The sequence below is a fragment of the Grampus griseus genome, assembly GCF_964374135.1.
Source record: "Grampus griseus genome assembly, chromosome: 20".
Taxonomy (NCBI): Eukaryota; Metazoa; Chordata; class Mammalia; order Artiodactyla; family Delphinidae; genus Grampus; species Grampus griseus.
The window spans coordinates 2155263-2299441 of NC_139014.1; the positions used below are offsets into that span (position 1 = coordinate 2155263).

General features: G+C 40.7%; 1 protein-coding gene and 1 long non-coding RNA gene across 4 annotated transcripts; one reads left to right on the forward strand and one right to left on the reverse strand.

The window, feature by feature from the left end:
• The first annotated feature begins 30606 nt into the window (after positions 1-30606).
• LOC309838675 lies at positions 30607-32504 on the forward strand. The gene is made up of 3 exons (XR_014298377.1): positions 30607-30822; positions 30903-31001; positions 32353-32504. It is a non-coding gene; the product is annotated as an uncharacterized lncRNA (long non-coding RNA).
• Positions 32505-56207: 23703 nt separating this feature from the next.
• ABCA5 (ATP binding cassette subfamily A member 5) lies at positions 56208-119843 on the reverse strand. 3 transcript variants are annotated; one of them, XM_082679537.1, is made up of 39 exons: positions 119767-119843; positions 108488-108607; positions 107211-107415; positions 105038-105199; positions 104045-104133; positions 102273-102502; positions 100527-100668; positions 99004-99192; positions 97424-97571; positions 95334-95502; positions 94141-94199; positions 92819-92929; positions 91197-91372; positions 90558-90677; positions 89361-89499; positions 88781-88871; positions 88454-88593; positions 87366-87485; positions 84402-84603; positions 81540-81709; positions 78886-79013; positions 78355-78492; positions 76068-76181; positions 74573-74743; positions 73486-73599; positions 72961-73095; positions 71512-71586; positions 70647-70738; positions 64304-64430; positions 63881-63998; positions 63687-63778; positions 62747-62922; positions 62301-62376; positions 61614-61708; positions 60769-60888; positions 59526-59675; positions 59048-59127; positions 57719-57774; positions 56208-57197 (listed from the first exon to the last, which is right to left on the reverse strand). In XM_082679537.1, the coding sequence occupies exons 2-39, from the start codon at positions 108587-108589 to the stop codon at positions 57090-57092; spliced, it is 4929 nt and encodes a 1642-aa protein (XP_082535663.1). In that variant the 5' UTR covers positions 108590-108607; positions 119767-119843; the 3' UTR covers positions 56208-57089. The 3 variants fall into 3 exon arrangements, with proteins under 3 accessions (XP_082535663.1, XP_082535664.1, XP_082535665.1); XM_082679538.1 differs by lacking the exons at positions 56208-57197; positions 57719-57774; positions 59048-59127 and having other exon boundaries at positions 59538-59675; positions 61645-61708; XM_082679539.1 differs by lacking the exons at positions 56208-57197; positions 57719-57774; positions 59048-59127; ... (2 more) ...; positions 61614-61708; positions 62301-62376 and having other exon boundaries at positions 62788-62922; positions 63877-63998.
• Between the last annotated feature and the right edge of the window lie 24336 nt (positions 119844-144179).

The window sequence follows — 144179 nt, forward strand, 5'->3', positions numbered from 1 at the left end:
AGGATAAGAGAGGTGGGAGGAACAGGAGTTAGTGGCTCAGGAATCAGGGAAATGAGGGGGAGGGAACTGTGTTGATTGGATCTCTAGTGTGTGATGGTTAATCTTACGTAGCAACTTGGCTGGGCTACGGTGCCAAGATATTTCATCAAACCTTATTCTGGGTGTTCCTGCGAGGCTGTTGCTGGGGGTGAGATTTACATTTAAACTGGGGGAGTGTGAATACAGCAGATTGCTCTGCATGGTGTGGGTGGGCCTCATCTAATCAGCTGAAGACCTTATGAGAACAAAAGGCTGACATCCCCGGAGAAGACGGATTTCTGCCAGCACGCTGCCTGTGGACTTGAACTGCACCTCTTTCCTGAGTCTCTAGCCTGCTGCCCTCCCCCATCAGATTTCGGACTTGCAAGCCTCCATAAGTGCCTCCAATTGCTTCAAATAAATCAGTCTCTCTCTCTCTCTCTCTCTCTCTCTCTCTGGAGAACACTGACTAATACAGCGGTGTAATAGGTATTCTGTGCATATCTCAGTTCGTTCTTAGGAGCACAATTCCAGGTCTCATAGAGGCTCAGTGGCAGAGACAGTATCCAAGTCTAATTCTGACTTCCAATCTCCTACTCTGCTCATCATTCGCTTCTTAGGGTCCAGGGAAGGGCTTTTGAGAAACTTAAACTGGAATCCCTGGCTTCCTGTCTGTGGAGAGTCTAATAGGGGACCTACTGGAGACCCAAGTAACTGGGCTGGCTGCCTCACTGTGTGGTGCTGTCTGAGAGCAGCTGGTCTTCAAGGCTGAGAAATCACAGCCGTGGGTCCTTCCCTCTGAGCCCTTCCGTTTCAGTGGAAGGGGAGGTGCCGTTTCCATCCCAGGTGCCTGGAAGTGCAGCTGAGGAGTCCGTTATCCCATCAACAGCCTGCCAAAGGGATGCCCTGCCGTTCTGTTCCTTCTCAACATTTCCTGGCAGCTGCTGCCCCCTTTATTCCTGCCTCTCTCAGTCTAAACGTGGGGTTTGGAAAGCACAGGGAGGAAGGACGTGAATTCAGAGTTCAAGGGATAGGAGAGGAACTCCGACCCAGGTATGACCCACGTCTCCCGTATTCATCTTCCCTGTTTAGAACCGAGAAGCAGAAGGCCTGTGATAAGGAGGGAATTTTCTCATGCTTCCTTTCTGATCTTTGGAAGCTCCAGTTGCAGGATTGCAAAACCAGAGCAGGTTTTTCCAATTGCTTTGGGCAGCAGACTGAGCTCTCAATGTCACAGGCCTGAGCTCTCCACTTCATATATATATATATATATTTTTTTTTAATTTTTATTTATTTTTTAAGTTTATTTTTGGCTGTGTTGGGTCTTGTTGCTGCGTGTGGGCTTTCTCTAGTTGCGGCGAGGGGGGACTACTCTTCACTGTGGTGCGCGGGCTTCTCACTGCGGTGGCTTCTCTTGCTGCGGAGCACGGGCTCTAGGCACGTGGGCTTTAGTAGTTGTGGCACACGGGCTTCAGTAGTTGTGGCACTCGGGCTCAGTAGTTGTGGCTCGCGGGCTCTAGAGCGCAGGCTCAGTAGTTGCGGCGCACGGGCTTAGTTGCTCTGCGGCATGTGGGATCTTCCCAGACCAGGGCTCGAACCTGTGTCCCCTGCATTGGCAGGCGGACTCTCAACCACTGCGCCACCAGGGAAGCCCCTCCACTTCTTGAAATTAGGGCCAGCTGTTGGACAGCTGGCAGCTGTGGAAGGAGGGGGCTGGGAAGTATAAAACTCCACCAGCCTAACTGGCTTTATGCTCCTTTGAGCACTGCAAAGAGAATGCAGAAAGGGAAGCATGCCTTGTTTTCTTCAAAGGTTTTCTCTCAAGGAAATCTTTGTAACTGTAAATAAAATGAGGATGATCTTTTAAGTAGTGAGTGTATCAAAAGTTATACATCCCAAGGAGGATTAAACATATGAAGTGCTATCAATGTGGTCATCTTGACCACAAGCTTTTCTAAGTCTTTGCTGGAGTGTCTGTTCTGTAGTTGCATCTCTGCCCCCAGAAGGCATGTGTAAAAGCCCAGACATTCATCACAGAGGAAGCAAGTTAAGGTTAGCAGGTCAGTAACTGTAAGGGGGCTGAGTACCATCATTTCCACAATATGACGGGATTACGAAGCAAAGCCCAACTATAAGTGAGAAAAGAGACACACTTAAAACAAAGTGACTCACAGAGGTTGAACTTAAAGAGTGGGAAAGGTCATGGCAGGCAAATATAAGTTAAAGTCTGACTCTTCATCTTGGTGTCAGACAACGTTAAAGTCATGGCGAAGAGCATGAAATGAAACAAAGAAGGTGCTTTACTATCTTAAAGAGAACCACGTTTAAAATAACGAGGGCTTCCCTGGTGGCGCAGTGGTTGAGAGTCCGCCTGCCGATGCAGGGGACGTGGGTTCGTGCCCCGGTCCGGGAGGATCCCACATGCCGTGGAGCGGCTGGGCCCGTGAGCCATGGCCATTGAGCCTGTGCGTCCGGAGCCTGTGCTCCGCAACGGGAGAGACCACAACAGTGAGAGGCCCGGGTACCGCAAAAAGAAAGAAAGAAAAAAAAAAGGCCAGTTGTCCATCCACATATCCTTGTGTTACTGTGCTTTACTCTCCAAGGGGAGAAGCTGAGCTTCTCTGGGAGGGACTGATGGCCCTGGACAGCTTGGTCAGTCACCCAGCAGCCCTTCTCCAGGGACGTTGCACAGACATTCTGGGAATCACCATCTATGAAATTCAAGGGCAGATTCTCAGCTATTCCAGGGATGCAGTGAGAAGGCTTTGCTTTCACCGGCTCTGGCTGTCCATGGAATATGCCTGGTGTTCTTCCCGCAGTGAAGAGAGAGTAAGATGTTTTCTTTTGGCTGTTTTCCCTTCACAGAGAAAACCCTGCAACTCCATATTTTAGAGTGTAGTGCCTTAGCGCATCACCTGGAGACCATAGCTATTTATACAAACAGCAGCAGACCCTGGACAGAGCTAGTGCCAGGATTCCCAGGTCCATTGCTCATCACCCTGACTCACCCTCCTAACACCAGCGCAGTCAGACAGTTAATTGGAACATGGCTCCAGGGCAGAAGAGATCCTGGTTCCATTTCTTAACCATGTTCTGTACCCAAATGCCCTTAAAGAGAAGTAAAAAGGTCTGAAAATGAGATCAAGCCAATAGGACGTTTTGACAGCGAAGGGCACAGGATCGAAGAATCACAACTAACTGATAAAGATTTTTTAAAAGAAACCTCCATAATCGTTTATCATTGATCAAGTTTTTGCTGGGTTCTGGGCACTGTACAAAGCACCTCACGTGGATTTTCTCGTCACACCCTCTCAAAAACTCTTTGAGAGGGTGCAGTGATCATCCCCGATGAAAATCGTGACCATGCCAGGGTTTTAGTGGGGTTTAGCAGGTTACAAAGGGCATATGGTAAGTTTTTGGACCCTTTTCATTTCTTAAAAAAAAACAACACACACACACACAAAACAAAAAACAACAACAAAAACTATATCTGGGTAAAGTCAAGTTTTAGCAAAACCTTGAAGGGAAGAAAAACACCCCCATAATCTCTACACTTCTTGGGTTGCCTTTGCAGTAGAAGGGTGTCACGGGCTGGCTGAAAGAGTATGGTCAGACTGATTCACTTTGTTACACAGCAGAAACTAACACACCATTGTGAAGCAATTATACTCCAATAAAGATGTTTTAAAAAACAAACCAAAAAACCCTCCTTCCCTCCTTCCTTCCTTCCGTCCTTCCTCCCCTCCTTCCTGACAAGATGTCGAAGTTAGAAACATCGTCCCTCTGTCCATCCATTTGCCATAAATTATCAACTTTCTTTGGTCACAAACACCTGACACGGTGCCTGGTATGAGTTTGGGTGATGATATATAACTGCGGCTTAAAAATACTTGTTAAAACAGGAATGTGCCCTTTGCAAGGCTTGACTTAAATATGTAAAGGAACAGCATTGCCAGCCACCAATGCAACACTGAGGGAATTCATCTGGTTAATGTAGGTGTCACACTCAGGCAGTTATCCTGAATGTCTCTAGACGTAGAAGTTACTAGTCCTGTAAGTGATATGACTTTTTCTTTTTTCCCCGTGGGGGTGTGTGTGAGTTTGGGGGATTGGTTGGCTCTTAAAAGAATATATCTGATCCACAGAAAAGGGCTGATTCTATCAGGTTTCCTTGCCCTTCTAAGCTTAGCACTTGTAATTGTTTAAAGAAGAACTAAGATTATCCTGATACCAATGTCTGCAAAAGCCATAAAGTGAAGACAAATCTTTTCGTTGGTCCCAAAGCTCAGGAGGAAGTTAGAGAGAACGGCCCGGCATGGGCTGATCACCCTAGCCCAGCATTTCAATTCCTTCTAGGTCAGTATATTTTTCTGAGATGATCCAGGACACTTCTACAGAGTTGGAAAACTAACATTACGTTCAACAACAAATGGCGGCACATAGGGTCATTGCCGTAAGGTCTTTGTTCCCCCAAAGACTTCAGACTAAGTATGTGCTTTTTCTTAGCTCCTCTGACTAGGAAAAGCTACCAGGGGTGTGTAGGAACTTCAGTTATAGGGCAAAGCTACCCGCTCTTCTGGACAAATAAAAGGGATGAGAAGTATGTTCCTAGAAGAAAGTGGAAGCTTTTATCATTGTAGAAAAAAGAATTACTGCCTCGGGGTTATGGCTTTGTTTTGGAGAGAGATGAAGAACTGAGTGGTGTTTTAGGACCACCCTGGTCATCAAGCTTTCAAGGGACTGAAGGACACACTTCCAAAGGGCTGGAAATGGGAGGTCCCCACTGATGCCAACAGTGGGACAGCAGGAGGGAGCTCAGGGTGGCCTTGAGTGGAGATGTCTGGTGCTTTGGAAGGGACGGGATGGGGCCCGTCAGAAGGAGGAGAGAGTGGCCTTGATCTGCTTTCTGTTCCATAATCTCAAGATTGGAGAACTTCCATGGTACTTGGCTTTGGTCAACCATCAGGATGCTGTGGGATGCCACAAAAATCTCACTGTCTCTAAGAAGACTAATTCTGTGAACTCTGGAATTCCCCAGCATAGCAAAGTAGACTATGAGTGGAGGTCATTGCCTACACACCCAGCCCTAGGCTACAAAGAGATTATAATTTTATACAGCATTTCCAAAAGGGTATTTCAAGGAATATGATCGCAATGATGTCAACAGAGGGGTACTGTGGGGAAAAATCATCTATGTTTAAGGAAGTTTGGAAAATATGTGGTTAAATGAGTTAAACCATTTCTTTTCTACATGATTTCTCAGGGCTTTTCATCTGCTATCCTGAACTGTGTATGTCTAAGAGGGAGATTGTATACATTTCAAGAGTCAGGTTTCAACGTAAAAGGTAGGTGACACTTCTCCTTACTTTTGGGTTATACCAGTAACAGAATATCATTGGCACATGGCTTAAAGCTGCAGAAACAGGCATGGATTTGTGTACTTGTGTGAACGTGTATACTCTAGGAAAGAACCAAACCAATGCCTTATATACAAGGATAGGATTATTGGTGGGGTATGGGGATGAGGCTGGGGTCGGGGGGAGAAAGAGGTTCTTTGTGGCAGAGATTTAGAAAAGTCAGCACCCTTAATTGAAGGTCAAGGGTCCATGATTCTAATTCTGAATCCCTGGATGACCTCTGCAGGGTCACTTGGCCTATCTGGTCGTTTCCCCATACACAAAGCAGAAATTTGAAAACTAAGGGCTTTACAGACTTACGAAAAATCACAAGGATTAAACAAGCCCACGCTGTTAAAATGTTTTGAGCCCTGTGGTCGAGTACACGGGCTAATAACAGGGTGTGGTCCTCACCGCCACCAGGATTAACTGAGGGGTTTGCCCAGCAGGCACGGAGTCAGTTCCGCCAGAACTGCGGGCAGCTGGCGCCCTGGGGTCAGGGTGAGTCCCACCCTGTGTGCTGGGGCTGTAGTGGCTTACCTCCCCCAGAGACAGCCCTGAAAACTGGAAAAGAAAGAAAACCTAGAACAATGAGCAGGTGGCCTGTCTCCTGTTGCAGCCGGAAACAAGGCAAAACGGCCCAGCCAACCTTCAACCAATATGACACCGTCCTTTTCTATTAGCCTAGGGCTTTTATGGGAGTGCCCAAGTGGTATCTGCTTGGAGACCCCTAAATCCTATACCAAAGACACGGGACTCCCAAGACAGGGTACATCCAAAAGTAATTTTTTGTGTTGGTGGTGATAGCAAGCTTGTGTACGTTGGGCGTGTAGCAGTATCCGGTGTCCAGACTGTATGCTTCCTCTCTCCCAGTGCTGAGTCACTGCGCTGTCGGGCGGTCTGACTTGAAAAGCCCGTGAGGCCGGGCCTGCCACAGGGAAACGTGGCTCTTTTGAGTAGAGCAAGAGCGCCACCCTGAGTGGTACGTGAGTACTGCAGCCTCTACTGGAAAGCAGTTCGGAGATGGAGCCCAGCAGGCTGATTACCCGAGGCCCTTGGAAGTCTCAGCACCCATTGGAAATCTTCAATTCGAAATTGCCATTTTGATTTCCATCAACAGTTTGGGGCTCCTGGTTACTGACGTCCGCTCTCGCGACTTGGATTTACCCTAATACAAAAACTGATCAGATCCCCGAGCCAGTTCTCGACAGCAAAGAACAGGCTGAATCAAGCCGGACCCACGTTTGAAGTGCTCTTTCGTGGGGCTTCTAGCAAGCTGGGCTGTCCCGGGGGCTTGTCCCTGTCTGGCCTCTTGCCTTCTCTCCAGCCTCTGACTCTGCTCATGTTACCATGAGGCAAACAAATGTTTGCCTGTTTACGTTCTCTACCGAATATACCCTAGTACGAGCCAGGTCATCCCGGGCGAGAAATCAGTAAGTTGTGATGTTCTCAGCAAAGACAGTCAGTGGATGGGTGATGGTGGTACCCAGGAATATTAGCTACTGGATATTCATTTTTAGCCTAAGCTTGCATCAGAGGGGCTGTGTAGCTCTCCTCTGGTGGAAGGGAACTCAGAAGGCCCGGATTGAATCTCAGCTCTACTAGTTGATTCATTCAGTATTAAGTGAGCACCTGCCTCGTGTCAGGGTCTGTTCTTTGTGTTGAGGACTTACCAGCTAACAGAAAAGAAAAAAATCCCTGCCCTCGTGGAACTTATGTTATAGCAGGAGGAGGCCAACCGTGAGCATTATAAGTAAGAAAATTATTGTATGACAAGGTGATTAGCACAGGTCAGGGGGAGGGATAAGGTTGCAGTGCTCAGTAGGGTGGACAGGGCAGGACTCTTTAAGAAGACGGCATTTGGGCAAAGACCTGAGGAGGTGAGACGACAAACCATGAGACATTCGGGGAAGAGTTTTCCAGGTGCAGAGAACAGTGTGTGCAAAGGCCCTGAGGTAAGACAGTGCCTGATGTGACACCAGGGAGGCTGGAATGGAGGAACTGAGTGATTAGGGATGGGGAGAAATTTGTAGGGTTTAAGGCCAAGGAGGTATTAGGGTCTGACTGTATAGGGTCTATAGACTGTTGTAAGGGGAACTTTGCCTTTTACCCCGAGGGAGATGGGGAGCCGTCGAAGGGGAAGCCACCTGTGTCTCTGAAACACTGAATATGGGGGATGAGAGACAAAGCAGAGCTGAGTACGAGGATCTTGAGACAAAGGTCCTGAAGGATGGAGCTTCCTTTAGTGGAAATGGGCAAGAGTGTGTTTGGAGCAAGTTTGAGGGAGCAAACTCAGAAGTTCAGCTTTTTACCTGTGAGTCGGAGATCTCGAGAAGGCAGTTTGCTATGTACGTCTGGAGTTTGGGAGAAAAGGCCTGATTTGGAGATAAAAATTGGGGAGATGTCAGTATATCGATGACATTTAAAACCATGAGCTTAGGTAAAATTACCAAGGGAATGAGTATAAGGAGAGGCAACATAAGGAAAAGAAGATTCTAGAACAGAGGTTCTCGGGTAAGGGGTCTCCCTAGTCGCTAGTGAGTCAGGAGTTCACGGGAGAACTCAAGGATGGCCTGTCAGCGTCAATGGTACTATTCGTGCCTATAACCGCAAGGGAACTTACGTAGGTGCCTTAATTGTCGGTGATGCTTTTTTGTCTGACTGCAGCCTACTTCCCTGAGACTCAGTTTTCTTATCTGTAAAATGGGTCTAAGTATAATAACTCATAAGGTTATTGTAGTCATTGAATAAGAAGGTATAAGTAGGGTCTTTAGCACAGTTCCCAGCACGAAATATGTGCTGAGAAATGTCAGCTCAATAGAAGAGTTTATAGCATCATTTGAGTCAAGATTCTGCTGCCCATAGTGGGAGAAACCAAGAAAATGGTTCTGTTCGTAGATTCTGCCTTAGCCTGGCTTATTCTCTTTGAACTTCTGTAGGTTATAGAAAAAACAGATACAACATTTGCTATGAGACATAGGACAAAAACATAAAATATTTAAAGAAAACCCCACACTATATAATAGATATATTTTCAGCAAATATACTAAAAGATCTAAAGAAATTTTGAGCAAGAAGTGATGATGATACAGATGGTGAAACGTTTTTTTTGATGATGATGAAACTTTTGATAACAGTTCACTTTAGAGAGCATTTACTATTTGTCAGATACTGTTTTAAGTGTCATATTAACTTAATTCTCACATCAACTCTTCGAGGAAGGTATTAATATTATGTTTATGTTATAGTTGAGGACAATGAAACACAGAGAGGTTAAGTGACTTGTCCAAGGTCACCCAGCTAGGAAGTGGCAGAGCTGGGGTGAATGGAGTCTGACTCCAGGATCCTGGGAATCACAAGGGTGGACCCTTGGCATTTGAAGTCATTCTTTTTTTTAAAGAATTTTATTGAAGTATAGTTGATTTACAATGCTGTGTTACTTTCTGCTGGACAACAAAGTGATTCAGTTATACATATATATACATTCTTTTTTATATTCTTTTCCATTATGGTTTATCACAGGACGTTGAGTATAGTTCCCTGTGCTACACAGTAGGACCTTGTTGTTTATCTATTCTATATATAATAGTTTGCATCTACTAACCCCCAAACTCCCACTCCCTTCTGCTTGGCAACCACGAGTCTATTCTCTGTGTCTGTTTCTTAGATAGTTCATTTGTGTCATATTTTAGATTCCACGTATAAGTGATATCATTTGGTATTTGTCTTTCTCTGTCTGACTTACTTCTCTTTGTGTGATCATCTCTAGTTGCATCCATGTTGCTGCAAATGGCATTATTTCGTTCTTTTTTATGGCTGAGTAATATTCCATTGTATATATGTACCACCTCTTCTTTATCCATTCATCTGTCAGTGGACATTTAGGTTGTTTCCATGTCTTGGCTACTGTAAATAGTGCTGCAGTGAACATTGGGAAGAGGGAAAAGAAGAGGCTACTTCTGTCAGTGTAGGGCATTTGCTCAAAGCTGGAAAGGGCATAACCACATGCTTAGGGAATGAGAATATTCCCATGTGCCTTAGTGGGGGGTTTGCAAAGCAATGCCAGGAATGATAAGGTTATGCCAGGATGCAGAGGGCTTCATGGTTTGAGGTCAAGTGGTTTGGCCTTAATCTGATGGCTTGCGGGAAGCACGGACTTATGCTGTAGTAAGATTAATTTGAAAGGGGTTATATCAATGTCTTGAAGGAGAGTAGAGGTAAAAAGACTTGTTGTAGAGCTATTTTTATCAACTGCAAATTATATGACCTAACTTAGAAGCAGGACTGCAAAAGCACAGCTGCCGCTGTTCGCATTGTGCCTCACACGTGGCTCTATGTAGCGACCTGTTTGGGAGGTGAAGTGAAACTGAGAAAAGCAGGACTTGGAGTCACACGGCATTGTCCTTGGCAGCTGATGGGCCAGGAGGCCCTGGGCAAGTTCCTTAAATGCATACGTTGGTTTCCTTACAAGATTGTTTGAGGATTGAATGAAATGGTAGAAACAAGATTGCCCACCGGCTATATTAACCTCAATGTCAAAGGAGAAAAAGAATGAGCACTTCCTTTAAAAAAGATGTTCTTTGCTTGTCAATCATCACCTATTAAACGCTGAGATTCATTTCCCCCAGTATTTCTCCTTGCCTAAAATGTTTTCAACATTTCACACGTGTTAATTAGGCAACGTAGCTCCATCTATGGAGGGCAGAAACTAGGAAAACCTTAGCGCTCTGTATTGACCACAAACGTCCGCTGGAAAGGAGAACCCATCGGTGATAACTTGAGTATTGCTAGAATTGGTTTCTTTAGCTTCCCTGGGCTAGAGTTGAGGGTGGTACATTAAGAAAAGATGGAGACGGCGTGAGAGCAGGGGTGTGGTGGGAAAAGAAAGTAACCTGTAGGAAGCAGCAGGGGGATTTTCATAGTGAGAGGTGGGAATTCAAATTCTCATAAGGCCAAGCGACTACCACAATCCCCATTTCAGGTAAAGAAGTGTGCTGGCCCATTCCTGGATGAGAATTCTTTCACCCTCTGTGAGATGCCTGCCTCATACCTGAAGCCAGCAAAGGCTTAGATTTCAAGTCCGAAGGAGAAGACCTTCCTGAGAAGGAACTCTGGTGGTCCCAGTACTTAGAGCCTGGTAGCTGAGACGGACCCTTTTGGAGCTCTTGGAGAGCAGACATTTTAGGGGGAATAAGGTGGAAAATTTACTTGGGGGAACGTTGTTCCAGAGCCCATTCAACTTTCAGATCCTGGGTGTTTTATTTTCAGAATCCTAAAGAGAAAAGCAAACAGTATTTCTGAGCACTCCAAACACCCTGGGTCTAAGTCCCCTGAGACTTTTCACTGTAGTCATAGCTAGATGAAGAAATAGGCCAGCAAAGCTGTCATAGGTTCAATGAGCGTATCTACCCTGTAAGATATTTGGAGTTGCCCAAGTTCCTGGACACAGGTGGGGACGCGATCAGACCGGCAGCAACTTCTTTGGGAAAGTCTAAAAGTACCTTAAATACACAGCATGACAAGGCTTACTGAGTTGGAGGTGGCAATGGGTCTTCTTTGTAGGGAGTCCAAGATAAGGTCATTGAATTTCAACTTGGCCTTTTCACTTCCACCCCTCAAATTTCTGACTTTGTCACACTGCAGGCTAGTAGCAACTGATGACCAGAAATCACCTGCCCTTTTGGTCAGCATGGGCAGAAGCAACCATGGACATCTCCTTCATTGCGGATAGATTTTCCCATAGCAGAGTGGAAACGGATCGGCAAGACCAGGTCCAGCATGCTTGCGTGAAACCTGAAGTGAAATTTCTCTCTGACTTGTATTGAAATGGGCACTTGCATCTGGTAGACGACACTTGAATAGTTATTTATTTATTTATTTGGTTGCCCGGGGTCTTAGTTACCACACGTGAACTCTTAGTTGCGGCATGTGGGATCTAGTTCCCTGACCAGGGATCGAACCCGGGCCCCCTGCATTGGGAGCATGGAGTCTTACCCACTGGACCACCAGGGAAGTCCCTAGACAACACTTTAGATTGAGCTGCTCTGGAGAGAGGGGATGGTATCTCCGCTCCCGACAGCATATGACAAGTAAGTTTCCGCAAGGGTCTGTGATGACTTTTAGTGGAATTGTAAGTGCTTAAAAAACCCAGAAGGAGGAGAGTAGGTTTCTGGGGCATGGTGCTTAATCCCCCCCCTTTTTTTTTTTTTTGCTTAAAGTAGCAAAATAAAGGGAACCAAATACTTGCAGAAGAATTCTCTGTGGAAGATGAAGGTCAAGTGGAAAGGGAAATGTAGCTAGTTTATAATTTACTACTCTTGAGGGCAAAGCAAATTGCATTTCTCCAAGATCTGCTTAACCCTCCGCAGAATTCAGCCAGAGAAACCCATCTGCAAATCCCCAGACGATGATTACGGCACATAATTCTCCCTTTCCCTCTTTTCCAAACCAGGAAACGCAATATCCCACAACAGTGACCGAGAAATGTTTAAAGTAGTTATGTTTAGTATGGAAAACATACAAAGAAGTTCTTTTCAAATTTAAAGTTCTAGGAAGGCATCAAACAGGAGAACATGATGAATTTCTTTTTTACTGTTTCCGCTACGAATTTTTAAGGCTGAAAGAGCCCATGCATTCTCACTGTACAGAGAAGAAATAAAGATCCAGTTCTGGGGGGAGGAGTGATCGATACAGCAAGAATTCTACCAGGTTCAGTGGAGACAGAATATTAAAATACTCAGGTTAGAATCCAGCTCTTCCGATACCAGTGGGTTGATTCACTTCCTAAATGGTTTATGGGGAAGCTGATTTTGTTGTTGTCATAGCTACAATTGTGCTCTCATTTCCTGGAACTCAGATACTGATTATGGGCAAAGCTTAGTAGGATGGTAAGGATGGGTCCTCAGCACCTCAAGGACCTACTGATTCAGTCTCCCCTCTCTGCTCTCAAGTCATGGAGTTGTTTACGTTGTCACATAGCAACCATGCACTGGGTCCGGGTTAAGGCCCATTGCTCCTGGTTCTGGGAAGTTATCATCGACAGCAACAAAACCCTCACATACCTACTTTATGAGCAATGTTTTCTGTGTTGTGTTCTTCAGAATGCTAGTTCCTAAGGGTTCCTTGTTAGATGGTCCTCTACGTAAATATTCTTTGGCCCATGAAGTGTGAAACTTTTGATGTGAAGCAAAATGAATCTGCTGAAATCTTTATTTACTTCCAAATGTCTCAGATCCTTCATAAGCTCGTAGAAGGCAAATATAAAACAGAGTATTTCCCCAACTTGTTGGAGTACAGACACCTTTTTTGCCAGGTGTCTTGAAGGACGGGTGTCCCAAGGAACATACTTTGGGAAAGGCTGTATTACTTCAGGCTGTACCTTAAGACCAAGTTCTCCTGGTAGCTATCTATTCCTGAAAAAAAACAGCTCAAAATGAGGTTTTCATATAAAATTTTGTTAAACAGCAAACAGACAAAGTTCAAGGATTTACCTTGTGACAAATCAGGTACATATTTAAGCTTATGTATGAATGTGTCTTGATGTCATGCTCCTTTAAAAACCATCTATTTTTTTGTTTCCTTTAAATCTTGTATTTTATTTTATTTTATTTATTTATTATTTTTTTTGCGGTACGCGGGCCTCTCACTGCTGTGGCCTCTCCCGTTGCGGAGCACAGGCTCCGGACGCGCAGGCTCAGCAGCCATGGTTCACGGGCCCAGCTGCTCTGCGGCACGTGGGATCCTCCCGGACCAGGGCACGAACCCATGTCCCCTGCATCGGCAGGCGGACGTTCAGCCACTGTGCCACCAGGGAAGCCCTTGTATTTTATTTTTTAAAACATTTTTTAAATATATTTATTTTATTGAAGTATAGTTGATTTACAATGTTGTGCTCATTTCTACTGTACAGCAAAGTGATTCAGTTATACATATACACATTCTTTTTCATTTTCTTTTCCATTATGGTTTATCACAGGATACTGAATATAGTTCCCTGTGCTACACAGTAGGACCTTGTTGTTTATCCATCCTGTATATAATAGTTTGCATCTGCTAACCCCAAACTCCCACTCCTTCCCTCCCCCATCCCTCCTCCCCCTTGGCAGCCACAAGTCTGTTCTCTATGTCTGTGAGTCTGTTTGTGTTTTGTAAATAAGTTCATTTGTGTCATATTTTAGATTCCACATATAAGTGATAATCATATGATATTTGTCTTTCTCTTTCTGACTTACTTCACTTAGTATGATAACCTCTAGGTCCATCCATGTTGCTGTAAATGGTATTATTTCATTCTTTTTTATGGCTGAATAATATTCCACTGTATATATGTACCACACATTCTTTATCCATTCATTGGTCAATGGACATTTAGGTTGCTTCCATGTCTTGGCTATTGTAAATAGTGCTGCAATAAATATTGGGTGCATGTACCTTTTCCAATTATGGTTTTCTCCAGATATATGCCCAGGAGTGGGATTGCAGGATCATACAGCAACTCTATTTTTAGTTTAAAAACTAACTTGATGTGTTTCATCTAGAATATCTAATTCATACTGCTATTTTCCTGTCGTTATTTGAAATACTGATGTTTTTCTCAAAAAATCCTAGTCACGTATGGAAACATGTCTTTCTTTTTTTTTTATAATTTTTTTTTTGGCTGTGCTGGGTCTTTGTTGCTGTGTACAGGCTTTCTCTAGTTGTGGCGAGCAGGGGCTACTCTTTGTTGCAGTGCGCGGGCTTCTCATTGTGGTGACTTCTCGTTGCGGTGGCTTCCCTTGTTGTGGAGCACAGGCTCAGTAGTTGTGGCGCATGGGCTTAGTTGCTCCGCGGCATGTGGGACCTTTCTGGACAAGGGATCGAACCCATGTCCCCTGCATTGGCAGGCGGATTCTTAACCACTGCGCCACCAGGGAAGTCCCTGGAAGCGTGTCTTTCATATCAGCTTTCTGTGTCTAGAACGGAAACCACCAGATGGGATGTTTCAGTTACCTGAAAGACATCACGTTGCAGTGCAGCTGTAAGTGTGCATGACAAGTCCAACCTATTTCAGATTCCCAAAGTGCTGATGAATATTGTTCTGGTAAAGGCTGCTGGTCCCTTAAGAATGAAGAATATTCAGGGGTTCTGTTCTCCTTTCCTCTTTTATCCAGAGAGTTGCTGAACAGGAGTTTTCAGGGCATCCCAGCATCCAAAGCTACACTGAGGATGCTGCTGAAGGATTGGAGCCCTTCATACGGCGTCTTAGGACTCAAGAGTCTCAGGCTCAGCTCCCGAAGATTTTCGTCTCCCACGAAGCTTGAGAACCTGGCGGATGTGGGCGTGTCTCCGTCCTGTGTACACCGGCCTTCTTCCTGCTCTGTTCCACCCTGGGAAGGCTGGAATGGATGGTTTCATCCAGATTTTTTTGAGCTCCAGGAAGAAAGTTTGTTATTTTGGTGACTTTTGAACCTGGGTTGATTTTTTCTTGCCTCTTTTCACCCAGATTTTGGCTTAGATTAAGATGTGAGGGCTTCCCTGGTGGCGCAGTGGCTAAGAATCCGCCTGCCAATGCAGGGGACACGGGTTCGAGCCCTGGTCTGGGAAGATCCCACATGCCGCGGAGCAACTAAGCCCGTGCGCCACAACGTAGCAACTAAGCCCGTGCGCCACAACTACTGAGCCCATGTGCTCTAGAGCCCGTGAGCCACAACTACTGAGCCTGCATGCCTAGAGCCTGTGCTCTGCAACAAGAGAAGCCACCGCAATGAGAAGCCCACGCACTGCAATGAAGAGTAGCCCCCGCTCGCCGCAACTAGAGAAAGCCCGCGTGTAGCAACGAAGACCCAGCGCAACCAAAACTAAATAAATAAATTTATTAAAACAAAAGATGTGAGTCAGGGAGGTCGTTCCATGTTCTGTCTTTTGGGCTCAGGGCAGAGGCATAAATGGAGTCCTGGGGGCTTATATGTAGAAAGTGGTCCACACAGGCGCTTGGACCCAAAGCCTGTGTTGATAAACAATGAGGTTTCTCTCCAGTGACTCCTTCACATGTAGCCTCGGTGAACCTTCGGTGAACCATAAGCAGATGGGGGATTTGAAATCCTGGTTCCCTCTCTCCCTCTTTCTCTCAATCTCTGTTCATCAGAGTCACAGAAGTAGTTTTAAGTGTGTTCAGACAAGTAAGAACCAAGTGGCTTATACATCTGATGATGCTGGCAGCTAAGAGCATTTTAGAAAGGCCCTGGTTCGAGCCCCCTTTCCCGAGGGTAAACCTACAGGACAGCATAATGAGTAATTGCTCTTCCGTGGAGAGAGGTGCTTCCAAAGAAATAAACATTGAACTTTGCAAACTGTCCCATGGTTTAATGTGAATGTAGTTCAAGCTGCCCCCTCCCAAGAGGCCCCGTTTAAATTCTGGGGAAATGGACCTTTCCTGTCCTGCTACCCTGATGGCATGGACTCGTTGCCATGCTTAAAGCAAGTAAGGCACCTGCCAAGTTGGTGTCCACATTTGACCAGAAGATGGCATAATCCGAAAGCCTATTTCCTCATTTCAGTAGAAGCAACGCGTTTCTGTTGTTCACACTGAGGTCAAAGATACAAAGCAAAATTGGAAGAAGACCAAATATCGTAAAAGGCCATAATTCATATCCTGAAGATTCTTGCTGTCCTTGGATGTTTCTTTGGGAGGGCTTGGGGGAAAAAAGCAGACAAAAGAAATCTCATATGTACATTCTGGGAATTTTTTTTTTGCGGTACGCGGGCCTCTCACTGCTGTGGCCTCTCCCGCTGCGGAGCACAGGCTCCGGACGCGCAGGCTCAGCGGCCATGGCTCACGGGCCCAGCCGCTCTGCGGCATGTGGGATCTTCCCGGACCGGGGCACGAACCAGCAGGCGGACTCTCAACCACTGCGCCACCAGGGAAGCCCATTCTGGGAATTTTAAAGACAATTTCCCATGTTCTTTTAGAGAAAGGTACAGAAACAAAGCATTTTTATGTTGTAAAGAACAAGTTGGGGTACAGATGGGAAGAAGAAACTTTTCATTCCTCTTTTAGAATGAGCTTCATGATTCCAGTTCCATGACCTTTCTTGCTGCCCCGAAGGAATAGAAACTTCCTGGCTTCTACAATCAGACCATTTGACAATTCTTATTCTCACGGAATTTAAGAATTGGAAAGGAGTTTTGAGAACATTTTGTCCAAGCTTTACCCAGCACAGCAATCGCTCTCTTTAGTAGACAGTAGAAACTCCGTCTATATGCGGACCTCACGAAGGTGGCTAGTACATTCACTCATGTTTCCGGTTCACCCTTGGACCCACTGGTGAGGTTGTTGTCTCAGTTGGGCTGTTGCCATGACTACTCCTCCTAGGACTGCTTATTGAGTAATTTTCTCATTCACAGTCCACTTATTAAATGAATGTTCATTTATTTAATTGGTACTTACCCATGGCTTCATGTGCCAGGCACTGAATGAAACAGGTGGTATATACGGCTTACCTTACTGAACCGTACACCTAGCACCTGAGACAGATGCCGTTAGCATCTCCCATTGTGGGGAAGGGAGCTGACACCCAGAAAGATTAAATAACTTGTCCAAGGAAACAAAGCTAGTAAGTGGAGGTGTTCATGGCAGGGGACTTACTCACAACTGAGTCTGCCTAAACGAGTTCATACCCCGAACTACCATGCTCTCGCATCTCTCAAAGTGCACGTAGTGACTCCTCAGGGCTCCTGTCTTCTCGCTTTGCCATCTGAGCGTCTTCTTTGAACGTCTACAGACACATGTGCCTTCCAGGGCTCCTGGGTCCATCCTGTGCTCTCCATCTCCTCACTCTTCCACATGAGAACTCTTCAAATATTTGAGTGTTAAGAGCATGTCCTGGCATTTCTTAAGGCTAAACAGACCCAGTGTTCTAACTGTTCCCTAAAAGACATGGCTTGCGACCTCTATCCTGTTGACTCTCTCTTAAGGTCATCTTTTGTCAAAGTTCCTCTTTAAACAAGGTGCCCACCGTGGTGCGACCAGGCTAGAGAACAGTGGGTGTGATTGCTTTCCTTGATCAGTCTAGGGTTCTGTCCAGGGTGAGAGGATATGGGTTCTGCGTTACATTCCCACAATCAAACCAGCTATCATTTGACCCCTTAAACCGTTTAATCCCTTTGGGATTCGGTTTTCTGACTTGTAGGCCTCTTTTGTACCCGTTGTAACCGTTCTGAGGCGTGTTATTCTTCATTTGCTGGACGTCTGCCGTCTGCATTAGACAGTGCTCTGTGGGGACAGAGGCCAGGGCCGCTCTGTTCACCACTGAACCCCTAGGGCTTGCTCAGGTCCCGGCACAGGGTAGCTGTTTAATTGGTAAAATAATGAATCAACCACATGGGAATAATGATACCTTCTTTTCCTCCTTTACTGGATGGTTGAGCAAACAAATGAAAAAATGCATGTCAAATTGCTCTGTCCTGCTAAAAATGTTGCTGCTACCATTACCAAGAACGTATGCTTCTTAAAGAAGTCCTGCTGCTGACGTGTGTGGAATGCAAGCCTCCCCGGAAGTTTATTCCTGAATGTCTACAGTTGGTCATTCCTTCCTTATTTGTTTCACTTATTAAGCGTCTACGATGTGCTCAGATAACGTACTTTAGTTTCAGGTCCTATTTATAAGCTCAGCAAATTCTTCTCTCTTCAAGTCACGCTACTTTCCTGGATCCTAATCTTGGCACTTTTTCTATGGTCCCATCTACTTGTATCACTGACATGTGTACAGTCTCAACATATTACTTTTATTACACATGCAGTGGATTGGTTGGGTTTCTCCTTACCTTAGATGCATGAAAGCCACGGGTTTGTTTTTTGTTTGCTGGAAAAATCACGTGGGCGGAAAAGGCTGTAGAGCCTGTTTCAAATACAGGAAGGCGCTGACGTGTTCTACTCTGTTTCTACCAATGAAGAAGAAGAAAGTGTGGCTTAAAGCGCTTTCATTACACCAGGGAACATTTTTTATCATGATCGAAGGGAATCAGTCCCTAGAGGAGTTTGTCCATTTTAGGCTGAAAGGAGCCTAGAAAGTAAAGACTTTAAGAGAAATTGATGCTGATGATGCTGGTATTGTTTTCAACTTAACTAATGTTCCCTACAAATGTGTTCCACGGAACTTTATCAAATTAGATTCTCCACAAAAGACTTGTCTGTTATATGCGCTTCCGGGAGATTTGTAATGTACTGTCAAGAAGCCAATACAACATTGTTCAACCCACTGTTTTCCAATCTTTTTTTGCTTTTAATTTTATTTTTTTAAAATGAAGTATAGTTGATTTACAATGTTATGTTAGTTTCAGGTGTACAGCAAAGTGATTCAGTTATATATATATATATATTCAGTTATATATACATATTCTTTTTCAGATTCTTTTCCATTATAGGTTATTACAAGATATTGACTCTAGTTCCCTGTGCTATACAGTAGGTCCTTGTTGATGATCTATTTTATACATTGTAGTGTGTGTAGGTTAAGCCCAAACTCCTAATTTATCCCTCCCCCCTCTTTCCCCTCTGGTAACCATAAGTTTGTTTTCTAAGTCTGTGAGTCTGTTTCTGTTTTGTAAATCAGTTCATTTGTATCATTTTTTAAAAGATTCTACATGTAAGTGATAGGATATGGTATTTGTCTTTCTCTTTCTGACTTGCTTCATGCAGTATGACAATCTCTAGGTCCATCCATGTTGCTGCAAATGGCATTAGTTCGTTCTTTTTTATGGCTGAGTAATATTCCATTGTGTGTATGTACCACATCTTCTTCATCCATTCATCCGTTGATGGACACTTAGGTTGCTTCCATATCTTGGCTATTGTAAATAGTGCTGCTATGAACATTGGGGTGTATGTATCTTTTCGCATTAGAGTTTTCATTTTTTCTGGATATATGCCTAGGAGTGGGATTGCTGGATCATACGGCAACTCTGTTTTTAGTTTTTTGAGAACGCTCCATACTGTTTTCCGTAGTGGCTGCACCAATTTACGTTCCCACCAGCAGTGCAGGAGGGCTCCCTTTTCTCCACACCCTCTCCAGCATTTGTTATTTATAGACTTTTCAGTGATGGCTGTTCCGTCTGTCTTGAGGTGGTACCTCGTCGTCTTGATTTGCATTTCTCTAATAATTAATGATGTTGAGCAGTTTTTCATGTGCCCGTTGGCCATCTGTATGTCTTCTTTGGAGAAATGTCTATTTAGCTCTTCTGCCCATTTTTGGATTGGGTTGTTGGCTTTTTGATATCGAGCTGTTTGTATATTTTGGAAATTATTCCCTTGTCGGTGGCATCATTTGCAAATCTTTTCTCCCATTATATAGGCTGTCTGTGCATTTTGTTTATGGTTTCTTTGCTGTGCGTACATTGGTTTCCAACCTTGACTTCATTCTTAGACATATGCTATTTGCAAAATTCTTCAGCAAAAATGAAAGAGGCTAAAAATGTCTCTTTCCTTCTTGTAATCTGTGTCTGAGAGGCAGATATTAAATGAGGCCTCAGGGTTTTCTATTACAACAATAATCATAAAGGTCAATATAAGCCTTGCCCCCTCTCTGAAGATTTTCAGTGCCTCAGATACCTAAAGCACATTCACGGAGTTCTCGCCCAGCCGTGGAGGCTCTGTCCTTTAAGTCTGGCCAACTTAGTCAAGGAAGCCACCTCTTTGGGGGAAGCTGCCTGAGCTGAGGGAAGTGTTCCTTCCACCCCAGAAACTCTGCTTTGGTCCCTCTGCAGAAGGTGGGGCTGTGACCACCCAAGCTCCAAGCCCTGGGGATCCCACACTCCCCAAAACTCATGACATGTTTAACTCACGCACCTGACCCAGAGTCATGCCAAAGGATAAGTGGAGTTTCCGTTCCAGCCTGCATCAGCTTTGCTGTGGCGAACTCTGTTGTTTTACTCTGCTTCTCCCTTCAGGGATCCCACCAGGCAGGATCCTGTAGTCCTGTGATCTGTCTTACAGGAATAAGAGGCAGCTGGAGCAATGCACTTCGGGAGACTTAGTCCATTTAGGGCGGATCTCTCAGTTTCCCAGGGCTTCACCCCTGCCTACCGTGTCCTAGTCCCGAGACCACAGACTCAGTCCCTGACCCTTCCAGGACCAGAGGCCAGTTCTGCCCATCTGCTGATATGAAAGGTTTATTTCTTGAGCATTCACACGGTGCTGGCCCCAGGTCTCCCTGCTCCTAAACCACGGTCGGGGGCTCTATGCCAGGAACCCTACTGAGTTCCTGAGTCTAATCTCGAACTTAACACTCCACTTAGTAGAGAGGAGCTTCCAGGTGCCCCCCCTCAAAATTGGGCAGCCTGGTCCCTGAGTCTTTCCTAAACAGCCTCAGTTACTTGACCACGATCTTGCCTGATCTTTCACCCGAGAAGACAGTGACATGCAGTTGGACCCACGGAGCACACTCAGGACTTTACGAGATGGTAAAGCATGGAGGTTATTACATGGACCCTGGGACCAGACGGCTTTCCTTCCGGTCCCACCTCTGACGCTCTATAGTCAGTGACCTCTGTAAGTCACCTAGGCTTCCCAAGCTTGGATGTCCTCATTATGAACACAAAACAGCAAACGCATACAATAGGGTGGTCTATAGGATAGGGTCACTTTGAAGATTAAATTCAATATTACAGTTTAGCACAGTACCTAACACAAAACGGGTTCTCAATAAATAAAAAGAGAGGACGCATCAAAGAAAGAGATAGTGGCACCCTGAATTCTAATGCCTGGGGTCTGAGCTCCCTGGAAACAGCTTTCCTGTCAAGAACATTGAGTGTCATCCTATCATTAGAGCAGCGCTCCTCCACAGTGGACGTATTGCTGTTCTGACTTGGCTAATTCTTCGGTGTGGTGGCTATTCTGTTTAGGGGTGTCACTGGCCTCTATATACTAGATGCCAGCAGCACCGCCCTTCCCCAAGTGGTGATAAGAAAAAATATTTCCGGACATTTCCAAATATTCCCCAGGGGACAAAATCCCTCCCAGTTGCGAACCACTTCATTAGAGCAGAAACAGATTGCTGAAACCCAAACAACTCGAAGGCACGACGGTATATTCAGCTGATCATTTGCTTCTAAGCAACACTGTAGTTTGTCATCGTTTTTTGTTTGTCCTTTAACTGCCACGATACTAAAAAACACTCGATCGCATATCAGCATAAGAACCTGTGTTACGAAGGAAACGAAATGTTTAATAATAACAATAAAAGTAAATATTGAGTGAGAATTAAAAAAATATGTGATCGTGTGAATTGATCCTAGAATTACAAAAGAGAGGTAGGGACTTCCCTGGCGGTCCAGTGGTTAAGACTCTGCGCTTCCACTGCAGGGGGCGCGGGTTTGATCCCTGGCTGGGGAACTAAGATCCTGCATGCCACGTGGCCAAAAAATGTAAAACTAAATAAATAAAAAATTAAAAACATACCTAAACACAATATTGTCTGTAAAAAAATAAAATAAAATAGAAGTAGTCATTTATGGAATGCTCTATTTTTAAGAAATTTTGTTATTTACATTGAAATCTTTAATGTAACTGATTTTGGTATAAGACATGGGGCGTGAATTAGCCTTATTGTTATTTTTTTCCGGATGGCTAAACTTTGCCCCAACACTAATTATTGAATGATCCACTAATTATTGAATAATCTGTATTTTCCTTACTGACCTGAAATGGCATCATATCCTGTAAAAAATCCTCCTCTTCCCCTGGTCTGGTTCTGGATTTTCTGGTGCTTCCTGTTGCTGTCTATTTATGCGCCATTGCAGTTGGTGCCCCCTGGTCTGGAGAGTTATTCATCACTACTGTTCTATGTGTTTTAAAACATTTTTTGCAATTAAAAGAATTAAGATATAATTCATGTAATGCCACAGTCACCATTTTTAAGTGCACATTTCAGTGGGGTTTAGTAAATTCAAAATGTACCATTATCACTGTGTAATTCCAGAACATTTCCGTCACCCCCGAAGGAAACCCTGTACCTGTTAGACGTCACTTTTTTTGTTGTTTTTTTTTTTGCGGTACGTGGGCCTCTCACTCCTGTGGCCTCTCCCGTTGTGGAGCACAGACTCCGGACGCGCAGGCCCAGTGGCCATGGCTCACGGGCCCAGCCGCTCCGCGGCATGTGGAATCTTCCCAGACCGGGGCACGAACCCGTGTCCCCTGCATCGGCAGGCGGACTCCAAACCACTGCGCCACCAGGGAAGCCCTAGCCGTCACTTTTAAGTCTACCTTCGTCTCTTCCCCCACCTTTTCCCGGCAACCACTAGTCTACTTTCTGCCTCTAGGGGCTTGCCTATTCTGAACATGTCTTATAAATGGAACCATTTATAAATGATTATAAATGGATTCTTTCACTTAGCATAATGTGTTCAAGAATCATCCATGTTATAGCATGTATCAATACTTCATTCCTTTTTATGGCTAAAAAGTATTCCATTTCATAGACATGCCACATTTTGTTTATCCAGTTGATGGACGTTTGCTTTTTCGCACTTTTTGGCTATTATAAATAATGCTATTATGCACATTTGTGTTCGAGGTTTGGTTTGAACATACATTTTCAAACCTCTACTCCTGGGAGTGGAATTACTGGGTCCTATGGCATGTGTAACATTTTTGAGGAAATAACAAACTCCCTCAACGCTAAACCATTTGCTTTCTGACCAGGAATGTATGAGGGTTCCAGTATCTCCACATCATCACCAACACTTGTTATTTTGTATTTTTCTTTCCTCTTTTTTTTCCTTTTTAATTGCAGACGTCCTAGTGGGTATAAAGTGGTATCTCGTTGTGGTTTTAATTTGCATTTCCCTAATACCTAATAATGTCGAGCATCTTTTTATGTGCTTGTAAGCCATCTGTTTATCTTGTTTAGAGAAATGTCTATTCAAATCTTTTCCTATTTTTAAATGGAGTTATTTATCTTTTTAGGTTGAGTGCAAGATTTTTAAAATATCTGTTTTGTGTACTGACCCTGGCCATGTTTGATTTGCAGAAATTTTCTCCTACTCTGTGGGTTATCGTTTTCCTTTCTTGATAGTGTCTTTTGACAACAAATATTTTTAATTTTGAAGTCCAATTTATCCATTTTTCCTTGTTTGCTTGTGTTTTGGTGTAATATCTAAGAAATTGTTGCCTAATTCGAGGTCACTAAGAAATGCGTCTATGTTCCTTTTAAAGAGTTTTATAGTTTTCACTCTTACATTTACTTTTTGGATACATTTTGAGTTAATTTTTGTATATGGTATGAGGTAGGGGTTCAGTTTCATTCTTTTGCATGTGAATTTCATAGAATGTACTCTCGTCTTATACTTTCAGGTTGGAAAAGGCCCAGTAAAGTCTTGGCAATTATACAGTTTCCAAATCAGGAAACTGACTACTTAATTCCAGTTGCGATTATGTGTAGCTGGAGCCGTGATTCGAATGCCAGCTGTTAGGGAGAGAATCGCATTCTAACAAACCCCGAGAGACTCTTAAATGACCATATAGCTCTTCTATATAAAGTTCTGAGGCTTCAGATTATGTCCCTTTGGCGGGGGGGCATTGACTAAGGTGGAGACAGCTTTTAGGCAGAAGGAGAATTTGGCTGTAACAGCACTTGGTTAATGGAATTTTGCTCCCAGGGATCTTGCAACATTGAGTTCTGGGTCTGAAAATGGATAATGTGATGACAGGGTCAGTTCAGGGCCTGTTTCAGGGAGGTCCAATTTCCTTTAGAGAGCGTTTCTCTTTTTTTCCCTGTATGCCATAGACTCAAATATATGAGACAAACCAGACCCCCTGATATGCTAAAAATTCCATGCTCTCCACAAAGGTGATTCAAAGATTAAAATGAGAAGCGTGGAGAGTTTTTATTCCTACTGGGCAATGGATACACTTTTTTTTTTTTTCACCCCCTAATGAAAAGCCAGGTTCTGTAGCGCTTTCACGAGGTCCCTCCTTTTTGGACCCATCTCTCCGCTTTTAGATTTGATGAATATTAAGTGTCCAAACGTTTAATTAGGATCAATAATTGCGACAGGCTCCCTTCATCTCTCTTGGCAAAAGAATTGCCATTGGAGAACATTTAAAATGTGAAACCCCCTTGACCCTGAGGTTTGGGCCAAAAAGTCCCACACAGACAGATCCTTTGAATTAGGTTAAGGGGTTATTTGTTGCTTGGAGTCACTGTGTTTCGTATGAAACAAGTGTGGATTGTCCCGGCCCATGTCGACAGGCTGGAATGTTGTGTCACCCGTCGGGGTGACAGGAGTTGGGTTTCCATGTAATGAAGACTGCCCGTCTGTCACCCAATGCCGGTCCTAAGGATGTAACCTCCTCCGAGAAGGGACGGCTTGTTCCCTTGGTGTGGAGAAAGCCGAGGCTGTGTTTGTGTGGCCTCGTGTGCCAGTGTCCAGTGGCACTCGAGCAAACGTATCACCGTAGGACAGCGTCCAGGACACCTGCGGCCAGCCTCTCGTGAGCAGCCCGTGAGCACACTGGCTTGAAACACTGGATGGAAAGGATGCAATAGAATGAGGGGCCAGAGATGTTTTTCAGATAAAGCAAAGGAAGCCCCTGTCACTCTGAGAACTTGTCCGTTTGGCGCGGAGACTTTTTTCCGCCCTGTTTATCCCACTCACTTGTTTGTTCACTGCAAGGGGTTGAAAGACAACAAACATCGGAGTGGGATTTATTCTGATCACAGTTCTGGGTTCCTGGTAGAAAACTCAGAATTGCAGCTTCAGGAAACCACCGCTGTGGAATAAGTGTTCGTTATCTCTTTTAATAATTTTAAAATTTTATATTGGACTGTAGTTGATTTATAGTGTCGTGTAAGTTTCAGGTGTACAGCAAAGTGATTCAGTTATACATATACACGTATCTATTCTTTTTCAAGTTATTCATTATCTTTATTCGAGGTACTGTAAGACAGCCTCTGGTCCTGGATGCCAACATGGAGGCGAGAGGTCGCCCCTGCCATTGAGGCGTAAAGCAGCAGGAATAACAGTTCCAGTCTTCTCCAGTGGAGGATCAACACAGTAGCACTTTGGGCTAAAATGCACATTCACCCCCTAACCCTCTTCCAACAGGTGAGGTTACTGAAGAAGAAGCGTGCTCTGAGCATGGAGCACATTATTTAGAAATAGGACGCTCATAGATAAAAATGTAAACAGACGCCCGGACTATCACCGAGAGGAAGCGAATCTGAATTTCCGTTTTACCAACCAGCATTTCGTTCCCCCTGGAGCACTTGTAGTGCCCAAATCCCCTTTCCAGCCTGTTTGAAAACAAAGCCCAAGATCTGTTCTATGCAGATCAGATTAGATCTTTGACCCCAACTATCATTTTTTTTAATACGTCAGTCACAGGTCGTCAGGTTATCTTCATATAAGTTTCTTTTATGCTTTGGAATTTTAGATCCTGTGCTACAATTCACTGCTCTCAAGACACATGCAGCCAAGTTTAATGTTTATAACTTGTCCACCTGATGAAATACAGCTTGAAATGCTTTCCTCCCTTTTTCGGACTCTGTTTTCCTCCATTTAACTCTAATAGATTTATTCAATGAAATCAAAACGAATTAAAAGCACCTGACAACGAAAAAATACATCCGAGGCAGTTGGTGAGCAGTGACGTCTTTGCGGTATGTCCGTGCTAATGATGTTTCCAGGGTAAAAGCTTCAATTGTCTGAATTGCCATGAATTGTTCTTCCAGTGGGTAGTGAAGGTGGCTTCTGGAGACGTTTACTGAGTGCTCACTGGGGGCCAAATGCATGCTTAACAACAGGCTTTCTGGCCCTTATCTCACTGAATCACTGTGACTGAGTTAGAAGGCAGGGACTCATCATCTGTGACTCACAAGGAAACTGAGGCTGGGCCGCCACGGGAACTTGACCCAATTGCCCAGGGAGGAAATGAGCGGGCCAGGGAGTCTGAAGTGAGGGCCTGACCTCTTAAGCACTAATTCCTTAGGTATTCAACTTACTCTCTCGTTTATAAAGTGCTCTCTTCTTTTATTCTGCCCTTGACAAAGGACGATGTTTGGCCTTGTGTAAGCAAATACTGGTGACCAGAAACCCCATTAAGTATTTACCAATCAAACAACTACAGAAAAGGAATTGTTCCAATAAGCCATGAACTGTCTACCAGCTGAGCTTCATCTGTGCAGGACTCGGGTGATGACCCAGCCCCGCGTCTGCTCCCCTGCAGCACCCTGGAAAAGCGCAGAGGTCCCTGCCAACATTCAGCAGCTGCCTGTGCCCGGATGGCAGGAGACCAAGCCGGACAGAAGCTGGAGAAGGTGAAGGCCACCTCGGCTTGTGAGCACGGTCCTGTGGAACTTAAAAGTCGTCTGAAGGACTGAGCAGGCAGGCTAGTCTGGGTTAAGCTTCGTCTCCGTGTTTGGAAGGTTGTCCAGGTGTCTAGAGGGGACACTGGTACCCGTCTCATGGCTCTCATGCGTCCTGGGCCATGAATGTCAGTGCGTGAGGCAGAGACCTCCACAGCCCTGCCCGGGGATGGAGATCTACCACCACCTCCCGCAGAGTGCGTGTGGCCAGCGGGTGACGGTCCTTGCCCAGTCCACGTTCTTTTGGGATTCTTATATCATCCAAGCCAGGGCAAAATACGCAGGCATATAGACTTTGCTTTTTCTTTTCTTTTCTTTCTTTTCCTTTCCTTCCTTCCCTCCTTCCTTCCCTCCTTTCCTCCCTCCCTCCCTCCCTCCCTTCCTTCCTTCCCTCCTTCCCTCCCCTTTATTTTTTCAAAACACATAGTCGAAGGATCCCAGACCTTGGAGCCAGCCAGCCGTCTCTTCATCTCAAGCTCACGCACTCATGAGCTAACGACTTTCCCTCTTTGACCTTTAGTTTCCTTATTTGCAAAATGTGCAATGACTCACCCTCCTCAGTAAGACTTCAAAGAATAGAACAGCGGGCTTCCCTGGTGGCACAGTGGTTGGGAGTCCGCCTGCCGATGCAGGGGACACGGGTTCGTGCCCCGGTCCGGGAGGATCCCGCATGCCGCGGAGCGGCTGGGCCCGTGAGCCATGGCCGCTGAGCCTGCGCGTCCGGAACCTGTGCTCCGCAACGGGAGGGGCCACGGCAGTGAGAGGCCCGCGTACCGCAAAAAAAAAAAAAAAAAAGTGAACCCATAAATACCCTAAACTGCCCCCAAGAATCCAAATAGACAGCAGAACCAGCCCTACCACTGAACCCCCTCTCTCAAGGAGACGAGGAAGGATGCTGTCATCGGCCAGGTGAGAAATGTAGGGTTTGTGGAGAGGAGCTTCTCTTGTCCCCTCCCCGCATTAAAGCCGAGAATGAAAGAGGGTCCTCAAGAGAGAATCTTTAGTAAAGACGAGCGATGGAGGGCAGCTGCACTCGCATCCCTTTTGTGTCAAATATGCTGTTTCTGTGGGTCATGTGCCGGGGCACCAAGGAAGGAAGCTGGGCCGGCGCCATCTTGGCGCCCAAAAGCTTGCCTTCAGGATGCAGGCTTACCGGCAGCTCGAGGCTGCAGGCTGCACTGCTCACGGCAGAATTGAGATGGAAAGTTATGCCTCTTATGTGAGGGAACTGAACCATGGGGTCGGCCCTCTGGAACGCAGGTCGACAGCCAGCTTTTCAAAAGCTGCCTCTCAGACAGCAACGAGGGCCAACAACGTTGGCAAGAGATGCTTCGTCCACACTTGACGGAATGAGGTCTACACAGCAGCTGGTTAAGTAGAGACACTCATCCCCACCCATCTCAGTCAGAATCCTAGTTCAGTCCTGTGTTCGGGTCGGAGGATTTTAACGCTTGCGGAAGGAAAGGGTAAATGACTAGCAGAATTCATATTCAAAGGTGGAAATATGTTTGACAAGGATGAGAGAATGACCGGAAATGCGACCCTGGGACACTGGGACACTGGGACACTCCCCGTTGACTGCGTCAGGACAGATTTGTCCTGTGTGCCTGGGACTTTTCCACTTTCAAAACGTGACGTCCTAAGTCCTGGGAACATCCGGTTTGGGGCAGTCCTGGCTGGTTGATCACCCACTCTGTCAGCTTCCCTGGAGTGACCCCCGCCAGAGGTAGGTTTCCCACTCCCCGTGTGACATTTTCTAGGGCTCGAAATGTGCCAGAGACTTTAAGGCCAGTGTGACTTTAAGGTGGAAGGTGGTGGTGGAGCTCTGTCTGGAACATGATCAAAATGTTAGGTTTTCTCCTAAATATTTTAATAATTCGTGGGGTTTTTGTGGATAGGTTTGTAATCAATTTAGGGCTTTCATTTCTGAAACATGTGAGGTAAAGATCAATATTTCCTTTCCCCCAAATCTTTGAAATGGAACGCTTTCCATTTTTCCTGTACCATTTATTAATCATTCTCTCCTCCACAAACAAATTACTCCTGTTTGTGCAGAAATATGTGTAAGAGAATGTTCGTAACAGTTATTTTTGTCATAATAAAAAGTAGAACTTCATTTAAATGTCTATCACTACGTAGATGTGTTTACATCATATTTATGCTGCTTTCGCTTCCGGAGGGTCTTGGAAATGTAGTTTGATACTTTCATCAGTTTGGGAAAGTTCTCTGCTTGTCTTTCTTCTGATACAGCTTCTGCCCCATTCAGTCTGTCCTTGCCTTCTGGGAATTCCAACTGCATGTATGTTAAACCTTTTGACTACATCACACGTATTTCTTGTGCTCTGTCCCAGCTTTCCTTTCTTTTTTTCTCTTTGTGCTTTAGTTTGGATATTTTCTGATGACTCATCTGTGAGTTTACTAATCCTGTTTTCTGCTATGTCTCATCTGTTGTTAAGCCTGCTGAATAATAATCAGTATCAAGGTTGCAAAGAACAAAGAACTTTATTTAGGGTCTTAGGAATTGCGATTCGAGAGACACAGACTCAGGTAAAACTGAAAGAGGATTTCAGGAAAGACAAAGTGGCTTATAAAGGTAAAAGTCACAATGCATTTAAAACTGTCTGGTGAGAAGTGTGATCGACTCTGACACAAGAAAGGAAATATTTATCCTTAAGGGACAGGCGACCATGAGTTATTTAGGGTAAGGGTCCAATAAGTATCTTGAGTTTCTGGAACATTATGCAGATGTTCTGGGTCCTACGTTAAGACAATAAATGGTCATAATTCAGATTCCATCTGGGCTGAGACATGCATGAGTCTCACTACCTCCAGAGCCTCTGGGCTCCGTTCAGAGAGCTCTTTTTGCAATACAGACTCTGTTTTGATTTTCCTTTCACAAGCCTATGCAATGAGTTACTAATTTCAGATATTATATTTTTATTTATAAAATATTCATTTGATCAAAAAATTCTAGTTCTCTATATAAATTGCTATTTGTTTATCTGTTCTTTTTTTTAATTTTTATTGGAGTAGAGTTGATTTACAATGTTGTGTTAGTTTCTGCTATACAGCACAGTGAATCAGTTATACATATAGCCCCTCTTTTTTAGATTCTTTTCCCATATAGGTCATTACAGAGTACTGAGTAGAATTCTCTGTGCTATACGGTAGGTCGTTATTAGTTATCTATTTTATATATAGTAGTGTGTATATGTCAATCCCAATCTCCCAATTTACCCCTCCCCCCTTCCCCCCGGTAACCATAAGATTGTTTTCCTTTTAATATTTATTTATTTATTTAGTTGCAGCATGCGGGATCTAGTTCCCTGACCAGGGATCGAGCCCAGGCCACCTGCATTGGGAGTGCGGAGCCTTAACCACTGCACCACGAGGGAAATCCCCGAAAGTTTGTTTTCTACATCTGTGACTCTATTTCTGTTTTGTAAATAAGTTCATTTGTACAATTTTTTTTTTGGTTTCTGCATATAAGTGATATCATATGATATTTGTCTTTCTCTGACTTACTTCACTCAGTATGACAATCTCTAGGTCCAGCCATGTTGCTTCAAATGGCATTATTGCATTCTTTATTATGGCTGAGTAATATTCCATTACATATACACCACATCTTCTTTATCCATTCCTCTTGCTTGTCTATTCTTTCTTTTCTTTTTCGGTTCAGGGTGGACATTAAGGTCCTCACCTGCCAACTTCAGTATCTGAAACTCTTGAGGTTCCAGTTCTCTTGTTGGCTGTCTTTCTTAGCTGATAGTCAACTGACTCCCTTTTTATCATTGGCTGAATGATAAGTTATAGGGGCTCTGGTTTTCCTTCCAGATGGGTTAAGTTTTTTTTGGCAGCAGAGACCCAGCAGTGCCCCCTTGACCATGAGCTGTGTAAGGGCTTGTCTACTTAAGTTTTGCCTTTCTGTTTTTCAACAGAAAAGCCCTCTAACTTGGCAGACTTTGCAAGTATAAGGCAGCTTCTGAAATCTCTGTGAGCAATTTCACCCCCTTCTGCTCCCTTCCACTAGATTTCTTGGAGTTCCAGCCTACACTGAAGCTGTTCAGGTATACACCAACTATTAATATTCCAGGGAAATTTGTGTGTAGAACTTGGGGCTCACATTTTGTGGTTCCCTCCTTTCTAGGATTAATTTCCAGCCGCTATGAAAGCCATGAACTCTGGGCTCTGTCTCCTGAATTCAGTATGACTGCTACCTTCCACTTAGGCTCTATTCCCGGAATTGGTAAGTACTGGAAATTCCCCTTAGGAGAAAAGCTGGGTACATAATGGAGCTTGCCTAGCGTGTGTCCCTTTTTTTAAGGATTATATTCTATCCAGGTTTTGCACGCTTGGGTTGTTCTCCATTGCTTTTGAATAATTTCCCTCAAGTTTTGTAACGGTTATGTCATCAGGAGGGTCACTCTGACATAAAACTATTTTGTCAGGGTGGGTCTGGCACACTTTCGTTTGGATTTAAGTGTACATTGCCCTCAGAAGAGTAAGACAGGACTTTAAAACTTGACGTGATACGGAGGAGGGGTTGGGGGAGGGATGGAGTGGAAGGCTGGGTTAGCAGATGTGAGCTATTATACGCGGAATGGATAAACACCAAGGTCCTACTGTAGAGCACAGAGAACTATATTCAGTATCCTGTGATAAACCGTAATGGAAGAAAATATTTTAAAAAGAATGTATAAATACATGTATAACTGAATCACTTTGCTGTACAGCAGAAATGAACACAACATTGTGAATCAACTGTACTTCAATTAAAAAAAGCTGCAAAAGAAAATTTGACATGATAAATGATTTAGTGACTCAAATAAATAAGAGAAATTACAGTATATTGTGTTGGAATAAGCTTCAGATTCCAGGGTTGATGCCATTTTGAATATGTACGAGAGCTGGAAAATACACGGCGTGTGGACTCTTCGTTCCTTTGGCAGGAAACAGCACTACAGGGCAGCACAGTGTCCCTGGTGTGGAGACTAACTGTATTTGTAGGACATAATGCTGACGCTTAAAAGCGCCTTCAAATCTGCAAGCATTACACTTCTGCAATGCTCACCCTGTAGGAACGCGTTTCCCGCGCGCGCTCGTCAAGAAGCTTGGGTCAGGTTCTCAGAAGATTTGAGACATTTGATGCCACCCAGATGGCGGGAAGTAGAAAGCAAACATTTCTCTATTAGTGCAGGGACCATGCATAGGAAACTTCTAGAAGCATCCCGAAGTGGAAGTCCACGGATATTTAACAACTCAAACCAGAAGGTGGCATCCTTTGAAAACTTAGCTTGGCAAATAAAAGGAAAAAATACAGACAGGTGCTCCATCAGTTCCAAAACGTAATGCAAGCTGGGAAAAGAACAGCACTTTATTAATGACCTGAAATGACATCTTAATGATGCTTTGAGGGATTTTTCTTGTTAAATTGTTTTCGGTTTTGAAAAAATTGGTAACAGAATCTCATGTGCTTTCTGGGAAAGTTGCAGACATTTCACAGTGTTCTAAAGAAAGTTTCAAAGGAAACTTTTTTTGTTGGTGTAAATAACACGATGGAGTCAGAGGCACCTTTCTTTTCATTCTCTCTTTACTAGGGAAGAATAGCTGCTAGCTACAGAGGCGGGAAGTGAAATAAAGCTGTCAGCCCTGAGACTTCTTGTACTAATGGTACATGTAGGGGTAATTGACTTTCTAGCATCAATACCTAGCATTAAGGTTAATTACTTCTTTGAATCAGGAACCAAGACTGGCCAGTATAAGAACTGGAGAACAGTATGGAGGTTCCTTAAAAAACTACAAATAGAACTACCATATGACCCAGCAATCCCACTACTGGGCATATACCCTGAGAAAACCGAAATTCAAAAAGAGTCATGTACCAAAATGTTCATTGCAGCTCTATTTACAATAGCCCGAAGATGGAAACAACCTAAGTGCCCATCATCGGATGAATGGATAAAGAAGATGTGGCACATATATACAATGGAATATTACTCAGCCATAAAAAGAAACGAAATTGAGCTATTTGTAATGAGGTGGATAGACCTAGAGTCTGTCATACACAGTGAAGTAAGTCAGAAAGAAAAAGACAAATACCGTATGCTAACACATATATATGGAATTTAAGAAAAAAAAATGTCATGAAGAACCTAGGGGTAAGGCAGGAATAAAGACGCAGACCTCCTAGAGAACGGACTTGAGGTTATGGGGAGGGGGAAGGGTGAGCTGTGACGGGGCATATGGACATATATACACTAACAAACGTAGTAAGGTAGATAGCTAGTGGGAAGCAGCCACATGGCACAGGGATATTGGCTCGGTGCTTTGTGACCACCTAGAGGGGTGGGATAGGGAGGGTGGGAGGGAGGGAGACGCAAGAGGGAAGACATATGGGAACATATGTATATGTATAACTGATTCACTTTGTTATAAAGCAGAAACTAACACACCATTGTAAAGCAATTATACCCCAATAAAGATGTTAAAAAAAAAAAATGCTGCCATGTTTAGAAGCTGTTAACACGTAGAAATTTCTTTGCTCTGACTCAGAGGGTGTTCATATTTTGCATCCATATCTGGAAAATACGATAAGTCCCAAACACAGGAACACAGAATTTAACATTTACTGGGGTTGCTGCTATAGAACATTGGAAGAGGTTTTCTCTCTTCCACATTCCTAGCCTTAACGGTGCTCTCCGTTGACTTGATTTCTGATGATGGAGTTTCATCTCTTAGGGCACTCCGCCTCACCGACCATTTTTCCGGGACCCAGGAGAAAATTTTAAAAAGTAATATGTTGTTCCCAAATTTTGGGAACCCACCCTCTCCGTTTATAGTCTTCAGATACCCTTCTCTGCTCCAGGAATCCCTCTGGCTTTGCTTGGTCTACTACCAGCACATTGGGAAAGAGAATCTTAGTTTCATTATTATTCCTTCTCCAAATAAATCCACGTCCCTTTCACCCAAATACCTACCTTTGTTTGTTGCCAGGGAGCAAAGCGTTGTTTGTGATGGCTCACAGTATGTGTGTTGAAAGGGAAGGGAACAGGGTATCTTATGAAGAAACCAAAATAGAAAGCGGGGCAGGTAGTCCAACTTGGTCATTGATCCCAAAGGACAAGGATGAGAAGGGAAATGCAGCTGAGAAATAAAAGACAGAGTCCAAAGTCAAGAGTGGAAGGCAGAGCTTGGAGAGGTCGTCTGGATGTAGGAACACTTTACAGATTTTATAAGTTGCCTGGACCCTGGCATACAGGCAAGAAGTTCTCAAGGGCACTCATCTGGCTCAAGGTGGGGAGGTCAGAGTAGGATGATGAGGTCAGTACAGGTCCATATGTTGCCACAGGTTGACTATAAAGATAGAATTTGCCGGGGAATAGGGTGAGGAATACTTTTCTTCTCTCCCATCGATACCAGGCAATTTCCGAGTCTCTGGTTACTGTCTGTTTCGAACTATTTTTGCTTGGATATCAAAGGAGTCCAGTTTTCCACCCTTGAGACTTACAGTTTACTGCTCACACCACAGTGAGAGGGTCCCTTTCAAAACATGTGCTAGCTTGAGTTAGGGCTCAAACTCTCCTGTGACTCTCCACCCCTCCCCTCTCCAAGCCCAAGTCTAAGCCCTTATAGCCACCCCTCCTCCTGCACCGTCCCTGACCATGGCTCCTGCTTCTCTCCATTGCTCCGTCCATTGCAGCCCCCCAGCCGTGTCTTTTGTTCCTTGCATATGCCCGGCATGGTCCCATGACAACATCCTTCCCCCACTCTTGCTTCTCCTGCCTGGAAGAGTCCTGCTTGCGGTTAATTTCCTCACCATCTTCAAGTCTTGGCCCAGATCTCACGTGGTGCTCTAACCACTCTATTTAAAAGGGCGATTCTCTCTCTCTTCGCTCTTCATTCTCAATCCCCCTTTCTCTGCCTCCTGTTTTCTCTTTATACTTATCACCACCTAAGGTATCCTCTACTTATGATGCTTATTTAATTGATTGCCTGAAATAATTTAAAAATGGTGGCAGTCAAGACATGGAAGCAACCTAAATGTCCACTGACAGAGGACTGGATAAAGGGAGTGTGGTACGTACATACAATGGTATATTACTCAGCCGTAACAAGAATGAAATAATGCCATCTGCAGCAACATGAATGGACCTAGAGATTATCATACTAAGTGAAGTAACTCAGAGAAAGACAAATACCATTTGATATCACTTATATGTGGAACCTAAAATATGACACAGGGACTTCCCTGGTGGTCCAGTGGTAGAGAATCCGCCTTCCAATGCAGGGGACACAGGTTCGATCCCTGGTCTGGGAACTAAGATCCCATATGCCACGGAGTAACTAAGCCCGCACGCCGCACCTACTGAGCCTGCACGCCACAACTAGAGAGAAGCCCGTGCGCCGCAATGAAGAGCCCGTGTGTCACAACTAAGACCTGACACGGCTAAAAATAAAAATAAATAAATAAAATTTAAAAATAATAAGTAAAATAAAATATGCTTTCAAATATGACACAAATGAACTTATCTATGAAACAGAAACAGACCCACAGACATAGAGAACAGACTGTAGTTGCCAAGGGGGAGGTGGGAGGGAGAGGGATGGACTGGGAGTTTGGGGTCGGTAGATGCAAACTATTACATTTAGAATGGAGAACAAGGTCCTACTATATAACACAGGGAACTACGTCCAATCTCCTGGGATAAACCATAATGGGAAAGAATCTTTAAAAATAATGTACATATGTGTCTAACTGAGTCACTTTGCTGTACAGCAGAAATTAGCACAACATTGTAAACCAACTATACTTCAATAAAAATAATTTAGAAAATGGTGGCAATAATTATTGTTCCATTGGAAGGAATACTTTTAGGTGATGGGATAACTTATCTTGAAGTTTATGTACATTCTGGGAATTTTTTTTTGCGGTACGCGGGCCTCTCACTGTTGTGGCCTCTCCTGTTGCGGAGCACAGGCTCCAGACACACAGGCTCAGCGGCCATGGCTCACGGGCCCGGCTGCTCCGCAGCACGTGGGATCTTCCCGGACCGGGCCACGAACCCGCGTCCCCTGCATCGGCAGGCGGACTCCCAACCACTGCGCCACCAGGGAAGCCCCGATATTGCTTATTTTTAAAATCTCTATTTCTTGTCTTTGAAGAGAAAGAGGGGTAAAGCGCATATTTATGGCAAACACCCTCCCCAGTAACTAATGCAATATTAATTGAATATTAAAAATCTCTAGCCAGTGCAAACCCTGCTACCTTGGACAGTTCTGTATCAGGAAAACTTTATGCTGCTAACTGATACATGCATCACATTTTTTTTTTCTTCAACTCAGGGAAGCATAAGCACAATCCTTACTTATTTTCTACTGCTATTGAAATCTAATACAGGGGTCTTCCCCGGCAGTCCGGTGGTTTCGACTCCACGCCTCCACTGCAGGGGGCACAGGTTCGACCCCTGGTCAGGGATCTAAGATCCCACGTGCCACGCAGTGCAGCCAAAATAAACAAATTAATTAATTTAAAAAAAAATAAAATCGTAAACAAGTGAGGTCATTAAATTGAACACATGCAAAAACAACTCGTGAATGCATCTCATTTCTTTATAACCTAATGAGTTTCCCCATGTATTAATGTGTAATACACAGGTAACTTACCAGAAGGCCGACTCTGGGAGACCCGTCACTGTCATCTTAAATTTTTTTCATTCCTTTGTAATGTTTAATGATGTATACAAAAGGGGAGAAATAAACTACACAAATAAACCATTCATTTGTAGTTTCTTCCTTAGAAATGAAAGGGGGTGTCCTCATGTTTATTCCAATAACTGATGTCAACTCTTCCATCACAGAACGATTTGTTGTGACCTAAATTGGGTTGTTAACAAACAAATGCATTATGTTAACTGTAGAAGAAATACACAAGAAAACCACATTTTGTTTCTTTCCATTTTCATATAGAAGCATTTACATATTTCTATCAGCTTTTTAAAAATATGGTGAGATTCATAAAAAGGAATGAGATGGTGACATTTGCAGAGATGTGGATGGACCTAGAGATAGTCATACACAGTGAAGTAAGTCAGAAAGAAAAACAAATATCATATAATATTGCTTACATGTGGAATCTAGAAAAATGGTACAGATGAACTTGTTTGCAAAGCAGAAATAGAGTCACAGATGTAGAGAACAAACTTATCGTTACCAAGGGGGGAAGGAGAGGTGGGACAAATTGGGAGCTTGGGACTGACATATATCCACTACTATATATAAAATAGATAACTAACGAGAACCTACTGTATAGCACAGGGAACTCTACTCAGTGCTCAGTGCTTCCCTAAATGGGAAGGAAATCCACAAAAGAGGGAATATATGTATACATATAACTGATTCACTTTGCTGTATAGCAGAAAGTAACACAACATTGTAAAGTAACTATACTCCAATAAAAAATTAATTTTAAATGTTTAAAAAATTTTTTAAAATATGATGTGTTAGATAGATAGATAGATGAGGCTGGAGGAATAAACCACTCTCACAGTTCAGGCAAGAGATGCTAATGTCTTGGACAAGTGCTGGTGGCAGAGCTGAAGAGAAGTACGGAGATTTGAGCTTAGAATTAACAGGGCTGGATGAGAGACGGGATGTGATGGGTGAAGCAGAGGAAGTGATCTCTGATAATTCCCCAGTTAAGTGCATGGCTTTGGCATTCACTGAGATAGAGAAAAAAATTTTAAAGACTCAGTCACATTTAGAGAAAAACACCCACATTCAGTTTGGAACATACTGGTTTGAATTGCTTATGGGGCATCAAAGTAAACAGTCAGCTACTTGGGACTACAGTAGAACAAACCTCGTCCGCCACCCGTGTTTGCAAATAAAGTTTTATTGGAACCAGTCACGCACATTGCTTTATGACTGCTTTCACATTACAACAGCAGAGCTGAGTATTTGCAACAGAGACCGTCTGGCCCCCAGAGCCTAGAATATTTGCTATCTGGTCCTTTACAGGAAAAGTCTGCTGGTCGACAAGTTGAAGCAGGGTTCTTGGAGTTACCAGCATGTAAACTGTAATTAAATTTATGTAAATGGATGACACTGTGTAGAGAAAGTTTATAGGGTGGAGAAATATGCGTTGGATAGAACCTTGTGGAACTACAGACTGAAAGAGGTGGGAGTGTAATGATGGATAAGATTGCAAGAAGACTGAGAAGGAATGGCTAGAAAAGTGAAAGAAAGCCAGGCGAATGCTGCTATTTAGTTAAAAGATCAAGTAAGACAAGGAAGGAAAATTGTTGATTGACATGAGAGCTGTTACTGACCTCAGAAAAATTCATTTTGGTGGTGTGGTGGGAATAGAAATTATAATGAGTTGAGTCGAGCCTTAAGTGAAGACAATCCTTCCAAGAAGTGGAGATGTTACAGGAAAGGAGAGTATTTGCTTGAGGAGGAAACATGGATGAGAGAAGGTTTTGGTAATAAGGGAAGAAACTGATCATTTTAAATACTGAAGAGAAGTATCTAGTTGAAAGGGGGAAGTTGAAGAAAGATGACACAGAAGGGAAAATCCGTTGTGCAACTTTCCTGATAGTGTTAAAGGGATAATGTTTCCAGCCTTTGAACTGAGGAAAAGGGTGGGTGTAGAGAGGAGTACGGCCATAGTTTGTCAGGGTTTGTGTTGGGAAGTTGGGGAGTGTTCCCATCCTACAGGTTCTATTTCCTCTGAGAATGAGAGGCAAAGCATCATCTCCTAAGAGTGTAGGGGTAGAGGGTGGAAGAGGAGGGAGAGACTACAAGTGAGGGAAAGGATACAGAAGATTTAAAATAGGCAGTTACTTCTATAATTGCAGCATTAATTGTGGTTTGAAAAGCCACAAACCCTCTTTGCCAGTATGTTGTCAAGGAACAAAAAATTTCATCACGCATAGCCCAGCAATGTTCTTTAAAGAGGAAGAAAAACATTCCCATCATTATGCACTGGAATCAATTAATGGAATTAAAACACTAACTTTGGCTCTGAAGTGAAACATCCAAATGTCTGCTCCAAATCCACGGTTACACAATCTAGAGCATTTCTAAAGCACTCTGCAAAACTGGAAGAAAGAAGAATATTATTAAATGCTTGCCACGGTAGTGAGACTCATTCTGTAACAAAAACTTACCATTAAGTTCAGGAGCAAAAAGTGTATTACTTCCTTTCTTGATTTTATTAATTTTTCTATCAGTCATTCCCAATGGGGGATTCGATGAAGTAGCAAAAAAGATTGGAATCAATTCTCATGTAGTTACCTGAGTATTCAAAGTGTTCTCTCATAACTGGGATTCTATGTCCCCAGCTAAACTTCAGTCAATATGAGTGAGTATCATTAAACACAATTCCCACCATTTCCGAGTAGTTTTTTGCAAGTACTATGTCCATGGTTTCTTCATCAGGAGTCCCAACGATTGTTCTTCCTGCCATGTGTAAAAAAATATAATTAATCATATAAACTTATTACTAGAGGACACAAAACCAAGTTGCAACTGTTTAGGGTTCCCATAAAATTATTGGTGTTATATACTACCCCAAAGAGGTGCCTCTAAGTTAAGGGCTGAAAGTCTTTCCTATTGTTTTAAGTTCAGTGTGAATACGTGAGAAGATGTGAGTGATACACCATTGACCCTCAACAGTGGAGGTTTCAACTGCACGGGTCCCCTTACATATGCATTTTTTCCAAAAGTAACTGCATTACTACACTACCCAGGAACCGGTTGAATCTGAGGAGGCAGAAAGGTGGGTGGAGGAACCTCAGATGCTGAGGAAACACAGATACAGGGGGCCGACTATAAATTGCTTGGATTTTCGACTTCCTGGAGGGTGGGCTCCCCTAAACCCCCTGTTGTTCAAGGGTCAACTGTATTGTTTTTAAAAAACCAACTGGCAGCATATTTTTTAGTGTAATCGTAATCCCCATTTAAGTAAATAAAAACTGAGTTTGTGTGCCTATGTGCATAGAGTAATATACGTCTATATATGTGACCATGTGTATGCTTGTGTGTCTACTATCCAGAAAAGATACACACAAATTTACAGGGAAGGAAGTGGTGGCTAGGATGAGGGCAAAAGCTCTCATTGTTTGCTTCATACAAGTTTATATTGCTTAACCTTTTTAGGCTGGCTATTACTTTGGTAATTAAAATAATTTTAAAATTAGAAAAAGTATTTTAAATAACCAATAAAAATACTTGAGAATTTGGTGGGGTTTTTCCCTGCCAAGATTAGAAACTGATTTCTCTCATGTGAAAATAGTATGCCAGTAGAAATAAATTGCATGCAAAGAACCAGAGTACAAAAATCAGAAGTAAAGTTAGAACCCACAGAGAGTTTTTGGAGTCAAGGACACTAACTTAAGAATTAAGCTCACACAACATTTATAATGAATGAGTTTACAATCTACAGAAGCAATCCGCCCAACAGGTGGTTAATAAGTCCGCTAATACTTTACGAAGTCCAATTTATGGCCTCCTTTTAGTACTTTTTTATATTTGCATGTTTTACGTCCTAACACTTTTATCCCTTTTAGCACAGTGTTTAAATCCCATGCAGGCTGATGTCTACGTGAAGAAGAAACAGATACTCATTTTCATAGGGCGGCTGCATCTTTCAAAACTACTCAGCCTTCCCAACATAGAGTAAAAGGCCGTGGAACTTTTATGAGGCCAATGCAAATTTCACTGATTTTTCTCTAGAGGTTATACAAATCCTGTCAAGGTCAGAACAGCAAGAGTTAGAAGGATACAGACCGAGACGGTGAAAGAGGCGCTGTGACCGGGCTGGCCTGGTAGCTGGCATTGGGTGTTTCTATAAGAAAAGGAGAGAGTCCGATGAGCCCTGAGACTGGGGGCTGGAAGCAGCAGCCGGCTTGCTGCGTGCAGCAGAGACTAGTCCCCGAGGCTCGTGTAAATGCTTCCGGAGTTACAAAGAGATGAGGTCAGGGACCACACGGAGAATGCACGGAGCGCCAGGTCTGGGCAGAATCCACATTGGGCAGGAGAGCCCGTGCCCAGCGTGGGTAAGCGAGGCGTGCTGAAGTCAGGGTTCCAGAAGCTGCAATGAAGAAAAAAAGAACGGGGCAAAGTGGCCAGGGGTAAAGTGTGCAGTCATCCAGCATAGGGTCCAACCTTGTTTTCCTGCTCCAACCTTACTTTTCGGGGCATGCAACATACGCACAATAATAATGACTCACAACACCACAGATTTCCAGGACGAGAGGGTGGAAGGTGTGGATGCTCTTTAAAAAGCCCCCCGTTAAATCTATTTCCCTTCGAGAGGCGCCCTTACCTGTAGGTCCACAGCAACCCCTCCACCACGTATGAAATGAGGATCCTGCGCCAGTTGAAAACCACTAACCCACAGGCTGGGTAAATAAACTCAATTTGCAAAACAAACTTCAGTTTAAACATGAATACGTTGCATGATAGTGAAACGCGGGTCACTGAACAACACGCCTTTCATAAACGAAGCCAAAGCCATCTTATCCATTAGCCTCCGTGTAGGCCACCACCACCAGATCAAAGGCATTAAACTTATCCACGCGTCCCAGGACTTGAAGAGGCTGTGCATGAAAATGAGTAGCTTTGAAGAGCACCGAAAAGAAGCACAAAGAGAGCCCCAGAAGCAGCGCTGTGGTCCACTCCTCCAGCACACGAAAGAAGAAAAATGAGCCAGGTTATCATGTGGTCCAGAGCAGAGAGAAACAGTCAAACACATTTTAAGACAGAAAGTATTGTCACTGAGCGTGGCGTCATTTCACCCTCCAACTTTCTTCCTTTCCCAGTTACTGTCTATCCTTTAAAGAAAACACCATTTCAAAAAACATACAACTTTGAGATAATATCAAAAATGTCTATTGATCTTAATCTAGAAATACAGCTCCCCTAATAGTAGAACCACTGCTGATTGTATGTCCTCATATTGATGTAATATAATTACATAGCATCCCATAGGAGATATTCTTGTCCAAAGGGTTTAACCTGAAGCCAAAATCCAATTTTTTGATCTAAATTCTGTTTGCAAGAAATGTAGGTGGTTGTAAATCAACTATACTTCAATTTAAAAAATTGCTTTAATAAAAAATAAATAAAAAAGAAACGTAGATGGGAAAGGAATGAGTTAAATCACAGAATGCAGAAGCCATCAGGTAAATACAGAACGTGGGTATTCAACAAGAGAACAGCTTGGGTCTGGTTGGTGCCTCGCTTGAACAAACCAACTTTAAGAGACGTTTGGGGGCAATTTTAGGAAACTGAATTTGGACACGGAATTCGATGATGCTATGCAATTACTGCTAACTTTATAAAGTGTACTAGCGGTCATGAAGGAGAATATGCCCTTAATTTTCATAGATGCCAGCTGAAGGCTTTAGCAGTCCAGTGTCATATAGTTTAAGAGGGGAGTTGAGGGGAGATGGGGAGAGGAAGCCAACATGGCAGGGTGTTAGTAGGTGGGTGAACAGGATAGGATGTGAGTTCATTGGACTAGCATTTCTGCATTTTGAGATTTTAAACATTATTAATAAGTTTTTTTAAAGGTTACGTTGGGTGATCCCTGTAAGTGTACCCTTTATCAACACAGCCACTAAAATATTAGAAGTGAATTGCTTTAGGAGCTAAGGATGGCGTGAACTCTGCTAGCTCCCATCCAAATGTTATTGGCAACCTAAATGGGAAAAGAATTTGAAAAAGAATAAATATATGTCTACGTATAACTGAATCACTTTGCTGTACACTTGAAACTGACACAACATTGTAAATCAACTATACTTCAGTATAAAATTTAAAAAAAAATTTTTTTTAAATAAAAAAAATTTTTTAATAGAAAAAAGAAATGTTATTGGCTCTTTTTCAACAGAACACAGCCTCTTTGTGGCCAAGGTGGCCCCAGATAGACCTCATGGGAACATACAGCAAACCTCTTTGTGCTGATGTGCACGTCCTTATACTAGAAACTAAAGAGAGCACAGAGATGCTGACAGTCAGTGATCTGGATCCTGAAACCACTCTTATGTGTGTAAAAGTATAGTCTTCAAAACAGATCCCCCCAAAGTTCTCTACTGTTGCTCATAATTTTTTCCCCCAGCCCCACCAATTAACAGAATCTTATCAAAACGTCCCCAGTCGAGTGCTATGATTCAACCATTAAAATCTATTTCATTTTGCCTGGCTTTTTTAAATTTCTTTTTTTCCTACTACTGAAGTTTGCCCAGGGTAAGTCTGAATCACTCCACAGATTCAAGTGGATTACTTATTTGGAGAATGGCTAGCTCTATTCAATAAAATGTTACTTACTTTGTTTTTCAGGAACTGACATATGAGCCCATTAGTTAATTTTACCTTTTGACATAAATATTATCCTATTCTGCAACATTTGCAAAATATTATGTTTACAACCCCAAATCAACTAGCCCATAGAATGCGTGAACATCAAAAAGCAATAAAAATGGCATACTATGAAATGATGGATTTTCATTCACTAAATATGGTAAAATATATATTGTGAACCATACCAATAAGCTCTCTTTTTTCATTCTCCATTTTTTAAGAAAATTCTTAGACAGAAGGGCCTGAGTTTGTTGACACACGTGCCTCTCTTTTTTAATCATTTTGTCCTGTTCATCAAGAGAAGAGACAGTAAATATCACACAGCAACAACCGGGCAAGAAAAAGAGCAAAAACTAAAAATAAAAAATAAATCCAGTTACCCAAAATAGCTTCTGAACACTTTGAAAACATACTCCCGGATGCCCTCGATGAATGCCTTATTTGACATTACAGTAACACACATTCACTAGTTTTTAAAGAGTATAAAATATTAATGAATGTAAAATATCCTGCCTGTGGGCCTTTCTCTCCAGGCTTTGGTTATGAGCTAGATGAGGGCTAGGGTGTGTCTTGTCTCAAAAGTAAAGTTTTCTGCCACATCTTGACATTACAGCAACCTAGAGTAAATAACTAACACAACATCGTAAAGCAGCTATACTCCAGTAAAAATTTCTAAATAAATAAATAAATAAAGTAAATCAGAGAATAAGATGTTAGTAATGTTTAGAATCCAAAACAGACTTTGCCCTTGACTTAGTTTTTTTTTTAAAAGTTATAACAGAAGTAAAGGAAAGCTGAATCACTTTACAGTCATCCTTAGAATCCCAAAGAACTCATTTCTCCTCTTTAAACTCATGGGTCTCCCTTTAAGAAGTAAGTATGTCAGATACATACAGATGAAAACCAGAAACATTGGTTAGCTAGTATGATTGGAGTATACGATACGCGTAGAATCATGATGGGTAACAGGGAATCCTTCTGTGTTTTCAATTTAAAATTCCGGAGATGATCATTTGGTATCACAGCTCTGGTGACTTAAACGCATTCGAATAAATGTTGATGTTATATGCAAATTACAATGTTTAGAGAACTTGCTGGATTTCCTTTTTTTTTTTTTTGATAAAAAGCTAAAGCTACCAAATACCAAAATCACCTCTAAATTCTAACGTGAGAAAGTGTCTAAGGAAAAACACCCATCTTCATGAAAAAGAACCCACAGGGAGAAGCAACTCGTCCTAACGCAAACCCATTCCCAAGAAGTTAAACTCTGCAAATTCTCAGACGGCCAACCTGAGAAGTGTAAATCTGGCACTCAACAATGTTAAGTATATTTACACACACTTCTGAGTCTATCTTCCATCTTACTCTCATGCTAAAATACGATTTTACTGAGTTTAAAAAATTAAATCACTCATTAGGTCTACAATATAAAATACAGAATAATTGAGAAGTATCAGAACAATCTGATAATTTAACAACATCAGTCAAGATGCTTGGCACTGGCTATGTCCTTTGCGCCTTAATTACCTTATACAGAGTAAAAGGTAAAAACAAGTTTGACTTACTGTCAGGAAAATCGGAGTGAGGACCTGAGAAGCACCTTTGATTCACTGGTTTCTTTTTGTGCAGAAGAACAGTTAAGAATCCTTCAAGGACTTTTTCACAAATGCTTGCCTCTTTTAAAGCTGTTTGCATTCAGTTTGGCTTCTGAAAACAGGCCATGGTCTGTGTGTAACAAGCCTGCCAAACGCATTCTTTACTTGGTAAGTTGTTGTCTTCCCAGGTCTTTCTTCTAGTCCAATTGTGCCACAGGAAGGGTGCAGCTGTGGCTTGGTCCCTAAGTGTGTGTCACGTGGCATTTGTTTATTACTCTACCTTTCTGGCATATGCAAAAAAGTGATCAGATTCAAAAAGGGAGAAACAAAACCCCCAGTTCTGAGTAAGTCTGTATTAACTTTGAATGATTAAAAATTCAACAGCCACGACAAGAAAGAGCAGATTCAAAGGAAAGGACGTTGAACAGAGAAAGAAAGTGAGGATCTCAGAAATCACAGTAATTTACACGAGAAAACTTTACCAAAGACTTCACTGCACTTCAGTGAAGTGGTTCTTTGTATTGGCTGATTCCTATGTGCTAGAAGGTATGCTAAGGGTTTAAAATGAATTATTTTATTTACCCTCAAAGCAAAGCTGTGAAGTTGGTACTATATTTGTACACAGTTCACAGATTCGAAATGCAAGACTGAAAGTCGAAGTAATTTGCAGATGCTCAAATAGAGGCAGAGCCAATACGTGAGTCCAGAGCAGTGTCTGGACTCCAAACCCACTCACGCTTAACTACCACTGTGAAAATTATGCTAATAAAAACGATATCTAACATTCATTTAAATAGCTTAAGAGTTTAGACTAGATGGGCAGAATATTTTTTTTTTAGCTACAAATGCTGGACGTTCTCAGAATTTAAATAACCCCTGTTTATCAACCCTGAAAATCTGCTTACACGATTTTAACTGTAATCTATACATTTCTTGGGATGTGTACACAAGTTAATAACCACTCATGAATGTGAAGGAGAGAGGGTGAAGCACTCAGAGACTATTCAGGTGATCGTCATTTTCATTAAGAATATGGAGATAGGGCTTCCCTGGTGGCTCAGTGGTTGAGAGTCCGCCTGCCGATGCAGGGGACACGGGTTCGTGCCCCGGTCCGGGAAGATCCCACATGCCGCTGAGCGGCTGGGCCCGTGAGCCATGGCCGCTGAGCCTGCTTATCCGGAGCCTGTGCTGCACAACGGGAGAGACCACAACAGTGAGAGGCCCGCGTACCGCAAAAAAAAAAAAAAAAAAGAATATGGAAATAAATGTTTTCTTTGACTTTAATTGCACTGCCTCCCTATTGCGAGTCACATTTCTCTTCTTGTTTTCCCACTCGTTGCTTGAAGTAAAAGTCCATGAACAGGAAAACACCAAATATTTAACCTAGCTCCAATCCCAGACATTATTGACAACATTTATTTTAATGGGTGGAAAAAACAACTAAAATGATATCGTAATACACACACACTTTCTTAGTAACTAAACTGAAAGGATAATTTTTCTACTTCTGTAACTTTAAGGATTGTAATCTCCAATATGGTGCAGTGAAGCGGTTACAGGGTTAGGAGTCTGAGGCCTACATTCCTAGCTGTCGCTCACCAGCTATGTACCTTGGACAGGTGACAAAAAGTCCACAGGCCTCTGTTCCACGTTTATAACAGGAGCCAACCTTTCCTGTTCCAGGCCTCTGTGCATTGATGACGGTGCAGCACTGCTACAGGTCGCAATGCTTACATCCTCCAAACTTGGATTTACGCATGACCATGCTACGTGACGTTAACCCAGCCCCCCTCAGTACATGTCTCAGATATCTAATTTTTTTATATTTCTTTTTTTAGTTGAAGTATAGTTGATTTACAATATTGTGTCAGTTTCAGATGTACAGCAAAGTGATTCCATTTTATATATATATTTTTTTCTGATTCTTTTCCATTATAGGTTATTACAAGATATTGAATATAGTTCCCTGTGCTCTACAGTAAATTCTTGTTGCTTATCTAGTTTACAAATAGTAATGTGTAACTGTTAATCCCGTACTGCTGGGAGTTCCCTCGCGGCCCAGTGGCTGGGACTTGGTACTTTCACTGCCGAGGGCCTGGGTTCCATCCTGGTTGGGGAACTAAGAGCCCACAAACCACTCATCCAAACAAACAAACCAACAGCTCATACTCCTAATTTATCCCTCTCCCCCCGCCTTCTCCCTTCGGTAATCATAAGTTTGTTTTCTACGCCTGTGAGTCTGTTTCTGTTTTGTATATAGATTCATTTGTGTTAATTTTTAGATTCCACATGTAGATGACATCATATAACATTTGTCTTTCTCTGACTTACTGCTCTAAGTATATATTCTCTAGGTCCACCCATGTTGCTGCAAATGGCAATATTTCATTTTTCTTTACGGCTGAGCAGTATTCCGCCGCATGTATGCACACCTTCTTGATCCAGTCCTCTGTCGATGGACACTTAGGCGGCTTCCACGTCTTGGCTACTGCGAACAGGACCGCTCGCCATGAACACTGGGGTGCGCGCATCTTTTCGAATTAGAGTCTTCTCCAGAGGTACGCCCGGGAGTGGCACTGCACGATCACATGGCGGCTCTGTCTTTAGTTTCTAAGGGCCTCCATGCTGGTGTCCACAGCGGCTGCACCCGTCTGCATCCCCACCAACCGTGCAGGAGGCCCCCTTTCCCAGCTCTCTTTTCTCAATCGTCTCCTTAGCCTTCTTCCTCCCTCTGGATCCTGGGCCCGAGGTCTGACCCTTTGCTCCCGGCAGGTGCACCTACCGTCTCCCCTGCAAACCCAAGCCCCCGGGGGAGGGGCAGCTCAGCACCCTCCGTCTTGGCTTCACGGAAACGTCCAGAGACGATCGGCCCATCCGTCCTCCCCCGAGTCAGAGGCCCAATCTCAGCAGAAAGCACTTGATTGCTGAAACGTGCCAGCCAGCCGCTGAGCCTCTGGGGGGGAGTCGTAACCTTTTGCTGGTCGAGGGTCTAGAATATTCGAGAATCACCAGAGCGCGGGGCAGGCACGCGCGGGGCGGGGAAGGGGCAAGGGGCGGGGCCTCCGCTGCCAGAGTCTTCCAGGCCTGGGCAGGGGCCTCAGTCGCGTCCTCACGGCCTCAACGACACACCACCCGTTCTGTTCGCTCGCAGGGCCGCACCCTTGGGAGTCCCGCCGGGTGGGGCCCGCGGGCAGAAGGCACCCTCTAGGGTGGGGGAGGGGCGGGGCGGCTCGCGGGTCAACCAGAGGTCACGTCCTCCCCGTGACCTTCCCCGCCCACACCCTAGCGGCTGTTGGCCCTCACAGCTGACGTTTAAGAGAATTCACTTCTGTATCACCGTGAATCCCACCCTCCCCGCAACGTGATGAAACTCGTGTATTTGGGTCACTTTTACATCTTTCAAGAAAAGTCACATGTTTTGCCCTCAAAGTCTTCCGTGTCTTTTGCAAGATGCGTTTCTACGTAGCACAGAGTTTCTGTTACAAACGTGATAGGATCTATTTTTTAACATTTTCTAATTAATTGTTGCTGGCCTGGAGGAGCAGGGTTCATTTTGCATGTTAGTTTTGAGCTCTGCGGAACTCTGTTTATTCTGATTGGCAAACTTCGGAATTTTCTAAACCAAACGTTAATCTGCGTAGATTGTTTTACGATTTCTGTTTTCTAGCAACTCTCACGATTCTCTGAAGTTGAATTCCTGGGATAAAGCCGATTGTTCCTGATGTAGTCTCACCCTCTGACTCTTTTATAATATCCTGTTTCTCTTCACGGTGCTGTATTAATTGTATCTTTCGTAGTTGGTATTTCCTTCTATAGTCTCCGCTTCCTCCAAATTGCCTTTTTTTCCTCCGTTTGCTCATTAATTTTAAAAGCAGACAGCTAAGCTATACTCAGATTTCTGACCTAGAGAAACTGTGAGTTGATTCATGTACATTGTTTTAAGATGCTACATTTGGGGATGATTTGTTATGCAAAAATGGATAAGGAATACACCAGTTACTTCTGTGTAACTCCCCAAAACACTCTAAGCCCTGTAAAGTCAAGACTCTGTATCGTTAGCCTCCGTTTCCCCAGCTCCTAAGCTAGTGTCTGGCCCAATGTAGGAATTGAAGAACAAAAGAAAATGAATTTAATCATTAACAGACTGACCCACTACAAAGAGATAACAGGATTCCTTGCCTGTCTTTTCGAGAGTCCCTGAAAGGTTTACTTTTTGTGGCTCCTTAAAGGGACCAAAGGAGACATTTAACACTGATGGTTTAAAGCCCAGTCTCAAGCGCTTGCTGCACACAGCTCCGGTCCTTGCTAACCTCTGGCTGTCCTGCGGGGACTTCTCTGGCTCGCTCATCACGTGTTCTTTGTTCTGACATTCTGAACCTTGCTGTCTCCTATTTCCCAAATGAACTAGCACAAGGATGACCCTTCTGCTCCGTGGAGTTTAGGCTCCAGCTTCCCAGGCTGACTTGCTGGCTCCAGCTTGGGCTCTTCTTGGGCCACGGCTTGCGCTGCCTCCATCCACCCCTTTCTGGATGGGGACGGGGCCCCTGCAGCACAGCCCTCTGCTGCCATCTGGTGGCCAGAGGCTTCCCATTTTGCCGTGTCTTCACGAGGCACTTGCAGCCTGTACTGTGTTGCGTTCACATCTGGCAGGATTGCAAACTGTGCGTCTAACCATCTCTGCGGTGGTTGTCGGGGGTGGGGGGTGGGGGGGAGACTGGACCTTAATTATGAAGTCTGAGATAAAACGTTTTTGAATAAAAAGCTCCCTGGCATTGCCACATTTCCAGTGTGAGATTCATTCTCCTCCAGCTTTGAATTTAAACTGTAAGCTGTTATTCTAATTTCTTTTGACTTTCAATTACACTAAAATGACCGAGAAACTTGCAGTGGCTTTTTAATACAATTCAGTCCTCAATTTTATTTGCTCAGTAGTCTGCTGGATAGGCCTTGTATCTCCTACTGCACGAGAATATCCAGGAAGCCCAAGACAAGATCCTGGGGTTTGCATCTTGCAGTAACAATATATGTGTTGATTTAAATGACTGTAAGTCAAATAGAGCCAGTAGGACTTTTTTAAGGTTCTTACCTTGAACTTCAAGATGTAAGCAAAGATATACAGACGTGTGGCTCTGTATAGACAGTTATGTTTTCTCGGGCACACATTTCTAATATTCATAATGAAGCCTTCTAAATAGTGATCCCCGCCCCCAAACGAACAGTCCCCAATTGGGAACCTCATTAAGAAATGGCTTAAGAGGAGCAGAAAAATAACTTGACATGTAAGAAGAAGATAGGTCACAAAATAACCAAAAGATAATCCAAGATGAACTCAAAACAGCACTAAGAGAAGCCTTCCAATATGTACACAAAGACCTTCAGAATAAGTTTGCAGACGGATTCTATCGAACTCTGATATAACATCTATACTTTAAAAATCAGAATTTAAAAGATGTGTCTTCTACCTCAATCCGAGTGGACCAGAACCAGGAACCCACCGCCCTTGAGCAGAATATGGAACACTACCTGTGTGTGCAAAAACCACAGAAATGTGTTAAAGATAACTTCTCCGCGGAAACCTTTGGGTAAATGAATCTATTTTCAACTCAAATCTATGCATTAAATCGGTGTTCTCAAAGAGGGATATTTTCGCCCGAGGGGACATCTGACAAAGCAGGTTATGCCAACTCCCAAGTGTGTCTATTCTGATCATAAATTCAGGGACTGCAGACAGAAAGCCCAGAACATTGCAGACATGAGAACACTGGGTCTCAAATGTGTTCTCAGAATTGCCTTTCTCTGGATGGGATCCTTGACTTCCGGCATTGTACCTGAACGTTATCCATTTTACTACTGCTAAGACATTCTGCACTTTTTACGCCACTGTGATTCTCAGCTTAGGAGCCGGTGCCGAAACCAACACTGCTTCAGATGGTCATTTCCTTTACCTACTGGACCTCTCCACTCAGACGTCTAACGAGCATCTCAAACTTTAAAACTTATTCCCAATCTTTCCCCCACATCCTTAAACCTGAACTTTCATGCTCTTCATCCCATCTGATGTTCATAGAAGATGAAGTCAAAGAGATAATAACTGAGGACAATTCCACCCTTCCAGTAGCTCAGACAAAAGAAAACTTGGGGCCGGTGACTCTCTTTCCCACTGCGCCATCCTAGCTCTACCTTCAAAACGTTGAGAATCCAACCATTTCTCACCACTTCCTGATTCAACTCAACCTCCTGCCTAATCAGATGCAGCTGCCTCCTACCAGGTCTTTCTTTCTCCCCCTTCCCCTCCCCACCACTGCATCCCTTTTACGTTCAACACAGCAGCTAAGTTGCTCCTGTTCAAATATATCAGATGATGTCCCTCCTTTACTCAAAGCCCTCCCATGGCTTCTGGTCGCACACGAAGTCCACACAATGTCCATCACAGCCCCTGGGGTCTCCCTCTGAGCCCATCTTTTACTAGTGCCCCCAGCTTGATCGGTCCACTCAAGCCTCACAAGTCCTGTTGCTCTCAAACAAGCCACACACTCTGCCTCGGGGCCTTGGCACTTGCCGTCCCTCTGTCTACACTGCTCACTCCCCAGCTCGCCGTCTCAGTGTGGTGTTACCACCGCTCACCTGCAACATCCACTCCGCTCCAACATTCCTTATCTTCTTTTCTCAGCATCTAATGCATTATATACATACATATTTTTTAGTAGTTTGTCTCATTCTGCTATATTGAAAGTTCAGTGAGGGCAGAGATTTTTTATTTCAGCTACGTATCCCCAGTGTTTAAGTGCTGATTCAAAAGAGGCATGCAATAAAATATTTGTGAATACACGAATGATACAGGAAAAGCAATCTTCGTTTAAACCTTAAAGATTTTGGACACCGTCACAGTTCTCAAGGACTACCTAATGCCTTGGTTTGGGGAAGGTAAATTCTGAAGCATGCATACTTAGTGGTTACAACCACCCTTTTAAAGTTGTATTTCTTTAACCAGCCAAATAAAAGCTAGACTTGCATATATTTGAAGACCAGAACTTCCACTTTTTAGTTTGTAGGAAGATTTATTCTTTCCTTAAAGAGCAGAAGAGCAAGGATGACTTACTTTTTTAGTCTTTACTTTTTACTTTTAAATTTTGAATCATGTTGTGTATATTGTCTATTCATTAAAAATTAAAGCAGGGACTTCCCTGGTGGTGTAGTGGTTAAGAATCTGTCTGCCAATGCAGGGGACGCAGGTTTGAACCCTGGTCCGGGAAGATCCCACATGCCGCGGAGCAACTAAGCCCGTGCACCACAACTACTGAGCCTGCGCTCTAGAGCCCAGGAGCCACAACTACTGAGCCCACGTGCCACGACTACTGAAGCCCGCGCACCTAGAGCCCGTGCTCTGCAACAAGAGAAGCCACTGCAATGAGAAGCCCGCGCACTGCAACAAAGAGTAGCCCCCGCTCGCCGCAACTACAGAAAGCCTGTGCACAGCAACGGAGACCCAACACAGCCAAAAATAAATAAATTTATAAACAAAAAAAATTAAAGCAAAAATGCCTTTAAAAATTAAGGAATATAGTTGACATTAGAATTAAGGGTTTATCAATTTATAAAGCTGGACCGAGAACACTTTTGATCTCATTCAGTCACAGACTTGATTTCACATACTTTTGACGTGTTTGGATGTAGTCAACGGAAAACAAGTATCAATTACATAATAATTACTTAATAATGTCTACAGTATAATGTGGCCAAAGAAATTATGAGCCAATACATAAACAAGAGAATTAGCATTCAATATCTTTTCCTACAATAAGAATTAGATAATGTGATGCAGAACAATAATGATATCACACTGTTAATAAAATGACTACAGTATTGTGGTTAATGAGACATAGAAGAATTACAGATAAAAGGGAAATAAAATTGCAACCCAAGTGAGGGATTCATTTAGCCAGTCTTCAACTAAGGGGGTTACACTATAGTTACAACACAGAACTTGGAAAATCCTATTACCACGAATTTAGATGCAACCTGACAATAAAACTTAAGTGATATCCTGTCTTAGGAAAAAGCACTGGGTTGCAAAAACCTGAAACTGTTAAGTCACAGCTAGAAGCTCATAAAAAAGCAGTCACCTGAACAGTTGCCAGCTGACTCTTTGAGGGTAGATGCGGGTTTTATGCTTATGTTAGCATTTACTGTAATTACGCCCTTGAGCAGTTCCAGTCTTTACCTGGGCAACCTCACCAGCATCACCCACCTCTTAGTCTCAAGTTATCAAGAGGTGAACTTCGGTGACCTGAGATGGCCCTTTTATTGGCAACTGTTGTGACCCTGGGAAGGTCTGTGTGTAGACATGGGATGAATTGGGAGATTGGGATTGACATATATACACTACCATGTGTAAAACAGATAGCTAGTGGGAACCTGCTGTGTAGCACAGGGGCCTCAGCTTGGTGCTCTGTGATGACCTAGATGGGTGGGAAGGGGGGAGGGGGGAGGGAGGTCCCAGAGGGAGGGGATATATGTATACATATAGCTGATTCATATGGTTGTACAGCAGAAACTAACACAACATTGTAAAGCAATTATATTCCAATAAAAAAAATTACTTTAAATTACTGATTTTTTTTGGAATTCTGTATTTATGCAAGTGTGGTAGCAAGCTTTCTAATCATGTAGTTTTGAGTATTCTATTTTTAAGGTGCTTAAAATTATTAATTTGCTTAATCTGCTGAATTAGATTTACAAGAGCTGCTTTAGGTACTTGAGAAAAATTGGTTCATTAAATTTAAAATCTTACCTAAGTGTTAAGAGAATCAATTTATTCAAACATTCTAAGGAAAATGATAAATATGTATTAAATATTTGGGAATAATTTAATTTGTTAAATGTAATAAAATGTAAGTAAAAATGATTGCTTTATATTTTCACAAAATAGATTTGAGATAAAAAGATCTAAAGAATATCTAGTTTAAGATTAAAATATGAATATGAATTTAAACACAAGTAACTGTCAATGTTCCCCCTTGAACATTCTTGTAAAAACCCCACAGATACTAAAAATAAATTACTAACAATTCTAGTGCCAGGTTTTTTCTTCATTTTTAATATGAGACACTCATTATTCATTCATCGACACTAAATAACAAAGAATCCATTTCATACAAAATGAAGGGTTGTCTTAAGTTTTCAGTTCTTAAAGCTTATTACTAATAACATAATCATATTTATTTTTCTTAAATGGCAGCATAATTACTTACATATAACACATTATGAATGAAAAATAAGTAAACTTTTACCTTATAAGAATAGCTGATATAAAAATTATTCACCTGAGAATAGATTCTTTCATTTTATGTAACATGTTCTTTCAGGAAAGAAAATGAAAAATCAATGTTAGGAATATTAAAAATACATGAGGGGTAAGCATTTCTACTGAAAAAAATTAATGTGTATTTATGTTACATAAAAATACAGCATGATTTTTCCTCAAATTCAGAGCACATTTAGAAGAAAATGTTGTGTGACCAACAGAACAATAAAAGCATGACAACACTTACCCTAAATAGAATTGTGCCCCAATAAAATAGTGTTACTACCACTAGCAAAGCATCTGTCGTATTATATTAAAGTACATAAGTATCTAACCTCTTTCTACTAGACTGTAAGATCTTACATGGCCAAAGTGGATAGTTATTGTTCTATCCAAAGAACCCATTGCTTGAAACTTGATCACTAAGATGCCTGTTGAATAAAATTACTCTAAAAACATTTTAATGATAAAAATATTGGTTTTAGATAGTTTGGGCCAATTTAAAGGAAAAAAAGGCTTTAAAGAAAACCCACGGCCTTTTACTGAGAACAAACTGGAAGAAAGATTAAGAGCTCACAAAGAGAAACGTAAAGGACGCTCATCATTGTGTTTTTCAGGCCTCATTCCTGACGCTGCAGACAGATGTTTGCATTATTAGTCACGAACCACAGTCACTCTGTGAAGTCCGGGTGTTCACTTTTAAGATTTGATTGTGGGTGGAAAATATAAGGCAGGTGATGTGGCTTTTTCTAATTTTTCCTAATATATGTATTTATATTCATTTGTACTGGTACAGAAAAAACGTTTTGAGATTATAATTTAAGACATTTTGAACTGTATACTGTCAATAAAGATAAATTTCATATTTGACCTGCTGTGGCCTTTTCTTCCCACCCCACTTACCCTTGTTTTCCTAAGTAGTAGTTAAATTATACTTCTGAATAGAAAAAATTCTCTTACTGTGAAAAAATGGGAACAGAACACTCCTACATTTTAATTTTAATTAAATTAAAATAATTTAATTCATGACCAAAATATATTCACTCTAAGTATGTAAAAACTTTAAAAAAAAGTCCTTTTTAAAAAAAATGCTTACAAGAGCACAATAATAGTGAAGTAACTGAATGAACTTAATAGATAGGAAACGTGATTATGATTGGTCAGCAGAGCTACAAAAACACCCCCCCCCAAAAAAAAGAAACCCTGGGTATTTACATGAATATCAGACACTAAAAGATATCTCTTTACGGCACTGGTTAGCAATGACTTGCTTAGAAAATACAATGTGCTATTTACTAATTTATCTACAAAGGTAAAGATTTTCTTTCCAAGGTTTCCTACTTGTTTTCATCGTGTAGTACTGTAGTGTAAAAGTTACAACTTTTACTAAAGATGGAAAAGCGAGATTCTCAGGTGAAGAACCAAAAGGTAGGTATCCTGAGGCAAGTGCCCTGATAATAAAAGATTAAACGCACTAGGCCACTGAATCCTACGAGGAGAGGTAACTTCGCTGCAGGCTGTGGAATCCGACCAGAGGCTGTGTAAAACAGCTCATTTAGATTAGTTAGAAGACAGACCTCTGAGACGGCACGTAACGTACCTGCACTGTTAGCAATGTGGCCAAAGCAACAGAGGAAGGTATCAGTCATGTACCTTGTACCGAGGCTGAGAAAGGTACACTATTGTACATCAGCTGCTAGAGCCTAAAAGCACAGCTGTCTTATTACACGGGACGGCGAAAACTTGAGTTTTACCTACGTTAGTTAATAGCTTCATCAAAGGGTTTGGATCTTTGGAGGAGCTCAGTACCAAATCCTTCTGCTGTGGCTGCTGTGCTTTCAGACTCTTCACCCCTAATACATTTGTTTTCACAAAGTTAATAACTTTCACTCATCTGGTTGAAATATCATGTCCACTAGTAGGATTTATATTATATTATATCTATAGTCCACACGTGGGCTCTACAAGGAAATATTTCTAAGACTGTCTTAACCATAATCTTACTTCAACTCTGTCAGAGAGTGAAATTCTGGCTTCTTATTAAAGAGGATTATGTATAGTTTACTTATCCTTAATTTAAGGCCCAAAAGCTTATTTACATTCCACCACATTCCAAAGTGAATCTGAGATGAGTAACTAAATAAATCTACACGGTGATACAGTTAAAACTCTATAAGGGAGAGAGAGATTCAAATAATACAGTTTATTTCTAGAATAAAAGATAATGTGTCCTTTGGAAGGAAGATGACAAAAAAATTTCTATCTTCCACGAGGGGTGGAGGTATGGCTTAATTCTTGTAGCTTTATAGATGTCTGTCATTCTAGCCACAAGCAGTCAAAGAATCAGACTATCACATAATAAGATTCTACACATAGTCTTCCACAATAATGGAAACACCTCTGAATTTTACCGTAAGCAAAAGAACTGTGACGAGAGCACCGTACCTGAGTTACTTGCGTCTAAAATCACTAACAGAACGAGGTCTCCTTCCAGTTATTCTGGCTGATGATGCCACCCAGTGAATGTCACTTCCTGCAGACCTCTACGTGCACTGAGACTGTCCAGTGTTCAGGCTTTTAGGACGCCAACTTCCATTCAGTTTCTTTTAGAAATTAAAAAGGAGAAGCAAACTTTTGCTTTATGTCTCTGTTCTATGTGTTATTTATGTATTCGTTTTTTATTTAGATTGGGGTATTACATACTTATGTAACAAGATGGTATAAACTTAAAAGATAACTGTTCAAAATAAGATGATTTTATCACTATTTCTTCAAATCATAAAATCACAAGCACTGTTTCTGAAAAGTGAAAAAGCACATGTTCAACTTCACATACAGACTACAGTGCAGTATACTTCAGATACAAACGTGCAGTTTCAATGCATTATACACAAGTTTTATTTGAAGAAAAGCAAAACACACAACCAACAGCATTTCAATTAACGAAGTCAGGAAAATCCCACGTGCTTTCATGGTTCTCCAATTACCATTCAAGCAATAAACGTTTAAACCGAAGTTAAAATAAAGTGAAAAAGAAAGAAATGCAGTAAGCAGACTGAGCAACACAAATTCAAAATACTACTCTGTCTTCCTGTGTTCTTTCCCACCAAAGTGTGCTGTTCGAAGTACCACAAGTGTTATCTTCTTCCTCTTGTTCTTTAGTGAGTTCTATAAAAACCTAAATGAAAATAAATTAATGAATACAATATGCTGCTGTGCAATTATCTTACAAAAATTTTAACTAAATCAGCAATAGCATAAGGCAATACCTAATTACATTAACAATTCAAGTATCAAGAGATATACTGCCATTAATATTATTTAAACAGAATAATCTCCACTAATCCCACAAAAAGATGAATGTTACTTTAGAGGATTAATAGATTATTTATTTTTTGATTAATATATTAAAGTAGCATCATAAAAATATTTATAAATATTTAAGCAATGTAATTTCAGATGTGCTAATATGAAATACCACCCATCATGACTCATTTTCTTCCAACTGAAGGAAAAATACTGAGCTATTCAAAATAAGCAGATGGAGAAGCTCAAGTTGTTATTTACAAAGTTTAGGAATATTCTATAGCGATTGGTCTCCGGCTCACAATCTCCTTCCCTGTCCAATATATACCTAAACAATTAGATACTGGACACTTTCTTCTACAGAAGAACTTTTAAAATTTAACTTTATAGTACCTGTTCCAATGTCGCTTGAGAAAAGCTGTATTCTTCAATGGCAAAAGTACGTTTAGCTGTTAAAATATAAAAATAATATTTCACTTATTAATATTTTCAAGTAATAAAATGGCAATAACTACTGAGTGGCTAACAATCTTGTTTTTGTTGTTGTTGTTTTTTTAATCTCTATAATCAACTCATTTCGATTTAAAGCTCCCAATACACGTCACTTTCCTCTATCTGCTTCCTTCCTCTCCCAGCCGTCCAGTTCTCTACGGCCCTAAGCGCAACGTATTTCACGGGACGGACTTGCCTTACTCTCCTTTTCCAAGCAGCCCCTCTTGCCCCTCCTTTCCTCTTCTCCCTCATTCCTCCTGTTTTCACGTGTCTTCCGCTCCTGCTCTGTCTCTCCCATCCCCCAGTCCCAGTCCAGTCCACTCTGGACTTCTTACACTAGGTTCTGGATATCATGGGTCACGTGTCCACACGCTTTTCTGTACTTATTTTAGGTCCGTTTGCATTCTGGCCCAATATCAAATTTCTGGTTTTCTATTCATTCCTTTAATTCTCCCTAATTACTTCAAATGTTCTCTTTAATCATAAAGAAAACACTAGGAGGGACTTCCCTGGTGGTCCAGTGGTTAGGACTCTGTGCTCTCACTGTGGAGGGCACGGGTTCAATCCCTGGTCGGGAAACTAAGATCCCACAAGCCGCGAGGCGCAGCCAATAAACCAACAAAAGTATATTTAATGAAGTAACACTTTTTTTTTTCTTTTAAAAAGAAAGCACCAGGAAGTTTCGTAGTTTACAAATGCCGTAAAATAACCTGTACCTGGATACGTGCCTCACCCAGGAGACTGCCTCTCTCTGCTGGTGAGGTATCTTTATCCCACCTAACACCAAGATCCAATAAACTTCTTTAAAGTTTAGATTTAGGAATGCTTACCCTCTTGCACTATGAATTTTCCTCTCCCTTCTCTGCCTGCCACTGGTGTCTTGCTACCATTGCTACCTCTCTGGTCTAATACGAAGTAAGGATTCACGAAATTCAGTGCTCCCACTTCTGGACTGAACTGGTGAGGGCTAATTAAGATGAACTTTCTCAGAGATGCAACGTGAAAAACCGTGGTGATGTCCAGAGTGGAAGGTTTACACTACAATACAGTTAATCTACAAAATCCCTGCTGTGTGAGTATTTACCTACAGCTTAGATTAAATTAGTAAAAGGTCATCTTCTTACTTACCATAGTTTCTACAGTAAACTTGAGTCCCAACTTCTAAACTTTTTAATAAAATTCTTTAATAATTCGAAAGCTACCTCACAATGTTTTTCAAATATTACTTACCTTCTTCCAGCTTAGAAAAAGATTGTGAAAGGGATTGAACATCTTCCTTAGGAATTTTATAAGCCAAAATAGAAGAAAAACTGAAAGCAAAGATAAAATACAGGTAAATTCAACTACCTACTACCTAAATTCAACTAACTACTATGCATTCTGAAGCTTTGAAAGTTCAAAATAAAACTCCAATAACTTATTTTGACACTTATTTAGACAAAAATTATTTGAAATCTTAAAATATTTCCATGCACAATAAAATAACTCTCTCATTACTCCTAGATAAGAACTTTAAAAACTTTAAATACTATTACATGTTGAAAGATCTAACATTAAAAATGAGTCAGCTTCATAAAACTCCATTCATCAAACTACATTAGTCCAATATTGGTTATACTACATTTTTTTCATTAATCCTTAATACAATAACCAATTTTTATGATTATTGCTGTACAAAGAAATGTAACTAAATTTTTAAAATCTTTACCTTTCCTGACGGCTTGCATTTGGGAAAATATGCTGAATTTCTCTTTGAAGACGGTCTACTTCTAGGTTTTCTATCCAGTCCTTTAATTTGATTTCCAAAAAGTATCCTTTTCCAAATTTACTCTTTAGATGTTGGACTGTCCCAATACATCTGTAGTAATTTTTAAAAGGAAGTACAGATATAAGATAACCTGACAGTTTTGAAGATAATTTCTCACTTAAGAATGATTTAAATAAAATTCCCACATTAGAATACTTGTCAATTTATATAAAAGGTGAAAATATAAGAGATAATACAGAGTTTTCATATACCCCTCCCCCAACTTCAGTTTCCCTAATACTGTCATCTTGTATTACCGTGACACATTTGTCAAAATTAAGAAACCAACGCTGGTATATTATTACTGAGTTTACTGCCTTTACTTGGACTTCACCGGTTTCTCCACTAATGTCCTCCTTCTGCCTCAGAGTCCACCCAGGATCCCACTGTGCTGTGTGGCCACACCTCCTCAGTCTCCACTCGGGGACACTTTCTTATTCTATCCTTCTTGGTCTTGGTCATGACTTGGACAGTTTTGAGAACTGTTTTTGTAGGATGTCCCTCAATTTGGGGTAGTCTGATGTTTTTCTCATGATTAGACTGGGGTGTGGGTTTTTGGAGCAAAGAACACAGAGCTGAAGTACTTTCTCATCACGTCCCAGGGGGCATATGATGACCACGTGGCCCTGCCTGCTTAGGGTGGTATTTGTCCCATTTCTCTGCTGTAAAGTTACTATCCACCCCTTCCCATACTTTAGAATACAGACTGGCTTTAAGTCCAGGCGATACTTGGGAGATACTACCCAATCTGGCATCTTTCTGTAAAGAGATGTGTCTCTACTCCCACATTTATTTACTTACTCCATCGCTTACCTATATGAGTATGAACTCGTATATTTATTTTATACGCTGGGTTACAATCCCATACAATGCCTACCAATTTTTAAAATAGCAAATATCATGCCTGAAAATAACACTCTCAGTTGTTGAATAATTAAGCCAATTCTAAACGCAGAGTGGCTGGCCAAGTTTTGGAAGAAAGTAACATACTTCCAAGTGATTCTACAGAAAGCTGATAAAACAAGGGAGCATTTTTTAACATTTAAGCTAATGTGTATTATTATAAGTTTCTGAAATGACGGCGTTCCAAATCCAGACGCGTGCTCCGCCCTGCGCCCCTCCCCCCTCCGCGGCAAACAGCCACCTTAGCTGCCCAGACACCAGGATAGCCACTCGGTCACAGACAGCCTCCACCTCCTCCATGCAATGAGTGGCCAGGATAGCTGCCCGCGTTTTGTTCTTAAACGCAGCTCTAATTGCTCTCCTACAAAACATAAATAAAACGAAAAGAAGGGAAGGTGGCACCTGAAAAGTTCATGAAAATACCTGAGTTTTAAAAATCCAACTATTTGGTTAATTTAAATTTATCAAATATCATTGCTATAATTAGTATATTCTGCCCAACTGTGATTCTTCTATCCCAACTCATTTTACCTTATTTTTGAAAGCTTGTCAAATGGAAAGAAAGTTCACAAGTTCAAGCGTTTCTATGGGTTAAAAGTATGCTAACCAACCGATTACAGAAACCGATGGCTTTTCACGTTATAACAAAAATAGCCACAGAGTCATAGGGAAAACTTAACATGCGTCTGAACCAAACCTCACATTTTATAGACATGGAAACCTAGGCTCAAAGAGTTGCTCAAACAATGATGAGTGCCTAGAAAGAGAGTTCCAATGGACATTTAGGACAATACTGTTATGAGATGTTTACTTACATATGTTACTTTATACAGGAAAAAAAGCCTTTAAAAAACTATTCAGACAACAGTACTCTCATTTTTGTCCTGGCACACATAATATACTGTTAACAGCTGATGAAAAATATGATCAGGTTTAAAAAGTTTAAGGGGATCTCGAGAAATTTTTAATTACGATTTCTCCTTTTGTGCAGGATTTTTAATCGATACATGTATGTGACTAACACAAAACCACCCGTGATGATGCCACAGCACAATGGGTCTCAAGCGCCCCTGACGTCATACTTACCACATGTGCTGTTTGGCTTTAGGGTCCATACCTGTGGATGGCTCGTCTAGCAGAGTAACGGGAGGGTTCCCCAGCATACTCAGAGCAAAACACAGCTGGACGGAAAGAAAACGGAGCACGGGGAGGCTATAAGAAACTCTATCAGGTGGACCTAGAGTCTGCCATACAGAGTGAAGTAAGTCAGAAAGAAAAACAAATACCGTATGCTAACACATATATATGGAATCTAAAAAAAAAAAAAAAATGTTCTGAAGAACGTAGGCGCAGGACAGGAATAAAGATGCAGACGTAGACAATGGACTTGAGGACAAGGGGAGGGGGAAGGGTAAGCTGGGACAAAGTGAGAGAGTGGCATGGACATATATACACTACCAAATGTAAAATAGATAGCTAGTGGGAAGCAGCTGTATATAGCATAGGGAGATCAGCTCGGTGCTTTGTGACCACCTAGAGGGGTGGGATAAAGAAGGTGGGAGGGAGACGCAAGAGGGAGGGGATATGGGGATATATATATACGAATAGCTGATTCACTTTGTTATACAGCCGCAACTAACACAACAATGTAAAGCAATTATACTCCAATATAGATGTTAAAAAAAAATAGAGTGTGAAAGAAGAAAAGAAAGAAAAAAAAGAAACTCTACCAGGCACCAGACTGTACACACGCTTGTCGTTTAATAAAAGTACCTTTCGCTTGATTCCTGCAGGGAGTTTCTTTACCGTTTCCTGGAGATGTTCTTTTAGATCAAGTGCATTTGTTATTCTGCAAAATACACAATACAAAATGAGTGTACCATGATGCACATAAATACAAATATAAAGTGATCACTGACACTGTTTTTTTCCTAGAACAATTACTCTGTTGAAGCTCACTTTAAATAAATTAATATCTTGATTAAAAGGTTCACTTTAAAATAGGTTTCATGACATTTATAGGTACATTCATTCTGTATTTATAAATAAAAATGTTTCATTTTCATGGCTGTCATAATTTGGTAAAGAATATATGAAAAATTAATGATCTTCTTCTATGAAAATTATGATCCACGGAAATGCCTGTTATGAAACTTTAAAGCCGTGGCATGTGAACCTTTCTCCAGGTAACAAAAGGGCTCTAAAGACAATTATTTTACCGAATTATGACCTCTTTCATGTCACTGGCACTCATTCCTTTCACAGCTCCATAAATTTCAAAATGTTCCTGTAATGTAATCTCCGGCCACAGTGGGTTTATCTGAGGACAGTAGCCCATACACTTTACGGAATCATCATCTCCAGCTGGGTCTGAAGAATAGTCTCTTAGAAATACCTGCAGAAATATAAACCAAGTGTAATGACTATTTTTGCTTAACTTACATCGTAAAGGAAGTGGCAAGTGGGTTAATTCAAACTCCTTCCAAACTCCTGACTTCCTAAAGTCAGGGTCACAGCAGGTCAGATTCTCACCCTTTTCTGACGAAGAAACGACACACGTGGCTGCGTCAGAGATGAGTGACATGGCTAGAAAAGGTGGCCAGGGATGCAGGGTTGGGTGGGAAGGCAAGGCCCGTTTTAACCAGGAGGATCAGGGGGCCCCACGGAAAGGTGTTTTCTGAGCCAAGGGAACATGTGAATTTGCTCATCTGGTTTTCTGTGGGGTAAGGAATAGCCAACATAAGGAAAACCTAAGGTAAAAGAAGAGTGAAGTGTGCCCGGCATTTTCCAGCAAAGAATGAGCCAGCGTGGCTGGTGTCATCGAAGGCTAGCTGACGGCAAGGTCAAGGTTAGCTCCTCTATTTCCTGAAGTTAATACAACGGGCTTCTATTAAGTCAGTGGACAAATCACCCACGCTTGTAATCAGCATAAAAGCAGAAATACTGTACATGTGTGTGTTCTGCATGTGTGCGTGCAAATTTGACTATGTACATTATTCTCACAGATAACCAAAAAGATCATAATTTGATCAAGCTATCCTAAAAAATTAATATTAAAAACATGAAATTTGAGCAGAAAAATCCCATTTGTCACTAAGAAATTTATTTTAATTAAAAATATACATCATATTCAATATATCCCACACCATTATACCATACCTGGCCTGAAGTTGGTTCTATATCACCAACCACAATATTAATAATCGTACTTTTGCCTGCACCATTTGGACCCAATAGTCCCAAGATCTCTCCTAAAGGAATTAAAAGAAAAATTGTCATATGTAAATCAAACTAAAGAATGAAAGTTACTCTTCCAGAAAAGTTATTCAAGAAAAAAATAATTAAATACCAGCCTTTTTTCACACAGAAGGAGACATATTTATTTGCCACTTTCTTTATTTTTCTTGTAGGAAGAAAATCTTTCTTGTCTTCATATTCTTTATGCAAATTGTTGACCATAATGGCTGGCTTCTAATAAGGGAAATAGGATTTGAAAAAGAGTTATAACTCAGATATCCATCGTTCAATGACAGGCCGTACACAGCTCATGGCCATATCGTAAGAACTGTATTTGCTAATAAGGGGTACTGCCTAGATAACTATCCATCTATGACGGGAATAATGGCTTGTTCAAAAGAAAGTGGACAAACATATTTTTTCAAAGACAAACTTCTTGGCAATCGATTCATATAAGGGGACAATTTTCGAGGCTAACCCTGTGCAGAGGGGCTGCTCACTGCTCACCGCACGCGGCTCAGCAAGAGAGACTGAGTTACCTCCTCGTGGCGCTGGCAGCTCAGCAATTCTTTGACCTTCACCCTTTCAGCTCTGACATCTTCATCTTCATCCTCATTGTTTGGTGGTTCTGGAAACTTCCTACTTTTGGACTTTGTTGTAAGGGTCCTGAAAGTATAAATAGATTTTCAAATAATTAAAATGGTAAGAAATTGAAGCACTACATAGAGAAAAGACTGAAAAAAATATAGCAACATGAGATCTGTTGTCGGAGATCAGTTATCTCTTAAAGGTAGAAATTACAGAGCTATTTTTCACTCACTGACATCATTTGGATGATATTATCTAAATTCATTCATTTATTCAACAGTTATTTATAACCAGTATGTGTCAAGCACTAGTTCACAGAAAGATAAAAAAGATTTTAAAAAAAACAACACAGACCCTGCTCTCAAAGAATTTACGTCTTGGGTGTACATGAGATGACCCAGGCAGCGTGGACAGAGAGGCTGAAGTCAGCATCCGTAGCAACACCATAAAGGTGGGCAGAGGAAAGAGCGCTTCCAAAGGAAATTCTGAAGTACTATTAAGAGAGGTAAAGAGGCAAATAGAAGTTGACATTATGGGGGAAAAAAAAAAAGAAAGAAAGAGGAGAAAAGTTTAAGGGAAGAAGTCAGTCACATTTAAGGCTGTAGATCAGTTAAAGAGGGTGAGCCTACTTTACCAGACAGAGAGGAGCCGTTAGTTTACCTTACCACAAACAGGAGCAGCCAAGAGGTGAGGGCAGGAGCCAGATGGCAGGAGTTAGGGAGTGAATGGGACATGAGAAAGGAGGTGACAAACTGGAGGTGGAAGCTTTCTGGCTATAAAAGGAAAGAGACTGTCTTTTCTCCATTGTATATTCTTGCCTCCTTTATCAAAGATAAGGTGACCATATGTATGTGGGTTTATCTCTGGGCTTTCTATCCTGTTCCATTGATCTATATTTCTGTTTTTGTGCCAGTACCATACTGTCTTGATTACTGTAGCTTTGTAGTATAGTCTGAAGTCTGGGAGACTGATTCCTCCACCTCTGTTTTTCTTTCTCAAGATTGCTTTGGCTATTCGGGGTCTTTTGTGTGTCCATACAAATTGTGAAATTTTTTGTTCTAGCTCTGTGAAAGATGCCAGTGGTAGTTTGATAGGGATTGCACTGAATCTGTAGATTGCTTTGGGTAGTATAGTCATTTTCACAATGTTGATTCTTCCAATCCAAGAACATGGTATATCTCTCCATCTGTCTGTATCATCTTTAATTTCTTTCATCAGTGTCTTATAATTTTCTGCATACAGGTCTTTTGTCTCCTTAGGTAGGTTTATTCCTAGGTACTTTATTCTTTTTTTTTTTTTTTTTTTTTTTGGTGGTACGCGGGCCTCTCACTGTTGTGGCCTCTCCCGTTGCGGAGCACAGGCTCCGGACACACAGGCTCAGCGGCCATGGCTCACGGGCCCAGCCGCTCCGCGGCATGTGGGATCTTCCCAGACCGGGGCACGAACCCATGTCCCCTGCATCGGCAGGCGGACTCTCAACCACTGCGCCACCAGGGAAGCCCTAGGTACTTTATTCTTTTTGTTGCAGTGGTAAACGGGAGTGTTTTCTTAATTTCATTTTCAGATTTTTCATCATTAGTGTATAGGAATGCAAGAGACTTCTGTGCATTAATTTTGCATCCTGCTACTTTACCAAATTCATTGATTAGCTCTAGTAGTTTTCTGGTAGTGTCTTTAGGATTCTCTATGTATAGTATCATGTCATCTGCAAAGAGTGACAGCTTAACTTCTTCTTTTCTGATTTGGATTCCTTTTATTTCTTTTTCTTCTCTGATTGCTGTGGCTAAAACTTCCAAAACTATGTTGAATAACAGTGGTGAGAGTGGGCAACCTTGTCTGGTTCCTGATCTTAGTGGAAACGGTTTCAGTTTTTCACCATTGAGGACAATGTTGGCTGTGGGTTTGTCATATATGGCCTTTATCATGTTGAGGTAAGTTCCCTCTATGCCTACTTTCTGCAGGGTTTTTATCATAAATGGGTGTTGAATTTTGTCAAAAGCTTTCTCTGTATCTATTGAGATGATCATATGGTTTTTCTCCTTCAATTTGTTAATATGGTGTATCACATTGATTGATTTGCATATATCGAAGAATCCTTGCATTCCTGGGATAAACCCCACTTGATCATGGTGTATGATCCTTTTAATGTGCTGTCAGATTCTGTTTGCTAGTATTTTGTTGAGGATTTTGCATCTATGTTCATCAGTGATATTGGCCTGTAGTTTTCTTTTTTTGTGACATCTTTGTCTGGTTTTGGTATCAGGGTGATGGTGGCCTCGTAGAACGAGTTTGGGAGTGTTCTGCCCATATACAATGGAGAAAAGACAGCCTCTTCAATAAGTGGTGCTGGGAAAACTGGACAGCTACATGTAAAAGAATGAAATTAGAACACTCCCTAACATCATACACAAAAATACACTCAAAATGGATTAAAGACCTAAATGTAAGGCCAGACACTATCAAAGTCTTAGAGGAAAATATAGGCAGAAGATTCTATGACATAAATCACAGCAAGATCCTTTTTGACCCACCTCCTAGAGAAAGGGAAATAAAAACAAAAATAAACAAATGGGACCTAATGAAACTTCAAAGCATTTGCACAGCAAAGGAAACCATAAACAAGACGAAAAGACAACCCTCAGAATGGGAGAAATTATTTGCAAATGAAGCAACTGACAAAGGATTAATCTCCAAAATTTACAAGCAGCTCATGCAGCTCAATATCAAAAAAACAAACAACCCAATCCAAAAATGGGCAGAAGACCTAAACAGACATTTCTCCAAAAAAGATATACAGATTGCCAACAAACACATAAAAGAATGCTCAACATCATTAATCATCAGAGAAATGTGCAAATCAAAACTACAATGCGATATCATCTCACACCGGTCAGAATGGCCATCATCAAAAAATCTGCAAACAACAAATGCTGGAGAGGGTGTGGAGAAAAGGGAACCCTCATACACTGTTGGTGGGAATGTAAATTGATACAGCCACTATGGAGAACAGTATGGAGGTCCTTAAAAAACTAAAAATAGAACTACCATATGACCCAGCAATCCCACTACTGGGCATATATCCTGAGAAAACCATAATTCAAAGGGAGTCATGTACCACAATGTTCATTGCAGCTCTATTTACAATAGCCAGGACATGGAAGCAACATAAGTGTCCATCGACAGATGAATGGATAAAGAAGATGTGGCATGTATATACAATGGAATATTACTCAGCCATAAAAAGAAACGAAATTGAGTTATTGGTAGAGAGGTGGATGGATCTAGAGTCTGTCATACAGAGTGAAGTAAGTCAGAAGAGAAAAACAAATACCGTATGCTAACACAAATATATGGAATCTAAAAAAAAAAATGTCATGAAGAACCTAGGGGCAAGACTGGAATAAAGATGCAGACCTACTAGAGAATGGACTTGAGGACACGGGGAGGGGGAAGGGTAAGCTGGGACGAAGTGAGAGAGTGGCACAGACATAGACACACTACCAAATGTAAAACAGATAGCTAGTGGGAAGCAGTCACACAGCACAGGGAGATCAGCTCAGTGCTTTGTGACCAGTTAGAAGGGTGCGATAGGGAGGGTGGGAGGGAGGGAGATGCAAGAGGGAAGAGATATGGGGATATATGTATATGTATAACTGATTCACTCTGTTATACAGCAGAAACTAACACACCATTGTAAAGCAATTATACTCCGATAAAAACGCTAAAAAAATAAAATATATACATATGATCAAAAAGAAAAAAGGAAAGAGAGGGGATAAGAGCTAGAGAGGGACTCAGGTTTCAATGCGATTGATGAGTACTTTGTTTTATATGGGAGGAAGGCGACCCCCTCCCAAAGGGAAATATACCCTAATAAGATCCAAAAGGGAAAGACACAGAAAGAGAGAGCTGACTGAGCAACATCCTTAAGCAGACAGAACACAGGAAGACCTGGATAACAAGGGGGACACCTTCCTCTGGGGCTGGGAAAAAGCAAAAGTGACGAAAGATGTGGACAAGTGTGTACACATTTTATAATTTATAATCAGGTGCTTCTGTTTCCTGAGACAGATGGCACGATCACCCACTGAGAAGTAAGAAGCGAGGTGAGCTGAGGCGACTCTGAGAACCTGAGGGATACAAAGAATGCCTGCGAGAACTATGGAAAAGAAAAACATAGGAGGGGACTTCCCTGGTGGCGCAGTGGTTAAGAATCCGCCTGCCAATGCAGGGAACATGGGTTCAAGCCTTGGTCCGGGGAGATCCCACATGCCGCGGAGCAACTAAGCCCGTGAGCCACAATTACTGAGCCTGCACTCTAGAGCCCATGTGCCACAACTACTGCAGCCCGTGCGCCTAGAGCCCGTGCTCCGCAACAAAGAGAAGCCACCGCAATGAGAAGCCCGCGCACCACAACAAAGAGTAGCCCCTGCTCGCCACAACTAGGGAAAACCCACACACAGCAACGAAGACCCAACTCAGCCAAAAAATAAGTAAGTAAATAAAAAAAAAAAAAAAAGAAAAAGATAGGAAGCTGCTGAGTAGGTAAGGGCGTAGGGCTGCCAAGCAGCATTAAAACAGAGCTGAGTTTCTACGGGATGAGTGTGTAGCATCATCGATGGCTCTGATGCAAACAGAGGGTGAAGGGGAACAGAGACAAAAGTCACTGGCTTGGAGAAAATCAGAAACTGAGGGGTCACGATGTTGGAAGGGTTACCTGTGTGGATGCTGAAATCTCCCCCAAAACGAGAGCAGGAATAAAGGCAAAGACACAGAAGGAGAGCCAGACACTCTGCCTCAATGGATGAGGGGCGGGTCCAGTGGCTAGTGAATAACCACTATACGTTTTCCAATACTTTCCAGTTTTCTCCAGAATGTGAATATTCAGCAAATAAACAAATACGTGAGAAATATAAAAAAGAAATTCAGAACCAATTTGGTGCCAATGGCCATATTTCAAGAAATAACTCTTCTACAAATTTAAAACATCCTTTGAAAAAAAATGCACAGACTTGGAGAAAATATTTTAAAATATATCTGATAAGAGATTGTAACCAGAATATATTAAAAAGACTCAAAATTCAATAATATAAAGACAACCCAATTTTTTAAATGGGCAAAGGATTCAGATTGACATGTCTCTGAAGTAGATATAAAAATGAACAATAAGCACATGAAAAGACACTCCACATCATGAATCATCAGGGAAGTGCAAATAAAAACCACAATGAGGGCTTCCCTAGTGGTGCAGTGGTTAAGAGTCCGCCTGCCAATGCAGGGGACACGGGTTTGAGCCCTGGTCCGGGAAGATCCCACATGCCGTGGAGCAGCTGAGCCCATGTGCCACAACTACTGAGCCTACGCTCCAGAGCCCACACACCACAGCTACTGAGGCCCGCGCACCTAGGGCCCGTGCTCCGCAACAAGAGAAGCCATCGCAATGAGAAGCCTGTGCACCGCAACGAAGAGTAGCCCCCACTCGCCGCAACTAGAAAAAGACCGCACACAGCAACGTAGCCAAAAATAAATCAATAAATATATTTTTTTTAAAAAAACAAAAAAACAAAAAACACAATGAGACACTAATGTGCACCCACAAGAACAGCTAACATCAAAACGACAATAACACGTATGGGCAACAACGTGAAGAAAACAGAACCCTCATCCATTCCTAGGAGTAAAATGGTACAGTCACTGTGGAAAACAGTCTGGCAGTTCTTGAAGAGGTTAAACATAAAGCTACCACCATGACCCATCAATTCCACTCCTAGGTATCCTCCCCAGAGAAATGAAAATACACGTCCACACAAATACTTGCACCCAAATGTGCATCGTAGCATGACTCACGGTAGCCAAAAAGTGGCAACAGCTCAAATGCCAATCAACCGATGAATAGATCAAGTGTGGTATATCCTTACAATGTAATATTACACAGCAAAAACAAACAAAAAGGTAATGAGGTACTGCTACATGCTACAACGTGGATGAACTTCCAGAACATTACGCCCAAGTAAAAGAAGCCAGACAAGAAAAGACCCCACCTTGCATAATTCCATTGAAAGGAATGTTTAAGATATGCAGATCTATGGAGACAGAAGGTATATCAGTGGTTACACAGGGCTGGGGGCCAGCTGAGCGGGGGAAGGACGTGCCCAGCAGACACAAGGTTTCTTTTTGGGGGTGATGGAAATGACCTGCAATCAGATTATGGTGATGGCTGCACAACTCTGTCAATACAGTAAAAAAAAAAAATTAAAATTTAAAAAAATTAAACCTGAAATTTAAAAAACTGACCTGAAAAAGGGATCCTTTCTTAATGATCTGCCTCCATATTTTTTCTCGTAGTACTGTAAGAGGAAAATCCACAGCACACACTGCAGGTAAGGCTAAAAGAAAAACAGGTTACAGCTCGTGACTGAATCATTTTGGGTTTTTTTTTCCCCCGTGTACCAACAGAACCAAAACCACATACATCAGGTTCCTTTCCATCACTGAAAAACTTCATCACAATTTTTTTCGCATGTCATACAATGAGTTAAGAATAAATGTTAATGGATGGACATATATACACTACCAAATGTAAAATAGGTAGCTAGTGGGAAGCAGCCGCATGGCACAGGGAGATCAGCTCAGTGCTTTGTGACCACCTAGAGGGGTGGGATAGGGAGGGAGGGAGGGAGACGCAAGAGGGAGGAGATATGGGGATATACGTGTACATATAGCTGATTCATTCTGTTATAGAGCAGACACTAACTCGGCATTGTAAAGCAATTATACTCCAATAAAGATGTTAAAAAAAAAAAAGAATAAATGTTAATACAAACCAAGGTTGATTTTTAGTAAAATGACCCTTCACATACTTTTCTACCTCTGTAAAGTTCATCTGTTGTCAGCTTCATAAATTATAATTTTAAAAAAGCTTTGTTTTTGCTTCTATGGAAGCCAAAATTATCATTAAATAGAATTAACGACGTGAAAAAAACAAGTACATTAAAGTGGATGTATTCAGTAAGTGAAATGCATATTAGCTAGCATTAACTAACACACTTGACTTCTCATGCACCTTCATTTTTATGCAATGGAATAAAAACTAAAAGAGAGTTAAAACCATATGACCAAACCACTCATAAGGTAACATGCTAACACAGTTATTTCTTACCGATATAACAGCCACCAAAAGACGATCCCATGGGTTGTAGGTGTCCTCTTTTTTTTGCATATTCTTCCAAGAAATCTAAGACAAAACGTTTTGAAAATTTATATGTGGCTGTGATACTGTGATATAATGAAATGTGGTGTTTGACCACAGTTCCTGGCACAGAACTTCTAAAACCCTTGGAATTTCCTGAGTGACAGAGGGGACAGGAGTGCCTCTCATCGTATAAAACAAGCCCCTCTCAACCTCAGCTGAGTCTATGCTAATGAGGGGACTCTCAGAGGAGGATGGAGGCTGACTGACAGAGGACCAGCCACACTAGAGGGCTGGAACTTCCGGCCCCAGGTGCCACCACCAGGGAGGGGAGAAGAGCGTGGAGACTGATTAGCTCATCCTGCCCAGGTCATGGGACCGCCACAAAGCCTCTAACATGCTGGGAGGACGACTCTCTCCGAACTGCACAGGGACAGGAGCTCTGCCCTTCGGACCTTTCTGGGCCCTGCCAGCCAGTTCTAGAGCAAAGTACTGACCCCCGGCAAGGGGTCCAAGTCAGACAGAAAGTGGGTGGCCTGGGGACCCACGACCCGTGACTGGAATCTGAAGCGGGGGGCTGCCTGCAGGACTGAGCCCTGAACCCGTGGGGTCTGCACTAACTCTGGTCAGTGTCAGAACTGCTGAATGTCAGGGAAAACCAACACGTTTGGTGTCGGAAGCGCTGTGCGCAGAGGAACCAATTTTCTTTTAGCTGCGACGTGTAGAAACGTTCAATTAAAACGAAAAACATGTATTTAACAGCAAACACGTCTTCTCTATAAATTAGCTACCTGTTAATATTTATAGCCATGTTTTGTAGTTAGATTAAAATCTTCCTCACCCCAAAATATGCCTATCAGAGCAGGTATAAATTATAAACTTAAGCCAAAAAAAGGGAAGGGAGAGAGGTAAGGAGGTGTGTCAGTAGAATTAATCAGCAATCGTCCTAAATTAATTCATCGCTTAATTTTTTTTCTAACCACAGAAATTGTTTTCAATTAACCAGGCTTAATAAAATTAATTTGTTCCTCTATTTTTTTCTTGAAAAAAAATCGCTCAAACTTCATTTTTCGTCATCCCTGTACAGTACAATACACTTGAAAAACTCCCCCAAAACTCCCCAGTCCAACACATATGGACTGCAGTCAGATCATACTTCTAATTTATGTACATTGTTTTGGGCATGAAAGACCATGTAATGAACACAGTCCTTCTCCTTTGAGAATCTGCAGTTTAGAAACATGCTTGAAAAGATTCCACAGTAATTTTACATTTACTGCTACATTAATAATATTTAAATCAAGTACTAGCAGTCAACATTTTTTTTTTTACTACTTCAGTACAAGAGCTAAGATCCCAAAGATTAGGCAGTCATTATTTACCCTTTTTAAAAAATACTAGAACACCTAACAGACCTACCTTTATGAAACAAATCAGGCAACCTAGGAGCGGATAGATTGGAACGGCTATGCACAAAGCATAATGAAGAATAACTGCAACTGTATATCCCATAAAATAAGTTATTTCGGTGACTGCAATGCAAACCAATGCTGTCTAAAGAAAAAAATGAGAAAACAAGTGAAAAGATGTTTAGCAATTTCAAACAAACTTACTGGGTGCCTCAGCATTAACTATGTCTTTAATCTTCTAATAAAACCTGGAACCACAGCAGATACTTAGCCAGAAAGTGTCAGAGCGCTGATACCAGTGTTTTGTAGCTGGCATCCTTGTCATGCTAGCTGTTAAATGCAACAAAATATCATCCCTTCATGGAGTGGATGGGGCTGAAGACGAACATACACACTAACAGACGCTGCTAGCTAGCTAAGCTCTGCACTTAGAAAAGACACAGTAACCCTTTCAGTACAACCATGAAAAGAGTTCATGACTTTCAAATAACGCGCTAGGAAAAGCTGAGACAAAATAATATAAAATGTGACTTACCACAGAATAGATAAATGACCAAAATTCTTTGGTATTTACAATGTTTTTAAAAGTGAAAGAAGTAATATAGGTAAACAGAATAACTGATGGAACATAACCAATAAGGCAAAAAACCTGGAAGACAGAAATGGGTATTTTTATTTAAAAATATGAGTAGCTAAGCGTACATATGATGTAAAATACCGGTCACACTAAATTGTTAGGGAATAATTACTCTTCAAGTTTTATTGCTCAGCAAATCGCTCCAAAAAAACGGAAACTGTAGTTCCTTGAGGAGTTTCTCCTAAATCAATAAAGCTCATGTTTTTAACTGCTAACACAATCTTGAATAAGCCATTTAAACTAAATACTATTTGTAGCTCTTTTTTTATGCCAAGTAAAATACTGTCTCTTACCATGTTATTATGAAAAGCAAGCATGGCTGGTTACGGCTTTATCATCTCCATCAACTATTAGCTTCCTTTTACTGTACAGCATTTAATGCACTTTGTAAATTTTTAAGAAAGACATTTATTAAGTTATAAGGGGGAAATTAATCTGTAAGGTCAGGATGGCCTCTGGCAAAGCTCCTAAGCGGACTTTCAGCAACCCCAACCTACCAAGCTCTGTTTTCGCTTTTTTCTAATATAATTCATAGGAAAGGATCTAGTGTCAGTCACTGACATACGAATATGAATATGAATACAAATCACACCCTTCCTTAGTATTTGAAGCCATACTTTAAATCATGGAATAAAAGAGCTTCTTCTCTGTGAAATTATTTTTGGGCACAGAGACAAAGAAGACATTTAAAGGAAGGACTGTTTAAGTATTCCTGATTACATACAAGTAGGCAGTGTACATGAAAGACCACCTCAGTTCCAAGGAATTATTCCACAATGGTAAAGTTACTGTTTTTAAAAATCACTCAGGGCAATATAAACTGCATTGATGATAGGTATCGTACACAAAAATTAAACAGATGTCGGTTCTGTTTTCTGGAACGTCACCATTACTCAATCAGACAATTATCACATTTATAAAGATCTAGCTTTTTAAAATAACATTTTATTTATAAATAGCATGAATATAACTGATGTTAACTTACCACAGAAAGGAACTTGACAGCATAAAAATATAATCCATGATGAAATGAAAATAAACTGCCTAACATCAAAGTAAGAACCACCGTGAATAAGGGGACGTCAACAAGAGCCTGTCCAATCCAGTATGCAGAAGGCAGAAGACCCGAAAGTTTAAGTTGAGTGTAAGCTTTGATCTAAAAAAAGAAAAAGGCAAAAACTGATTGTAATTTTAAACATCTTGCAAACGAAAAACTCTAGCAAATGATCGTAGAACTTTTAATTTTACATCAACAAAAAAGGTCACATTCTGTCTACAGGTAATAAAAGCCCTCCTACAGCTAAATAGAAATTCTATCTAGCCTGTAATCTGGCTCATTGTTTCTGAGGTGTAAACATTTCAACAAAATTTTTCAGCATCAGGATACAGCAGTGCTGCTAAGAAACACAAAACTAAAATAAAGTAAAAGGTGTCATGGGGGTTATAGCTGTGCAAACAGTAAGCGGCCAAAACATAACTGCTTTGGAAATTCTGTGGAAATAGAGAGAAAAACAGGTTTCTCACTTTTAAATATTGACCTTTCATGAAAACACTGATAAATGGCCAAGTACCTGCTGACTTACACAGGGCTTTCAGCTTAAGTACTTGTGATGCATTGGAAAGCCTTTTACACACTCCTGTGTATAAAAAAATGTTAGCTGTTTCTTATCACCACAAGGGAATAGCATTTGCAAGTGTACAAACAGTAAACTTAAATGATCATTGTTTTCCTAACCCTCTCGTTATTTAATTTGAAATTTTAAGAATCTTTCATAAATCCAAACACCTAACAATCTTATTCAGTTGATTTTTGTCATCTATGAAACATCTGTTCATAATAATTAAATGTGTTATAAGAAAGAGCTAGCCATAGAGGAGGTAAGAGAAGAGTGGGCTATAAATATTAGTTAAGACAAAGAAGAGAAATGATTTAAAAAATGGACAACTTTCGTGTTCAATGAATTAGAAGAGGGAAAATATAAATTTCAATATAAGTATAAAAACATAGACCACGTCAAACGTGATGATTTTGGATAATCCATGCTTTTGTCATTCACACATTGCTGGTAGGAATGCAAGATGGCTCATCCACCCTGAAAAGCAGCTCAACAATTTCTTATAAAACTAAACATGCAATCACCATACGACACAGCAAGTACACTCTCGGGCATTTATCCCAGAGAAATGAAAACTTACATTCACACAAAAAGCTAGAGCAAACGTCCATAGGATCTTAATTCGTAATAGTTAAAACTGGAAACAATCCAGATCCACACCACGGAATACGACCCAGCACATGACGGGTCCTCAAATAATAAGTGAGAGTTACTACTATTACCGTAATAAACGTATTTATACTCCATTTACTCCTTGAAATAATAATTGCACAGAAGTCTTGCACTCACACAAGGTAGGCTAACTTTTTGTCTAAGATTTCTTATTAGTCAACTGCACCTGTAATTTTTTAACTAAGTCATTACCTTATGATTCTCTGCATTCTCCATGGCAAAGTAAGGTGGCATCGCGGTAACAATAACCCCAAGTAAAGCTGCTTGAAAATACAGCTCGATTTTAAAAACGATGTCTGTAATTCCCTGAAAGACAACCACAGAATAAGAAATAGAACTGGGAATCACTTTATATCATGTTACTACTTTCTAAAAGACTATCAAAACCCCCGAAGAAACATGTTAGGATACCTACCCTAGACAGCAGTCGACATGAAGCAACAGGTGGCAGAGTCAGCGGGCTATAGGACCAGTTTGACACATTAAGTAGCTATAGGATCCTGAGCAAATTACTGTCCTTCCATTTTCTTACGGAAGTACACGGAATAATACAGCATATTAATTAAGGTTCACCATTTAGTTAAAAATTATACTGTCCGTGAAGCACAGTTAACCTGTCTCCCAGTGGTTCTACGCAGGCAACGAACGTGGCTCTCTCAGAATGACCCTGATGCCTTCACCGGTACCTGGACTGGACTACAAGCCAGCTGGGATCTAGGAACCCCCCTTTTCTCCACTGGGAAAAGTCATACCCGAGCTCAGCTTCCTACGGAGCCAGGAGCTGCTTATTCCCAGCAGGGGGGACCGTAACTCCAATAGGCCTGTGGATCCAGGTGCGGACAGAAAATGCTCCCAGACAACCTAGTAAACAGCTGGTGCCCCAAATGCAAACTACCCAGAACCACTCTCCATGCCACGGGATGATGTGGAAAGAGGCTGCATTCTGTCGGCCCCGGCCTCCTGAGTTTCTAGCAATAAAGCCAGTTCCTTAATTCATGCCATATGACGTTGTCGAATTTGTCCCAAACTCTCGTACCTTACAGTGGAAGACCCAGACAGAACCGACAAATGTGTAAGCTGAGTAGCACAAGAAGTGGAGATTAATGAGATGACAGCTGGACTCAATTACACAGAATCTCATCATTGAAGGGGAAAAAGTGTGGAAAGTGAACAAGATTATATCTGTGAATAGGGAACTTTAAAAAGTCTCACTCTTTCCCTCTGGTTTTAAACAACGGTATGGCTGTATGTCAGTGTTTGATGGAAAATGTTAAGAAGCAAGATCTTTTGTAATAGTTACAGATACACACAAAGGTGGTAACATGATAAAGATGTGCACAGGAATTAAACATTTTGAACTGTGGAGGAAAGACGGCTGGGGAGGGACGCACTGGAGGTTTCACCTGTGTCTTTAACGTTTTAATAAATAAGAAAAAACAAGATACTAACATTTGAAATATGTGGGTACTATATACACAGTTGTTTACTTTCTGTAGGATTGAAATATTTCACAACAACAGCAACAAAAATCACAAGGGATGATCTACAACTCCGATGATGATTTCTATATCACCTATGCAATGCTGACACAATATTTATTTATCACAATAAATATGTATCACAAATATTTATTTCCTGCCCAGAAATCTCTCCAGATTCATACCTTCAAATGCCACCAGGATAACCAATCTCTCCACAGGCTCAAAGCTGAAATCAATATCTCCAGTCCAGCCAAACGAAGCCAAAATCTCTCTTCTGCCTATATTCTCAAAATTGGTGACTGATACTACTACTATGTACCGCTTTACCCCCAAAATGTAAGAAATACAATGCCTCACAAAAGCAAGAGTGATAGAGTATGTCACGTCTTTTAACATAGCGTTGCAAAACTCTATGAACATAATAAAAACCACCGAATTGTACATTCACATGGGTGAATCAGATGGTGTTTGAAGTACATCTCAGTAAAGCTTTTGAAAAACAGTATGGCAACAGAAAGCAGAAAATGCTATTACCGAAAGATATCTGTCCATTTATTTTTCAGCATATGGAAAACAATACTAGTATTCAGAGAAAAATGTTGACTGTTTTCCTGGAGACTTAAGTGGCTTTTCGTATCTATAATCCAACAGTCTGTCCTAGAGGAAAAATGACTGGGTGACTTCTCAAGGTTCAATACCCAGCATGTAGACTTCCGATGAACAATATTCATTTTTAATTGTCTAAATTTTTCTTCTCTAATATAAAAACTACTCATGCTTTACAAAAGTATCAGTACCAAGACAGAATCTCCTTGACCATGAAGCGAACTCATGCCACAGGCTCCTAAACCCAGGATGTGAACCATCCCCAGCTCAAGGTTTAAGACTAGGAGGTGCCACAAGATGAACTGCTACAGATTTCATTGGTTATTATCACTTGGCTCTTCATAGTTGTTTTATGCACGCGCACACGCACACCTATTTTTAGGTTTGCTTACTTGAACGAATGGGGTATTCCAGATCTGGATGCTTTCGGTCACATTTGAATGATAAAGATAGTAGTTGCTAATGATATTCATCAATACAGGTAAAGAATAAACCATAGTACCGTTGAAAACAGCAGTAAAAACATAGTCCTACAATTCAAAAAAATAGAGTTATTATACAGTATACAGAAATATAAATGACTATATGATGGCTATGTACCAAGCTTCTCTCACCAGCTAAGTTAACTCTCACTAACTGTACTGAAAACGGGTTCAACAAATCATAGAAATAATACTCAATGATAGATAAAAATAACCTGGTTTGGAATCTAGATATTTTGATATTTTAAACAAAAAAATGACATAAAAATAATTAAATTCTTCAGAGCTTTATTTATTGGTCCTCCATCGGGGCATAAAATATATTCTAAGTAAACACAGCCAGCTATTTCCAAAAGTAAATTTTAATTTCCAACTAATAAGGTCAAATCAGCAAACAACTGATTTTAGAGGAAATCGCTTAATCCCACACACGACTCTTACCTTTTCTGACTGCAACACATTTAAAGCTGCGCTGTGCGGAGCGGCAGACACGTAGTCACTGTCATTAAACATTGTCACCATTATGTTCTGGGTGGTGAAAAACCTAAGAAGATCACTGATATCTGAGTCTGGTATTAGAAGATAAGCAAATAACAAAGAATCAGTTTAAATGAGAAACAGACACAGGCTTTTACTAACATTTAGAGCTCTCTCTTTTTTTTTTTTTTTTGCGGTACGCGGGCCTCTCACTGTTGCGGCCTCTCCCGTTGCGGAGCACAGGCTCCGGACGCGCAGGCTCAGCGGCCATGGCTCACGGGCCCAGCCGCTCCGCGGCACATGGGATCTTCCCGGACCGGGGCACGAACCCGTGTCTCCTGCATCGGCAGGCGGGCTCTCAACCACTGCGCCACCAGGGAAGCCCAGAGCTCTCTTTTTGAAGAGGTATTTTCTCTCCATTAGCTAAGACACGATTAAGAACATTGGCTCTGGGACCAGTCAGCATGAATTCAAATCCAGGTCCAGACACGCAGACCTCAGAACAGAGCCTGACACACAGCTACTGCGCCAATTTCAGCTGCTGCCGCTGCTACTGATATTACTCGCATTCAGCGTGTACCTATAATATGCGAGATCTGGTCAAACAGTAAGAGTACAAATCTATCTGGCAATTTTATGTAACAAGGTAACGTGCCACGCTCAGAGAGGTGGGAGCCAGGGTGTGGAGTTACGTGGCATCACTCCCTGGAGGATTGCTGCATGATTTGAACAGACAAACAGTATAAATGTCAACTGCGTTACTACTTTAAAATAGTAAAACCCATAACCAGGTCTCCATCTATATTCTCTACATAGCCTGGAGCTAAGGGGGAGAGTCTGAATCCTGTCCGAGGTCTAAATCTATACCAACATGCCTGATGAGTGGAAACACTTCTCTGTCCATCACAAAAGCCAGGATTCAAGGATGGACAAGTGTGGCTTTGAGAGAAATCAAAACCAAACAAAGGAAAACACTAGCAGTAACTGAGCAGCACGGCCGGTGGCTCAGACTGAGCAACAAACCTGAGTGTCAGAAAGAAGGGTGCTTCTAGTCATAGGACATCTACTCCCAACCTAGTGCCTTAACTGATCTCTCATTTCCAGATGCCAGAGAGGCTCTGTCCTCTCGAGAAGAGGGCTCTATTATAACTGAAGGAACTGTATCCCCTGTGATAACAGAAAGCTTTGCCAGGAGGATAAGAGACCACCCAATACATACACACAGAGACCACTGAACACTAAAGGAAATGTGCCTTTAGGACCAACAACAAGGTCTAGGAAAATGTGAGATAGACAGATAGAAAGACAGACGGATGTAAGCAACTCTAGAAATACTTAAAATTAACAGATGGGACAAAACTTTGAAAATACTATAATTTCTGCAGATCAGTGAGAGTGAACACCAAGCAGAAATACTTGAGATAATGTACAATTCCCCAAACACACAAAAAAAGTCACAATATCAGAGTGTAAGGCTCCATGTAGTACTATCTTTCAGCAATGTGAAATGTACATTAAAACCAAAATAAGAATTCTAATGGGAGCAATAAATTGAGAAACATAACATTTTCTATTCAAGAGTGTTTTCTATCACTAAATACCTTTTTCCTCCAAAAGAATAAAAACAGAGAGCTAGAATTGAAGAGCAATGATTGTAACGGCCATCTGTAACTGTCCCTAACTATCATTATTATTTTAACACCGGGTAAAGCTTTTCAGTTAATAGTGAATCAAAAAGGAAAGATACTAGAATACAGGTGAAGTGTTGGGAAATGTTAAACTCCAAAGAATCTGTGCGTGTAGAAAGGGTGTACGAAATGCAACTTGCCAACATAGTTCAGCAGGATAAGCAAAGGAAGCTGCGTCTGCTTTACGGTAAACTACAGAGCAGCTCATTTTCCTCTTCAAGAACCTCGGGACGATAAACTATCCACACAGATGGGAGATGGTGTAGAAACATCTAATTCACGTCAAATTCTGAATTAGGTTTTAATATTTTGAAAATCGAAGTCCTATATCAGGCTTTTAAAAATTTATTCTGAGGTTTGCGCAAAGCCGTATGTTTTAAAATTTCTTTCATATTTGATTTAATTACGTAATAAAAAGAATCAATAGCAAGTCCAAAAATATCCATTACAGATTTAATGTATTTGATCATAGAGATTTCTAAGACAATTGTCCTTAGTTCTGGTTTTTCAGATAGTCCTTAAAAATTGTTTAAACACTTCTATTTAGGTATCTAACTGCATAAATATTACATGCCGTAACTCTTTCTAAAGAGGGTTTTTCAACTTCTGAACTTTATTTTGCGCATCATAAACTTTGAGATGAAACACGCTGCTCTGCGAATAATGTCGCTACTCTTAAAAATGGAAATTTTATGATTATATACAGTATAAATCAGAATATTTTAAAAACTGTCATCTACACTTAAACCAAAATTTCATTTCTGTAATATATTACTCAGCATCAGTGAGGAGTTTTACTTAATTTAGGTTCATGCACACAGACCACGCCTTTAACATATATATATTTCTAAAATCCAAATCTCTGGCCTGTATCTACCTCTCATCCCAGGCCCCACCAACACACATTCACAAACCTGCACATACTCTCACCGGTAGAATTTTGAAGAAGCAGGCTTGTTCTGTATTTATGAGGTTTATCTCCAGGCTTTAGGAAGTATAAGTCTGGAACAAGTTTGATAGGAACAACAGCATTTTTAAAAGAGTGATGCACCAGAAACATAAAAATCTGAACTGCGAAAAAAATTAAAAGCAGAAGCAACCTGAAAGGAAAAAAAATACACAGTTCAAGGCACATTAATATATAAATCTACAAAACAATCTTCCTTCACATGACAGTTAAAAGGTACTCATTTAAAAAAGAAAAAAAAAAAAGAAAGAAAAGAAAAGGAAAAAAAAAAACTTGAAAAATTCCCACTTGGGAGTAGAAATTCGACTCTCCAAAATGGTCTCATGACAATGTTAGAAAGAAAGCCAATATTCAATAATAAAATTAAAAGTTATAAAAGTATATTTTAGATCAGAGCCACCCTGAAATTTTTATAGGGCATGTAAACCTGTAGTTATAACTTAAAAAAAAATACACATTATGTCACATTATATCTCTATTCTCCTGAAGGAACTATTTCCTGCCCTACCTCTATCCTACGTACTCTCCAAATATTTCAGAAAATATATGATACAAAAATATTTTAGATACAGTGAAGAAAATAAAAATACAGTGAAGACTGCAGATGACTGGTATCTTTGAAATGTCATCCTAACCACATCAATTTCCATTTCTCCTCTACAGTGAGTTATAAGGACCATAATGTGCAGCTGGCCCAGCACATAATTCTACTATAACCACTCAAAATGCCCTTCCACCTGAGAGACAGGTAACTTTTTTTTTTTTTTTTTTTTTTTTTTTTTGCGGTACGCGGGCCTCTCACTGTTGTGGCCTCTCCCGTTGCGGAGCACAGGCTCCGGACACGCAGGCTCAGCGGCCATGGCTCACGGGCCCAGCCGCTCCGCGGCACGTGGGATCTTCCCGGACCGGGGCATGAACCCGCGTCCCCTGCATCGGCAGGCGGACTCTCAACCACTGCGCCACCAGGGAAGACCCGAGACAGGTAACTTTTCATCTCAGCCTGCAAAAAATCTCTACAGTGTGTGTGACAGGTGTCACAACAGTGGGTAGAGAGAGCTTAGGTTATCACACATCAGCATTTTATAATTTTCAGAAACCCTATAATTTTAAGTCATTCTTAAATTGTTGTAAGTAGATGTATATCAGCACTGCCAGAAGCATACTGCGTCGAACTCTAGTTCCATAATAAGTTAGTGGGTGTTTTAGGTTAAAAACAAAATTCATGATTAAAAAATATTTGGAAACTCCAAGTTAAACAAAGTTGAAATAATTTCTTTAGCATAGAACGGCTCATGTGTTTTTATATGCTAATGGACAAATCTTTAAGAGAGGAAATGTAAGTTATAATATTTTCTACATGCATGGTCAATACAGATTTGACCACGGAACACTTCTTGTAGCAGGCTGAATGTCTGTCACCCTCCTCCCAAATTTATACACAGAAGCCCTACGCCCCAAAGCGATGGCATCTGAAGATGAGTCCTCCGGGAGGTCATCAGGGTCAGATGGGGTCACGAGGGCATGGCCTCATGACGGGATTGGTGCCCTGAGAAGAAGAGGCACCAGAGAGCTCTCTGGTGGCTCTTTCTCTGTGTGCACACACAGCGAGGGGGCGGGGGGGGGGTGCCCAGCTGCAAGCCAGGAGAAGTCCTCAACAGGACCCGACCATGTGGACCCTGACCTCACTCCCAGTCTCGGGAACTGTGGGAAAATAAACTTCTGCTGTTCAAGCCAGAAGATAAACTTCTGCTGTTGTTATGGCAGCCGGAGCCGAGATTCTTTTATTGCTTTTCAGGGAGTATTTTATGAGAGTAGTATTCAATTAAATTAACGGACACATGCTGATTTAAACAAAGGTTTTTCTCTCACTAATGCTGACACAGGAATAAATCAGATACGTGATTGACATTTCTTTGACAGTGAAAAAGTCTGGGCAAAAAAGCAAATGAATTCAGCATATTTCAAACATATAACAAAACTCTTATTCTTTATATATATATATTTTTTTTTTTGGAACGCGGGCCTCTCACTGTTGTGGCCTCTCCCGCTGCGGAGCACAGGCTCTGGATGCGCAGGCTCAGCGGCCATGGCTCACAGGCCCAGCCGCTCCGCGGCATGTGGGATCTTCCCAGACCGGGGCACAAACCCGCGTCCCCTGCATCGGCAGGCGGACTCTCAACCACTGCGCCACCAGGGAAGCCCCTTTTATTCTTGATTATTAAGTTTTATTTCTACCGCCATTCTGGATCTAACAAGACAGCGTGGTGTATAAAAGTACTTAACGTTACTTCTAAATAATTCAGCGTCTAGCAGCCCATGGGAACCTAACTGACAGAGACACGGCTAAGTGGAAAAGACGTCATTTTGATCCCAGTTCTACCCGCTATAAGCCCTTCTTTATATTTCCGTTTCTTCACCTTGATAAATAAGGATAAAACTTATTCTTCCTGCTGTTTACCAAAAAATGGTCATAAATATTAGTAATAGAGGCAAAACAATTGTGAAAAATGTAAATGCAAAATAAAATTTAAATGCAATGACAGTAATTCAAAAATTACACAATTAGAGAAAATTATTTGTCACTCCCTCATTTTATAGATGAGACCAAAAAAATGCTAGTTTTAAAAAAGAGTTAAGGCTCTAATGATATCCAATGAAATCACCAGAGGTGTAATTTTTTTCTCTGACATTGTGAAATTACCATTTTAATCTCTCAAAACTACACAGATTATTTACATATGTCTACATTTTAAAGACTAAGATGGTAAATCTAGTTTGTATCCTTAAGAAAACAACTCATCAGACGGAAGAGCGGTTATACTTACACTGATCTCACTGATTTGCTCTCACGTTTCAAGGTAAGGAAGTGAAACTTTGCAATTTTAAACACCTGCTGTTTCCAAACACTCATGGTGCTCACCAGAGAAGCCTTGGTTTCAGAAAGAATAAGCAAGCTCTGCTCCATTTCATCAAAGGGTTTTGAATGCACTTCTTCCTCTGGTGGCCGCTGAGTAAATACACTATAATCTATTTGCCAAAACAAAACGATAGAAACTTACGTTATCTTCCTTAAAAAGATGAAAACCTTTCTGAAGCATGTAAATTTCAAAGCAGCACACACCTGGCAGTGATACAGGACAAAGGGGACAGTCATATACTTTGGCAATGTTATCGAAACTGAACATGTGCACAGTTTATGACCCAGGACATTCTCTCTCAGGTATAAATCCAACAGAATTATGTACAGAGGCTCACTGAAACACATGTACAAGAATATCCTTAGCTAGTACCCTGTGCAATAGCCACATGCTGGAAAGAACCACATGCTCTATCAACAGGTGAAAGAATAAGTCATGAAATATTCCTGTAATAGAATAGTGTAAAACAATGAACGTGAACAAACTATTGTATAACCATAGTAGTTTGATCTTACAAACATTACATTAAGTCAAAGAAACCAGAATAAATATAAGCAAAAGAGACATGCTATATGATTGATTCCATTAGACCAAAACCTGACAAAACTACTGGATGGGGATAGAAATCAAGATACGTTATTTTCACAACAGTGATTTGACTTAAAAGAGATGAAAAATAATAAAAAGAGACGAAAACTGGTTTCGGTATGAAGAAGGACTTAGGCTAAGTTTAAGAAATGAGTAAACATTAAAAATTTTAAGAGTGGAGCAGAATAATGTATAAAATAATATTTAGGTACAACCTGGCTGTCTTGGCATCTTACCAACTCAACAGTCTGAACGGATGACTCAGTAGATGGACAAGTCCAGTCCCTGTCTTCCCCTGACACAGCGACTAATCAAACTAAAAGCAGGTCCTGAAATACTGCATATCACAATCATAGTACTCAGTGAGCTCCAACTGGCCTTCTACAGAATTTGATATATACTAATCTTTAAAAAATAAAACAATTAAAATCGACCAAACTGAAAGCAAGCTGATGTTAGAGGTAAATTTATTTTGCATAATGGGCTTAAAGGTACTATAGGGAAAAGTGAATAATACCTGAACAGAGCTCACCCTTCTCATTTTCATTCCCACTTCCCAGATGTTTCTAGAAACTACTTCGTATGCCTCAAAGTAGTGAGCAACACACACACAAGCGCCTTCTCCATCTAGCTCTCTCCGCCATCCTCAGTATTACGGACATATGCACCGTTAACGCATTCTACATCCTGACCTCTAGCTCCCTTCATTCCTTCCATTCCCATACCTTTATCTCTACTCAGTTTCATCAAACTGACGGATGCCCAAATTTAAGATCTTGCTATCGCTCCAACTGATCCAACATTTTCACGTGAACTTTCCTTCTCTAGCTGCAATCCGCCCCTACGTCCTCATCGTAAGCTCACCTTTCTTCCTCCACGTTTGAGAGAAACATCCTTTTTCCTTCACTCTCAGGACCCAGCACCACGCCAGTCTCGCTACCCTTCAACCCATTCTCAGCTTAAACCTCACGGATCTCGACCGCACCACTGAAATCACTCGCGTCAAGGTCACGACCGGCTCCCACCCTTCCACATTCCCCGTCTTCTAAGCTACCAAACCCCCCTTCTGTGCCGCCATCTTCCTCTTCACAGCAGTCAGCAGAGAACTGCCCACTCGCTCTTGCCTCAAACACCATGCTGCCCCAGTTCCTGCATCTTCTTTCATGAAGACAGAAAGGGCGCTACTGGTGCCTTCCTGGTCAGCCCTCCCTGGACCTTCACTGCTCACCCTCGGGGCTTCCCTCCACTGCGTCCGCGCTCGCCACCGAAGCACCTCATCCAGTCCCACAGGGCCATCGGTACACAGGCGGATCCAGCGTTTGTATCTTGAGCCCAACGCCCTCCTTTAGCTCCAAGTGTGTGAATCAAACAGCCCACAGGCATCATCTCCACTGGGATGTCTACTAAACCTCTCAACAGTATAACCAAAATTCACACCTGGAGTCCTTCATTCCACAAACCTGCTGCTCCCCGTTTCTCAGGAAAGGGCAATTCCATTTCCAGTTCTCAAGCCAAAAACTTGGACACTGTTCTTGACCTCCCGTTCCTCAACCCCTAGCGCTAAGCCATCATCTGCAAGTCACCAGCAGCGCCTCTGGGAGAAGCCCGCGCTGTGCATGTTTCCCTACTGTCACAACCATCCTAGTTCAAACTAAGACGAACTGCAATAGCTTCCTAGCTGCTCTTCTGCTTCCACACTTCCCTTAAATCCACTCATCATTCAACAACTGGAACGCAGTTTTTAAAAATGCAAATCAGATCACGCTACCCCTTTGCTTTCAAACTGTCTGACAGCTTCATATCACACTAAGAAAACAAACAAAATGTTTTTCCACACTAAACATGTTCAAAGACTAAATATGATGTGGCCCCTGGCCTCCAGCTCTGAGCCCACTACATGCTACCCTCTCCTTGGCTCTCCACGGCGGCCTATCTTCGTCATCAGAAACATCCAACCCATCCCTCAACCAACACCTGTGCAGTAGCGAGTCCCTTCATCTGGAAGGCTCTGCGATGAAATCTCACTTTTCTTGCCGTTCAGGCCTCACTTTAAATATCACCCCAACCCAGTCCCCCCTGAGATGCCATCTAAGCTATCTGCCTCCTGAGACTGCCCCACTAATCCCTTCATGACTCCTATCACTCTCTGTAAATATCTATTTACCTGTTTATTTCTACCCTTTCTTCCCCAAAATACAAATTCCACATGCTTCTACAATTATTTGTCTTGATCACTATCTGTCTGGCTCATTGCCTAAAATGTGCCGTTAGCTTTGTTTTTACCTGCTTGGTCAATTTCCGCTTCAACTTCTAGCTTTAAGAATACATCTTCCAAAGTCGTCATGGAAACACCATAAGAAATAACACCCAAATCTGAATGAGTGTCTAGAGCAGCAAATAAACCTAAAGGAGAAAAATGAAAGAGCGTTGTGTCATTAAGCACACTACCATGAATTCTTCTAAAATGTCGTTTTAAAATAGCATATGACTGAATTTACTGGGCCGGCACAGTGTTCTCAAACTGTTTGGTCTCAGGACCCCGAAAACATTCTTAGAAATTGCTAAGGACCCCAAGGAATGTTTGTTTAGGGAGATATATATCTATTAGACATGCATCATAATATAAATTAAAACTAAGAAATATTTTATAGACAGAGTGATGGGCAGAGTACATTACGTTGACACATGTACTTCAATTCAGTTAATTAATGATTCCTTATTCTCAAAAGGAAACCATAGAAAACCGCATAGAAAATTTCTATCTAATTATAGGAATGCTATGGGAATTCTGCATAACGTATCTTCAAGAGTAAGAAATATCCTTTTGTTTATTAAGTCATCTGTCAACAGATAAAGGACACTGAGTTTGAGTTCCTCATCAAAAAGCAGAAAACTAAATGTCACAAATAAAATAATTCAAGGGTTTACCGTATAATAATGTAATTCGTTATGAAATCATGAAACTGGAAAAGAGCTTAGGACTTATACAAACAACTGTGTGTGTGTGTGTGTGTGTGTGTATACACATTTGTGTGTGTACGTATGTATATATTTGTGTATATGTATATTTATATTCTTATTCCCAGAACAAAAAAAGGGAACAATTTCTTTCTTTCTTGACAATAAAACAATTATTTACGTAAGTTAACACACTAGTTGGAGTTTCTTGCATGCCGTTTATAAAAAAAAGAAATGTTGGCTTACAGCATTTCTGATTTTCAAAAGCAAAATAAAGCAGAAACGGAATATTAACTCTGGCGACCTGCGAGCGCGTAAATATTATATAGAAAAATAAACCAAGTAAATTAAGAAAACTCATCCCCAATGCAAGAACCTGGTTCAGCAGTCAAGAAACTGAAAGTAAGGAATACCCGAAAATTTGTCCATGTCCTTGAAAGGCAAGCTATACACAAGCTGCTGGTCGCTCTGTTGCAATAAAGTAGCTGCAGGTATATGTTGTTTAACCAGAGAAGAGAGAGGGTCCGTGGCACAGCATCTGTCAATATACATGCTAGAGAAAACCAAAAACCGTAACTTTTTATGATTACTCAGTCAACAGCCAGAAGTAGATTCTGAATGCTTTAAGTTAAAGTTAGTGCCATACAAAAATGGCCGAAGCACATCATGGCAAAGCTTAAACACAGTAACAATAGCTCAAGAATATAATAAGGAACAAGGCAGTAAAGAATGAATGATACCTCAGGCGGTAGCCAATCCCCCATTTACTTTTGAGAAAAATTGAAGAACCAACACATTTTAACATTCCTTGTGACATGACAGCTTTCCGATCTGCAAAAAGAGATTTGCATTGCAATTTCAGAGTTAGTAACAGCATTAATAATTGGCATTTATATTTTCTGGATTAACCTATGAGACACCAGTGTATGAGCTCATTAAATTATCACAACAGCCTTATGAGGAAGGTATAGATTATCATCACCTGCTTTTTCGATGAGAACAGGAAGGCAATAAGAACATGTACAGTTTGCCCACGTTTCACGTGGCTATTAAGTGACAAAGCCAGGGGTTCACCCAGGCAGCGGAAGTCTACAGTCTACTTTCCTAACATGCTCCAAATGTCTCGAACTCTTCCTATAAGGTTACTAACAGAAGTGCTTTCACAACTTCCTTGATAGCCAAATGTACAAACGACAAGAAAGCAACAGAAACAAAGAACGCACAGCTTCTTTATTTATTCCTCAGAATTTAGCATTTCTATGTCTAATCTCCCATTTGGCCCCATGACCTTAACCTTTAAAAATAAAGTAAAAATCTCACCAGCAAGAATGTCAGCTTCATCCATGAAATGAGTACTAAACACTGTCACCCGATTAGCTTTTCTGTATTTAAGAAGATTCCAAACAATATGACGCGAACAAGGGTCCATTCCAGCTGTCGGTTCATCCAGCAACAGTACCTGTGTGCAAACGGGTGGGCAAGGCAGGGAATCCTCAGGAAAACTAAAATATATAAAATTCATGCAGACCCTGCAAACCTTCCCCACTTAAAGTTACTCTATCCAATCAGAAATGTATTAGGTCTGAGTTTTCCACTCATATATGAGTTAGCATAAATTTAAAAAACTATCGGTTTGGCATATGAATACCTTCTTTGGTTTAATTTTAAAATACAAATGTCTGTAATGTATAAGACATAAGTATAATAACAATCAGATAGACAAACTGAAAAACAAAACACTGAGTATTTCGCTTTTACCTGAACAATTAAGTTTTGTAGATGTAACAACTGCTCGTTAGAGAATTATGCTCTGTATTAGTTCAGGGAAAGAAATTTATTTTAAGACTATTTTTAATTATGAAAATATGGTGGTGGGGATTGGGAGGAAGATAAATTGACACAAAGCCTGAACCACAGTCCTCCCCAAGCTACAGCAGCAGGGCATGTGGCAGGATGGTGGGCACCCAGGGGGCTCCCGGCCACAGGTGTGCACCTGGCAGCTTTCTAACACTGTGCAAAGCAGTGACCAGCTGGTTCTCTGCTTCTGCCAGACAGAGAAGAGCACAAAGCAGACCAAAAAATCAAATCAACAGAACAGTGAAAAACGGAACTGTTCGTTTGATTTTGTTCTTACTTTTAAATTTTTATTATAACCATTACAAATGTATAAAAAACTGAAGAGAATAATAAACATAACAATACTTTTATAGCCACCACTGAACTTTAACAAATGTTATTTTACTTCAGATCTTCTCTCAGAGAAATAAAACTCTGCAGGTATAAAGAAAGTCAGTCCTATCCATTCCCCTTCCGAGAGATGGCCACTAAATTAAAGATGCTGCATATCTTTCTGACTTCTGTTTTAAAATCTTATTACTATAATTACATCCATAATAACATATAGTATTTTATGTATGTTTAAAATTTATACAATGTGTGTATGTGTATCTTTCTACAACCACTTTTTAATTCAACATAATTTAAAATGATCTCATCAATGACACTATATCTGCTTACCTTTGGATCCCCAAGAACAGCGATTCCTACAGACAGTTTTCTTTTCTGGCCACCACTTAACTTTCTGGCCTGATTATCTTTGATAGCCTGCATGTCTAAATCCAGTAAAACCTTCTGCACCTATGAAAGTAAAGTGTCAATAGACGTTTTTAAAATCACATCATTTACATAATTATCAATATGAGTTTTTAAGTGTTCTAATTTTAATGTCAACTTTTAAAATGTTCTTTTAGTCCAGAACTAAATTTTGACATATATCCATGCATAATTTTGAAATAATAGCTAAAAGGATTCCTGATGGGAAGGTCTGCTGTACTTTTGTGACCCCTGCGTGGTGGGAGGGGATCAGTGCAAAGACTCCGTGTGTGTCTGTGTGGCAGGCGAAGGGGGTGGAGGCGAAAAGAAAAGAAAAGAAACATCTATATTGAGTGACTAGAATCCTCCAGATGAAACAAGGACTATTTTCTATGTGCTAAAACTTTTGCTCCAAGTTCCAATTCTTTATAATGACTTTCTGTTTACTGGCTCAGAGCAGGTCTTATATTTAGATTTTCAAGCATATTTTTATTACAGAAGTTATTGCACAAGGTTACTAATTTACAGCAAATAAAAGTAAAGATTTCTATATAAATAACATACTTCTTGTATTATATTATTGGCTGGTACTCCTTTGATTGAAGCCAAAATGGATAAATTTTCTTCTACAGTCAAGACATCAAAGTGTATATCTAACTGTGGACAAATGCCAATCATTTTTCTTGCTTCAAACATTTCATCTATTTCTGAGACTCTGTGTCCATATACAGATGCAAACCCTAAAAGCAAAATATATGTATTTACATTAAATATATTAAGAATCAAAAAGTATATATGTTTTAGTATATACTAATAATTTAGTTATTTGTATGTAACAGACATAAAATAAGAGTCAATATAAATTTGGAGGACACAACGCACCCTCATTTCCATACTGGTGGAAATCACCATCATACTGGTGATTTGCTGCCACGTGTATTCCAATCTCATTTTCCTTCATTTTCAGGGCATATTACAGAGTGGAAAGAGCAAAGAACCATAAGTTTCATACTAAACAAAATTATCTATCGGTGCATTAACTAATATTCCAGGAACAATTTTCCCTCATTTCCAGGCAACAGTAAAGAGAACAAAGAACTTAAAATTTACCCCTAACCAACTGTGTGGCCTTGAGAAAATCACTCAATCTAAATCCAAGCTTTTTTCTTCTATTAACTGAACACTAATATAGCCCCCTTTACTGAAGAACTATTAAACCAGCGTGCTAATGTATGGAGAATTGTAACAGAAATAATAAATCCTTACATGATGAAAGGTATTATAATTACCCTCAAAGAGTGACACAGAGATAAGCAACAAAATCAAACTAATTTTAGAAGTGAAACTACATCTAAAAAGATGCAGAATCAGGGCTTCCCTGGTGGCGCAGTGGTTGAGAGTCCGCCTGCCGATGCAGGAGACACGGGTTCGTGCCCCGGTCCGGGAAGATCCCACAAGCCGCAGAGCGGCTGGGCCCGTGAGCCATGGCCGCTGAGCCTGCGCGTCCGGAGCCTGTGCTCCGCGACGGGAAAGGCCATAGCAGTGAGAGGCCCGCGTACCGCAAAAAAAAAAAAAAAAAAAAAAAGATGCAGAATCAGTACACGGAAGTTTGGCCCTTTCTTAAATTAAAATATTTATTGTTCTGCCACTCTATTTGGTTACTGTGGAAAAATGGAGCTGCTGTACTGAATTCTCACCTACAGGGCAGTCACATGTAACAATTATACGTTTGAGGCATTGCTCTTACAAATCTATTTTAGGAGATTGTACTGACACTCGTCATTCTTTCCTTTTGAACTACTGTTGGATACTTAGAATTCTGTCTTTATTTTCTCAACCAAAATGTCTATGGGCCTCATTTAATTTCCAATTAATTACTGATTTATCCTTCCTTGAAAATGAACAGTAAACAAAAACACAAGTAAAATATCTGCTAAAACAGGCACAAAAGTAGATCCTCCTTATTAAATATGACTGAGTCACTTTTATTTTCCATTGAAGAGAAAACAGATGTGTGTAATCAAAAAAAAAAGAAAAATATCTTTACAGACACAGAAGTTGATCCCAAATCAGTGACAAAAATCAATCGGTACATATCACAAGGATAAATAATTACCATGGTACCTTAGCTAATAACCCTAATAAAACAAAGTAAGGGATTTTTCTCTTTAAGTCAAAAAACTCACCATCCGAAGGTGGGCACAGTCCACAAAGAATATTCATCAATGTACTCTTTCCTGTTCCACTGTGGCCAAGTAATGCAGTAATCTGACCCTCATATATGTCAAAGGATAAATCTAGTTCAGGGAAAAAGGAGAAGTCTCAAATGTGATTCTTATTTCTGTTGAGCCATGTAAGACAATACACAATACTTGAGCAACCTTGAAAGAAGTCAATAAATTTAAAGACAGATTTAAAGTTACCGGCATATTTAATAACATAATATTTAATATTATAACACAATAATAATTCTTTGTTATAGTCAATGGTATGAACAATAAGAAAAATGATACAAAATAAGCTTTTTCTTTTTTTATTACACTAACCGATTTAGAGGGGGCACAAAACATGGCGGGGGGGGGGGATTTCTGTGTACCCGCTTTGGGGAACTTCCAAGGGAATTAAAACAAAAGGACAAACAAAAATTTGTTCCCAAGGGTACTTAGAGGCATGTTAAATCTACTGGCAAAAAACCAGAAATTAACCAATAGCTTGGAAAAGGCTAAGTAAATGCTTTAAAAGTTCAATTTAAACAGGAGTAAAGTAGAATGAATATCACCAGATGGATGTGTCAGTGTCTGAAAGGAGACAGCAGAAAGGGGGCTGAAAACCCAGCTTCAAATAACTGTAACCCCTGATCTGATGAAGGTGATCTCACGCTGACAGCATCCCAAGACCTGCAGGCCAGACGCAGCTTCAACTCCTGCCTGAGTGCCCAGCCTGCCAGCCCCGCCCTACAGATTTCAGACTTGTCAAGCCCCAGTCGTGTGGACCAATTCCTCAAAAATCGTCTTCCCCCCTTCCCGCCCGCCCCTCCCCACAGTGCTCTCACTCTCTGTGTATATGTGTGTATATAGATTCTAACGATTCTGAAGAACCCTGACGGACACATTGCTAAACACGCCACAACTGTCAGGACAGCTCCCCGTGACAAAGAACTATCAGACCCAAAACGTCAATAGTGCCAAGGCTGAGAAACCCTGTGTTAGGACAAAAGGAAAAAAAAAAAAAGGAACTAACATGTATACACATGCTAATAATAAAATGAAAAAGGACACAGATTTGTTCAAGGAGTTGACTATTTTTCATCTCGATAGATATTACTTTTTTCTTTTACTACTTTGATGCTAAGTTTTATTATGACCGTTAGTCACATAAATAAATGGAAGTATCCCTAAAGGAAAGAGAGAAAATTGTGGTAAAGAATTTAAATTTCCCACGAGCTACGTACGTTGTTTTTCCACTTGTACTTTAATGCTATGGACTGAACACTAGGAAAGCTACTTACTTCTCAAAGCCTCCACATTTTCACCTTTCTTTCTGTATGTCTTCTGAATACCACTGATTCTGAAAAACACCATTTTCTACTTTATAAGGATTTAAAGCAATCTATAAGTACGTGTTTCCATGTATAATATTTTTAATCAAAGCTGTCATATTTAACGGGAATAATAATAAAGTATCTTCCTACTAAAACAATAAACCAAGGAAATCTGACAATAATAATAAAAGTATTTTAAAGAACCTACAAGAGAAAAGTATAGTATTCCTCTCCATTTTAAGTGTTATTCATTCAGTTTTCATGATAAGCCAACTTCTAAAAAGAAACTGAAACATTTGACTCAAGCAATTTATAGATTTCTTATTTCACATTGGATTCTTTTCTGTTTGTAATTAATCAATACTTGTTTATCAGTTAAGGGAGATTAAAAACCGAGTGCCATTTCACATCAGCACTTGTCTATAAATGTGAAGTGATTCTCTCCTTCCACTTTGAATGTTTTACATAATTTTTGAAGGAATGAACGGTCTTGTTCACCAGTTTAAATTTTACTCTTAAGAAGGCAGACCGCCAGCCCACTGACTGCATCTTAAATATCTAACTCTCCCTTGCTTTTAGACATTTTTCTTAAATTTAAAAAACACAAATTATACTCCAATTTTTCTTGCACTTTTATTTCTTTTCTCGGTCTCATTATTTTTTTAATTTGGTTTTGACTGAACTAGAAGGAACAGTAATGAATTTCCTTCATTCTCAGAAATTAAGTTGACGTGACAAGTTAATTATGTCACAATTTCTAAGGGTCTATGAAATCAACAGAGCACGATTTAGTGTGGTGTATATCTCAGACAATGTAGCCTGAATAAAAATAGAAAGTTAATGTTTATTCTGTTTTAATCTACATAATGAGGAAACTTTAAAATAGCTTAATTTTATAAATACTAGGTTTTATTACTTTTAAAAATTTCTATTCAAACATAAAATTTCAAACCTAGCAGCAACCTTATTCTAAATGGCCGCAAAGAAAATAAAAACTTGAAAGAGAATTAGCCCTTAATACTGGTTTTTAAAAAAGCATGGAATGTGCACCAAATCTTCAAAGATACCATACTTACATGCATTATGTAAAAGATAGGATTTAAATGTGGCATGTTCCATGAGCAGTTCTTAGACCTAAAGTGCCAAAGATTAAATCATACCTTATGGCTTCTTTTCCTATAAATTCTGAAGAAACAGGCTCAACAGTTTCACTAAAACTAATACTCCCACTAACATTGCCCTCCGATAACTCCTTATAATTTCTTCTGCTCTTTGACCAATATGATGGCTTCAAAAAATAAAACGATGATCTCCGTAAACCAAATTCTCCTGGAAAAAAAAACCAAACCTGAGTTATCCTAACAAATTATTTCTGAAGACTAGTTATTAAATCATAAAGGCAGTCTGTGAAACCTAAGACAACCTAGATCTAAAGTTTAGACATAAAATACTAAATAGATAGTGTGTGAAAAATAAAAGTTTTACTGACAAATAACTCTTGTCCAGAAATAGTTTCAGAGTTGCTGAGAGTCTAGGGAACGTAAATGTAAGCAAAGTACATTTTCTGCCCTACAGAAACTTACATCGTTATGGCTACATGTACATACTAAACGGCTAAAACACAACGTACAGCATGAGGCGTGCCACGCACAGTGCTAATAAGAGTTCAGAAGAGTTGAAAAGTTTACATCTGGATAGCCTGAAGGCTTGAATGAGTATCAGCTTAGCGTTTGAAAACAGACAGTATTCAGAAAAGTTGATATTGTTCATAAAGAAGGCTTTTTAGAACTAGGAGAAAAACACAGCCACCAGGACCGACACAGGAGACTTAGCTCTGACTGCCCACACAGCATGTACGTATTTTCTCCGTTTCTCCCCAAGGAAGCGACCCTTCCCGTCCTTTCTAACGTCCACCCCTCCTCTAGATGAGCGCATGTTTCAAAGGGCTCTGATCCCAACTACAGAGAGATGCCAGTGGACCTAATGAGCCCCTGGCAGGCTCTGGTGGTTGCTACCACTGCAGCCATAAGCAGGTGTCAACCAGACAGAAGCGAAGGGTTTACTGGGGGAAAGGCAACCTCTCCCTCTCCCTCTGGACGGGAACAAAGAAGCACAACCCCATACAGCCAGGAGGAGAGCAAACCTGCCAGATTGAGACCAAGAGGCAAGAACTCGGAGAAAGTGGGTCCCTGATGACACAGCTGAGCAAGTCCAACTGACCTGGGGTCCATCCTATCTTTGGACTTTAAATAAAACGCTTGATTTCCTTCTTGTTTAAGACAACTAAAGAGGTTCTCTGTTATGGGTAGCTAAAAATAATGTAACGGATACACTGCAGATGTGTTTAAATAGATAAATAGGACCATGTGGATGGATGTAAAATACAACAGAGGGGCACAGGGGCTAAGAAGTGACTAAATACATAGAAGCAGCGTGGAGGAAATTAACATATAACAAGTTTCTACTTGCTTCTCCAGGCTGCGCCCACCCTGCAAGGTGTCTGAGCAGGAGGTTAGCTTGATTGGAGGGAACGGTGAGGTTCTTAGACAGACGTGAGGTAGGCAGTTAGATGGGAGCTGCCACGGCGGTCTAGACTAGCAGAGCCCACCATGCCTTCCTGCAACTACAGAAACGTCCTCATCTGAGCTCTGCAGTGTGGTGACTAACAGCCAAGCGCGGCTACTGAGCACCTGGCCTGTGGCCTGCGCTACCAAGAAGGAACTGTTAGCTTATTTGATTCAAAGTAACTCAAGTTTTAAAAGCCACACCTGTCTTTCCATATAGGACTGCAGGTCTGGCACACAGACAAAATGAATGAGGAACTCAGGGGGAAAAGGAAAGGGGGTGTTGGTTATTTGGTAATGTTTTGAATCCGCACAAGTCTGCTATCGGTGCAGGATGAGGGATGTGGGGAATGGGAGGGGTCACCAGGTTGCTCGTGGTGTCGGAGCTTATCGGGTGAAATAACAAAACACTGTAGCCAGAACGATGGACGTGGGGAAGGACTGAGTTAAGGAGTTCAATTAGGGACTGAAGGTTTTCAGAACAAACTGATCTCTTTTTACCCACAATCTCCTTATACATTCACTAGCAGTTAATGAATAAGGTACGAAATATACTTATTTAAAATTAAATTAAAAGCTGTAACAGTGCATACGACTTAGAAGAAAAATTTTTTAATTAAGTTAACCTTATGTGGGCAAAGAAACCTAAATATCTTTACCGTAAAATCCAATAACTACCTGCATACCTGGAATGACTTGATCAAGATAGACAGCCAGAAGGACATAGAATAGGCTGTTAAGGGCCAGCATGATAATAGTAATAATCAGAGGATACGGCCCTTCAGTCAAATTAGAAAATAGAGCACCTTCATTAAAATCTTCTAAATGCATGACCTGAAAAACAGAAACACCAACTTTATTATATAAAAATGATAACATATTTTATCATTTTATAAAATAGCTAACACTATTTAGAGCTTCTCATAATATCCAGAGTCAGTAAACTGGGCCTCTGAACAGATTAAACAGTCTCCACCAAACTGGTAACATGAGTTTATAAAGAAAACAATAAACTTGACCAAACCGTGAGCTTACTACAGCAACCCCTTTCAACCATGTTTTCAATGCTGTGCTTCTAAAACCAGTATACATCTATCCTTGGGGCATGTGCAATAATTCTAATGCTATGATTATCAAATGAAATAAAAACTAATGCAAACAAAAGGGTTATGGTCCACAGAGAAGTCAGACAAATTAAGTATTAGAGGATAAACTTATGGTCAGCACCTTTCAACACTGAAAAGGGAGAAGGTACTATAATTAATTAACACAGCTATTAAATTATTCATAGTAGATACAGGTGATAGAGCAGAAGGAAAGCAATAGAGACTGAGGCCTCGTTTAGGTCTCAGCCCTGACATTAAGTAAATAAACTTTAATTATGCTGTTCTGGACTTCAGTCTCCTCATCTGTGAAATGAAGGTGAATTAAATGACATTCAAAGTCCCTCCCACTCAACAAAAACCTATGAATCTATAATTCTCCCTTCCTAAGGGGACTCAGTGGACTCTCAAAACATGTAATAACAGCTCTTAGGTCTCAAATAATTAAAATTCGTTTAACTCAATATTCATAAACAAGCAAAGTCTCACAAATAAGAAGTCTATCCAGCCAACATGAATAATCTCTTGTATTAAGTAATTACATTTTTTCTTTACACATTAACCAAATTTGTGTTCTAATACATAAAGCAGTTTCTTATAAGAATTTTCCCCTTAGAACCTGAGTACCCTGTAAAGACAAATAAAAATCAAATTTATAAATCTAAATACTATTTAGGTAGAGATAATCTCATGAACGTTGTACCTATAAAATCCACAAGGTACTACTTTCACTACTACAGTCAGGAAAAATTTGTTCTGCTTCACACACAGTTCTCTCCCAGGTGCACACTGAGATAAATTTACAACAGGGAGCAATAAATCCAGGCCGCAGAGCAATCTAGATTGCCTGACTCATAAACCCATGACTTCTAACAAACTGAGCTACTGCAGTGAAACAGATTATTGAGACACACTAAAGTGAGAAGTGGAGAACTTATTTATAAACAGGTCATATAAATAAAAAACTTTAAAAATGGAGAAAATATAAATGAAACCAATATAAAATGTACTCCAATATTCAAATATCATTCCTTTTTCATGTTGAAAATTTTAAATAATTTTTTTTGCAAACTAAGGGCAGTATGCATGGTAGTATAATATGCTGCATGGAAGTGGAGAGAAAAGAAAATATTTAGTGAAAGCAAGATATGTATATTACCTACCTGTGCAATACCAATCAAAAAAGTACACTGACAGAAGGGACTTAGAAGCCACACTAAAGATTTGGGAAAACTTTCCACGAGGACTATCAAAAGGCCAACAAATCCAAGAGCCACAGTGACTAAAAATTCAACTATTCCCACATGTTTTGATTTTTTAAAAAGAGGCGTCAGCATTAAAGCAAAAAATACCTGTAAGATATAAATATTAAGGTTAAAGCATTGTTCATATACACTGGTATGAAAACAAAATTAAATTTTCCTTGTGAAAGAACAAGTTATTTTCATTAGAAAATACATTCATTAAAATACAATTAATTTCTGAAGGCCATGGTGAGATATTTAATTTTCATACAAATAGTGCTCTACATTAAAAATTTAAACCGACAAATATTAAAAACTGCAGTATATCTATGTAATAGGCAAACATGATCATCTCAGCACTGTAGAAACCATAAACCACCGTGTGTTTCTGCAGTTAGATACGGACAAATATGAACAAAACAGTATGTCAACAAGCTTTTACACAGAGCCCATCTTTTCAACTTCACGTGTTGACAAGAAACAGAGCCAGTTAAAAACCAGACAATTATATAGAGGAGCATATCAGTTATTTGTAAATTATCATGTTAAACAGCAGGAATGGGACTTCCCTGGTGGCGCAATGGTTAGGAGTCCCCCTGCCAATGCAAGGGACACGGGGTCGAGCCCTGGTCCGGGAAGATCCCACATGCCGCGGAGCAGCTAAGCCCATGTGCCACAACTACTGAGCCTACGCTCCAGAGCCCACACACCACAGCTACTGAGGCCCGCGCACCTAGGGCCCGTGCTCCGCAACAAGAGAAGCCACCGCAATGAGAAGCCCACGCACCGCAACGAAGAGTAGCCCCCGCTCACCACAACTAGAGAAAGCCCGTGTGCAGCAACAAAGACCCAACGCAGCCAAAAATAAATAAATAAATAAATGTTAAAAAAAAAAGAGCAGGGGTGATAGTCAAAATATTTAACAACGGATACAGCATGGGCACATAAGCCAATCAGGATGGAAACTGGGACCACTTAAAACAAAAGCTTGTCATGAACATCCCACATTTAACCAAACTACCCAATGGAAATCAACACTGTCAAAGAGCTACATTTACAAAGATATATCTTTACACGACATCAACCTGTAACATAAATTAACTTGAAACAGTCAGGATCTCATAAAAACAAAGGAATAAAATGTCTAGTACCAGACAATCTTAATGGTGCATAATAAGCACAATTAAATGAAGATAGTGAAAGACAGACACAGAGGAACTGTATGTGGAATACATCATATGAAAACAAGTTAAATTGAAACTTGAGAATATTCTGTAACTTTTCTAAAAATATGGAGGCACAATGATACAACTCATGTATCAGTAGCCTAGTAACAATCTTGTCTTTCATGGGAAATCGACTGTAAGTAAACCAAACAGTAAGACTTTATTAATCAAATATTTTGACAGTTCTTTATTCCCATTTCAAATGAAAGTACTTACAGATGATAAGCCATACAGGAAAAAAAGAAGAAATATCACAAAGCAGCTACTTTGAGGAAATAAAGAAGAAGCTGTTGCAATGACTGCCATGAGAAGGGACATGAGAAAAATCAAACTTGTATACAGAAGGACCCAGGAGAGCCTGCAATGGGAACACAGATACATTTATGGCTAAAGATATAGGCTTTAACAATTAAAAAAAAAACAGAAACATTTTAAATAAAACTTCAGCTTTATTTTAGCCATTTTATTCTTAAAATTAAGCCAATCTCTTCATTTCTTTGTATGCTCATCTATTGAAAATTAAAGCTCTCCTATGTAATTAAAAATACAGCAGCATTGGTTAAGTTGTCAGTAAAAGTATCATCTGACACAGAGATAAAATGGTGACTATCTTTCCAAGAGTCCAAAAAAAAACTGTACAGATTTATAGCAATTCATGATTAATTTAAATCTAAAACCCTCAAAAGTTCAACAATGCACAATACTTCTGATTTTCTTAAAATACGAAAGAGTTTAATGACTGACAATTTTCTTTATGGTACATGCAACAAACTGATGGCTTTTGGTACTTTAGACAGTAGAGGTTACCTTGCTAATCGACAACATAATTACTATAGGAACACAATGTGAGATCAGGAAGATCAACAATGGATTCACTACAGGACTCAACATTTCTCCTCAAAATCAGAGCTCAGTGAAATCACCACAGTATTTAGTTTCATTTTATTTTCATTTTTCAAGTTAGCAGATAATTTAATGTATGCTATCATAAAATCACCAAAATAGGGCTAAAAGATACCTGAACTACCAAAACTAAAACCATTATTTTACAGAGGCAAAACTGAGGCACTGAGAAACTGATTTGCCTACATTCTTCCAGCTACTGTTTCCTCACAGAATACTTTAATAACCAACGCATCTCAAAAACCAATCACTAGTAAAACGACAGGAGAAAAAAACTGCGCAAAGATGCTATGTCATGCAGAATGACCCCATTACATAAAGTGTTTTAATTAACTGTTGCATTGAGCTAAATGGAATAAAATGGTCTACAATAATAACTCACATGCAACAGTATTAACTTCCCCCCCAAAAAAGAGGTCAAAATAATGTTGTTATTACATAGTGGAAAAAGTACGAAAAATACACCTAGAATTATTTATAAAAATGCATGCCTCTATAAAATTATCATTGTATAAAAATGCTAATGTGCTCATTTGTGAACTTTTTTCATTTGTTTCTCTAGAAATTACTTGCATATTATAATCTTAAAAAGTTCACAAAAATAACTTTCTCCAGGGGAAAGAAAGCCCATATACTACATACACAAACTTCTGTCATTTTGATTACATTTTAATAACATGTATATGCTATGATACCTGAGGAGGACTGTAACAGGCAATTCATTTCTAACTTCCCCAAGTCTCCTATTTCCTATACACTGAAATATACACTGAAATACATGGAGCACGCCTCATCAACTCAAACAAAATATGAAATAAAATTTAAATATATAATATCCACATGAGCTTTCCAAAGCTCACCTCCCTTATGTTAAAAAAAGCCAATCAATTGCTGAAGCATTTTGATTGGTCTCAAAAAACTCCAAGACAAAGGCAATAACTGTGAGAAAACAGCATCAGCACCTCATCAAGTCAGGTGAACAACAAAATTACAATTCTGAAGATTTGTATACTTATACGATTATTAATCACACTGAATAACAAAGTTTTAATAACATACCAAAAGGCAGTGTCATGCAGTCCCATTATCTTTAAAAACTCTTTTAACTTCTTCTCTTTTTCTGCTACGATATGAATTGCCAAAAAGTATCCGAAAGGTGAAAATGCTATAACTAGGTATATTAAAATTACTCCTCGGGGAAAGGTATCTATTTCCACAACAGCAGTTTCTCCCATAAGGACAGCCTTAGTTGGCTCCAGCTTCTTCCAAAAAGAAACATTGGTCTTCAGCTGTAATTAGAAAATGTAAATACATTCAATTAATTTAGTTCTGATAGTAGCCCCTAAAATAATGTGACAGTTATACCCCCAAATTTAATCAATAACCTCGTACAAACACCATCCTCAAAAAGCTACACACCAGAAATAAAGTGATTGACCCCTGCATCATGATACCTATAGAAAACTGCTTTTACTCATTCTGGAGGCATGTCATAAAGTTTAAAGTCTGAAGTTCGGAAGTATATAAATTTTTATTAAATAATTTGTCAAAGAAAATAAAACTGCACATTATCATCTTTAGCTGACAATTATATGCATCTTAATAAAAACATGCATTTATAAAACTGAGGAATTAAGGAATGATCACTAGTACGATGAAAGAATGACTCTTTTTAAAATGTTCTTTTAGATAGTAAGTCCTTCTAGTGTTTTAAAATCTATATATGCAGCACGCATATAGACAGAACAATAAAACTAGTTATGCCATCTGATACACTTCTACTTAACATTCAAATGAATGGCTAAAATGAGATCTGCTCCACCTGTTCATCTAGTATGGTCTGGGTTGTGGACAGCTAAGGTCTTTAGCCAAAACACAAATAAGTACTTTTAACACCGTCAATGTGATATGCCCTATATCTCACTGCCATTACCGTAATCTTCTGTGTTACTGAATACTGTATCTACAGTACCTTTATACCACGTTGTGAGAGTTTATAAGATAATTCTATATACATCATCTCATATGGTTCTAACAACAACGCAGTCAAGTAAAGCATTATTTTTGTAGTCATTTTACTACATAGCAGTCTAACAACTAACAGAGACAGGTCTCCTGTTCAAGGTCTCCTGTTCATTTCTGCTAAAATGTGAAACACTGGATCAGGCCTAAGCATGTCTTTAGAACGTAAATGCAACAACATTTATACACAATCTTAGTGGCAGTACAGTATTAAAATATAGAACTGGGAGCCCAAAAGCGATAGTCTGAATTAGCTTTGCCACTAATTAACTGAGTTTTGGAAAGTCACTTATAACCTTCCTGTGCTTCAGGTGCACATATAAAATGCAGACAATAACAGCACCCTTTAACATAGGGGTGTTAAAGATTAAATGGGTTGATCTTAGTACATAACTTTTTAGAAATAATGTTTGGCAAACAAGTGATAAATGTTTGTTAAATAAGAAATAAAATCTACCACTGTGATTAAGATAAAGATACTCACCTTCTTTAAACTAAGTCATTCTTATTCAAGGGAAAAGGTCTGCAAATGTAGACCTTTCATAAATATTATCTACAGTCAACACAGATATGATAATACTGGTATACAGAATGCTGAATCACATGCTTAGAAACCATCAAATAAGGTGGGTTTCAAAAAAATTAAGTCAGAGAGTATGACTTCTCCCTTATCTCTTTCCATAAAGGAGTTGTATTAAGTTATGTATTTGGTACATTTGACAGCAGTCAAATGAAATCCTGTGGTAAAGACTTCGGGGATGATTGGTAAAACACAGTTTGACTCTATTTTCTTCCTTTTTCATATTTACCTGTATAATGGCAGTATCTATCGAGGCCTGTAAAACTGTGAACCCTGAGGACCAGTACTGAACAGCCTCACATGATTTTGAACAGCCAGCTACGGAGAAAAAAAGGTGAGACGTAAGATTCTGCAATATACAAGTGTTTTCTTTAAAGGCAGCACACATGGGGTTACCAAAGTAATATAATTAATCAATCTCTACAGGACCAAAGAAAATAAGCAATGGCCCTCCAAAGGCAAACAAAATCTATCACGTTCCTTATTGTTTACTTCAAAGTTTTGAAATTGAAGAGTTACATGTGTTAGGATACTGAATCGTAAATGAATACAAATGGAAAGAAAGAAATTAACGGTAAACACAGTTATTTAAAATAAATCAGTTTTCTGTTTTAAGGCAAGCCATTCTACAATGACTTATCAGCTTTAAAGATCTTCCAGACGCAATGGCAAGTTCAGGTGAACAGCACAGAAAAAAAGAAAAATTCTGTAAGGGCTTTGCGGAATCAAGTCACAAACACAGTACTTAACAGTGACTTTAATATTAGTCAAGAAATGTTTGTGGTTGATAATTATCTTTTCAGAGGTTTAGGCATTGAAGGCTGTTTTCCATGTTTCCAACATAAAACTAATAAGGTTTATTGGTGGAAGACCCTGAGATTTTAAAGGTACGCGCCATACCACATATGAAAACAATTACATGGAGAAAAGAACAGACTTAGAGTGTCATACAATTCAAGATAAAATTCTGTTTTGTTACTGTAAACAATATAAATGTATTAAAATTAAGGTGGATGTTACATAAATTATACTTCATATTATGTATATAGATGTAGACAGATAAATACACATATATTTTTATGCTACAGTTGACAGTCTTCTTACCTGAATAACTATTATTTAAAATGCCAATGGTGGACACCATCAAATTTTGCATATGAACTATAGGAGCAGCAAAAATGGGAATTTAATTCATTTTCACTGATTTTTTAGGGCCATTTACCTCTTGAATCCATATAAACAGAAGACACTGGAATCATATCAGGAAAAAAACGGAGTTCATAGGACATGAAGTCTTTGAAAACCACACCTACAAAGTTGCTGGGCTTAGAAAGACTGGATGCTAGCAATTCTTTTTCACTTGTATATTCTTCGGTAATTATGACTATAAAATATTATAACAATTTAGTTAGCTCACAAATTTGAATAGTTTATTGTAATACAATACACCAAGTTTAACATTATATTTGATGAATGTAATATTTCATAAGCACTTGTCTGATGCTCTAACTTCTTAGAAAATGAATACAGCTCTTCTAAAAAGAAACTAAAAAATGAATATTAAAATAGTGCAATTTTACAGACACTATTTCTTAGCTGTCATTTGATGACATAAATTATGTATGTGTCATGTAACACATAAGTTATTAACGTAATAAAATAGATCATATGCTTTATATGCAATATATGTAGTCCACTTATCTACGTCAAAGTAAAACCATACAAACGACTCCTTGATAAATGAGTGGATATTTGATTTTCAAATATTCCTTCTTACGAAGAAAATTCCGTAATCCTTCCTCAGAAACTAAATGTGTATGTTAGTAACTATGACACACTCGTCTTTGAATAAAAATTGCCATTTAAACCCAATACTGCTTGTTCCTTTCCTAGAAGATACATGAAAAAATACTGTAATCATCATTAAGCTCTTTTCATACCATAATCTTAATTTTTCAACATTTTCTTGAAGTCTTATTTACAATCAAGCAGTCTTCACTACAGGAGGCTCAGAACATGTCATGAAATGGGAAAAAACACGTAGGATCAGTACTTAACTTTACTACTTATTAGCTGTGTGAGAACAGGTAAGCAATTTAGTTCCCTGAACTTTAGTATCCTCACCCACGATACCTAGCTGATCACAAGGGGTTGTTAATATCGAATGTAGTTACAGACATGAAAATGCTTTGTAAATTATAAAGTATTACTTAAATGTTAATTCTCATGATTTTCCAGACCATGAAGGTGTACATGGAACTCCAGGATTGATCTGAAGAAAGAGGGTGTTAATTCAACATCCTACCAGTTAAGTTACCATGTATGTATGTACAGTCTCACGTTCAGAGTTCTGCCATTAAAAAGACAGAACTTAAAAAAAAAAAATCTACATACATTTCTACTATTCTGGCATCTAAGTTAATACACACTGACTTGGATTTCTTTAGCATATATACTTTTGTCCTACTCAGAATTACCAATGAATTTCATTCTCAACATTTCTGATGAGTTCTTCTTAGCTGACATGCTAAATTCTTATGGCTATCATGCTGCTTATGCTTAATATGATAAACCAACAAATGTATTCTATACTAGTAAGATGAAAATATTAAACAGTAATACACCAGAAAGAAACCACTGGGGAGAAAGCTATTTGCCCCGTGGTTGTATCAACATCTTCTGTTTAGTGCCACATTATCCAATAATGCGTGACACACACTAAAGTCAATTACAACTAACAATCCTATATGATGGAAGATAACAGGTTATTTTCTTATTTTCTACAATTCAGCATTTCATTAAATCAATCATCCTGGCATCAGCATTACTGTCTTTATGTATTCCTAGTTTCTTAATAGTTACGTGAGTCAGAATCAAAATGAAATATTCCTTCAAATCTTTTATACTATACAAATATGCTATTTTATAAATGGTCTATGAATTAAATATAAAATATTAAAACATAATATTTAAATTATAGCATAATTTAACATAGCATAACATAATTTAACATAGCATAACATAATTTAACATAGCATAACATAATTTAACATAGCATAACATAATTTAACATAGCATAACATAATTTAACATAGCATAACATAATTTAACATAGCATAACATAATTTAACATAGCATAACATAATTTAACATAGCATAACATAATTTAACATAGCATAATAACATATGCTTCCTATTACCAAGACTACAAATTAAAGTTTCACAAGAATCATAAGGCAGCAGAATTACATGATGTTAGTATTTCTATAAAACTATGTTTTGGTGAAAGGACATATATCTAAATGTTAAGAATGGTATTTACTCAATAAAGCAAATGGCAAAATACTGAAGAGGCTTTCTGCAAGAGACAGAATACACATGTAAACTCACAATACCGTTAGGAAGGTGATCAGTAGAAACCTTGTGCATGATGTCTCTTGTAATATTAGTCACTGGTGTAAATCCAAGAACTAGGTTAGAGAGGACAGATTTGTCCATGGGGTTAAGTTCCATGTCAGGCACTTCTTCATAGATCTTATTCGGATGCATCATGCTTATTAATACTAACCAAAATAAAAAAAATAGTGGAAAAAGAATTTCCTATAACAAAGGAAACAAACAAAATGATTACAAAGTATAACAATGGCAGCAAAGATCATCAAGATTTCTATGAATATAACTAATACTAACAAAAAACATGAGGAACTTGGGTCTCCTCTCTTAAGTACAAAAAATAAAAGCAATTCCATCCTAAAAGAAATACTGTGCTGAACCTAACCCAACAGCATATGAATTTTTCCTTTACATTCAATTTTACTAAAATATTTTAAAATTCATGTCACCATAATACATTTAAATGACATAAAAGCTAACATTTAAACATCTTAGATTACTAATATAAACTATAATAATAAATTTACTCATACATGACTTTATTCAAAGTAACTTACCAAACATCTGTAATACGGATCACCATAAAAATGTCTTTATTCAAGTCTGAATTAAAACTCATGCTTTAATTACAGCTAAGTTTCTACTACTAAAACTATACTCAATTATATTCGGTAGTCAACTTTAACAGGGGTGAACTCATTATTGTTTCATCTTGCTGTTTAATTGTTCTGCTGGCTTCAAGAGATCAACAATACCATTCCATCCTTTAAAATCACTAGTAACTGGTTAGCCAGAGTTCTTACTTTCTTTCACCTTTTAAAGTAATGTATGCTAAATAAATAAATAATAAAGTAATGTATGCTTGTGGGAACAAATATGTGGCATCATTTTAGTAATTATGGGCAATTCAATCCAGAGTCCAAAAGATGGCCGGCAATAAGGAATAAACTATGGAATAATGTTCCATGAAGTTATCTGCAGAATCTATTTTTCATTCCATGAAACGGGAAATGCATGCCTCAAGGTTCAAAATCAAGCACTGATATTAGAAATTAACTAAATTTAGACATCATTATTAAAATTTTTGACATTCAGAAAACATGGGATAATTTAGGTATTTTTCTGAGGCCAACACAACAAGTTTTTACAAGCAAATTAAAGGGACCTAAGAATATAAAATTATAATAAAAATGTATCCAGCAAAACAAATCATCTTTTAAAGATGGAACATACTAATGCAAAATAAACTGCAATAAGACATAATGGTCACTTAACTTACCTGAACGCTACTTTTTTTAGTCCTGCATTTAATGAGGTAATTCTTCAGTAGGAGTGTTCTGGTCTGTCTCCAAACTCCAACTTCCCGAATTGCAGTAGCCATGTTTTCTGGATTAGTTTACTAAAGAAAGGAGATTGGAAAAAAAGAAATTGGAACCACACAGTCAAGTATATGCCATTTCTAACGTCAAAGACAGACAGATGTTTCAGCCTCAGGCTAGACAGTTAAGCATACTCCACACTGTCTCTCCTACCCGGACAGAATGCACGGAACGGCAACGTGAAGGTCCTGAAAAGTAAATAGTAGCACGTGAAACAAGGGGGAACCGGAATTCCACTTTTTCTCTTCCAGTGTCCTCTAAACTGAACGCACTGCAAGTGGGCACTGGGACACAGAGAAAGCTCCGGAGGAAGCTCTCTAGTTCTGGCTCGGTAGGAAACGGAAGTCTTCTGCTCACGGAGAACGGGGAAACACCCAGTCTTTTATTCTTTTCTACATTCTCCTGGGCCCTTGTCCCCAAGCAACCCCGTTTACAGCAGTGTCAGACTGCAGTGATGAAAGCTGAGCCCAGCTAAACTCTCTCTTCTGAGTGGAGCTTCTTCCACAAGGGTCGGGAGACAAAGCCCGCTGCTTTCTGCTCTGTCACCTTCCAGACACAGGGCCCTGAATGCGGCACATGCAGTCGCCGAAGTGCGTGGCCCAATGGGGCAGGAAAACCCTAGCTTGGCGGCTGGAAGATGGAAAAGAGAAGCCACGGGGAATCAAAAAGTAGCAGGGAGAGCAAATGAAAAGAGGAGTTCAGGGAAGCAACGCAATGAAGTTGTTCATTAGCTCCTGGACTAACACACCCAATCTGGGTAAATATGCATCTTATCCTACTCTGTGCACCAAACACTTGAGGAACTGAATTCACAGACAGACGCACCGCCCAGATCCGGATGGGTCACTGGGCGGCACACACGGACAGATTCAAACTGCACTGCAAAGGCTTCTGAAAACTAAACCGAAATTAGAACCACAGTTCAGAGAACGTGGGCAGAAACTGAAGACCTGAACCTAACCAGGTGGACAGCACGCTAAAAGAAGACATCAATGCTCTCTACGGGATGAAAACAAAACCTGCAGTCTCACACAACGCAAAATGACTCCGGTAATGAAGCATGTGAAAAATGTCACTCTACCCACAGGTGCCACTGCCAAGGTGACACAGATTTTGAAATTATCTGACGAAGACTTTAAGGCAGCTACTTAAAAAGTGCTCCAGCAAACAGTGGCAAGAAAACAGTCATTCCTGAAAACAATGAAAGTGTCAGCAAAGAAACAAGATATCAAGCAGCACCAAGTAGTCATTCTAGAACAGAAAAACACAGCAACAAATACACAAGATCCACAGAATGGGCTCAAAAGCAGAATGGAGACAACAGAAAAACAGTCAGTCAACTTGATAGATCAAGAGAAGCTACTCAATCTGAACAAAAGAGAGAAAAGAGGTTTTGTTGTTGTTGTTTTAACAATTAACAATACCTCAGAGAACTGTGAGACAATAACAAACGGTCTAACATTCAAACGATCAGAGACCCAGAAAGAGAGAAGTGTGTTAATGCTGCAAAACGTATTTACAGAATTACTGGCTGAAAACTTCCCAGATTTGGCCAGAGATGAAACACCTAAGAGTTTCAAGACGCTTGATGAAACCGAAACAGGATAAATCGAAGGAAATCCACATTCAAACACATCGTGATTAAACTGCTAAAAATGAAAGACAGTGAAAAATCTTGAAAGCAGTCAGAGAATAACCACTGCATCACCTACAGGAATACTGCTTTGAACGAGAGCAAATTTCTCATAAGAAACTCCGTGGCTAAACTGGGTACTCATACACTGCGGGCGGGACTGCAAAGGGGTTTAGCTGCTGAGGAAAAGTTTGGCAGCTCTCCAAAAGTGAAACAGAGTTCCTACATGATCCCACTACTCCATGGGGACTCAAACAAGTGCACGTTCACGCAGGGTCATAACTGTTAAACAGAGTTCCTACGTGATCCCACTACTCCATGGGGACTCAAACAAGTGCACGTTCACGCAGGGTCATAACTGCCAAGACGCAGAAACAGCCCAAATGTCTACCAACAGACGAAGGGAAAAACAAACTGTGGTGTATACACGCAATGATTTACTATTTACCGTAAAGAGGAGTGCAGTACTGATACATGCTACAACGTGGATGAACCTCCAAAACATTACGTTACGTGAAAGAAGCCAGACACAAAAGGTCAAATCGGATTCCATTTATGTGAAATTTCCAGAATACATAAATCCACAGAAATGGAACGCAGACTGGTAGTTGCCAGAGGAGAAGGGGAGAAAGTGCTTAATGAGTACAGGGTTTCACTCTGGAGTGACGGAAACAAATTTCACCTCAGTGTACTTTTTGAGCTGTATGACCTAAATCACTGCATCACAGGCCCAGTAGCCCTCTTCCAGGCTAAGCTGACCCTCTGGAGGCCCCTGGGGCCCCTTCTGCGAGTGGACCTCTGTTGCAGCCACATCGCAGGTCTTCAAAGAGGTTATATGCAAGCAGAAGCCAGCCTGGCCGGGCTCCCGAGTGCACTCTCCATGGTCCCTACTCCAGTTGGCTCGGCCCCGTCACCTAGAAAGGTATCGAGAGGGCAGCTTGGAGGAGACACCAAAAAAGTCCCGCTAAGCCTTCTTCAGAGAGACATTTGTTCCTTGTTTTATATAAACCTATTTGATGGCAGCCACTGGTGTGACCCCCTCTACCACAAGAACAGTCTGTTCCAAGCTGGCTGACCGTCTCCACCTGGATAAAAAAGCAGGCAACTTTTTAGAGGCAGCTTGTCTTACCCCCCAAAAGGCAATATACATAATTGAAGTTTGGATCAAATAAACATCCTCTTTATATGTGCAGAAGAGAGCTTTTTCTTAAATTTAACGATGAGATTTAGACAACTTTCATTCCCTCTGTGCTTTTTTCTATTTTCTCAATTTTCCCATCAATATGTGTTCCTTATATGGTGGGGAAAAAAGTAATTACACAATTAGGTATACTGTAAAAATCTTAAATGAGTAAATTAAAAAGAGCAACATTGCAGCAGCCAAGAAAGGAGGATACACTCAAAATAAATGCTCCCAACAGCCTCATTCCTGTTATATCAGATCCTGCAATGAGCTGGTGATCACCTCTAGGCCGATGAAAGGAAGGAAGAAAGGAAGGAGGGAAGGAGGGAGGGTGGAAGGTAGAGAAAGGCAGACGGATCACACTCATTCGAGGATGATTTACTACGAAACACAGAAACACTAACCAACTTAACAGCAAGAACATTCTCAAGCTATCTGCCAAACACATCGATTTACTGGGAGCCACTGAATTATTCATTCCAATTGAACGCTGCAAGCTCGATGCCTCATTTTTAGAAAACAGGCCCCTCCTGAAGCAGCTGATGGACTCACAGTATTCTTCCTTCCTTTGAGAACTGCTCCCTGAACTCAGGGTTGAGTCTTTAACAGCCTTGCCTGAAGCCCATGAACCTGTGCACACACCCCGCCATCCCACCAGACACACCACGACTACCATCACCACGGCCACCTCTGAGCGGTAGCATTTAAGTTTTCTCTAGGCAGAGTGGAATTTTTAACTAAGAGACCCAGAGACTGGGACTCATGGAAACAGTTAGGTTAATAGAAGCATTTAAGAAAGTTCATACATTCTCGGAACTAAGCTTTCCCCTAAGGTTTGATACCTACTGTGCCCCAAACCTGATTCTTCTTCCTTGGACTATGTGAAATGCCCTATTATCTACCCAGTATATTTTATTTTCACTTAAGCTGGCCAGATCAGTTTCTATTTCTCACATCAAAGGACTCAGCCAGTGTTACAGTATAATGTGTTCTTAACTCCATGGTTAGAAAACTCCGAAAACAGCAGTTTTCAAAGTGAAGTGTGCCAGGAACAAAGGGAAATGTTAAAGACCCACGTGCCTCCCTGCCTACCAAGTGTCCAGTCCACTGACGCTAACGGGAGTGAGCGCGCAGGGCCCGATAAAAAGCGGAGAACCACTGAAGTAGTTTTTAAAGCAGCTTTAAAGTAACAGTAACAGGGAGATAAATGTCTCTGCAGACGATGACGCACAATGACTAATCAAAGGAGTCACTTCAGTGTCCATTCAGCCTCAGTTTTGTCCTTTCTTCCAAAGCACAAAATCCCTTCTGCAGCAAAAGGTGTTTTCATGCTGTTTTCCTTTTGCCCCTGAGCTCTAATTTTTCTTCCTCATCGTTTTTCCTCAGCCAGAACGTCTTCTGTCTCAGCGCAGAAAGAATTCCAGGAGAGGCAGAGTGAGAGGGAAGGAAGAGTTTGTTAGTACAGGACGCTTGTGAGAGATACAAGCCCACAGGCAAGGGAGTGCCGTCCTGAGAACTCGGCGGGCTACATTTTTATAAGCAAAGGAAAAGTGGGGAGGGGGGAAAAGACCACCTTCTTTTTCATTCTTCAAGTCTTCCACTATTAACTCCCCCTACATGGTGGGCGGGGGAGTTTTTGACCCCATATGGCCCAACTGGGATTGTCATGGCGCTATGGAAATGAGCAAAACGGCGGTCCTGTTACACATACTATGATATTGTAAATTATTTCAGGTTTTGGTATAATGTCACCTTTCCCCGATATCTCTGCTCTTAGCGCATGCAGACATGTAAGCCCCTTCTCAAGGATCATCAACTTGCCGACTTCACTGGGCAGGATGTGGGTCTCACGCCACCATCGTTTCATTGTTTGGGGGCATGTCTCGTGCTTCTGCTGCTTGGTTCTGTTGTTAAGCAAACCTGCTTTCTTGAGTGATCGTTAACTTACAGGGTCTCCCATACTTTTTTATTTATGATCCCCTAGTGGGATTAACTATTTAATTACCTACTTTGTCTCCCTACTCTGTCCCTGTCAGAATGACCAAAAGAATAAATACACATAAAGCTGAAAATGGTGCCTGGAACATGGCACGTAATTACACATGTTGATCACTACTGTCTATAAAAGTAGTAACACTAATATCCTCAAGGGATATCATACTCATGAAACAAGGACAAAGCAATTCAGAGAAAGCTACTAGAGAATTTGGAAATGGAACAGACAGATAGAAATAAAATTCTTGCTAGCTGGGGCGAGTGCCAAATCGGTGAGTTAGAATGGACTGAGTCAAGGTAATTCCCCCAGAATCGATGGCCAGAGGACAGAGGGAAGAAAATGCTGACCAGGAAGCATGAACTCTGTTATGAAGTATACAGACGAATCAATGCTATGACTCACCTGAACAAACCGATGTTTTTTATATTCATAAGCTCCAGTCTAATCATGTGAAAAATGTTAAATTTCAATAACCTTGAACTTCCATCTACTCAAATTATTAAAACAAAACATCTTCAAGAAGAAAAATCAATTGACTTATTGTTTTCTTCAAGAAAGTAAACACCTGGTTTGGGTGTTTGAAAACTAAAATGAAACATTCTTAACATTGATTCTTCATTAACTTTTAGTTTAATGTTCACCTAACCAGTAACTTCAAAGCTGTAGATAGGTTTTTATAAACTGACAACAGTGAACCTATTTGCCCACCTGGGCACCCACAACCCACGGAGTTTAAGCAGGTGCAATTTGAAAAGGGCCGTGGGGAATAAATCAGGCGAGGATGGCTCTGCATCATGATGTGAAGCACTAACTACTGTAAAAGGCTCCTTGCAAACCACAGGTGCTGAGGGAAATATTGTGCTGCTTCTTCAAGTGCTGAGACCACGGTGTCTCTGCGAATTAATGTTTGTCCTTTGGGAGAAGACGGAAGGAGAACGAAAAGAGGGAAGCCTGCACCTCCCACTGGTGGGGTGATCATAAAGTCCCCTCTGCTCCCCCCGCCCCACACTGCTTTGCAGGGTAGGGAGGGGGGATTTGGGATGGAGGAAGGATATGGGAAGGCAGTGCTTTCTATACTGAAGACCTCGGCCAAAGATAAAGAGACGGTGTCTGAGCTGAAACCAAGCCCTATGGGCAGGGCACTGAGGTTTCCTGAAAGAAAGGTGGAAATCCACCCCGCAGAGGTGACATGAAAGTGGTTCTTCTGACTCCAGTGCACAGCTGAAAGCGGGGCTGCAAAGTTAGGAACGAGGCACGGCCAGCAAGGGGACATCTGTAAAAAGTTTAACTCGTCCTGTGCCTTTTCCTGGACCAAAAGAAAACCCATATTTAGCATGAAGCTCTAAATTTCCTCTTTCTACACTATAATTCCCCTGAATTATCCCAAACGTTATAGCCTTATGTGGTGAGATTCAAAAGGACAAAAGCAAAAGGCAGTGAAGGATGCTTGGCCTGCCCCGCATTTAACATTGGCTGTTAAGTGGGAAGAGAATCATACAGTCAACATCCAGGAGGAGTTTACTCACAAGTAACAGAGTTCACACAAGCCCAGGGCATTGTAAATAGAGACGACCAGACAACCGTAAAAAAGCAGCTTTTTGAGTAGACAACACATGTAAGACCTCTTTTGCAACGTATATTAGAAGATGACCCTTGAAAGCACAAGTTCACAACTTAAGAGCAATAAAACTTCTAATGGCATAGTTTTAACAAATTGTACTTTTTGGAAAACTTACAATACTTGACACAGTTCCAAAGTCTTACCAAGGCAGTACCTTTAAAACTCTTAAACAAAGCCAATTCTTAACTGCTCGAGAACTATGACAAAGACATAGAAATATGGGTACAAAATTATTTTTAAGAATATTTCAAGTGTCTTTCCATTGCTCCACAGCGTATCTGGGGAATGTGTTAAGTTTGTTATAGAGCTTTAAATAATAATTAGTTTTATGCACCTAGTATCACTAAAGGTTTAATTAAATATTTAACTTTCTGCTGGAGGAAGGAGGGAACGAAAAGTGCTCACTGAACTGAGAAAGCACCTTGAGACCGAAAAACAAAACAAGGCAGGCAGCTGCACGCAATCAATGGATCCGTTTATTACGGGGTAACTTACTCACAGGGTGGGCTCCGGGTCGGGAAAAACGACCTGCAGCTGCACTCCCCTCCCCACCGGCGGGGGCCATGGGACGACTTTAGAGTTAACCTAGCGTATGGAGGCAGTGCTTGGAAACGGGACCTGTACTCCTAAGTCAAAATTCATGACTGGGTACCTAGTCTCGTGGGCACCGGGAATATACATCATCGGTGTTTGGGGACTGACAGAGCATGGAGGCCACCTGATCCTAACGATTATTAAAACAGTTTCTATTAACTGCAAAGCTTTGACAACAGAGAAGTGACTTACTGCACAGTTCAGTCCTGGGTAGGGTGGGTGAAAGGACAGGATAAACTGTAAGAGCCCAGGATGGCGTCAGTAATGCTAACAGCCATATATCCATACTTTTCCTAGATAAAAATAATTCACATTAAATCTAATAAGTTGCAAGAAAACGGAAAGCCCACTAAAGCCCATCTTCCTTTTCTAATGCATTAATAGTTGACTTAAAGACTGAATTTACATAACCCAAAATTCAGTATCAGAAATTCACTACTGTATTAAAGAAACATTGATTACTATATGTGCTACGAAATATATTTCACCTTTCTCAAAGCAGTAAAAATGTGCATGACCTTTAGAAATAACTGTCAGAAAAAATTATCTAGAATGTATTAATTTTAGTTCTGAGAGGAACAAATTAAGATTATATCCTATAAAAAAGGAATTGAGCCATCCGAATGTTCACAGCCATCCTGGCAAAAGATGTGGTCAGTCAGTCACCTTAGCAAGTTTGAAAAGATTCCTGGAAACGATCTAAGCTGAAAGTATCCCCAACAGACGACTATTAGAGGTGACTTCTCATCCACCCAAGCAGAGCTGATTATTACTCCTTTGTTCCAATAAATAAACTGTAATTGCCGTTACCATACTGTGTCATCATGATCTGTTTACATCTTAATCTTGAACTTGACCATGAAATCCGTGACAAAAAGACGGCCTTCTTTGCTTCTCTACCACCCATGGTAATACTAAAACCAGTATCATCTTACCGCAAGTTCCTTTATCCAGATTTGCTGAGAGTCTATAGATCAAAGGTCTGTAACGGAGCCCGAGGGGGTTAAATCCAGCCCACAGGCTGTTTTGTACAGCCCAGTAGTTAGGAATGGTTTTCACATTTTTAAATGGGGGGGAAAAATCAAAGAATAACGGTATTTTGTGACATGTAAAAATTATAGGAAACTCAAATCTCGAGTCTAGAAATAAAGTGTTATTGGAGCAGAGCCATGCTCAGCTGTTTCTGTGCCGCCTGTGACTGCTTTGTGCTACAACGGCAGAGTTCAGTAATCAAGACAGAGACCATGTGGTCCACAAAATCTAAAACATTTACTGTGTGGCTCTTCACAGAAAAAGCTTGCTGACCACCCTTACAGACAAAAGGAGGAAGAAAGAAGAAAAGCGGCATAGTCATTAAACATTTATTGAGGGATTTATGCACCAAACTTTTTTAAAAAAAATACAAAACGGAGTTAGACACTGTCACTGACTTTGCAGATAGATAAAATTTAATATAATGTGGTAAGTGCAACTGGGGGAAAGAGTCTGGGAAAGAGTGGAATGCAAATTCCAGGCAGGGAAAAAGAATGGAAGAACTAGACTCCCCAAAGGGGCTTGACTTGTGTAAAGAACAGGGAAACCTGCAATGAGGCAGAGGCTCGGGCAAAGTGAATTGGGGCAAAAAGGGCAGGTGTACCCTCTAGATGACACTATTAGGACAGGCCCTGGAAACAGGTTGTCAAATACCTTATATGCAAAATTAGACTAGACATCTTTATTTTGTGTACCCATACTTCCTTGACTGCACTTTTCATACCTAAGAATAATTGTTTAATTGCCTGGCAATCCCATATTTCACTAGTCCTTTCACTTTCCTAATCCCCAAAGCTTCCACCCACAGCATCGCCCTCAAATGATGACCTTGATCCCCACTTCACTGAGAAACTGAAGCCATCAGGAGAAATTTCCGAAACGTTCCACTACCCCTTCTATCCGCCTACCTACAGCCGCATCAGAGGTAATGTTATACATTTCAACAAGGTGCCATTTCGGCCTAAACTGAAGATTTTGTTTCCACTAGAACTCTGAGAGATAAAAGCTAAATGGAATCTGGTATCAATGAGACCTTTAATTTAAGATTTATTTTTTAGAAGAAGAGGTTAAGAACATCTTTGGCAGATGACTTGAAAGAAGTTCCTGCCCAGCTACACACATCACTGGCTTCTCAACTAATAAAACAAAAGCACTGTCGGGACTTCCCTGGTGGCACAGTGGTTAAGAATCCACCTCCCAATGCAGGGGATGCGGGTTTAATCCCTGGTCAGGGAACTAGATCCCACATGCACGCCACAACTAAGAGTTCGCATGTCACAACTAAGGAGCATGTGTGCCCCAACTAAAGGAGCTGGTGAGCCGCAACTAAGGAGCCCGCCTACCTCAACTAAGACCTGGCACAACCAGAAATAAATTAAAAAAAAAAAAAGGCACTATTAAAATCAAGCCTTTTACAGGAATTCCATGGTGGTCCAGTGGTTAGGACTCGGCACTCTCACTGCTGAGGGCCAGGTTCAATCCCTGGTCAGGGAACTAAGATCTCACCAGCAGCGAAGCACAGTCCAAAAAAGAAACCAAGCCTTTTAACTTAACAGGGAATAAATTATAAATGTTCTCTTCTTCTCTAGTGTTCTAAAATTTACTGAAGGTAGTATAATAATAAAAGAAAATAATAATTGTCAATATGATTTAACCTAAATTTTATGACAGTATTTCTTGCTGAATGGGAAAATAATGCAATGGTACCCACATGACAAGTTATCCAATACCTTTTCTTACATATAACAGGTTCCTAAAAACTTGTGCTTACAACTATTCTAGGACGATTAATTCACACACTAGCAAAGATTCCAATTTATGAGAATACTACAAAATTCTTTTATGCAATCATCTCCTCAAGCTCAAGGGCAGAGATTACAAATCGTATTCATCTTGGCATTCTTGGCACATAGCTTAGCATCTAGAATATAAAAGACACTCAGATAAACCTGTAATGTATTAATAATGTATTAATGTATTAACGTATTAATAAACTTGCTTTGACCCTGAATGCAAGATTTCCCTATACTGAATCCTGTTTGAAGGAAAATACACTTAAACAGCACATATTCCAGGATTAATGCCTTACTAGTTAGCTTTTAACCCAAATACCCCCAAGAGCCCTAACTGCCCTAATAATGTTCTCTTGTACGGAGTCTTCCCTAAAAATATGTAACATCGCTCTCTGGATAGAAGCAAAATATAGGGCATCAAGGACGAGAATTTAGAGTCTGGCATCCCTGGGTTGGAAGCTCAGCCCTTTTGGCTAGTTGGGACCGAAATAAGTGACTTAACTTTTTTGGGAAGCGTTTTCCACATCTGCCCAATAGAATAAGACCCCTCCGACCTCCAAAGGATGCTGGCAAGACTGAACGAGATAATACTGAACCTGCCTCACGGCTGGGAGTCCAACATACACTCCTTTTCTCCCCTTCCGTTCCTGCACAACGTCCTCGATGGAAAGTAAACGTGACTGCCTTTATTCTTTCAGACTTATTTAGAAACGTCTGTCCAAGCCTTGGGAGCCCAGGAGCAACCCTCCTGCAGCTATTAGCGCCGGCAGCCTCCCGAGCTTTCGCGTCTGCTGTAGTATCAATACTTCCACGCCTGGAGCCTTGCGTTTCGGGAACCAGGGCACTTCCCCCAAAACCGTGCCCCAAGCTCTGCGCATCTCTCCCGAACTCCTCCTAGCGCAGAGCGAGGAGCAGCCCGAAGCTCCCAAGGGAACCCGCGCTCGCGGCCAGGTGTTCAGAGGGAATTCCCTTCCCAACATCTCCGCCCTCCGCAACGGCGCCCTGAGGATGGAGACCACCCCGGCCAGCCCAAGGCAGGGGTCCCGCGGCGACCCCGGCATCCGCACCCCGACACCCCGGGGGGCGAACAGCATCCTCCTCCACAGGACACGCCGCAACCGCGCTCTCCCCGACCTCGGGGACCCTTCTGCCCCCAGCTGCCGGCTCGGCCCCCTCCGAGCCCCGCTGCACTCCAAGCCCCAGACCCCCCGGCCGCACCCACCGCCCCTCCCCCGCCGGCCGCCCCTCCTCCACCCCTCACCCCCTCCCAGGGGTGACAGCCACCCCAGCGGGCCTCACACCCCGCAGCCCTGGGCGACCGCGTCACCTCAGGGCCGGGCCGAGCGCCGACCGGCCGGGACACGCGGAGTCCGCGGGGACCTCAGCTCGGAACAGTGTCCGAGAAGGCGGCCGCGCGCGCGCGCCCCCGACGCTGCAGGACGGGGAGGGCAGGGGCGGAGAGGGGAGGGCGCGGTGCCGGAAGCCGCGCTCCGCCCCGCGCAGGACGCACCTGAGGGCGGGGCACCCCGAGGACGCAGCCAGCAGACGGGCGCGCTCCCGCCGCTCGGCCCGGCGCATCCCGGCGCAGGCGCGGAGAGCGACCCTGGGGGCGGGGCCTCGAGGGGGCGGGGCTGCGAGGGGCGGGGCGAGCGGGCGCTCCAAGGCCCGGGACCCCTGGGTCCACCTGGACGCCCGTCTCTGCAGCGCGGCCTCGTGGCTCAGTCCCCGGGGCCCCCGGCGCCTCAGATCTGCCTCCTTCGTGGAGACCTCGCCCAGCTCCCCCCGGGACACTGGCAGAAACAACGGGCTTGAAGTCAGGGACTCCGATTTGAGTCCAAAGTCTGCAGTATCCTGGCGTGTGACCTTGGTCCGCCGCCCCATCCTCATCTGCCTCCTGCGTCATACCCACTAAGAATCCTTTCTTCTCTGCCTCTCGGCTTTTAAGCGGTCCCCTCCCAGGTCTGCATTCCGCAGCCCCTTCTCCTTCCCGCCGCCCTGTGTGGGGTGCAGTGTCTTCGTGCCATCAGACCCTGACCTAGGACATGTGGACATTAAAAGATGCTTCAGATTCCGAAGTGTCCTCCTGAGAGTCTGGGATGTGGCAGATCCTGAATCTTCCAAATGGCCTGAGACATACCGCATCTGTGGGAGATTCTATACCGCACTTTTATTTGCTAAAAATGTAAACTGGTGTTTTGAGTTTTATTGCCCAAATTGACCTAAATGGTGGTCAGAGTTATTGCAAAGGAAGAAAAGCTCACAACAGATTTTTACTCTCCAGATTTCTGTATGGTCACATTTCTTTGCACAGTTTTTTTACTTTTGGGGCATTTAACTATTTTAAGATCTTAAAAATTCCGTTGATCCTGTATACATTGTGTTTTGTTGTTGTTGTTGTTTTTTTACTTATCATAGTTTTTCTGCTCCTTAAATTTAAACCAAATCTCTCCAACAGTCACTCTAAGTTCTACCAAAATAAACAAAAAACAGAAAAACAAGGAAATGTGTTATTTCTCCTACTGAATATGGATTAAACAGGAAATTCAAAGAGCTTTAGCGGAATCCATTATGATTAAAAATCTGGCAGTGAGAGTCAGGGGAAGGGAGACAGAATGTTCTAGGAATTACATCAGAAAACTGAAGAAGGCAAGTAGTGAAAACTATACATGATGTATTCTTTTCTCTTTTGGAATAGCTAAGACATTTTAGTTACAAGTTCAGAAGAATGCATTATTAATGGCCTAGGATTTGTGGGCATGTAAATAAATGGAGGTCAAAAATAAATCTACCTGAGAAAATGTGTTACTGAAATATACATTCACCCCAATTCTCCGATTGTACTTCTCACTAGTTGCCTCAACTGCTTTAACTTCAGAAGTCTGTGCATCATTTCTACCACTATTCTAGACATTTGTTTCCTGAGTTTCTTATCCTTGCAATGTTCTCTGTCATTCAGCCTGCCTATACTTCTGCTCTTGCTTCAGTATAACGTGACCAAAACCAAAAAAAACCTCATCACCCCAGACAAAATGATCTCACTTTCCTCTCAACTGCCCACATGCTACCATCTTGTTCACGTGGTTTTACTTATATACTCTCTTCAATCATATTGTAAGTAGTCTGAGATTAAGAGCTTTTTCTTATACCAATTTAAACTTCCAGGTCTTGTGCATCATAATGGTGTACAGTAAATGCTGTGGATAACACTGCTGATGAGAAAACACATGTACAACAGTATGTAAACACTGTCATTATTATCCCCCCAAAAGGTCACCATGCACTGAACAAAATCTACCTAATAAAAGAAAGATATTAAATTCTTCTTATGGATGGATGACAAAGTTATGAAAATATGGTTTGTGGAATCCTAAAACAGAGAGAATGCTAAATAAGACCTTTTTAATAAAAAGACTGCTGCAAAGGGATGAACTGGTCATGACATGTTTTACTGTATCTTTGAGCCAGCTACTTAGCAGACTGCATGTACCTTGTGAACAATTTAGCCACATAATCTCGATCTAAATTTCCATAGTTACCAGGTCCTGGTACTAAATAAGCAGCTGCAGCAAAGATGTTCCTTTCCAAGCTTCTGTATCTAGGAAAAAGCAAACGAGCTCTACTGCTTGGTTGTCATGGTGGCAACCCAAATCCCCATAACCAATTAATAGAGTTCTAGACAAATAAACCACATGGGAATACACAGACCATACAGGTCGTGGATTGAGATGTAACAAGTTGCCTAGTTGAACAAAATAAACGAGGACGCACCAGAATTTTCACAGTATTTAACGTAGAAAAAGAGAATTTTTCTTGCTTGCTACTCTAAACGCCAACCTACATCCTAACCTCCTGCTGGCAAACAATGGAATCTATTTGTGTTGCTTTTTTACTTCCTAGAGACCAAAGCCTTACTTCATGGCTTTCTGATGCTATTTTATCCAAAATTGAGAGCAAAATTGCTAAGTTGTTAGGGCATGGTTTTTCTGCAGCCAAATCAGTACATTATTTTGCATGATTATCAATACACTGAAAACTACATAAACCATTTTAAAATCTATAACTATTAAACACTATTTATTATTGTTTTTAAGCATTTACCATTTCTACAAGCTAAAAAAATGTGCCAGGAGAGTGATGTGCTTTCTAAATTTAGTGTGTAAATGAGGTATAACTTCAAAGAAGTTCAGATTGGTACCTTTTTCTCGAATAAGCCAGGACAAATCCAGAAACACAGCCTTGACTGACAAGGCTGAAAGAGAATCTCATGTCTTTAACAACAGATTTCCAAACTACCGTCTCAAATGTGGCTGAGATTGTTAATAAATGGCTTAGGGAAATGATTAACAATTGGTGGAAGGTTGGAGAAGGGAATGACTTCCAAAGGTACTTTTAGTTTGTTGGGTGTTTAGTACTGCTACTACTACTAATTATTACTACTGTTTTCATTACCCTAAAAAGAACTTCAAGTATTATATTCTTTCTTTGTGTTTCCCCAAATGGAAAAATGACTCAAGGAGATTAATATTTGAAGAATGTCTAGCCAAATTTGATACTTAAAAACTCAACCAACCAACAAATGTCTATGGAGTTCCTAGTAGTCTTACTTAGCAAGAAGCCCCACTGTTCAGGGGAACCAAAAAAAGGTCAAGAAATCAACAATTATTCTAAGATCACAAAATAATAATTAAAGAGCATCTAATGGAAGATAATACCCGTTCCACTGTTAAACTATGTGCTGCAAACTATAAAGTACCACAGAGAATTCATTGAGGTCTAGAGTTACCAGGTACCTTCAAGAGGGAAAGACAGGGAGGAGGATGCTTTAACCAGAGTGGAGAATGTATCAGAGAGCACAGAGAAACAAGCCTGCATGGCTTTTTATAAACAGAGGATTATCAATTTACCTAAAAGAATAATAGATAGGTTAAAAAAGAGACGACTTAATCTGTGCGTCCTTTCCTTCTTCACTAAGGAACACGAACTTGAAAGTAGTAAAGGCAAAACAACATAGGAAGAGAGCTGAAACTCGAGATGGCTGAGGAGGCTGTACACAAACACCTATCTGTTTCAAATAAGTTCATGTTTCTGGGCACAAACGACATCCCACAGCTGTTTATAGGTAATCTAAGACCTACTGCATTGCTGGTAAGTTCAGAGAAACTGTAAAAAATGAAAAAGGTAATAGATCACCTGCTTTAAAAAAAAAAAAAAGGTTTAAAAGACACTGAAAACTTTAGAACAGGAAAGTAAAACTCCAGAGTCCATCATTCAATATATTTTATGAACGTTTAGAAGAGAGGTTGGTGGTCACTAAGAACCAGAATCACTAAACTAAGGATGTCATGCTATATACTCTAGTTCTTTTTTAATCTTTGAATTAAAAATGGGAATTATATAGTCACGATAGAAATTAATTTCAGCAAAGCATTTAATCTGGCCCTTTATGATGTTTGTGGATGAGACTTGACATAATAATAATTAGGTAGACTCAAAGCTGGGTAACTGTAGCCAAATTTTTGTTGATAATCTTTCATAAGTAACATAGGTTAGGATACAGAAATCATTTTCTGGTCAAATCAGAGTATGAAACAAAACCTACATAGCATAGGAAATATGACTGAAGACAGAACCAGGAAACAAAATTCATTTTAACAATTTGAACTCTAAAACCTAAAAGATACAATTTAACAGACATATATAACAACCCCCACATTTGTTCAAGTTGGAAAGAAAACTGCAGAAATACAAAATAGGCTATAGGTCCTAGCGGTACCCATGTAAACAGCACGCGGAGCGTGTAGTGTCTGCCCAGATCTATAGGAGTTACTAGGTCCACTCAGGCAGCTGACAGTCATACTTCTAACCCTTCCATCTGAAGACACTATGCCCACAATCACCTAGCCCTTGCTTTCCTTCGGGGATCCCTTTGCCAGGATTCCCCTTAGAATTCACTGTTCCTCCGGAATAGGCAGGATAATGCCACCGTGCACCCAAAGATATCCACACCCTGATCCCCGGAACCTGTGAACATGTTACTTTACACGGAAAAAGAGGATTACGTTTGCTAACCAGCTGGCCTTAAGACAGGGAGATTCTCCCGGGTCATCCGGGTGGGCCCAGAGTAAGCCCAAGGACCCTTAAAAGTAGAAGAGGAGGGCGAAGGTGTCGTCAGCAGGCTGTGCCCTGAGGTCTGCCCACCACTGCTGGCTGTGGAGCAGCAGGAAGGAATGGAAGAGGTCAGGACGCTGATTCTCCCCCAGAGCCTCCGGAAGGGATCGCAGCCTTTTGCCAACACCGTGGTTTTATCCCAGAGTGAACTTTGTGTTGGACTGCTGACCGACAAAGACTCTAAGCTAATACATTTGTATTGTTCTAAGTCACTAAGTTTGTGCAATTTGTTAGAGCAGCAATAAAAAAATAATATGCCCCTTACAAGTTAGTTTCATCCTCTGCAAGGTGGCCCTGTGATTACGTAGCATCCAAATGTCCTTTATTTTCTTCTCTCCTTCTAGGTAAGCAACATGGTGACAAAGAAGGGACGATGAATATTACTTAGTGTGGATTCAAAAACGTAATAACTGATGTAAGTCCGTAATATGGTTATAGCCTCTATAATCAGGAGTTTTCTCATTTGTAAAAAAGACTTTTGAGGGGGCTTCCCTGGTGGCGCAGTGGTTGAGAGTCCGCCTGCCGATGCAGGGGACACGGGTTCGTGCCCCGCTCCGGGAAGATCCCACATGCCGCGGAGCGGCTGGGCCCGTGAGCCATGGCCGCTGAGCCTGCACGTCCGGAGCCTGTGCTCCGCAACGGGAGAGGCCACAACAGTGAGAGGCCCGCGTACCGCAAAATAAATAAAAATTAAAGAAAGACTTTTGAAATACCTGCCTCCTCTGAGTCTCTGGGTGGCTTCAAGGAGTTTATGAGATGAGGTGGTGAAAGAATAAAAGTGCCACAACTGTTAAACACGCATGATGCACTACACACTGGTCCATAGGCTTCACATGCAGCCTTTTGTTTAATCTCTGCAGTAACACCATGAGCTATTTTCCCCTGTTGAAAAATATTTAGTGCTTAACTACTTTTAAAATACTTAAGTATTTACTATTTCAAGTAGTATCTTAAAAACTATTTTTCCCCCACCAAGGTAGAGAGTAGCTAAGGACTCTGAAAATGATAAAGCACCAGAGATTATAAGTAAGTGGACTTCATGTGCAGAATCAACATACAATGAAGAAAAGTGTTTTTCTTCTACTAGTAATTTTCCTGAAAATATTTTCTTTTTTCGTTTAAGCTTTACCGACACTAACTTTCAATATGTGTTCCTTGGACATTTCTATCACAGTTATTCTCTTCATTTATCTGTCCCTTGATTTTGTAAATAATATATGTGGGGTGCCTGTTAGATGGCAGGTACTACCCTAAGCATTACGGATAGAAAAGTAAACACCAATAGCATGGTACCAGCTGTTGAGGAGTTTAAACTGTAATGAGGTCTATAGACGAAAACGGGAAGTGACAGTGCAGTGTGGTCCCGGCATCGTGGAGATGGCGGTCGCTAGGAGGACATTAAGTGATTCAGCTAATCCAGACCTGAGAAGTCAAGGAACACTGTCCAGAGGAAGTCACATCTCAATTAAGATCTGAAGGCAAAGTAGGAGTTAGGCACGGGGAAGAAGAGAATATTCTGGTCGAATACCGTTACCTCCAGTATTTCAGCCTCTTCCTCATTTACGTGGACTTGCCTTTTCTTGACTCTCTCTAGAAACTCAACTAGGTCCTGCTTTAAGGTTCATTCCAAAATACAACTTGATGTTAAGTCCCTGATGTGAAATTTTCAAAGGTTTCATGTTTAAGAAGTCCTTGGTCTATAATCCATTTTTATCTGATCCAATATTCTCTTAAATAAATGACAAAAGTTGTTTGAGACAACTTGATTTCCCTGTCCAGTTAGAGTGTGGCCCACTTTTATTAGCTAATCATTATATAAACAACAAGTGAAAAATAAATGTTTTCTATATCGATTTTCATTCCAGTGCTTACATTCTTTGGCCACTAGATGGAGCTTGTGTGCCTGAGAGACAAAAATGCTGATTCAGTTTACCTCGGAAACTAGTGAAACTAAGCTATCAGGACATTGCGAAGAGGAAAACACTCAAACTAAATTTTAAGTGATCCTGGTTCTTAAGTTTATCCTTAAAAGGTAAAACCAACATCTTCCTTTCCTTTTAGATAAATAGGACGGTAAGAAATTTTAAATTAAATTAAATTAGTGCCCATCTTGTCCCACCTCATCCTGACCCAAGCTTTACTTTCATTTCTTTTATTTTGACATTCTAATAATACCGTCTTCTAACAACCTAACCTGGCAACTGGCACTACTTGCTGTTCCTTATTTATGCCCTCCACTCTCCCATCTCCTTATCTAAACGGATGCTTTCCTCTCAACCTGGAAGACTCACTTCCTCTCTTCCAATACTTCCCCCTCCATTATTATTGATACTTTTAGAAATCCCACTCGTTATTCAAGACACTTTTCAACTAGCACCTCCCCCATGAAACTCTTCCGGTTACTACTGCAAGAAAATGCTTTCTTTCCATTCCCTTTTCCTTCTTTTAACGAGCTTACTATTTTGTTTAATAATAAATGTAGCATGCATTATTGCAAAGCGATATGCATCTCTCTAGCACGTAAAGATTTTCTGCCTTATGATTATTTATGAACATTTCTTCATCTCTGTACTGTATAATGTTTGCCTCTTGAGTGCAGAGACTATCTTAGTCATCTTTATGTTTCCTGAAGTATTTAGCACCATATTATTTATTGAGTTGATTTGAATAATATCCATACGTTGTTGCCCAAAACTCTAAGAATCAGAAGGGAGATGATGATTCTTCGTGATAGTCTCTTGAATAAATTGGATGAAGCTCGTTTAGCAAGACCTGTGGAACCAAATCGTCTTTCTACCTAGAAATGACGGTCGTGGCATGAGACTCCAAATTTATAGAAATGACAGGTACAGTGTAACTATGTTAAAATATAAAACTGATCTCAAAATAGAGACAGCAAAAGCTTCAGATGGCAGAAATAAAGGTGAAATTCAAATCACAGTAGTAAGACCCAGGAACTGAGGTCTTAACCCAATGAAGAAGTGGCCCTAGGGCCACTTAATGAGAAGCTGAACTGAAATACCTGTGCAAATTAGGACCCTGAAGAGATTTTCACTTTCTGAAGGCTCAGGAAGTTGCCAAGCTTATCCTCTGCTCAGCAGTCTCAGCTGAGTAGGGAAGGTAATGGTTCCCATGGAAATTCAAAGTCCTAGTCTGTGAGAGTGCAATTTTACATGTTGGGGGAAACTAAATGAGTACTGGTTGTAATAATAAGGCATTCTAACCAAGAAAATTAAAACATCCTAACATGAAAGAAGGAGAGGTTACAGTTGAAACATTTTGTGTTCCTAAATTACGGTTTTTCTGAGAGGAGGCTACCATCAATCATTGATTAATTTCGGACAGCATAAAATCAAGTATGCATGTTAAAAATTTGTAATCACCTGTCGTGTGTTTGCTGCAACATTTAAGAACATTCAATTCTGTAATAGAAAATGAAAGAAAGAAAACAATGAACAGATACACAGATATGTTGCTATAGGTAAAGGAAATAGACTATATTGATACTGAACATACAGACAGAAAGGGATGGGAGGACCAGGTTAGCACATTCATGAGACATACAAGACACCAAAAATTCGTGAGGATTTACTGTGGCCCCGTGTGCCCTCTGCTCACGCCAGTCAGATAAAATACACGGACGCTCAGCAAGTTATCAGGGTTGAGCTACAACTCCAGCCAGGCACCCCAGCCCCTGAGTCTGGTGGAGAAAGTATGAACTGGCTCCAGACACCTTCTATCTGCTCACCCTCAATGCTGGTCCTCACAGCACAACGTCAGAGGGGAAGGCTGGTGCAGAAAAATGGGGGTCGGGACACACGAACGTTTGCCTCTACAGGATTCAGGTAACTTGGTCCTTCCGTCTCAATTGCAGACTTTCCTAAGAACACGATTAACCTTACTCCCTCTCTTTTCCCTGGCCTCTTGCTATTGGCTTTACATAGGGTCAACAAACCGTGTGATTTCAGCATCTTCATTTGTTCTGTGAGCCTTTCCAAGTTAACCCCTTGGTAGTGGCCTCGGAAGCTACCATTGCATCACAATAATTCCCCACTGACATACCACTAAGAAGTAGAGATAAACATCTAACTCATAAATAAAGAAGGGAGGAAAAGGGAAAGAAAAAATCACTCAAACAGAAGGCAAGAAAGGACTAAAGGGAATTAAGAAATGATATTTATAAAATTAGATTCGATTACCTTCTCCTCTGTTTCAAGAATGGACAACCAGTTTTTCATTCACATGCTGACTCACATGGCTCAGTAGTGGCTGAATAGGACACCAGGTTAAGGAGTCTAAAACCAATCCTCTTAGGGAAGAAAGAGGACCCTCATCTATCAGCCGTCTGCTAAAAGGCACTGGAAATGAGAAGAAGTAATATGAGGAACACATATTTGCCTTTCCTGGTCCAGGTTTTTGAAGCTTAAAAGTATCACCACCAATTCCTAGGGCTTTCAACAACTCAATTATATCTTCTTTTAGTGTGTGTGTGTGTGTGTGTGTGTGTGTGTGTTTTCAGGTGGTGCTCTTACACGCAATTCTTGTACCTAGCTAGGAGAAAAGTGAACTTATATACTATTAACTTAAATATGAGTATTTATAATAACCACAACCCCATCAAAGCCATAAGGTAACACATATATGTATGTATGTATAGTGCTACAGCATAGGAAAGAAGGTACAATGAGATGCTTACACCTGGCAAGAGATTTCAGCCGTTATTCAATTTAATTCTACAAATGGTCATTGAGTTCTTACTCTGACATGTGCAAGGTACTCTACTGTAGCAAGGCATAGTTCCTGCCCTCAAGAAACTTAATGATAGTGAAGGAGAAATCCATGCACAGAACCAACTGTAAAACAGAGTATGATGTCAGTAGATACTAAATCTAACTTGGCATCGTGGTCATCCAAAAACCTGGTTTTTAAATCGAAATATGTTTAACCTACTGTGTAAGTTTAAGGTGTATAGCATGTTGATTCAGTACATTTATATATTGCAGTGTAATTGCCATTGCAGCATTAGCTAGCACCTCTTTCACTTCACATCCCATCCCATAATTATCATTTCTTTTTTTCTGGTGAGAATAATTAAGATCTAGTCTCTTAACAAGTTTGATGCTTATAATGAAATATTGTTGCCTTAACACATGAATCATAATTTAGCTGGGCACAGAATTCTTGGGTAACGCTCTTTCCCCCTCAAAACTCTGTAGATACACACATTGTTGTTATTATCCAAACCATCTGAGAGCAAGTTGCGTACATCAAACCGCTTTACCCCTAAGTATGGTGTGTATTACCTAGAACAAGGATAGTCTCCTGTACATACATACATATTAATTTGCTGACTTTCAGTCTTTCTTCTAAGAATATGAGCCCCGCAGAGGCAGGAACTACTTCTTTCTTGGTCCCCGCAGTATCCCCAGGCGCTAGAATAGTACCTGTCAATTAAAGAACAGGGATAGGCAAACTTTCTCTTTAAAGGGCTAGAGATATGTATTTTAGGCTTTGCAGGCCAAAAGGCAAAATCTAGGATATAATATCAACTCTTCTATAACAGGGAGAAAACAAATTTTCACAATTTTTTAATTGATGGAGTTCAAAATATAAGAATTCTAATTGAATACAATGTTTTAGTAATACTACAGGCTGGATTAGGAGGCAGCAGCGGGCAGGCAGCAACGGTTTGGCCAGCAGAGGATCAGTGAAGCAGAGACAGTTCTTTGGGGGAGGAGAGAGCAAGGGAACGCAACAGACAGCAGCGGATGCTGGGAGCCTCGTCCACACCCGCAGCCCGAAAGGGGCTCTCAAGGGCTCCACGGTACTCAGGGAACTAAGGTGGCGTCGGAATCTCTCCAGTCCCTCGGAGTCTGGTTGGGGAGGGGCGGGGGTGGCGGCCAGGAACGAGCCGCGATGAGATACAGCAACGAGAAGGAAGGTGGTAGAGGGCAAGAAGGTTAGATCAGGTCTCTGTAGCAACTGAGCAACCGTTGTAGCAGGAAGGCAGCCATAGACAATATATAAACTAATGAGCGTGGCTGTGCTCCAATCAAACTTTATTTATGGATGCTAAAATTTGAATTTTGTACAATCTTCCCATGCCCCTAAATATCACTTTTCTTTTTTCTTTTTTAAATTGCTAAAAACGTGAACATCATTCTTGGCTAGTAGGCTATACAAAAACAGGATTGGGGTTAGATTTGGCCCCTGTAATAGATGCTCAAATAGAAGGAAGAAATAAAGAAAAAAGGAAAAAAAAATTTAGGGCTTCCCTGGTGGCGCAGGGGTTGAGAGTCCGCCTGCCGATGCAGGGGACACGGGTTCGTGCCCCGGTCCGGGAAGATCCCACGTGCCGCGGAGCGGCTGGGCGCGTGAGCCATGGCCGCTGAGCCTGCGCGTCCGGAGCCTGTGCTCCGCAACGGGAGAGGCCACAACGGTGAGAGGCCCGCGTACCGCAAAAAAAAAAAAAAAGAAAAAAAGAAAAAAAATGTAATGGTGAAGTCATGAGTCATATACAAATACGACGTGAACGTACGTCAAAGATTTTATTTAACTCATTAAATTATGGGGGAAGTCAGACGTTACAGCTGGTTCAAGGAAGAATTCAGACACACACACACACAGTCTCACACACACAATTAGGAATGCCGAAGTAAGTTTACTCATGGAGGCAAAATTGGGCGGTATCTACAGGGCGACGATCCTGTGTATTCCTCTGCATTACTCCAGCTCTGAGTTGTAACCTAGCTCAAAGACAATGAGAGGCCCTGGGCCCTTCCATTCAGGGCTGCATTGGGGAAAATGAGACCACTTACCAGTTAAAAAATCAAGTATTGTGAAATCTTAAGCAGGTACTGGTTTCAAAATGTCAAACGTGTACTCTGTGCTGCTTTACAGGCAATGCTAGAAATGTATTTGTAGCCAGTTTGTTCATAAACTATCATAACATTTTAAGGATATGGTAGTTGCAGAAACATTTTATTCCAAATCCTCCATCCCAAGCATACCGCCTGTGGCCCACAAGACTTTATGTAGGATCAGGGGCTTCCCTGGTGGCGCAGTGGTTAAGAATCCACCTGCCAATGCAGGGGACACGGGTTCAAGCCCTGGTCCGGGAAGATCCCACGTGCCGCGGAGCAACTAAGCCCGTGCACCACAACTACTGAGCCTGTGCTCTAGAGCCCGTGAGCCACAACTACTGAAGCCACGTGCTGCAACTACTGAAGCCCGCGCGCCTAGAGCCCGTGCTGCGCAACAAGAGAAGCCACTGCAGCAAGAAGCCCGCGCACCACAATGAAGAGTAGCCCCCGCTCGCCACAACTAGAGAAAGCGGGCACGCAGCAACGAAGACCCAACGCAGCCAAAAATTAATTAATTAATTAATTAATTAAAAAGAAGACTTTGTGTAGGATCAGGAACAACAGAGTAAAGTAGCTTTTTTCAAAATGTAGATTCTGGTCACAGGTCCAGCACGTACTGTCTGTGGGATCTTTGGGGGATTAAGTTTGACATGTCTCAGTCTCAGTTTCTTCATGTGTTACTTGGAAATAATAATAGGAACTATTTCAGAGGGCTGTTACGAGAATTACATGATATAATACAAGTGACACACTTAGCATACAGAGTAACCACACTACACGGTTATTCTTTTTCTTTGAGATCAGGGCTTGATAACTTCTAATTTGTCTAAAATTTGTGTGGGACCACGTACCATTTTGGGGCAGTCTTGACAAAGCCGTGAGTTACTATTTTATGGCATGTTTGTATATTATGAGAGAAAGTTCCCTTTTCTGGGGGAACACCAATACACTTAAAACTCTGGATCTTAACTGAACTGTCGTGATGTGGAATTGCTGAGCTCTCCTGGTTACCCCATCTCTCAGAGGCATGCATGTCAACAGAAAGAGGAGAAACGCCACCTGACTTCCTGCAAAAATCAAAATGTTCTTTGAATTAGACACAAGTCTTTTCTAAAAGTCTCCATTGAAACTATGTGAGTATTATTCTCCAGCATGTATTCAATTATATTAGATCCTAATATTAAAAAGTCATCTTTTTCTATATGGCTGTTAAAAAACTGGCAACTCCCACACTACAGTGGGCACAGAAGAAGAATTAGATTTGAGCCTAATTTCATTCCAAGTACATTACACACTTAATTACATCTTTTTCTGTTCAATTTAAAGAGCATTCGACAGTTAAGAAATTAGGATTGCTGTACCTGCACTTCTAAATTGGAGAAAACAAGCGTCACTGAAGTGGCTTTTTTAAAGAACCACAAGAGTTTGGTTTTTTTTTTTTTTTCCTGAAATAGAACATTTTTCTATATGAAGAACTGGCATTTTGACTCCATACCCTACCCATTCATCACTCTGCTCAAATTATCATTTCAATTCCTCAACTCAGTGGTTTGTTGTTATTGTTGTTGTTGTTTCTATTTATGGTAAATGAAAACCAGTACTGATGCTGTAAAAATAACATTAAGATGCAAACTCAAACCTCATAAGAAAAACTTTCTGAGCTGAGGGCATTTCTGGCTGGGGTTTCCATAAAATGAAAGTCCCTTAAGATTGACTCTTGAAATATCCTTTGTTTGACCTTGGATTGCTCTCTTTTGCCCACTTGGTCAACCCAGGTGAATTTAATTTTCTCTCTTCTCTGTGCCATTATCAACTCTGCAGGCAACCCTTCCATGGAAATCCAAACTGCTGTAAGAGGACCCAGTAGGGCAGAACTGTCCTTGAAACGCTACAATGGGGAAAACAGCTTGAGAATGTTATGAGGCAAGACAGACTGACGTGAAAGATATTTTCATCTCCACTCACTTTTGCCAGCTCAGGGCAAAGTTAGGAAAACAGTGCACAGTGTACTGTAAAGTAATACTGTATGGAACAGGTGAGTTAAGAATGGAGAATGGAAAAGTGAGTCAGACACAAGTCACACCATTGTGAATTTATCCTCAAGATAAACTGCCAGTGGCAATAACTGGCAAATTTCTGTTACTGTTTAATAGTAAACTAATTTATGCTATGAACATCTGCATTCTGCACAGAGCACGGTACGATGTTCTTAGTATAAAAGTAGACGAAAAGTGGAATTTAGTTCTCAGATCCAAGCTGTCTCTTAAGTTACTGATTTCTATTGCAAGCCGAAGGAAAGAAAATTATCGTTCAGGAAACATAAACAGTCTAGGGTGCATAGTGAGAAAAGGAGAATGCTCTGCTAGCCAGGGCTTTATTTAAGAGCATGATAAAAAGTTACTGAGGGAGAGTATGGTTTCTGTGCATGTGACAATTTTTCTACATTACTGTTTTCTAACAAAAATGACGTCTTTGGGGAATTCCCTGGAGGTCCAGTGGTTTGGACTCTGCTCTTTCACTGCCAAGGGCACGGGTTTGATCCCTGGTTGGGAAAATAAGATCCCTTAAGACCTGAGGCGTGGCCAAAAAAAAAAAAAAAAATCTTTGAAAGAATAGATAGAGAGATAGATGATTGATACATAGATACATCTTGAAAGAATAAAATTTAAAAATGTTTTGAATGTGCTAGTGAGAGTACAGGGCAATAGGACTCCTTACATACTGCTGGAGAAATGTATATTGGTAACAACTTTCTGGAAAGTAATTTATCAGTAGGTATCAATAACTTTTAAAATGTGTTAGTCTGCTCAGCCTGCCATAACAAAATACCATAGTCTGGGTGACTTAAATAACAGAAACTTATATTTCACGGTCCAGAGACTAGAAGTCCAAGATCAAGGTACAGCAGGTCCGTTTCTGGTAAGAGCTCTCTTCTTGGCCTGCAGACAGCTGCCCTCTCCCTATGTGCACACGTGGTGGAGAGAGAGAAAGATTTCTCTCACTTTCTTTTCTTATAAAGCCATAGTCCAGTGGGGTTAGAGTTACTCCAGCAGCCTATACTGCGTGTGAGGTGAGGGTGTGGATTAGGGAACGGTAACTGGAATGTAGCCCTATATGAAAACTGAAAATCAGTCCTTGTATTGTTTATAATGTTAGACTAGGAAAACAGACACACCGTTCAAAAAATATTAATAGTTGAGTATGTTGTGATACAACATAAGACAGAAAATTAATCAATCAGTGAAAGGGTTAAAGTTTTTCTCCTAACCATGGAAAATACTTGTTTTACAAAGTACAGGATGAAGAATTATTTAGGTACTATGATATCAACTATGAAAATAAGTGTGTAGGTGCATAGAGAAAATCCTTAAGGAAAATATAGCAAAATATTAGAAGTCATTATGTCTGGGTAGCAAGATCATGCCGATTCTTTTCAAATCTTCTACAATAAGCATATATTACTGCTGATAATATAACAATCTTCTTTCAAAGTCAACGAATATGTAAATGTAGGGTAAACAAAGACAGAAGAGCCAAATGTGTATTACCTAGGAAGCCCACCAACTACCTTAATAAGAGTCATTAAAGAATTTTATAATGAAATCTTATGTAAGTAACTTGGGATATTATTATTATTTGGTCCATCCTTTTTGATAAGCCCAAACGGGGCATTTTGTTCCTCATTTTGCCCATGTATACATGTTGCAGGTAGGAAAATGAGGGAGAACTGCTTCTCTATCTGATGTATTCCCTTATTGGACTATTTAAATTTACAGTATGTAAGTCTAATGTATGTTCCTCTCAGATGGGGCTGCTGAGTGGAACACAGAAACACTTATTTTTTTGTTTTGCATCTAACACTTTATGTTTTGCCTTATTTCCAACATTGGGATGCTGAAATTTTCTAAACACAGTTGAATTTCAAGCTTCAGTGGAAATAAAAACGCGTCTGACCTTATGCTACTGAAGAAAGCTCTTTCCTGTTCCCTGTCCTTCAGTTGGAGGTGGTCCCTTCCGAAATTCGACTTTCATTAGTATTACAAAAACTTCAGCCGGACACTAAAAACACAACTCGTGCTCTTGTGGATCGGTTGTCTTTGCTCCAAACCTCCTCGAGTCTTTCTAGAGGAGCACATTCAGAAACAATTTATAAGTATTTGCATCTCTAAGTGATAAATGCACATACCTCAAAACCATTTTATGTTTTACCCTTATGAGATTTAAGAATAAGTCTTGCTACTTTGTTACTGAGTTGTAAGTCGTCTGGTAACCAAGTAGGTACATGGGCTCACTCTTAAAGAAATACACATATTAGGAAGAGCACAGGGGAGAGCGCCCCAAAAGCAGGTGTTTGTAATGATAATTTATTTTTCTGAATACTTAATCCCTACAGAGTCCCCATTTTGTCTGCTGGCTGAGAAGGCAATCTAATACCTGCTAAATAAAGTCAAAGACTTCAGTCGTTTATCCCTGCATTCAGGTTTAACACCGTCAGTCCCTTCAGGACGTGGCATCTTACCACCAGCACAGATTCAGGGCTCAGGGTATAATGATGTGGCAGGCTAGCGGGGCTCCTACAGCAGGGGAAGAGTTCGGGTCTGCTCTCAACCTCTCTCTTCCACTGGCCTCTACAGAGAGGCAACTTGTCAATTCAGGTCATCGATTTGGGCTGTACCCCTGCTATCACCTCATCACGTAGTCTGGCCCATCACTTACGGACTTCAAGTTCATGAAGTTCATCCCATGTTATCTTCATCCCAAACAGCTCCACGACCTTTCTTCCCTTTGCCATTTTGATGACCGTCAATGAGAATGGAACATTTTAGTCTACGACCCCTGGGCTATGTCAGAGCCAAGTAAGACTTAGGCAGCCACCCTGGACCTTCTCTATCCAGAGATGCCACGACACCACTCCTCCTTGACTGCCACTGAACTTTGCTGGGTGGAGATTCTTCTTTCATGGACTTGCCACATCCTTGGGCTTTCTTGGGAAGCAGGACACGTAGGTCCTTTCCACTCCCGGATGTTCAAGCCCAGAACTGTACCATTTGTAACCTCCTCTGGGACCAGTTACGAGGAGGCATAAAGAACCTTAGAGTTCCCTCCAACCAGACCCTCCTCCTCCCCCAACCCAAAGACACTCCTTCCACACTTTGGGCAAACTTGGTCGAGTTGAAGATGGGGACAAGCATACCTTGGCTCTTTACCTATTCTCTCCCTCTCCCATTTATTATTCTTAAATTTTAAATCTCCATATGTTTGAAACTCAAAACACTATCATCTTTCCAAAACCCAGCTCTGAAGGTGAAAAGTCTAGAGTTCCAAGAATATTTTCTCATGTGTGTTTCAAGGGCTTATCTTCGAGGTCAAATGCCATGCATTTTATGGTTCCATCTCTACCCCCAGCATAATGAGTAGTTCAGATTTCACAGTGCAACTTACGGGGATGAGAACCACCTCCGTAAATAACTCAAACTTACCTAACTACCTATCCAAGGCCCCCACCCATTTATTCAACATTTATTTATTGAGCACCTATTGTGTGCCACGCACTGTCCTCAATACTGATGTGTATATTGCAAAAGGTAGAAATACAATTGGTTTTCATAATATAACTTTGTAATGTTTATAAATTTCCTGAAACGTTTTGAAAAGATAGTGGTGACCGAGCCACAAGCTGTACTAGATTTACTGTGAGTTGAAAACCAGGCAGTTGTGCTCTGGGCACCTAGGCAAGGTGGGCGTATCATCTCCTGAATAAAAACCATGAGCTAGTCGCAAAAGCAGAATCCCATTAGATTTCCAAGGTGGCATCAAGGTAAACCAGAACAGTATTGCAAAAGTCAAGTCAGGCACAGCAAGAGATTAATGAGCTAAAAATTCAAGTAAGTCACAAACTAAAGGGAAACCGATGCAGAAGGAAGTTCCAAGTAGGGAAAAGGAAGGTGAGACTGGCATAATTCTCTGAGCCTCCTTGAAGCGTTCATCAAACCTTTTTTTTTTAAAATTGTGTTGGTGACCTCAAGCCTGAATGTGCTATGGTGTAACCTCTTTTGGCTTTTGCACTTTCAAAACAGTTATAAGCGACACTATTTCAGGAACAAAACAAGTAATGCTTATGCACAGAGTAACAATTAAATTCTGAAACAAATTTCTCTTTGGCTGTTTCGTCTATTTGCATGACCTCAATAAGGACAATTCACAAATCTGTTACCCTGAAGACCCAGCGCAAACGAATGCCCTGACACATCTTGTGAATCCAGGGATGCAGGGCCAAATGCTTGGTGCTCATCTCCCTCTGATTGTTTTGGCATCTCAAACTCATTTCATCTCGAACAGAAATCGTCTCTTTCAGAGAAAGGTGCTTACCACCCCGAGATCTTTCTCTCTCTCCATCGCATTCCTGCCCCTGGAGCCACCCAAATTCAGAACCTCCAAGCTGTCTTTGATTGTTACGTCTTATCCACCGGTCTTCCTCCAGCTCACGTTTCCCATTCAGCCTTGGGTTGACATTAAATTGAGTTATAAATAACAGATGATCATTATATACTTTGCCTTTTTATTTTTCTGTGCTACAGAGAAGCTATAGCTTTGGGTCATATTAATCAATGTATTCTTTTTTTTGTTGTTGCCATTTTAAGGCCATGTAAGAGATGTATGTGTGTCTTAGCCTGTTCAGGCTGATGTAACAAAAATACCATGGACTAGATGGGTTACACAACATTTATTTCTCACAGTTTTGGAGACTAGGAAGCCTAGGATCAAGGTGCTGGCAGATTTGGTGTCTGGAGAGCGCCTGCTTCCTGGCTCATAGATGGGCATTTTCCCTCTGTGTCCTCACATGAGTGACATGTCTTCACATGGGTGATGGGGTGAGACAGCTCTCTGGGATCTCTTTTATAAGGGCACTAATCCCATTCATGAGGGCTCCACCCTCATGACCTAATCACCTCCCAAAGGTACCATCTCCTAACATCATCACATTGGGGGTTAGGATTTCAATATGTGGATTGGGGTGGCGGGACACAACCATTCAGCCCATAATAATACAGCTGCAGAAAGTTATGTGCATTCATGAGTGCTGCTAGTCTGTTAAAAAAGGCTTGTGTCTGATAGTTCTCAACTGTCCACTCCCTGCTTTCCTCTGTGAGATAGAAGCTCATCACTTTCATTAAAGGTTATAAACAAGAGGTTGAAACTATACCAAGAAAAAGAGTGACAGAGAAATACCACTGTTCTTTCACTTTTCAAGGAAGACTAGTTTTGTTCTGAAGCAACAACCTTTAGGCTTTTTAGTCTCTGAGTTACTTTATACTTTTAGGACTTGTTGAGTATCCTAAAGAACTTTTGTCTGTGAGTTATAAATATCAAGACTTAATGTTTTGGAAATTGAAAAACTGAAAAGTTATTTGAATGCTTTGAAGATAGGAATAATGAACACACTGCATATTTATGTTAATGTCATCCTAGTATTAATATTAGTATTATTTTGACATCATACGCTAAGAAATTACTGTCCTAAAACGTCAGTTTGTTCCAGAATATGAAAGAGGATAATTAAGCCCAATACTCTGAAACTGAATTTATCTGCTTTGATTTATTATACCCGAGTCGCAATAAAAGTTATGAAATGTTAAAAATTATAACAAAATTTTCTCAATTCTGATGGGCTGTCTTCCTTGGTTCACCAATTATTGCCTTCACCTATGATATCAAAGTTTATTGTTTACCTGATGTGTAATCTGCCTACAAAGCAGAGAGTCTGTGTCTTAAATAATTTTCTTCATTTTATATTGACTGTATTATGGACTTGATTATTCAAGAAAAAGAAAAGCAAAGATCCTCGCTTATGAAAGAGCTAAGTTCTGTACAATAATGCTATTTCTATGCTTTTAAAAAAATTAATTATTTAATAAACCATGGAAATTTATTTCTCACAGTTCTGGGGACTTGGATCTGAAGCCCATGTTCAGAGTGCTGGCAGATTCTGTGTTTGGTGAGGGACCACTTCCTGGTTCACAGATGGACATTTATTTTCTATGCTTATTTTTATTTTTGTTTTTTTCAGCCACACCATGTGGCATGTGGGATTTTAGTTCCCCAACCAGGGATCAAACCCATGCCCCCTGCAGTGGAAGTGCCAAGTCCTAACCACTGGACTTCCCGGGAAGTCCCATCTATGCTTATTTTTAAGTGTTATACTGTCACTTCGATTAAATAGTTTCTCAGGCACCCATTATCCTATCTTAATCAAGTCCCTCAATTTCCTTTGACATTTTTTATATAGAATTTTTTTTTAAATTTCAGACTATCTTTTATAATAAAACCATCTTTGAGATTTCCTAGAGGGCCTCTGGAAAAGCACAAAGGTTTGTGCTTTTATTTTATGAAAAGAGAGATGCTAGAAATAATTTGGTTACGTTTGTTTGATGTGTTACAATAGTAAGAGTTGCATAGGAACATTTTTCAAAGTAGAAAGTGCACACAACCTAGCCTAGGTTAAATATGTCTAGGTAAACCGTTATCAGTATAAATATTTCAGAAATCAAATATGGTAGAAAAGCCTGGAGATTCGTTAATGCCTTTGCTGATGATAACGTTACACTCAGAGTGAACACAGACAATCAAAATTCTTTTTTTAAAAATAAATTTATTTATTTATTTTTGGCTGCGTTGGGTCTTCGTTGCTGTGCACGGGCTTTCTCTAGTTGCAGCAAGTGGGGGCTACTCTTTATTGTGGTGCGCGGGCTTCTCATTGCAGTGGCTTCTCTTGTTGCCGAGCACAGGCTCTAGGTGCATGGGCTTCAGTAGTTGTGGCACACGGGCTCAGTAGTTGTAGCTTGTAGGCTCTAGAGTGCAGGCTCAGTAGTTGTGGCACACGGGCTTAGTTGCTCCATGGTATGTGGGATCTTCCTGGACCAGGGCTCGAACCTGTGTCCCCTGCATTGGCGGGGGATTCTTAACCACTGCGCCACCAGGGAAGTCCCAAAATTCTTAAGAAATAGTAATTCAATGTTCTCTGATAAATTCAGTATCTTCCATTATGATATCACTGGTTATAGTAATAAATTAGTGGGACAATGGCTTGGACCAAGGTGAGGTGGAGGTGATGACAAAAGTCCGTTTCTAGATAAATGTTGAAGGTGGAGCCTACAGATTTATTCATGAATTGGGTCTGCATTCGTGAGAAAAAGAGAGGCTGTATGGTCTACGCCAACTAAACATGGAACTCAGGCGGTCTCTGCATTTACTGAATCACTAACTCAGGATTAAAAATCATTTTTCTCTTCTCTAGATTAAATCCCAGTTCCATTTAACCTCTATAGTCTGTATACTCAAATCCCAATTTGCAATTTTAATAAAGTTTTCGACAGACCCAAAGTGTTCAATATAACATTCAGATGGTGGCGTCTAAAACTCGTCCCGTTGCTGGAAGGAGAACCAATTAAAATTGCAAGTACAGTGAAGAGATTTCACAGCAGTCCCTCCAACATTTTTGATTTTTCCAAATGCAAGATGTACCTGAAGAGAAAATCTCATTTTGTTGGGAATGTTTATGCCTTTGCCAGCACAAGTAATTTTTTTAGCCAAGCATGTACTAGCCCAGGACAGATGATCTCTATTCCAAAGAAGAGATTGCAACACTTTTTCCTTGTTCACCAGATGTGCTCCAGCCTTTAGGTCATAAAAGATCTAAACAATCTTTCTCCAACACTAATTTTGACTGATTAGTTGCTGCTTTGGTCAGAGGATTGCTTTCTCAAAGTCAGAGTGAATGGTTTTGGAAAACGGATGTAGATTAAGTAGGAAAAACAGTTATATGTGATTCAGTCCCATGCGCGAGCCTTTGCTTATTTCCCACAACAGTAAGTTACTGCACCTGTTCACTTACTGTTACACAGGCAGAGCTGGATTTATTGTGCTTTGCTTTATCGCGCTTCACAGATAACGTATTTTTTTTACAAATTGAAGGTTTGTGGCAACCCTTCATCAATCAAATCTGTTGGTACCATTTACCCAACAGCAATATTTTTTAATTGTTATCCACATTATTTTTTTAGACATAATTTTATTGCATACTTCACAGACTATAGTATAGTGTAAACACAACTTTTATATGTACTTGGAAACCAAAAAATTCATGTGACTCGTTTTATTCCAATAGTCGCTTCATTTTAGTGGAACTGAACATGCAATATGTCTGAGGGTCTGCCTGTCTTGACAACTACAATATGAATAAGCAGATCAATGGATCTCCAGAACTTTCCCACTTGTGAAAGTGTGTTAAATCAAGCTGTATTGATTACCTATAGGTGCATTTCAGTAGCTTAAGTAGCAAAGAAACACTGTAACAAACTGATTTGTTTATATATATATATATATATATGTACATATATATGAATCAAATCTGAACATGACTTGATTTTTAATTTAGATATTGTAGCTCTCAGGTTGCTTTTCTGTTGGATTAAATGTCAAGTACATCCTTAATTTACTAAATCAGAGTTCAAGTCTGTAATTGCAGTAATCTCTTTGATAATGTGTCCTTAAGGCAGGGGAATACTTTGACTTAATTAAAAAGAGAATGTCAGTTGATGAGCAGCATGTCTTTTCAGAGAATGTCTCCTGGCAGATATATTGAATCAAAGAAATAATACTCAGTTCAGTGAAAACTTACAGTTAAAGAAAATATTTGTAAATCTTAAAATGAATATACCATTTGTGTCATTAGGCAATGTGAGTTTGTCACTTTTGCCCTGATGGGAGCAAATAGGTTTTCTGATAGCAACACAGTCCCTGATCTTATCCTGAACTATGATCCTGGGGAATTTTCCTAACTGATACTTGCTTCAGTCCATTTTTATCGGAGTGAAACTGAGTCCCCCTAAAACCGAGTTCCCCTGCCAAGTTTATGATTAACTTCTCTATCCAAAACTGTATTCCTTTTCTTGTCCCACCCCTGGTCCCCCTAGGATTGAGGAATATCAGAGAAAAGGGGGGATTAAAACTGACCAGGGCCCTCCTGGGTACAAAAGGGCCTCCATGTCCCCTGTTTCTTGTTTGGAGAAAGAGGCTTAATCTTCTAGGCCTTCCCTGAGTTCCACAGAGCAGACCCAAGCAGTTACTAATTAGGGAAGTGAGGGGATGCAGACACAAAGTAAACGCAGCCAAGCGAGAAAAGGAGTGATGGTTTAAACAACGGTTCGGTGATAAAGCAGAGCCCTGCTTACCCCTCGAGGGCTGCACATCACCATCTGACACTTAGCTTTGAGTTGTTCTGCAGAAATTCGTCCCCTACCCAGGTGGAGGGTGGTGACTGCATGCTGACCACAAGCACGTGGACCCCAGCCTGGCTGGAACCAGAGGTGATGATTAAGATTCCAGAAGCATCACCCTGTCACCTCACCACCCACCAGTCAGAAGAAAGTCATGCCCCCTGCAACCCTAACTGAAAGAACATGGCCTCTAAGAACCCTCCTGTGAAAGCCAGCAGGGAGTTGGGGTCTTTTGAGCATGAGCGGCCTGTTCTCCTTTCTGGGCGCCCTGCCATAAACGCTGGACTTTCATTCACCACTGCCCAGGGTCAGTAGACTGGCTTTGCTGTGCCATGGGCAAGCAGACCCCAGTTCATCTTGGTAACGACAGAGGGGTAATTTTTTTTTTTTTCGGCCGTGTGGTGCAGCATGTGGGATCTTAGTTCCCCGACCAGGGATCGAACCCGGGCCCCCTGCAGTAGAAGTGTGGAGTCTTAACCACTGCACCACCAGGGAAGTCCTGAGGGGTAATCTGTTAATTACCCCTCAGGTTTTAAAATTTAAGGTTTTAAATTTTTTTTGTTTCTCTTTATTTTAATAATACTCTAGGAGAAAGTCCTGGTCTCTCTGTTCTTCTCTTGACCTGCCAACACCCAGCTATATGACTTCAGGCAAATTATTTAACCTCAGATTCTCTCATGTATAAAATGTAAAGTTTTAGCTGCAACGTTTGATCCAGATCTAATATTCTGTGATTACTTGCTTTATTTAAAGATCATCTTTTGTTTACCAAACATTTGTAAACGGATCTTTTATTCCTATGCATTGAGTTCTAAAACCTCCAAAGTTGGAATCTTACTGTCAGGAAAACACTGAAACAACAATAGTAAAAGACTTTGAAATGGATGAAGAGTATTGGGTGACCCGTCTAGCACAACCCTCTGGGTTATCTCTACCTTTCATTGTCCTTGAGCTATTTTTTTAAATTTAATTTTTATTTTTTATGGAGTATAGTTGATTTACAATGTTGTGTTACTTTCAGGTGTACAGCAAAGTGAATCAGTTATACATATACATATATCCATTCTTTTTCAGACTCTTTTCCCATATAGGTTATTTCCTTGAGCTATTTTGTAACTCCACAAGATGTAAAATACTGATAGTAATTCAAATGAGTCTTGTCCATATGCAAATTGTGTCTACTGAAATGTAATTGATCATTGTCTCTGGATATTAACCTGTTTTACATTTATTTGTAAGTTCATTTCAGTATTCCTAATTGACTACATGTGTGTAGTTCTTTGAACTGTTCTTTGAATCAGTTATAATACCTTATTGGTTTCCTCGTTTATTAATAAGTTATCATTAAATAAAATGCGCTAAATAAAATAAATGGACATGTGTGCATTTTACATTTGTATTAGGGTTACGATTTTAACCTTTAAAAAATTACC

Bases quoted from the DNA above. Each gene is read 5' to 3' on its own strand.
- ABCA5 (XM_082679537.1), bottom strand. From the start codon at position 108,589: ATGGCTACTGCAATTCGGGAAGTTGGAGTTTGGAGACAGACCAGAACA. The intron at 92,930-94,140 runs GTAAGTAGCTTT...TCCCTGAACTAG, and splicing joins AAATGTGGAGGCTTTGAGAA to ATTTATCCTTTGACATATAT. The intron at 88,872-89,360 runs GTGAGATTTTTA...CTCTTTTTGCAG, and splicing joins TGAAGCTGACATTCTTGCTG to ATCGGAAAGCTGTCATGTCA.